Below are 144,179 nucleotides of genomic sequence, written 5' to 3' on the forward strand. Positions count from 1 at the left end.
GCACTCAGGATCAATTGGAGCGTGAAGATGAGACATGTGTGGATATCGGTGTCACTTATTGTAACAGGGCTCTGGACACAGGGTGGATTTCACAATGCTGGAAACAAGTGTGGAGAATGCACAGACCTGGTTCAAAGTCCTGGCCTCTGTGCTCGTCACATGACTGGGGACAACAGAGTCCACCCTGACTACATAGATGAGGTTGGGTCCTGACCCTTCAAGGGGAACACTGCCACACACTGGCCCCTGTAACTCAGATAACACATGCAGGGGGAATAAGTGCGTACAAGTTCAAGGCCCTCTTAAGGGGAACCTCTGCCCCTCCTGCCTGCAGAGATGTTGGGACCACTGAATGGAAAAACATCTGTAGAAATAGAGAGAAGTACCTTACAAAAGCCTCCAAGGAGGGTGAGAACACAGTGCAGCCACAGTATGGGTGTGAGAGTCAGAGGGGGAAGCCCTGGTAAGCAGCAAGTGTGGGGGATGTACTCTGTGTCTGTCAATTAACACCCAGTGTTTTCAGAACTGAGCTCTTCTGGGTGTAAGTGGTGACCACAGGGCTGACAGAGCCTCCCAGAAGACTGGAATAAGGAAACTGACCGTACAAGGATGGACTAAAGTTCCAGTTTCTTCGTTTACTGAGAAGTCTGGTCAAGTCTGGTAAAGGAGGGAGATAGTCAGAAGGAAGGTGGCCCAGAAAATGCTCCAGGTGGGACAAGAAGAAAGGCCAGTGATGACTTTCCAAGTTGACTTAATATTTGATTTCTGGTGACTTCTGTGTCAGCCAGTGTCTCAATGTTCCCTTCTCACGGTTTACAAAGCAAATTTATACATTAATGCTCTGGTTTGTTGACGTGATTTCCTACTTCAGGGTCTGTCCTTTGTGTGGCGGCTTCAGTGTGGGCCCTGCTGATGAGCAAAGGCTCCAGTAGCAGCTCCCAGGAGGAGGAAACAGACCACTTACCGAGTGACCGGTCCTGGAATCGTTCGCTTCTGGACTCATCAGAAAGAAAACCTGTAACACATTAACAACGATCAGGCCAGTCTTCCCCACCCACTTCCAGAGAGTGCTGTAATCCTGGAGCTGAACCTGCAAATAGGCTCCTAAGACAGAGGAGCCGTGTATGACAGCAGAGGAGTTTATTGACATTAACGCCAATAGGAAATCTCATCAGAAACATAAAAAAGGGCTTCTAAATGGCAGAGCATGAACCTGATGCCATTTACAACTAAACATTGCATAGGGAGGGGAAGTAGAGAGCCTTCTATGACCCAACCAAAACACCTTGAGAGACAGTGACATGAATGCCGGTCACATGACTGGAGATGGCTGAGTCTACCCTGATTGGGCACAGAACCACACTCTAGACCCTACGGCATGGATGGTGCATGAGGGAGGAATGAGCATGTTCAAGTGTGAGGCCCTCTTAATGCATATGCTGGTTAGTTGTTTGTCAATTTGACATAAACTAAGTCATCTGAGAAAACCTCTACTGAGAAAATGCCCCTACCAGATTGGCCTGTATGCAAGTCTATGGGGGTGCATTTTTCAATTGATGACTGATGTGGGAGGGCCCCGCACACTATGGGCAGTGCTACCCCTGGACAGGCAGTCCTGGGTTGTATTAGGAACCAGGCTGAGCAACTATAGAGAGCAAGCCAGTAAGCAGCACTCCTCCATGGCCTCTGTTTCAGTTCCTGTCTCCAGGTTCCTGCCTTGAGTTCCATTCATGATAGACCATGATTGAGATGTGTAAGCCAAATAAGCCCTTTCCTCCCTCAAGCTGCTTTTGGTTGTGGTATTTTATCCCAGCAACAGAAACAGGACTAGAACAAGGGGAAATTGTCATTTACCCTACCGGCCCGTAGCTGGGACCACTGAATGCAATCCTGTATGGGAAACTCTGTAGAAATACTTAAGCAAATGGTTGCATCATTACCCAGTGAGATAAGAAAGAACAGAAGTAAAACCAAGTGTTTGCTTTTTGTAATGACTTTAATTGTTCAAAGGTTATCTGTAGAAGATCTAGACATATCTAGCTTGAAATGTTTCCCAGAGAACTGTGATTTGAAGTTGTATGAAGGAAAAAAACAAATAGTATTTAAAGGTCATAGTTCTCAACTTACCAAGCAGATAATCATTTCTCCGTCTGTAGGATCTTGCCATGTCCCCAAAAGTCATCTAGAGAAGTTTAGATATCAGGATGAAAGAGAAAACTGTAAATGCTACATAGAGAACTTGGATATATAATGCATTCAGTGAAATAAGGGTAGGTCTCTGTGGTATCTAATGTGTATATTAAAGAGAGCACAGTAAGAGGCTGGAAAGATGGCTCAGTGGTTAGTTAATTAAAACAATTTCAGAGGAAGACAACTCAGGAAAAACAGGTGGGATGATGCATGCCTGAATCCTAGCAGTCAAATGGCAGAGACAGGGAGATCGTGAGTTCAAGACAAGCCTGGGCTGTAAAGTGAGACCTTGCCCTTCCCACAAAGAAAAGAAATGACAGAAGCCAGGAAGGAAGGCAAGAGGGAGGGAGGGAGAAGGCAGGAAATCCCATGGAGAAGAGCAAGTTACATGAAATTTCAGTCGAAGCCAAAGCTTTCACTGTGCTTCTAAATGCTGCAGAGCAGAAGTGGAACTTGATAATTAGACCAAGTTCAGGTCAAAACATAGAGCTTTAGAGGAAATGTCTCTGTGAGAATTCCAATTTACACTTATGAGATTAATAGCAGTTTGTAGAAAACTCCACAGTCCACACACTTCATTATGAAACAGCCAAGGGGTGGGTATGTGGACTCTACAGAGGGCATTAATGCTCATATACAATTTTTTTTTTTTTGGTTTTTCAAGACAGGGTTTCTCTGTGTAGCTTTGGTGCCTGTCCCGGATCTCACTCTGTAGACCAGGCTGGCCTTGAACTCATAGAGATCCGCCTGGCTCTGCCTCCCGAGTGCTGAGATTAAGGCGTGCACCACCACTGCCCAGCTATAATTCTTGAGTTAGAGTTTTATGCACTTTTTAATATAATGTTCATAATAAAGCTCTATCTCGGCAAACTGAATAAAAATAGAACATGTAGAGAAAATTATTATACAGCTGCACAGTAGTAGAAAAGATTTAAACACCAGTCAAGAATATTACCCCACTACAAATGAGCAAATGATATAACTGTGATGTTAATCACACCACTGGAGTCTAGAAGGTTCTTCTTTGTGCCGTATTCCTGACCATTTCTTCCTCAGCATTCTTGTATTCTTTCAACAAGTATTTACTGAGCACCTATCTGGCATCAAGTACAAACGAGGCAGACGAAAACTAGCATCCTCCAGCCTCAGAAGGTGCAGTCTAGTAGGAAACGTTGTCAAGGACGTAATAGGAGATCAAGTCATAAATGTATATCATTGATTTCATAGTAATAATGTAAACCACTTTGTCATGGCTAATGTTGGCTGTTAACTTGATGGGATTTGGAATCACCTAGGAGACACACCTCTTGTAGAGTCTATGAATAGGTTTAAGTGAGAAGTCTCACACTAAATGCAAGTGGTGCCATGCCATGGCATGGGGTCCTAGGATGAATAAAATGGGGAAAAGAAGAAAGCCAGCTGAGGACTAGCACCCCCACACCTCTCTACTTCCTGACTTCAGACACAGTGTGACCAGCACCTCACAGCCCTGTCACTACAGCTAAGGCTGTCCTTGCTGCCATGCTTTGCCTACCATGATGGGCTGTCCCTTCAAACTGTGAGCCCAAAGGAACCCTCCCTTAAGTTGATTTTGTCACTAATACATTGTCCACAGCAATTAGGGACAAAAAGGCTGCTTCTGCCACTGACTCAACATCTATGATCCATCAGACTCTGGAGTTGGTGTTTCACATCCTTTGACGCCTCATTTGGGCTCACAGGGAGGATGAAGACAGGCTCTAAGGTGTCTCTACACTACAGATTAGCATGTCAATCACTCTGGAAGTGTTTATCTAACCTATCTCATTCCCTTTCAAGGCTGAAGGCTCAGAGGCAAGTCAATATCCTAAACCTGAGGTCATTTTCCATTCCAGGAGGATCAAAACTTTCAAGGATGCCCCTCACCCTACCCTGCAGAGCAATTATCCTGAAGGCGAGGCTGCACCCTGGAATAGAAGTCATCACATGTAGGAACTAGGCTGGTTCCCTTCGGCAAAGAAAGTGATTAATAGTTTATCAATTTACTCGATTGGATTGCAGGGCAGATTGGGGCTGAAATAATGATGAGTCAGTGATGGGGGCACCATATCTTGCTAAGAATTGCTTAGTCATACGTATGCCTCTCACCTTCTGCTCCCTTTTTTTTTTTTTTCTTTAAACCTAGACTCTAGACTCACGTCTAGACTTCAGAGATGGACATGGAGGTCACTGGACCCTTTGGCCTATTGCTCTTCCCACGGTGGCCCTATTAAACAAATCTCTCTCTGCTCTTCACTGTTTCTTTCACTGGTTTATTGGAATGGTTGCCCCACCACACCTGCTGGGACTGCAGCCCAGGCCTTTGTCCTAAAAACTCTGGTGACAGCTGGTCTCTTTATTGTTCAGCATTTAATACGTGAAGAAGTTGAAGATCATGGAGGTTAAAAGAAGGCTAAGAATCCTGACCTAGAGCTGCAGATCTAACAGTTTTGAACACTGGTCCAAAAAAAACGCCTCTGTGCTCTCCACTGAGCTACAGACTTGGGTGTCAGACTTTGAAATCTAGTAAGTGATGCTCTGAAACCAAGTCCTGAATCTCGGGGAGAAAAAGTGAGAAAGAAGGAGAATGAGAGAATGAGAGGGTTAAAAGGAAAAGGAGGAAGAGGAAGGGACAGAGGAGGAAGAGGAAGAGAACAGAAGAGAGAGAGAGAGAGAGAGAGAGAGAGAGAGAGAGAGAGAGAGAGAGAGAGAGAGAGAGATTCTACCAGCCCTGTTCCTCTGGAGAACCCTGACTAATATGCTGACTGGTTATGTTTTGGTGATTGTGGACAGCTAGAAAGTTTCTGGTTTAGATCAAATTCCCTTGGTCTATCTTAGCCCCCAGTAGCCTTTTATTGCCCACCTCTATGTATGGCCTAACATCCTTGTGATCATCAAGTCAAATCCTTTGGGGAATGTACAGATCCCTAGCTCCCAGAAACCCCGAAGCTAAAAGTGACATCACATGCATCCGAGGCCCCCAACGGTTTTCCCTCTTTGCTGTATTGCATCTACACAAACGTTGTTGAGAATCCCTTGATTTTGTACTTTAATTGTTCTGTGCCTATAAAAACATGAAATAAAAAAGCAAACTACCACGCAGGGACAGAGCGTTTGGGGTCCACTGAATCTGTGCTCCCAGGCCATGATCACTTACATTTAGCTCCCAAACGAACTATTTCTTATTCCCTTTGAGGTAAGAGCTGTGCTGCTGTATTTTGTGTTGGGGAAGTGAGGTGGAGAGAAGTAAGGATTATGGAAAATGAGACAGTAGTTGTTCAAGGGAGAATCCAGCTGTGTGCGCAGAACTCTGTCTCCTGGCGTCCCAATGATGATCCAGCTATCCTATACAACTGCTCAGCTTTCACAGACCATCCCCAGACCCAGCTGGAAGGAGACAGGCCCCCATCATACCTCCTCGCTGCTGTTGGAATCAGATGCGGAGGCCCAGCGGCAGTGAGCCCACACATCCTGCACCTGTCCCTTGGACATCTGCACGGTGCTCCTGCAAGCAGCTCTTGGCTGCAAAGACAGAGTCATGAGTTGCTTCTTCAGCACCCTGTGGGAGGGGTTATAGCCCCTGGACAACAAACTGGGAAATAATGCAGGGTTTGCAAAATGAGGCAGAAAGGGGAAATTCACAGAGGTGGTTCAGTTTTCCAAAGCGAACACTCTGCAGAACTAAGCAGCAATAAAAAGAATGTTTAAATATCTCCATGAGTTTAATACCAGTCTCTGAGAAAAGCCCGCCTTCCCTCATGAGTAAAAAAGGGCTGTCTGAAATCTAGTTTTGCTTTAACAGAAACAAGTGGGAGAGATGGCCACATATTTGACTATATGACATATACATACATACATACATACATACATAGGTATGTACGTACACACATATATACATATATACACACATGTATATATCTCTGTGTGTGTGTGTGTATATGCCATATATATGGATATGGATAAGTCACTTGGCACTAAGATTTAATTAGAAGTGCATGCCTGTGACAGACCTTTGTAAGACAGAATCCCATTGAAGTTTATGAGATACATAACCAAATTATTCCCTTTCTAATGGACCTCGGGAAGTCACTCATTTGGCTGGAAATATTTTGGATCTGGACCAGTGGTTTCCTTCTGATCAGTGAGGGTCCCACCCCACAACGACTGACCATTCTGGTCACAGGGAATGCAGAAACAAATAGGCCATGTGACCTGAAGGAGAAGGGGAGACACTCTGCAGGCAATGCTCAATTATGGACAGTGTACCAAAGTGAGGCTCACAGTTTCACACTCATGTTGGGTAGAGTTTCAGATGTGCTGGGGCTTCTCTTTGCTGTGGGCCTCTTTGCATCCACTGTGCCTGATACAAACCATCCCCACCTTGTGAGACTGATAGAATATTTATGGGAGAGCTCATCTGTACTTTAGAAAACAGGACACTGGGGCAGTAAGGGTTAAAGAATTGACCAATATCACCAAAGACTGCAGATTCCTAGCTCAAGAGCTCACTCCCTTAAGCACAGAACACCCAGTTCATGGCAGGAAATGCTGTAGTGACCCAGTGTGTGATTGAGTGCCAGACAGGCAGTGGCCAGGCTCCTTTGGTGACCCCTGACCCTCTCCTGGCCATGGAAGTAGTGAGGGTCTCCCTTGCATTACTTTCTGGGTCACTTACCACATAGTAGCCCCTTCGGAATGTACAGGAGGAGGGATCACCAGAGTCTCTCAGGCATGTAGTTTCCTGAACACTGAACTCCAAGTTCATGACCAAGGTGTCTTCATCCAGGACATTGACCTTCACAAAAGCAAAGCATGGATTTGCAATAGACATGTTTTTGAAATTCATGGTGCTGATATGATTCTTTCTGCCCAATGAGAAAATGTTGACAGAATCACCTACTCACTGGAAAAGCTATGTGTTATCTTAGTATCCATGTGGTGACATGCACTCACATTGAAGCCCATAGAGAAAAGCCACACAACATTGACAACTGTGGAACCACAGATGAGTGTGGCGGGCACCCCTCAAATCTCAGCGCTCAGAAGGCTGAGGCAGGAAGTTCCAAGCTGAGGCCAACCTAGCCTGTATAGAGAGATCTTGTCCCCAAACAATAGTTAATGGAAGGGAAGGAGGGAAGGAGAGAAGGAGGGAGGGAGGGAGGGAGGAAGGGAGGGAGGGAGGGAGGGAGGGATGATACAGAATGTATGCCTTCACACCAAGGCCAACATTGCTTCTGAAGATTTACACTGACAATTCCTTCTCTGTGGAGTCTGTACTTATGAACTGACCTAGTCACCAAATATTATTTGTAACTCCTAAATTAGTCACCAAATACTATTTGTAATTCCTAAATTAGTCACTTAGATTTTGCCATTGTTCCTGGAAACACTCGAACTGGCAAAGCTTTGAGTTACCCAATGTACATGTCCTCAACTAACGGGAAGGAGGAGGTGAAGTGGTCTGCCTTCTTGTTCCAGCCTGTGCGCTGTGAATACAGTGCTTGTGTTCTGTTGGGAAACTTGTGATTGGCGTTTGGGTGCTTTCTTTGGGTTGTCTTGGTCCCCAGGCTAGTGCTAGAGTCTGTCTGGCATCAAGAGTAAGAGACTGTGATGTGCCTTGTGTAGAGAACACATGCATTCAGTAAGAGTTCTTTGGGCAGAAATCCTAGATTCCTGGGCAGTGAGTTCCATTCTAATGAATCTACAATGTATATTGTACTAGGCACCAATAAGCTAAAAAAAAAAAAAAAAAAAAAAAAAAGACCTCACAAAAATAAGGCTACATATTGAATGTGTCAGTGAAAGTCTTGTGCCCCAAAGCTCTTGGGAACCCCTCTCTTGATCTTTCCGAGGAGCCTAGTGTTTGCCAGTTCAGTCTAGAAAACAGCAAGAATAGATTGCATGGACTCGAAGTGACATTTTCTTAATGGAGGCACCATACATGTCCACCAATTCCTATAATAAGTAAACGAGCCACAGGCCATCCCCTGGTTGAGCACTTTTGACCTATGACTAAATCTACATCGTTCTCTAATTTTTTTCAAACTTCCTGAAGAAACTGGGTGGTCTGAGAACAGGGGATCTTATGATGCACCAAGCCCCTCCCTGTGCCCTGGGCACCTGAGGCAGGGCAGTAAAGAAGTCAGGCAGCTGTGATTCCAGAGTGGGTACCACCCCACAAATGTCTGCAAAAAATAAATAAATAAATAATAATAAGCAAGACCATTCTGGAAGTTCGTACCGATGAATGACAGCAAGTAAGCGCGTGATGATGGGGGAAAGGGAGGAAGTAGTTGTGTTATTAAAAAAAAGACACAGAAGAACCTTCCAGAAGAGGGAAAATGTAAGCAGAGACTCCAAGGACAGGCCTTGTTGTCTGAGGGAAGAGCAGAGCCCAGTGTCCTGGGACAAAGTCTGACCCATGCTACCAGCGCAGTGTAGAGAGGGGAGCCTCATTTCCTGCAGTGCTGGAGAGATGGGGAATGTCGGACAAGCTGTAGTCTTGTCAGCCATGGGACGTCTACAGAGTACGGAGGCAACCCAGGCTTCTCTGTCCACCCACGGTAATTTCTGCTGCCAGCATCCACTCGGTCATACCCTTATGGTTCTCTCTCAAACATACTTTTTCATTCTTTCTGCAACCAGGCTAGAGGGCTGGGTTTCCAGGACCTTGTATTCGGCTTCTCTTGGAATTCCAAATTCTGTCTTTATACTAATTAGCTCTCCTCCCATTGGATGCAAGCGGCGGAAGCAGCCTTCGGCACTTTGCTGCTCACTGTCAGATGCCGTAGTTTCCTGATGGGGTTGTAAGGGGGTGCAGAGAAGAAAGGCCATCTGGCTAGTGAGGAAGCCTGGGTAAGTCTCCCTCACGGAGGAAGAACACAATACTGAGGAGTAAAGGCCATCTCTGCTCTGTAATTTTGCAGAAACTTCGGTGGCCCTGTGTGCACTTCCTGCGACATTGTGGAATGCAGAGCTTGAGGAACGATCATGGAGAATGCTGCTTGACCAATACACTCAAATGATGGGGGAGAGTGAAGGAGGAGCAGGAACAGGCAGAAAAGCACGAGGTGGGGGAGCAATACTCTGAGACAGCAAGTATCTCACTAAGTATCTGTTAGGATCACATAAGTTATCTTTAAGTACATGAGCCTAGAGTCAGGCCAAGATGGCCACATGTCCGAATATTCTGGGTTAGCCATGTTTCCCTGTGTTCCTATTTAATGAATTGCCTTGTTCTATAGTGAGCAATAGCTAAACTATAAGTGAATTTAAACTGTTGATCTGCAAATTTGGCAAGAGGATGTGGGTTTTACAACACTCTAAAAGAATTGCATCCGGTGCCAACAGAGCATGGCCTAGATGCCAGCAAAAGCAGGGTTGGAGAAAGAGGCAACTTCATTTGGTGTAGCTTTCTTTCAGAAGCAGTGTGGCCTTTGGCTGGCAGCTGCCTATACCCGCCTCCAAGTGCCTCCCCACAATAGTGTTCAGTGCCAGCCTTGACAGTCAGGTCCGGGGGCTGGTGCCTCATTATAGCTCAGCCCACATCGTCATAACCACACCCAGCTATAAAAGGCAACTGAAGCTGGTCAATGAATTTGCTTTGCATTCAGAAAAGAAAACACGGAACCAGTGTCTGAAAAGGGAGGCCAAAGGGACTTGTCCTACATGAAGGCAAGCTGGGAAAGCACAGTGTGCACTCTGTTGAGCAGCAGAGGAACAGCTAAGTGTAAGAAGCCATGGGTCTAGAGTAGGGTGGAGAAGAAAGGAAGCCGTAGAGACTATGGTGGCAGTATGGCCTCTCCGTGGTGGTAGTGGCGGCCTGGTCATGTGGCCACGTGGTTCCACTCTTGTCTCCATGAGCCTATCTGCTCTATTTCTTCCTAATCTTTGGCGTAAACATCAATTGCTTGGAGAGCATTTCTGTCCCTACCTTCCTCTGAGCCCCATTAAGCCAATAAGAAGACAGTGAAATCCTCAGGACAGGGGGCAGGAAGGAGAGATGCTCCTCTATGATACTGCTCCCTTTCCCCTTCATTTTTGCTACAACAAGTCACAGCAAGCCCAAGATAAAGTCACTTTGCTCAGTTCTCTGGGTGATCAGGAAACAGCACTATAAGGTTGACAAAGTGGGGCATTTCTTTGGCTCCGAAGCCAGGGTTTCTTTCCTATAAACACTGGGAACCCAAAGCTGAGTGAGAAGAGAGTCTCCTCACTAGAACAGCTCCTACTAATCCAACAGCATCCTAGGAGCCAGGAGGGCTTCAGAACTCTTCACCCCAAACCAGGACACGCACAGAGAGAAGCCAAGGTCAGAGGCAAAACACAGAAGGAAGAATCAGCTGTCCCAAGAAGCTTGGAGAACCTCGGGGCAAAAACTATAATTAAAATCTCTTCTCTGAAACAGTCAACATGAAAAAGGACCGGCTGTGATCTTTGTAAACAAAAAGATAAAAATGATCTATTCAAGAAAGCAAGCAAGGACATGGCAGAGATGTCAAAGAAGGTGGGGGAAGGGGTCCCTCCCCAGTCACTCACTCTTTTCAGGGAGCTCCGGGTCTCCTGAAACAGGTAAGGACTCAGAGATTGAGAGTTCACCTTTGCCACTGAGGCCTTGAGGGCTTCCTGCAGGGAGGAAGGGTCGAAGTCGTACACCGGGAAACCTGGACAGCAAGAACAGAGGCCGCAGTGAGAGGCGATGGAACCTGGAGAGGGCTCTGATCCCCTAGAGCAGGTGGCTAAGTGGGTCCTTTACCTAAGGCACACCGGTAGCACATTCCCAGCACCAACATAACGAGCGTCTGCAGCGTTGCCCACTTCATCCTGAGAACTGTGACCCAGGGCCCAGGAGACGCCTCTCCACAGCTTCAGGATGACAGTTCTTTCTGAGGGCGGCTGTCTTATCCTTGTCACCTGCGACCTGGCTGCCCTGGCTGGCTGGAGCAGTCCGGAACTTCAACAGCGATGATTGATTCTGGTGTCAATATTTACTGCTGACTTTTCCTGTGGAAAAGGTCCAGGCTGAGGCCACTTTTGAAGTTTGGACCTTTCCATGGGACTTTAGCCCACAGCAGGAGACATCCAGAGAAGCTCGGGTCTCCATGCACGGTGACTCTTTTCTCTCTTTGCATTTCATTCTTTGGGGGAGGGGACAGAACTGTAGACCCAACAAAATGGTGAATTTAAAGCAGTTGTGTATTTATTCCTTACCTGGCCCTCAAATTCCTGCACCCTCGACTCTGGATGCCAGTTTCCTCCCGCCCTAGAGACCGCGCACACGCAGAGTGATTTTGCCTGCCTGCTTAGCTCTGCCTGCCACCCCCGGTGCATGACAGGGACCATGATTCTGAAACCACAATGGCCGTGGCTGTGACACAGAGCATAATGAAGTATGTGTTGAATGAGGGAGTGTATGAATACACCAGGTCTCACTGAATTGTCTTTCAGGTCCTTCATTTGAAGCTGGCACTAACTTCTGCTGTATAACAAGTACCCAGAGCGTGCTGCTAAGAGAAAATGACCACTAAAATGTGTAATTCCATTAATTTTAACCTGGTTTGAACTCAATTCCATTAGACTCTTCCAGATTGAAGGAACATCACCATCTGGCTCCAAACACTCCGGTCTCGTTAAATGAACTGCAGTAATAAAAGCAATTGCAGATGCGCGGAGGGGATGAAGGAGGCGACAACAGCTTCGTGCTGCCAGCACGGGGCTATTGATTTTGCTTGACGCTTGCTGGGGTGAGGAGGGAGCGCTGGATTGCTCAGATTCTCTTGGCTGTAATTAAGTGTTAGCACCAGGCATGCAGGGTGGGCTCTGAGGAGAGCTAAAAAGCGATGGTTTTTAAAATGCCCCTGCAGAATTCCATCATGTCTTGTAAACCCAGAAGATTAAACGTAAGCCATCCAGACATGCTCATGCTATGGTGATTTCTTGTTCTTCCTCCAATGTGCAGAAATGTGTGCCACACTCATCCCCGCAATTTTCTGCTATTCCAACCTCAGATGCCTGGTCCAAGATATTCGGAATTAGGTGGCAGTAAGTGAAGCATCGTATCGCTTTTTGCACAGTCCCTGGAAAATCATATAAAGAGCATCACAGACCATTTAACAGGAGGACCTGGAAACACACTGAGCAAGAACCAGTGGGCAGTGGCTGCATCATAAACAAAGATGCGTTTTTCCCCAAGGTCACTTCCTTTTTCTCATCTCTGCTGTCATATTATTTGCACGGGGAGGGGTGGCGAATAGATCACTAAATTTAGAACAAATGTAAAAATGGAATCTTCAACTGATCCCCAAACCACGAACTTCACAGCTGCCTTCTAATTTCTTATGGCATCATGGTTTCTAAACTGAGCTCCATGGCGAAGAGTCTGCTTGCTGGCCTCATCTCAGTATTACTGTGCTCTGGAAATGTCAATGGCGTCGTATGGATGATCATCACACTGCAGCAGCAAAGCCCACAGCTTCAGAACCACCTAGGATTTTGCTAAAAATGTATATCTTTCATATACAGAAGACCCATCCAGAAGAAGCCAGCAGAGACTCCAGATACAGGACCAGCCGCTTTTATTTGACAGAAACCCCACCACCACTGTAGGCCCTGGAATGGCCATTCCTACATCTTGTGATTTAGAAACATTCTGAAATCTCTTGGCTTAGCTTCCACGAACCCTGAAGCTAAAAATGTCGTCAGATGGCATCTTAGACCTGTGGAAAAGCTCCCCCATCTTGCTGTAACCACCTCTCGGATGGACCCACCAACGCATTTCAAACTTGCCTTGATTTATGACTTTCTTTGTTCTGTAAAAACTATAAAAGCTTCATTAAACTGCTTCTATATTGGAACATGAAATTTAGGGTCACCTAAGTCTGTGTTCCTGGGCCATGGCTACTCAAAATGGCTCCAGAATAAACTATCTATTGTTCCTTTAAAGATGAAAGCCACAGGTTTTGTGTTGATACTGCCCTTCAATGTTAAATTAGTGCCTACTTTGTGGGAAGAAGAATCTGAGACTTACTGTCCTGTTGTGTGGTACCACTCACGATCATCTTGTGCTCAAAGGTGAGCAAGGCCAGACAGAGAAAGCTCTGGAGGACTTATACACACAAAGAAACTCTCCCGCCTTTAACTCATTGATTAGAGCTGGCCACATGGCTCTGACTAACTCCAGTTTTGGAGTCATCAGGAAAGCACAGCCCATCTTGTACTCCGACGGTAGATGTGGTGGTTTGAATGAGACTGTCCCTCATAAGCTCCTACATTTGAATGCTTGGTCATTAGAGAGTGGCATGACTTGAGAGGGATTAGGAGGCGTGACCTTGTTGGAGTAGGTGTGGCCTTGTTGGAGGAAGTGTGTCACTGGGGGTGGGGTGGGCTTTGTGGTTTTAAAACCCTAGCTAGTCCCAATGTCTCTCTCTTCCTGCTGCCTGTAGATTCAGATGTAGAACTCTCGAGTACTTTTCTAACACCATATCGGCCTAGAACTGGGTGCAGCCATGCTCCCCACCATGTTGAAAATGGACTAAACCTCTGAAACTGTAAGCAAGACCCAGCTAAGTGCTTTCTTTATAAGAGTTGTTGTGGCCATGGTGTCTCTTCACAGCTGTAGAACACTGACTAAGACAGAAGCAAATGTGAGTCACAGAACGCTAGTGCCAACCATGGACGGTCACGTGCCAGTCCGTGGACAGTGTAGTCGGGGTCACAAACAGACCACACCTCTGTGGCCATGGAGCACTTGAGAAAAACTGTAATGTAGTTTTCCTGGGAGAACAAAGAGTTGGAGAAATTTAGCTGTACAAGGTAAGGTTGGGGTTGCGACAGAAAAGAGCCAAGATTCCACTCTCTACATCCAGACACCGAAGATCTGAAGATTCAAGAAATAGCAAGAGAAGCCTACCATTTTGAAATATGAAGATAAAGAGCAGGGGGAAAAATAAGCAAAAAAGTTGTTTTTTCCTCCCAAAGTCATGAATAATGTCTTCAGCTTTCTGTTAACATGTGGTAGGCAAGGATTACTACTTTTTAATAAGTCCCATATTTACCAGATGGTGGGAATACATGTCTCTAATGCCAGCACTTGGGAGGTAGAGGCAGGTGAATCTCTGAGTTAGAGGCTAGCCTGGTCTACAGAGCAAGTTTCAGGACAGCCAGGGCTACACAGAGTAACCCTGTGTTAAAAAACAACAAAAAAAAGAAAGAAAGAAAGAAAGAAAGAAAGAAAGAAAGAAAGAAAGAAAGAAAGAAAGAAAGAAAGAAAAGAAAAGAAAAAGAAAAAAAGAAATAGCCCCATGTTCTTGGTTTTCTAAAATAGGTCAAATATTATTTCTTTTATGAAACAGAAGTTTGTCTTAAATGTAGAATTTAAGCTTGAGCATTAAGAGAGGGTGAGAGACATGTACAAGAAAGGTGGTCATGAACACGTGATAATAATCTCTGGCTCCTCATGAGATCGCCTCAAATATAGCTGTGAAAAAGAAAAAAAATAAACTGGATGTCTCAAGACTAGGAGAAATACCCCAAGTACTTAATATAGATGGTCTCATCTCTTTAAAATGCCCATCAGTGCCATGTGTCAGCCTGCAATCGGCATGCTGAATAGGTACTACCACCACAAATGCCAATGAGCAGAGACGGAAACCCAATCTTTCAACTGTGTTTTATTTAGAGACCTGGTAATCTGAGAAATCAGTGGATTAACACCCTAAAAAAATCCTGCCTTCCAGCTCATCAGCAAGCAGATTATGTAGGGAGACTCAGGAGGCCAGAGAAACAGAGGCAGTCAGGCATCCTGGAGCTCGATCTTGGCCCTCTGATCAAGTTATGTCTCTGAGACATGTGATGTCTGGCTCTCATTATCATCCCTTTCACTCCTCCCTCATTCTCTGGGTGCGTGGGCTTAGGCACTTCCCAAATTACTGAGTCTAGTTAATGTTCGCTGATATCAATTTGTACTCCTCCAGGGGCATCTGGGATGGAGGAGGGTTGAATCAAAACCAGCACACCATGAGCAGTGTTGGTGCTGACCTATTAACGTGTATGTGCTGACTCCAGCCTCCAATATGGAATCTAGCCTTCCCTCCATCTGCTACCAGTACCTGGAGGAGAAAAAGAAAGTGCATGGTAAGATGGCCTACCGACCCTTCCATTCTATGACCTTTCACAAAGCTGCGGATGGAAGGCCTAGAGTTAAGTCCTGTGTCTGGTTCCGCCTTCACTGTCAGCAAGCATGCCAGCACACGATGTCAGGGCAAAGGAAGTGAGGAAAGGAATGACCTCCATCTGAAGATACTCTGCAGCCTTGACGCCTTCAGTAACTGTATCTGGTAACAGATCAACCCCTCGTGCACCATAAGGTCACATGTCTTGATGCAGAACACAGCTCTCATCTCAAAGGGAGTAAGAGACAGTTTATTCTGTAGACAAATACAAATGGCTATTTCCCAGGAACACTGATTCCAGTTGCCCAAGTTTCTGACGTGGAAACGCCTCATGAAGGTTTTATAGTTACAGAACAGAAGAAAGACATAAGTCAAAGGATTTTTAAAAATACCTTAATGGAGACGTCAGGTTGACAAGGTTACAGTGAAACAAAGAAATCTACCCCGGGCCCTAGATGCTGTTTGAAGAGATACTTAGCTCTTGGATTGGTGGGAGCTGGCCATCTGCTAACATCCTAAAATGGCTTACCTGACGGTCGCAAGGATGTTCGGTGGGACACAGAGGTGGGACACCAATGACAATTAAGAAGCTAAAGACAGTCCAAGATAAAATGCCTTGATCTGAAACAGTCCAGCTCTCCACAGCCATGGTATTCAGTCTTCAATAGCAGGGGGGCATCGAAGTCAGGCCTTATTTTATTTTGGGGTTTTTGTCAAATTCATGTTGTTGAACCACTCCATCAGAGACCAGTGCGTAGTGAGGTTCCAGGAAGCTACATTATTTTTAGCTTAAGTTGTTTCATATACATTTTTAATTAAGATATAATTACCTCACTTCCCCCTTCCTGTTCTACTTCCAGATCCTCCCATAACCCCTCCACTCTCATACTGATGGCCTTTTTCTTTGATTATTATGGTTACATAATGTATTTGTGTGCACAAAGACATATGTGCAACCTGCTGAGTCCATTTTTGCTGTCTGTGTACATATGGTTCCAGACCTGACCATTTTGTATTGAATACCAATCAGGGGACTCATTCTGGAACTTACTGCATATCCAATGCTGGCCTCAGACTCGTAATCCTCCTTTCTCTGCTTCCCAAATACCGGACTTACAGCTGTTATCACTGAATCCAGCTTTATCCCCTTAGTCTAAATGCAGCCATATGTCTCCCATGGCCAAGGACTGTACTGAACACTCCCAGCATCCCAGTTGCCCTATAGAACAGTCATGACATGGTCTTCTCGGGGCCAACAAGGAGGCTTCTCAGAGAGGCAGGTGCCTGGCTCCTCTTGTCAACTGTTACATCGTCTACTCCTAGCGTGAGAATTATCGGTAGAGACTCACCCCAAGACCACCATTCCAGATGTGGGAGACCCGAGCACGGAAGCAGAGCCTGCTATATGGGCAAAGGTGAGGAAAACCTCAACAGAAGCCACAAAGAGCTTGTGTTCACTAAAACTTCTTACCTTGCCTTTTTCAGGCCAGGCCACTGCCTCTGGCTCTGCTCATCTCTGACTCCACATCCTCGGCACAATGGTCTGACCCTCCCTGCTCCTCTGCTGCCCCACAGGCCTGACACAGGCTCAGTGACAACCTCTGCTGTCATGATTTGCTCACTCTGTCAGAATCTTGAATTGTCATCCTCCTCAGACTGTGAGTCCTTGGGAGGCAGCAGAGACATGACTTATTACCAGTAATTAAGTTAATGAATTTTGAATGAATGAATAAATGAATTCAGATAATGGAACTGGAGTCTCCTGACCTGCTTCATATCGTATGAGATGCACTGGTACTCATCTAAACATTATCTCTCTTTTTTTACAATACTTTTCTAAGCTTTAGGGGTATTTCCATTTTAAAATGTGTCCCCTGTAAAAGTCAGCTAACATCATGGGAGAAATTAGTGTAGACATCTTAAAAGGAATAGAATATAAAGACAGAGGAAGACACACGGTAAAACTAGAAATAGAGAAAAGAGAGCACACACATCATATACAGAGAGAGACACAGAGACAGAGAGAGCAGAGAGACAATAAAGAGAGATGGCCACAGTGCGGATGCAGCTCATTTGGTAGAGGGTTTGCCTAGCACTCAGAAAACCCTGGGTCCAGCTCCCAGCACCACATCAGCCAGTCTTGATGGCACACTCCTGTGAGCCCAGGACTCAGGAGGTGGAGGCAAAGGATGAGGATTCAAAGTCATATTTAGCTACCCAGTGTATGTGAGGCCAGCCTAACCCACATGAGATAAGGGAGGAGGGAGAAAGGGAGGAAGAGGGTGGGGACTGTTTCTTGCTTCAGGTTATCACAGAGAAATGGTCCAGGAATAGGGCTCTTGTCTGGCGTGAAGAGCATCAGAGGCCTGCACTCAAAGTAACCACATGGTTCACTTCTGTGCACATTGTTACTGAACTCCAAACAACACAGAATAGTCAAAACCAATTAATTCATGTCAAGACCCGAGACAAGTTTGAGGCCTCTCATGCCTGTGGCATGGATGCTGGAAGATACACAATCCAAGGTGAAGAACAGGCCATCCCTCACAGCTGGAGTTTCTGCAGGTTTTGCCATGGACGTGAATAATATGTGAAGTTCCACATCCTATCCATATCTGCAGCCAATTGTGTTACAGAACACTGACCTCAGAGCCCAAAGCATTTATCCAGCACACTGGCCTTTCTTCCTCCAGAATGTGTTATCATTAAATGGGAAAGCTAGTGTGCTATTCTCTTGTTCTGAGGGGGTATCATTTCTGTCTTCCAAAGCTGTATTCATTACACAAAAATCCTTGATTAGTTAGACAGGAACATTGCAGTCAGCAAGTCTCTCACATTGGGAACCAATGAATAACCATCTCCCAGCGATGGAGGTCATTCTCATTGATTCAATCACCAATGTGCTGGAGACACATGTGAGCAAGGCCCACCATAGTTCCTGACTGCTGAGCACCTGTAACAGAGGGGAGTGATTATCAACCCGTGGCTTTCATAAGTGCAGGGAAAATGACAGCAGCAATGAAGACCCTCCAAGAACTAGTCAGTCACACTAGAGGGATGTTTCATAGAAGGTTCTAGAAAGGTATAACATGGGTGGACTTGAGATAGTTAGGAAAGGCTCTTTGTAAAAGCAAGTATTGATATATGAGCTGATATATGATTGATACATAAAGGATGATTCCGAATGGATGAGAGAGAAAAGCAGGGCAAGAGAGTCCCAGACAGACAGACTAGAGGCAGTAGAGTTCTGGGGCAGGAACAAGCATGCCACCCCAGAGACAGAGTCACACCGCTTGCCCAAGGTGATTCCTCTGTATCACTCTAGAGTAATCATTAATAGCATCCTGAGCCCTAGACAGAGTCACACAGTTTACCTAAGGCAATTCTGCTGTATATCTGTTGCTCTAGAGCAGCAGTTCTCAACCTGTGGGTCACAACTTCTTTGGAGGACAAACAACCCTTTCACAGGGGTCATCCAAGACCATTGGAAAGCACAGCTATCTGCATTATGATTCATAACACTAGCAAAATTACAGTTATGAAGTAGCAACGAAAATAATGTTATGGTTGGGGGTCACCACACCATGAGGAACTGTAATAAGGCATCACAACATTAGGAAGACTGAGAACCACTGCAGTCTAGTGTAATCATTAATAGCATCCTGAGCCCTAGATAAAGTCACATGGTTTGCCTAAGATAATTCCGAAGTATGTCTGTTTTTTAGAGTAATCATTAATAGCATCCCAAGCCCTCTTATTAGTGTCTCATGAGAAACTGAGAGACTCAGTTCAGGGTGAGGCACAGAGTCCTGCATCAGATAAAGCTGGGAAAGTGAACAGGAATATGCCAAGCCACACTGATTCTTGACAACATTCCTGACCATGCATCTCATGGCAACAGGAAGCTATTAAAGGGTCTTAAACATGAACACTATTTGGTCAGATTTCGATTGGCCTTAACTATAGAGACATTAGAGGGGAAGGAAATAAGAACCAGAGGCTTCTACCTGAGACTCTGTGTTACTTTTGTGAACAAGGCAGGCGTTGTACATCATATAAGAGGGACTGGGACCCCTTCTCCTCCCACCTTTCCCCCTGCTTGGGTGGGGATGAAGTTGCTGCTGCTCAGTTCAAGCCAAGGCAACAATCCAAGGTGAATAAGCAGCAGAGAAAAAGAGGGGTACTTAGATTTTAAAAGTATTGTCAGGTACAGCCTGGGGGCACACACACACACACACAGAGAGAGAGAGAGAGAGAGAGAGAGAGAGAGAGAGAGAGAGAGAGAGAGAGAGAACAGTGCAGATGTCTCCATAGAGCTAGCCAGTTGATCAAAGCATTACAATCTAAACATAGTTCAGACAACCATCTGGGTAAGCTCACCCAGAGTTCACGTGGAAATCTAGGCTGGAGTTCAGGATTTGAGAACACGTGCACACACAGAGTGGGGTCAAGTCCTTCCATGCTGCCTCCCATCTCAAACCCATATAGTCTACTCCAGATCTAGCTAGCCAGACCTCCTTCCCCGCTGCCCACCTGACCTCCAACATCTACACATCCCCTCATTTTCCCACTAGCAGCTACTTCGTCCCCACCCCCAAATACGGCTGAATAGCAGAGCAGAGCATCCCTGCTCTCAGGCTGAAGGGGGACCGGTGGGAGGAGGATTCCTGGTCTCTCTCATCTAACGTCTGCTTCCTTTACAAAAATAACTCAGAGAAACTCACAACCAAGAAGGAAGAAAGGATGGATGTTCTCACCAAAGGCTTTCTCCTTTTCCTCTATCCAGAGATGAAACACTAGTGTCCCAGAGAAGGGGACAGCCTGAGTGATTATTTCACTCAAGGCCCCCTTTTTCTAATGAGGCGGCTCAAACCCCAGGAGGTGTCACAATCCAACCCACCAGAAGGGACCTTGCATCCCGGAGACCATGAAATATCAGGGAATTAGTCTGGACCCATCTAAGCCCCAGGCACACAGGGGGTGCTGGATCAAACTGATGGAAATGAACTCACCTCCCTCTCCAAGTTCAAGCCATGTGCACTTCAGTTCTGGTAATGAAAGCCTCCTGGCTTCTAATAGGCTGAGGAACTGTGCCACTTAATTACAGAAGGATCAGAAGAGCAAACCTAAAAAAGAACGAATCCAGGATTTCAGAGCTGCAAGGCAGAGGCTCTCAGGAGCGGAAAAGAAATTGTTTCCTGACCTGGAAATGGTCCTCACTTGGAGCGAGAGCTTTGCAACCTCCAGAGAGATGCCAAAGAACAGCAAGGGTCAGAGCCAGGAGCTCAGCTGGGCTTTGACCTGGATGGTGTGTGTGTGTGTGTGTGTGTGTGTGTGTGTGTGTGTGTGTGTGTGTGTGTGATGGGCAGGGCTCAGCAGAGAACATGGGCTGTTGTGTACTGTTGCCCTGGGGTTCTCCATTAGGTTAGGCTTTCTGGGGACATTGAAGTCCCCTTCCCCTCCTGTCCCCATGCCACAAACTCCAGAATCTCATCATTTCCAGGTCAATAAGGGTGCTCATCTCAGAATAAAGCATGTAGACATTGCCTAATGCATCTGAAAACTGACAGCTGGCTGCCCATGATGTGCATTTCCTATTTCCGAAAGGATACTGGAGAGCTGCAGTTTCAGAGTCAGGGTTCTCTAGAATAACAACTTATAGAATGAATATATATATATATATATATATATATAATTTATTAGAATGACTTACAATGATTTACAAGCTGTGGTCCAGCTAATCCAACAATGGCTGCCTATGGGTAGAAGCCAAGAATTCAGTAGCTGTTCAGGCCACAAGTTTGGATGTCTCAGCTAGTTTTTAGTATACACCAGAATTCTGAAGAAGTGGACTTTAATGCCAGTGAAAGAATGGACTTTCTAGTGAGGCAAGGGCAAGCAGGCAAAGAGAGAAATTATATAGGCTTTTAGCAGGTGTGGCCCACATTCGGGGTGGGTTTTCCCAGCTCAAATGATCTGAATTAAATGTGTGTCTTCCCATCTCAAAGATCTGCATTAGAAGTGGGTCTTCTCACTTCAAAGGATTAAGCAAAAATCCCTCACAGGCATGCTCAGCCAGTGTTGGGTTTTAGTTCACTCCAGATGTAGTCAAGTTGACAACCAAGAACAGCCATCATACAGAGCAAAATCAAGAAAGCCCCAGGGATATTGCACTTGGCAGTGGTTCTGCCTCTATAAGGAGACATCTCAGGAGCTGGAAGCAGTAAGGCTGAAGACAGAAGCCTTCTATATCCATCTAAAAAGGATGATTACTCTTTTATTCTTCACTCATGTAAGAAAAATTAATGAGGCATTACAGGCATTTGCCAGCACCAAAGTAAAAAGAAAGGAGGAGAAAAGGGGAGTCTGGGAGAGGACCACAGTCATCAGGGACAGGAACATCTCACCCCTGAGGAACAAGAGATTGGGAAACACTGATTAGTATTATTGTTGTGGTTGTTATTAGTAGTGGTAGATTTTACTTGAAAGCAATTGGCCAAATGAGCATGTGGAACTTCTTTTTCTCTTTATTATTCTCTTATACAGTACATTATGACTGCAGCCTCTCCTCCCTCCACTCCCCCTGTTTCCCCCCACACCTTCTCTCTACCCCAGATCCACTGCTCCTCCATTTCCCTTGAGAAAGGAACAGGCCTACCAGGAACACCAACTGAACAGAATATAACAAGGTGCAATAAGACTAGATACAAACCATCCTGTCAAGACTGGAATAGGCAACCCAGTGGGAGGAAAAGGGTCCCAAGAGAAGGCAGAGACACCCCCACTCCCACCTTTAGTGGTCCCACAAAAATTTCAAGCTAACAATCACAGCATGTACACAGAGGACCTAGTGCAGACCCAGAGCATGTGGAATTTTACTTTTATTTACATAAAATCATTACACACGCTATTCCTGGTCTCCTAAGTTAAAAGTGCTATTGGACTCTTTCTTAATGTAGAGGCCTGAAGTTTTGTTATTTTTAATATGCTAATGAAGCCTTCTGCTGCATGACGAATGCATTCCAGGCTGAGGCTTCACCCATGAACTGTGGACTGGTGGCTGTAGAGCCCCCATGGGACTGGACTAGGCCCTTTGGATACAGAAGACAGTTGTTTGGCTCAAACTGTTTGGGGGGCACCAAGGCAGGGGAGATCAGGATCTGTCCCTGCTCTATGGGCAGGCTTCTGGGAATCCAGTGCCTGTGGTGTGACACCTTGCACAGCCTTGGTGCAGTAGGAAGGGGCTTGGACCTGCCTAGGCTCAGTGTGCTGGGCTTTGCTGACTCCCCATGGGAGACGTCGATTTGGGGGATGTGGGGATGTGGGGTGGCTTGGGAAAGAGGGCTGGGGGTGGGAGGAGGGAGGAGGGAGGGTCTGTGAATAGCATGCGTAGTGAGTAGAAAATTTCTTAATAAAGAAAAATGAAAATAATAATAATTAAAAAGAAGATGGGCTTCAATAACCTCACAATTGGACAGTCTTCTGTGTCCTGTTGGACCCTCATGTCCTATACAGTTCCGTGAGCAGTTGCTTTTATTGCCCCTAGAAAAACCACCCACGACATACAAGCTCACATCATGAAACATTTGCCCAGAACAAGAAAGTGCAAAGACTGCCAGTGACCTGTAAGCTCCAATAGCCAGTATAGCACACGGTGGACTACATAGCATTCCAGAGGTGGCATTGAGCCCAGGGGAGACAATAAGAGTTTGACTTCTCAACCACTGGCCGCACTGTGTTCTTCAACCCTTCCTTTTCAGTAAATTCCATTCTGCCCATCATGGGTCCTGGATGTCTCCCTGCCTTCTTCCTCAGAGCTAGTTGGGCGCCTCCTCTCTGCTTCCACATCCCTTTTACTAAAGCCCCACCATAGCTCATCACTGGATGACTGCTATGGTAGACAGCTGTTCACTATGGATTCAGGGCTGTATCCAAATGATACACACAACTTATGTGTCATATGCATGGGTTAATATATGAATGAAAAAGTCCAGGTCTTTATCTTGTAAAAGCTCCTGATCCAGTGGAGAAAGAGACCTGGGATGGTGATTTTTCTGTTTCCAGTTGATTGGTGTTATTTGGGGGTGTCTTAGAGTGTACTGCAGGATAGGATTAGTGTGTGCATTTCTGTAATCAAAGGAGAGATTTCCTCCCCTGGGGTGGAAGGTATCCTCTATCCCCATCTATCCTGGACATAGCAGGAATGGGAGAGGTTGCACTTCCTGACTAGTGAGCCGTGTCACCCACATTTCCTGGCACCTGGACTGGGACTTGAACCCTCTCAGCCCTGGTTCATAAGACAGGACTTGAGGTGGAACTGAAATCACCACAGACAGTGGATTGTAGGACTTCTTAGCCTCCTGATAAACCCCATTCTGAAGACACCTTCCATTGGTTCTAGAGAACCTTGCCACAGTAACCACAAAACCACAAGACAGGCTTCCAGGGTTGTCATTAAATCTATAGACTGGCTTCCATCCTTCTATGAGGAAGAACTGGTGGGCTGGGAGCATGAGGAAATAGGGGGTGCTTAGCTAGGGCTGGAAATATTTCAACCAGACAAGAAAAGAGAAGGAACAAGAGCCTGGAGGGCATCTCAGGGCATGCTGAAGAGTGGTGCCATTCAACCACACTGCCCTCTGGGCACCTGCAGTGTCCATACAGAATGGATCAGACAAACCGGCTGGGACAAGGTCTCTCCCTCCAACACTCGACAGCCCAACCTGGGGGTCTTCCAAACAGACTGTGTTGGAGACCAGTAACCACAGAATCTCAACAAGGATGGCAGATGAGGAACGGGTTATAGGTCTGCCAAGGCCCTGAAGTTTTCATCTAACATGGGTGACCTTGGGTACCTGAGTGGAGGAGTCAGGGAGGCTCCACAGGACAGAAACACCAGGGGCTGCTCTGTGAGCAGAGGCTCTCAAGGCAGGCTGTCTGGAGACTGTGACCTTCAAGTTGGGCTCTGACAGAAGCCTAAGAGTTTTCCAGAGGGAAAGATGGTGAAGAGACTTTTGGTAAGAGAAATAGTAGAGAATGGCAGAGGTAAGGAATGCTAACATGAGCTATAATAAAGTGCCATGCCAAGACCCCAGAACCTCCCAGCTACCACATCAAATCTTCTCACCCCTCTGAGGAAAGGAGGCCATTCTACACACAAGCAAATCAAGACATAGCGCTTGCATGATCTCCTCAGGTAAAGAAGCTTCCAGTGAAGGCAACTTGTCCCATCATTGAGTGAGTCTCTACAGTTTCTTCTAGAAGATCTACTGAGGTGTGAAGCGTAGGAGGGGAAAAAATCCATGAGTAGTAAGCTCAACACTAGTAGTTTGGTCTTCTTCCTGGGGGATGGAGTGCTTGGGTGGTCTGTGGTCAGCTCCTGCTGGGAAGACATGACGCTAAGCACGAGGAAAGAGGGCTCTTGGGCAACTACCATGGCATTTATGCCCAGACAGCTGTCTTGACATGAGATAGTCATGGGATGTCACACAATGAGCCTACAGAGATAAGGCAGGGCTACCGAGTCCCCCAACACCCTGTATTAGGACTCAGGGCAGGACAGTCAGGGGGGAGTCACTGATTGCTTGAGAGAGGAGAAGGGAGGCTCCACCCTGAATCCTAGGAAGATGTCTCTCACCATGATGGAGATACAGGACCTCACAGCCTGACAAAATGTGCCCCATGTTCTAGAAGATTCTCTGTGACTTCCTGATCTGATTGACTACATTGTGTATGTCGGGCACGTATGAGTGTATAAACACAATGCTAGGAGTCAAACCCAGGACCTTATGCATATCGGACAAATGCTCTAGACTGAGTTTTAGGTCAGCCCAGATCTGTATACATCTTCTAGAAAAGATTTGAACTGTTGCACAAATTTGAGGGGTCCTAAATATACTCCCCTCAACTCATTCCTCTAACTCATTCCTTTTCAGCTGCTCTCTCTTCCCCTTGCATCCACAAGATTCTCCAACGAATTCAAATGCCCCACCACTGCCTGATACCTAGCAGGGACTACCCATCATCCATCATGCATGTCCTGACCCCACCTCATCCTGTTTCTTGAGGCAAACTCCAAGATGGTCTCCCTGAGGGGAGTTCAGAGGAAGCCGATCTCATTGCTACAGCAAGACTGCATCCTGGGAGAGCCTGCTCACCCTCCGGTCCTCATCCTCAGTCTCTCTGGGTTCGAACCCACCCTGCATTTAGTTAATATTCCACCTTTTGGTGTTGACTCTCTGTCTTAAATTCACTTCTTCTACCCACAAAGGTTTATAAAATGGTAGAAAGCGAGCCTACCAATTCCTCCCCATTATTTGAAGCCAATTCCCTTCCCAGGGAAGTGTTCACAGGAGAGATACCAAAACACAGCCATGTACATGGAAGTGTTCACAGGAGAGATGCCAAAACACGGCTATGTACGCGGAAGTGTTCACAGGAGAGATACAAAAACACGGCCATGTACGCGGAAGTGTTCACAGGAGAGATGCCAAAACACGGCCATGTGCGCGGAGCGAGGGGAACTTGACAAGCTAGACTTCTCTAGGGGAAAATGCAAACTGATCAAACGCACCGGTGCTGTCCGTTGGTGTGGATGTTTTCACATAGCCCAGCTGGACCCCAACTACCTGAACTTCAGAGGTGTCTGATCAGAAAAATGGGGTAGGCTACTAAACACTGAAATTTTTGTCTTCAGGAGAATAAAGTCACATGGAGCAGAGGGTAAAGAAAGATGCCCAGTTCCAGCACAGACTGAGGGCCTGACTTCTGAGCAGCTTGTTTTTAAGACAGAGGCTGTAGGCAGCAACCGTCTCCATGACAACCACATGCTCAGGCTCCTGCAGACCACAAAGAAGCAGGTGGGGGAAGATGCATTTCCCCGATTCCTCGTGGAAAATAAAAAAACTTGCACCTTTGGAGGAGGACTCGGGAACACCAGCAGGGACATAACTATACCAAGCAACCCTCATCCCACACTGGGCACAGGTGGCTCTATTGTAGAGTGAGGCTGTGGATGAAAGACTCCATGTTAGCCCAGGGTAATCTGCCAGCCTGCTGACAAGCCTACGTCTAAACCCCTGTAACCTCACAAAGCATGGGGAACACAATGGGGTACCTCTGGGTCAGTAGCTGGAGATCCTTAGGTTACAGATGGGTGCCTAAGCAAAACCTACTGTGGTGGTTTTGAGCAGTTGATTCACAGCTGGTGATGTTGTTTAGGGAGGTTCAGGAGGTATCGTCCTGCTGGAGAAATTACAGGCCGGCTTTGAGATTAAAATGCCCTCGCCACTTCTAGCTTGCTCTCTCTGGTGTGTGTGTGTGTGTGTGTGTGTGTGTGCATGCGTGTGTGTGTGTGTGGTCTAAGATGTGGGCCCTCAGCTCTCTCTGCTCCTGTCACCATGCCCGCAGCAAGTTACTGTTGATCATGGTGCTTCATCACACAATGGAAAAGTAGTTAATACCTTTACCAGGATTACCGCAGGATTGAAATCCCTTGATGCCGAGGGCAGCCATGGGGCTTGCTTCTCCTGCACCCAGAGTGGTCCAGTTATCTGCCCCGAGACTCTGAACCAAATCCCTTTAGGAGCAACTGTAACTCGGTGAGTGACTTTTACTTTCCACTCTCACTAGAACGACACCCATAGCCAGGACAGTTCCTTCGTAGTTTAATGCTCTCACACACTGGTTAAGACATGCTGCAGGATTCCCTGGAGTTGTGCACAAGTCTGCAGATGGTTAGTACCAGACTGAAGGATGTAGCTAGCACCTTTGATTTGACAAACAGCCAAACACACGTGATATTTTCATGAGATACAGTAGAAATAATGTCATATGAGCATACATCCTGCAGAGTAAGCATGTGGAAATCCCACTTGGAAAGCTTGATAGTTCCACACTGAACTAGAGAAAACTCTGAGCATTGTCTAACTCTTCTTTAGGGTCAACAGGAGCATAATGTGTGCAAAGACTGTTTTCTTAAGCCAGTTGAGACATAAAATGGAACTATGAACATGTGGACACATTCATTAGTGTGGACTGTCAGACAGACTAGGCTAACTTGGTCTTACAGGGAATTTTAAATTTCATTTACTTCTTTTATTCAGGTTCCTTACTTCAGTTGAAGGTAAGGGCCTGGGACTTAACGTCCACAGTCTGTGTGCTCTCATAGATTTTATTTTTTGCAAATCCCTAAAGAGAGGATGGACCCTTCCTCCTGGTGGTTTCAGCCATGGCAAGCACCTTGGTCATCAGGGTGAAATGGAAGTGGAATGCTCTTGCTAACAGAGAAATGCTCAACTTTCCACCCATTGGCCATTTTCATTATGTAAATTCGTCTCATCCACGCTCTGCTTTCGAAACCCTGATGAGAGCCCTGTGAGGTCAGGGTGGGTTTAAGTAACAGGCAGCCTTTATTCCTCTGCTCTCTGCTATCATTGTGCAGGGTGTGAATAGCCAGCCAGACCAAATAAAAATAAACACGTCTGGCTTAATGCTTTGGTCATTCCTCTAAATATTCATTCACCGGCCCCCACCGAGGGTCCCTCCTCCAGTGCGAAGCGTACGGTCGATGAAAAAGCTGAAAAGCTAATTACAAGTGCTAGCGCGCCTTCCACTCTCCCAGCACATCTCCTCTGAGCACAGACGCTGCCGGTTCAAGGAGGGGTGGAGTGCTCGCAGAGATGACCGCTGGAAGTCGGACCAATGCCTGCACACTCCGCAATGCCCAAACTAGAACACTGGCTTCTTCCTAATGGAAAGGCTAAATCTAATACTATGTCTTAATAGAGAGAGCTCCACATATCCTATGCCTTATGCGTTGTCAGTAATTCCTATTTTTCTATACACTGATGAAAAAAGTCTTGTCAGTGGTTTGATAATCGACAGATACCCCAAAGAATCTAGTATCCTAGAGAGATTTCTCGATGCTTTTAATGCAGAAAGAAGACACATGCTCATAGATGTTCATTTTGATGGCCAGGTGGAGTCAGCTATCAATGACCTACAATATGGAAATTGCTAGAGGCTTGAATATTACTGATAATGCTTGTAAAGACTGTGAAGAAAATAACTTTGATAAAATAGTTGGTGCCAAGGCCTATACAAGCTGTATATGCAGATGATGACGTTATGTAAGATTTTTAAAAGCGAAGTATATCATGCATAGAAAAAGCTAGACTTGAGCAAACACACAGAAGTGTGAGCAATGATTACATGAGGGGTGGGGGATTGTTTATGTACATTTACACTGTCTAATTCCCCACCATATCCATTTGCTATTTTTAATGGGGAATAATGGGAGCAGAGGAGGGGCACACCCAGCAAAAACAAAATGAGCGAGGACGCCTCTCGAGGGTTCCTCTTGGGTGACTTTTCACACTAGTAAGAACAGTGATCCCTTCAGCAGGAGTTCAGGAGCCCAAGAGAACGGCACTGCCTCAGTGGTCCTCCTTTGACACGTGAGAAAGGAGAAGTTGCCCTAGGGTGTTTTAGAATCTGGCCTGACTGGGGGCGGGGGGAGAACTTTTTAACAGTATGTCAATGAGTTCATCATACAATGCATAAAAGGGGAAAATAGGAAGTAACAGCACAGGTATAAAGTCAGGGTCAGGATCGTTGTCACGGGAGATGCACGGGACAAAGGCGGCCAAGTTCAAGGGACAAAGAAGATGTGCAAACACTTGAACACTCGACGTCAGCACAGGGCTCCGAGATGCAGAACACGCAGGGACCCTCGTGGAGGAACATGTGATCCTTTACAGCCTCTTCGTGGACAAAGTCCTCCATACACTTTGCTCCCTGATTTCTGCCCTCAAGGGTGACTACGAGTCATTGGCTCTGTGCTCAGGAACCTGAAAACTCTCCTTCAGAAGTCAATAGCGTACTGTCCATCAGTGTCCCATGAGCCTCCCAATCCAGATGGCTGATTTTACCTGTGAAAACAAGAAAATGGTGAACTCCGAGTAAGTTCCACACCTCCACTTGCTGATAGCCAGGCTTGTTTCAAAATTATGCTGGGAAGAGGTCTGAGTATGCCACCATAACCAAGAGTCTGGGAGTCTGCCTGGGTGAGCCCTGTGAGGTCCACTGAGCAAGCCCCAACTCACCCAAGTGAAGTCTCAGAGAACCAGTAAGGACTTTCTTTGCTCAGCGGTTGCTCCATGAAATCAAAAATATAGAATAATCAAGTTGAAAACCAAAACATTGATCAAACTGCAGTTTTCAAATGACTCTCAAAGGGTCATCAAAAGCTTCCTTTTTCAGAAAGAAAATGAAACGATGCAACCAGGAGCCTGTTCTCTAGAAAACAGGCCGTCTCCAAGGATGCCCAACCCCCTCCCCACCCCGTGGTTCTGGGAGAGGCTGCCTGCTCCCGAGGTACAAAGTACAGAAGGCAAATGTCGAGTCTTGCTCTGGAGTCTTACTTCCAGCCATGGTGTAGGAGAAAGAAAAAACAGGCACAAGGAATTGGACCAAAAACTGACACCAGGATGGAGATGGGAGGAGTGTTAAACACCCGTCTGCCTGCCCAACCCTGTACCAGCTCTCAGTCCTCCGAGGCTGACATTCTCTGCCTGTCATACCATCCGAGGGAAAGGCGATGACCCCAGCCCTCTAGAGAAAGCAGAACCAACCAAGAGAGACCAGAGTCTGAGACACTTAGGGCTGGCGGCCAGCAAAGCTTTTTCTTAAGGGTATGAACATCAAGAACTTATCTGGAAGTAAAAAGAATGCAAAGATCACATTTGACAAACTCATTGTCTCTAAAGATGTCACTGGGTGAAATTCACGGGACATATATTTTCTTCTGTGTGTGTGTCAGTGTATGTGTTAGTGTTTTTATTCTGTGTAAGTGTGCATGTTAATGCATGTTAACATGTGTTTGTGTGTTAGTCTGCTTCACAGTGTATGTCAGTGTGTTATTGTGTGTTAGTATATGTTAGTGTATCAGTGTACATGTTAGTGTGTGTGTTCATGTATGTTGGTGTGTCTCGGTAGGTGTATCAGCGTATATGGCTGTGTATGTGTCAGTGAATACTACTGTATTAGTATGTGTTAATATATGTTAGTGTACCAGTCTATGTGTTAGGTGTGTTAATGTATATGTTAGTGTGTGTTAGTGTGTGTGCCTCTGCATGTGGAACTTAGAGGACAGTCTCCAGTGTAGTTCCTCAGACGCTGCCCACCTTTTGAGACCACGTCTCTCACAGACCATAGACTACAGCTCTCTGATTTGGTCGGCCAGCAAACACAGAGATTCACCTGTCTCGGCCTCCCCAGTGATGGAGATACCTCCACCAGTGCCACGGCCACACCTGGCTTTGATACTTGTTTTCCTAGATTCTCTCTCCATCCTGCCTTTCTTTTTCACATGCATATACATGGTGCATACACTGTGTACACACAGTACATGGTGCATACATGCAAGAGTAAATATCACACCCTGAAAGTCATTTTTATTCAGCCTTTCATCAACTCTGCACATATTAACCAAGGCCAAAGCTAAGTGCAGGGTAGGTGGGTCAGAGGCCAGTCTGTCTGTCCATCTCACAGTCAAAAACCTGAAAGGAAGAGATCAGAGCTTTCTGGGCAGGTGAACTAGTATGGATTTGAATCCTTTGTGATTATTTCAACTCTTTAGTCACATTTAGATTTATTTTTATCATTTGAATTGTTTTGTCTGTTCCTTCCTGTTTTTCCAATTCATACATTAAGAAAAACTGTTTCAAAATCCAAAGTGCAGTTTATTTTAAACTTTAATTTTTTAAATTAAGCATCATCGTGAAGGTGTTGAAATGGGCTCCTCCTGAGTGCTCAAGGCTGAATTCTTCAGCACATTCAGGAGGTGCCACTCAGTTTCAGATTCTGTAAGGTGTGAGTCTTCCATGGAGGTCTGCAGATACGAGCTGGGACAGCCAGGGCTCAAAGAACACGGACGAACGGCCAAAGACCCCAGCGTTTCCCTGCAGCATGACCACCCTGCAGAGGAAAACTCTACAGTTCAGGTGCTTCCTGCAGGTAAGGATCAGCACAAAGGGCAGCACAGGAGGCCAGTGCCAAAGAACAGCACAAGGGATGAGCTCAAGGGGCCAGTGGGAGACAGTGCAGGTGGCCAGCGTGAAGAGTCAGTGCAAGTGGCCAGCGTGAGGGGTCAGTGCAAGGGTCAGTGTAAGGGGTCAGCATGAGGGGTCAGTGCAAAGGGTTAGTGTGAGGGGATCAGTGCAAGGGGTCAGTGCAAATGGTCAGTATGAGGGGGTCGGTGCTCGACATTGATGTGAGGGGTCAGCAATAGGGACCAGGGGAAGAGGTCAGTGCAAGAGGCCAGCACACATGGTCCTAACCCTTCTGCCACACTGCCAATACCAACGGAGAAGGGAATTCTTCACTGTGTTTCTATTCCTTACAGTTTACTTGTAGACCAATAGAATGCCCATAATTGTGCCCCTCTCTCCCCACCTCCCCATGCTCCCAAAATTTTCAACATTTGGTCTCAGGATTTGGACAGGTTCTGGGAAAATACGATTAAAACAAATGGCGAGATGCTGGAGCAAAGCCTTGAGTCCAATGTTGCCAATTAATTGAATTACACATTATTGTGCAAATGAGTTGTTGTTAAAACCCTCCCATGCCTCTTGGAACCTTTTCCGTTAACAGAAAGGGATCAGCATACATCTACCTACCCTACAGCAGTAGACATAAGAAACCGTAAGAATAAGGGACATTTTAAGCATGTTTCCACAAAAACATCTATGATGAAGTATTAAGGAAGAAAAAATAGCAAATATTAGGTCAGTATGACCTCATTTCAATATGTGAAGCTGGCTGTAAGGCTGGCAAATGTTACACAGACCCTGTAGGGAACTGTGCCCTGGAGCCGCCATCAGGGAGGGACGTGAGAAGGAAATAGACGGTGACTTACTTGGTTTGTTTGTACGATGTTTTATCATCAAAGCTGATAACATACGAAAAAAATGAGAAGACTACTACAGTTTTAAAATATCCTTAAAATGTTGATATTTTCAGAGCAAAGAAAAAAGACATCAGCCAACTCACCTTGTTGTAATCTGGTTTCTCTCCATGAGCACTCACCCGCCTTATTTGATTTTATTAGCAATCTCTTTCAGAAGACCTTTGAGATCGTTAAGCTTGGGAAGAGGGGAGAAACAAAACTCGGTCTTAAGACAGATTTCCACCATTCCATTTTAAATGCCAAGCACACTAACCAGTAAATGAGACACAGGAAGACAGGGCAGACCCTGCTTATTGCTTACTTACGGTCAGCAGTTAGCAAAAATACCAACATCGGCCCCATGAAATGCAAGTCAAAAAGGGTTTCTTTCCTCCTAGACCCACAAAACTATGACAGCACAGAAGTAATGTATGCAAATGTATGCAAGATGTTACTAATAAGATACTAATGAAGTTTTGCTATACAAAAATATAACACTACTAAAAATTATAAAGATGCTAGTAATATATGACTGTATGCTTCCTAACACACACACACACACACACACACACACACACACACACACACACACAGAGTAAACTCCAAAATATAACTTACCTAAATGATTCATAAGATTATTCTGCATATCATATGAGGTCTGTGGCCTCATTTTAAGTCACGGGCCACCTTGATGTACTTTATATATGTGAATGGACAGGTTCTGATTTCTGTATAGTTGGCTCCTAGCTTGCTGGGTGACTTACTTGCTGGGGGAGCGGGGGAGAGAAACACGACAGATAATGCGTGTTGAAGGTGGGCCTGCTTCCAGTGAGAACCTCTTCCTTTAATTTAAAAAAAAGAACAAGAGAGCCCAAGATGGCTAACACGTGACGGCCTCAGCGAAACCAGCACAGCGAGAAGCCACTTCCAGGCTTCAGGTCAGCTGTGACTAACTTTGCTTTCAGTTATAATGAGATGGAAAGGCTTTTGCTCCCCCCAGGGGATTTTGTCACTAGTAAGACGGTATTAATAAGCCACTTTGAGGAGAGCACAAGACTCTAAGAGTAAAATAAGTGACACAGAGAAACAAAAAGAAAATAAGCAAAACTAAGAGTTAGTTCTGTGAAAAGATAAACAAAACCAACAAACCTCTAGCTAGACTGCAATCAAAGCTGTTTCTGTTGTAGCCACGTGCCGACTTAGAGAGCCAGGGGCTGCTCAGGCCTGGATTTTCCTTGGATGTGGGGAGAACACAGTCATAGAACTCCAGTGACTAGAGTGATGGGCAGACAGGTATAAAATGCACCTGGCTAGCCAAGGGCCACAAAGGCACCTGCAAGTCCATTCAAAACTCCTGCTCCAGGGACAGGCTGGTCACAGGTCATTAGACCACATGCCAGATAAAACAGGTGTCCCATGAAATAAGCACTTCCATCCAGTTCTCATCTGCCAGGAGGGCAGGTTGCAAGCCACTGTGGTACTGGAAACTCACTTAGCCAGGGTCTTCTCTAAATACATACAGCCCAACGAGACTGAATCAAGAATACAGAACCCAGGACTTACAAGATGGCTCAGCAGGTAAAGGCACCTACCACTAAGCGAGTTCGATCTCCCAGGCCTACACAGTTGAAGGAGAGAACCAAATCATAAGAGTTGTTCTATGACCTCTGCACCCACAGTGTGGCATACACACACACACGCACACGCACACACACTCATACACACACACACTCACACACACTCGCACAATGAAAATATAATAACTATTTTTAAAGACTACGAAGCTCAAACAAACTAGTAGCAAACAAGAAGAATCAACATCAAATGTTCCTAATGGAGAAAAGCTCAGGAACAGAGGTGGCTTCATGAATGAATACCATCCAACATTTAAAGGTGAGCAAACACCAATCCTATTTAGACCCTTCCACAAAGTAGAAGAGGGACTGCTTCCAGGCTCTATGCACGAGGCCAAGATTACCCTGGTCCCAAAGACTGATAAAGACAGAAAAGAGGACGACAGGCCAACATCCCAGTGAATAAAGATGCAAAAACATCAGTAAAAGGGAACTCAATTCAAGAACATGAAAATGACCATACACCACAACTAAATGCAATTTAACCCTGGGATATAAGGATGGTTCTGCATGCCAGGTAGTAGTGTCGCACGCCTTTAATCCTAGCACTCAGGAGACAAAGGCAGGTGGCTCTCTCTGAGTTCAAAGCCAGCCTGGTCTACAGAGTAAGTCCTGGGACAGCCTGGGCTACACAAGACAGAAACCCTGTCTTGAAAAACATACAAACAAGCAGAAGGAACGGTTGAGCATATGAAAACCAATGGGTGCAGTAAACTAAATGAATAAAACGGAAAACAGAGGCAACATGATCCATACACCAGATGCAGAAAAATGAGCACAAAACTCCAGATTTCTTTCACAATAAAAACTCAAGAAAATAAGGACTTATGTAGACACAACAAAGACTATGAAGGAAGAATACTATCACCATACTCAATATTCCATCATCTCTAATATCTTAAGACAAAACTGCTCACTCTCACCACTGTTATTCTAAATGGTGTTGAGAGCCATAGTCCATGTAATCAGGTAAGAAAAGGAAATAAAAACTATCTAGATCTGTATGCATAGGGTATTAAATAGTATCTTGTAACAAAGACTCCACCAAAAACTTTTCCTGGGAAAAAAATGGAATGAATTTGGTAAAATTGGTATTTCTGTTACAGAAAACAATACAGAAGTTCCTCAAAACATTAAAAAGAACCTAGCAAAAAACAAAAACAAAAACAAAAAACAAACAAAAAAAAAACCAACCTAGCTGCCCCACTCCTGGTACACAGCTAAAGAGCTGATGTCAGGAGGATGAGGCATCCTATGTTGTCCTGTTCACTGCGGCACTAGTCACAGACCCAGAAATAACCCAAGTAAAGTGTGGTTCATGGACACAGTGGAGAACAATTTCACCTTGAAGAAAGGAAGGAGATTCTACCATCTGCAGGAACACAGATGGTCAAGATGACACTGGGCTGAGTAAAATAAGCGAGGCACAGCCAGGTAACCCCCTCCCATGTGATCTCACTCGCATGTACAGCCTAAAAGAGGCAAAGGGTTTAGGGAAAGGAGGAATGCCAATGGATCTACACTGAAGTGAGAATGATTACTATTACACTGTATTCATGTGTTAATATCCACCTAGACATTAATATTGTCTATATACATGAGATGTGCTGAGATCACAGGTCTTAAATTGAATCCCAGGACACATACAGATAGTAACTATATAAGTATGTAAATTAGCTGGACTAGATTGTGGTGATAATTTTGCAATGTATGCATGAATCAAAATATCCAACTGTATACCTCAAATATATTGAATTTATGTCAATGATATCTCAATGGAGCTGTTTAGAAATAAAGTCAATTTAAAAGGAAAACAAAAATATGCTAAATGCTTGCTCTAGAAACAAAAGCTCAGAACACGGTCCCCAAAATTCTGTGAATGGAAAGGAGGGAATTTTGGTTGTTTGGAGTGGGAAGAAAGAGGACAGAGAAGGAGACAGAAAGGGAGGTAGAGGCAGCAAGGCAGCTCATGGGATGCGGGAGGCCCTGCAGTGTGTGGCTAGGGCTTCCAACACTGGATTGTGGTGATCATTTTGTGATGTATACATGTGTCAAAACGTCTGACTGTATACCTTAAATATATTCACAGTGGCAGAAGCTTGAGGGAGCTCATCACATCACATCCACAGTAAGAGCAGGGAGAAATGAGTACCTGAATATATAAACTCAGCTCATTTTTTCTATTCTTATACAGTCTAGAACCCAAACCAGGGTAATGGTGCCACCCACAGTGGGCTGGGTTTTCCTTCATTCACTAATGTAATTAAGACAACCCCTTACAGACATGCCCATAGGACTAACTGATCTAGATAGTCACTGAGACCCCAATTCCAAGGTGATTTTAGATTGTGTCAAGTTGACAGTTAAATCTACTGGAAGTGGCATTTCTGGGCTATTCTACATGAGGGCTGAGAGCTTAAGAAGTAATTCTGCTCCAGGCTCCAGCTCTTAGGTGCAGACAGCTAAACAGAACCATGTCTAACTTTTTAACAATGCATGTCTTCTTTTGTTGTCTGACTTTATACACCAGCCTGTGGCTGAACACTCCAAGATATCACACATAAATCATTCTGCAACTCTGAGCCATACCTTCGTATCCAGTTGTCTAAACCGATGCCTCATCCTGCAAGGAAATTAGAAAATAAACTAAGAGAAAGAGTCTGAGGGAGGCTCTTCAGCCCTCTTTTCATCTTTCAAAGGACAGAAGACAGATTATGTACAGTCTTTAGTTTGGGCTCGGGCCAGGGTCAGCTGCATTGATCTCTCTGATTTTCTTCCTCATCCCCAAGCAAAGCAGAATTCCTTTCTCACCCCAATTAGAAAGACAGAAAAGCCATGCTATGTCTGATGACAGGGTGGTAAAAGTTGACTCAGAAGATCTGCCTTCCTCCACATCCAAACTACAGAAGTCTAGAATACAGGCATCCATGCTGTCTCTAGAGAAAGAGCATCCTGTTCCCCTCATTGCTGGGTTGATTCTAACAAAGAGATTAGCTGTACTCATATTTACTCCTACTGGTTAGAGTACATTTTGAGGTGTGTTTAAGCACTTAGAAAAAGTGACAGCTGTCACTGAGGAAGGCCAACCTTAGGAGGAGGAGGCTTTCAAAGATCCCCTAACACACTACTTATATACCATCTGCAAGAAATTGAATGACTTGGGGGGTCATATGGGGATTTATAAAAAGCCCCCCACAATTTAAACGTGATAGTCCGCACTTTCTGGAGATGGCTTGCCACAAGCTTCCTCTGCCTCTGTGTCGTTCAGCATGGCAGACCAACGCGCCAGTGGTTCCTCAAGATAATGCAGGTACCCATGACCTCCGAGGCTTCCTGGGCTCATTTCTGCAGCTGTGGCTCCTGTTTCTGGGTTCTGTGGATGCCACTATCTATCCTTCTTCTCCCTCCTCATCTTCTTTTTGTTTGTTTGGAAGACAGAGTTTCTCTGCGTAGCCTTGGCTGTCTTGGAACTTGCTCTGTAGACCAGGCTAGCTTTGAACACAGAGATCTGCCTGCCTCTGCCTCCCGAGTGCTATGATTAAAGGTGTGCACCAGCATCCTGCTCAGCCATTAAAGGCTGGACTCACAACCAAAAATGTCTATCCTTCTACATTCAAGATTTCAGCACCTTGAACACAGGACACCTCACTGTCCCAAGAGAAAGATGTAACCTCCAAGCACCCCTTTCTGTCCCTTGCTCTTTAGGGACACAATCAGATTAACTGAGGTTTGACCTCTCCCTGTGGTGAGGGAGTTTCATATGTCTAAGTATTTGTCATCTACAATTGCCTCAGTAGTACTTTTGAGGCAGCCTGGCTCTCCAATGAAAACATGCGTTGCTGAGCATGCTCAGATAAGCTGCTTCTGTCCTTCCAGTTTACATAGACAAAGGGCGCCTTGCCACAGAAGTGAGTGACTGACATACTCCTCTGAGCTGTCATTGGCTTTCGTGTTGATCTTGACAAGGTAATTCTCCTTCATGACGCCCTCCCATGCCAAAGTCTCGTTGTCCTCATTTCGGAAACCTGAAGTAATGAGAAAAGGAAACCGTTCACTACCTTGTCTGCCTCCGTTTCCCAAACCAATGCCGTCCAGGCATCCGAGAGACTCTGGAATTAAGACAATTAGGTTTGTCTGCAGCAGCAGATCTGACTACCGTTTCTTACTAGTGACAGAAGCAGAGAGATGGGATACGAATGGATTTCTCAGTAAGAATGAGGGTGGGAGCTGCCTATGTGAACTATGAATGTGATCTTTGTTCTTTTTTTATTTTATAATTTAATTTAATTTTACATATCAGCCACGGATTCCCTTGTTCTCCCCCCTCCCGCCCCCCACCAGCCTTCCCCCCAGTCCACCTCCCCAACCCCCATTCCCATCTCCTCCAGGGCAAAGACTCCCCTGAGGATTGAGTTCAACTGGTAGATTCAGTCCAGGCAGGTCCAGTCCCCTCCTCCCAGGCTGAGCCAAGTGTCCCTGTATAAGCCCCAGGTTCCAAACAGCCAGCACATTCAGTGATCTTTATTCTAAATAGAGATCCATTTGAACCTCGTCTGTCTTTTGAGACCTCGATCACTCCACTAATGATTTGGGTGCCCACATTTGGTGAGGCCTACCCCTCTGTTCTGACGACATGGAAACACTAAACCACTCAGCTGGATACTTACTACAGGTTTTCCAACTCTCAATCTAAAATCAGGAGGTCTTTAGAGGAGAGTAACCTGACGACATTGGTTCTACTCTGAAGCAGGCGGTCTGGGAGTGGGTCATGAAGAAAGCTTTACCGCTATTCTTCCCCTTTCCTCTAAGTCAGGGCGAACTGCACAAACTGGCCTGGGACCTGTTCCAGGAGATTCTTACTTCAATTTCTTACGGTTTCTGGCCTTTCAGATGGAGGCCAAACAAAAAACCACATCATTAAGATGATTAATGTTTGCAGTGGACACCAAACCCCAGAAATTGACAGGGACAAGAAAGAGATGTTTGTGTAGGTGGCTACTTGGAATGGATTTCTGGTTTGTTTGTTTGTTTGATTGTTGTTTTATTTTTTCAAGACAGGGTTTCCCAGTATAACAGTCCTGACTGTCCTGGAACTCACTTTGTAGGCCAGGCTGGTCTCAAACTCACAGAGATCCACCTGCCTTTGCCTCCTGAGTGCTGAGATTAAAGGCATGTGCCACCATACCTGGTGATTTGTGTGGGTTTTACCCTTAACTTATCATTTAAATGTGTGCATTCTTTTTTTTTTTTTTGGTTTTTCGAGACAGGGTTTCTCTGTGTAGCTTTGCGCCTCTCCTGGAACTCACTTGGTAGCCCAGGCTGGCCTCGAACTCATAAAGATCCGCCTGGCTCTGCCTCCCGAGTGCTGGGATTAAAGGCGTGTGCCACCACCGCCCGGCTAAATGTGTGCATTCTTATGTTAGAGTCTATAAACTCTAATGCCTTACTGGACTGAAAAAAGTTACCAGATTCAAAAAAATTCCATACAGCAAACATGCCTTTATCTTTAAATGGCTGTTGTTACTTTTCAAAAGAGTTCCTAACCAATTTCCTTTCAAGTGCATTTTGGAGTAGTTTCCAATGTCTTTCCTTCAGACTAAATCTTAGAACCCAACAATACAAGATTGAAACTCCTGGACACAGGCAGCCAGAACAAGAACAACAAACAGCCAAGAAAAATGGCCTGCTTCCTTAACAGCCAGGGAGAGGCTAGCTGAAATGGCGGCCTAGCCTTTTCACCAACTGTACTGAGAAATTAGCAGGCTCTAAAGTACATACATGTGCCAGCGAAAATATGTAGAAGCATCCACCCATCTTATAGGAAAAATCCATCCACTGCTACAACTTAATAGAGCATGAGAAGGCTGTGGGAGACATTACCCAAAGAATTGGAGATAATGCATATTCTTTGTCTAGACATTTCTAGAATTAACATTAAGATGATTTGTGTGCTCAAATGCACGTATATCACTTTTTATCATGTCATCATATATTACTAAGAATCAAACCAGGTGCTGGAGAGATGACTCGGTGGTTGTGAATGTTAGCGGCTCTTCCAGAGGACCTGAATTCAGTTCCAAGTACCCATGTTGGGCAGCTCACAGCCACCTATCACTCCAGCTCCAGGGGGACTCCAGTGCCTTGCCTTCTGCAGGCACCTGCACTTATCTACACAAGCTCACATGGAGACACACATACACACACACACACACACACACACACACACACACACACACACACACACAATCAAAAGTTAGAAATAAGAGCCTAGCCAAACTACACGTTTAACAATAAGGGCCTGGTTAAATTAGTTATGGTACACCCATACACTAGACTATTTCCTAGTTAAAATTCTTAGCACACATATTATTTGTTTATAGATATTAAACATGTTTACAGTATATCATCAGCATATAAATGAACCAATTATTCTGTGAATGTATATGCATACGACAGTGCAGGCAATATATATTCCCACAGAAATCAATGACAGTTGTTGATATTTACCTCTGGGTGGTGGGCATATCCTTACTTGTGTTTTTCTGCATTTTTCAAATGTTCTATAAAGACTATATATTGTCTTCCAAATCAGAAAAGAAACAACACGGTTTCTAAAAGTGCAATTACCAAGTAGCATACTTTTTTCTGACTTGAAGATATTGCCAAACAAGGGGGAAAAAGAAAGAAAGGAAGTTTGGAGTCTGACTTTCTGAGCATTATTTGAAATAAAAATAAAAACCTTGTAGTTTTTCCTCCAAAGAAGGGCAGTTTCAAAATTAGTAACCTCCCCTCCATTTGGAGGCAAACACAAAATGCACTTAGGGAATGCGCTGCCTGCTGGAGTCCCTAGGCCAGGCAGAGTGCCGTGGTTTCTGGAATGAGCCCTCTCCAAGAGGCGGCAAGTGAGCAGGAAGTGACTGGGCTGCCTGGAGAGTCTCCCGTGAGGGAACTGGGCTCTGGCTCCCTCTCCATCAACCACCACCATTGGGGAGAGAGGGCCTGGCCATCAACCACCACCATTGGGGAGAGAGGGCCTGGCCTTCTGTTTCTTTGTGTCCTCCTTAGAGTAAGATCTGTTAGAAGAGGACAGGTGCCATGGCTTCTTCCAACTGTCCAGAGAGCGTCTCTCTCCCAGTGTCTCCCTGGGGAGACGGATAAAATAACAGACATTTCTGACACACCTGTTTGCTTCCTTAAGCTGAAACTCCTTCCTCCTGGCTAGGCCAGGGAGTTCTGTTTCCAGTTAATGTTCTTATCTTGCCTCGATGAGATGCATTTTGTCATCTTCCAAGCCTGAAGCCAGGAGCTGATCTGCCTTTCTGACGCTGAGTTCCCTGGTTCTGCTGATGCCAGGCTGAGTGGATTAGATCCTGAGAGGATGGACCTTTACCTCATCCAGTCCCCATCAGTCCATGCCCAGCCTGAGTCAGTGTGATGGGCAATTCTCTAGAACATTCATTCCAGTTCCAGAAAATACTGAATGTTGGTTAGATTCTGCTTTTGTCTTTATACTGAGTCAAAACCATCCTCACTAAAAGAGATACATGTGTGTATCTATGTATATATGTGCATGTATGTGTATCTACATGTGTATGTGTACATGTTCATGTGTACATAGTCTGTGTACCTGTGTGCATGCACAAGCATATACATGTGTGTAGAGACAAAAGAGTAAGCATTAGGTGCTTTCCTCAACCACTGCCCATCTTTTTCTTTGGGGCAGTGCCCCTCAGTAAACCTGGGGCCCACTGATTGGTTAGAGTGGCTGGAAAGCAAGCTGTAGGGATCCTCCTGTCTCTGCCTCCTCAGCAATGGAATTACAGGCATGTACCACCATGTCTGGCCTTTTCCGTGTATGCCAGAGATTTGAACCCAAGTGTTTGCACTTGGGAGGTGAGGCTTTTGTCAATGGAGCCATCTCTCCAGGTTCTCTTCCTCGTTATGACTTTTATTCATTGTTCAAAAAACAAGGAAATGTGTAAGCCCTCTGAAGGCATTGATTTGTCCCTCAGTCTTCTCCCAGATCCTGGAGACACTCATCTACATGATATCAAGAAGGAATCAAATATAGACCTGGGCATGCCACTAAATGCCTCTGCTATTTGGATGTGGGTTTTGAGGATGTTTAGATTTCTAGGTCTGCTCTAACAGTTCCCATCCTGAACATGAAGACTTCCACTCTTTCATCAGTAATGGCTCAATTCATTTTCCAAGGCAAAATAATGGGGAGAAAGACAGCCACTTATCCAAGCTGTCAAAATATTTTCATCAAGAAAGACAATTACACTTGTGTACTGGTTAATGACACCCCCAAAGTGGCATTTAATGTCTTGGGATGACACCATTAAAGTTAAGTATGAAGATCCTTTCTGTTGCAGACTGATTGAAAACTGGGGGTGCATTTATATTCTGAAGGCCAGGCTGTAGGTCAAGTCTTGGGATGGGACTGAAGGTCCACCATGAATATCTTACCCCCAGTTTGATGTGAAGGATCCCACAAAAATGATGGCTATTTCTGCTTAAAATTTGTCATATAGCCACCAATTTTCATATCTAGGAAAGTGATATTTTAACTTCCTAAATCATAATGTTTGGAATTCCACCAAAGAGAAGTGGTCAGCCCAACATGATATGTAAATCTGGTAATGGAAGTTCATGTCCATTTCATCACATACCTTGGGGCAAATGACCAGAATACCACACACAGTCTACCATTGTCAGAGGATGTTGTGGAGCCATGAAGAGAGGTGCTATAATGGAGACCCAGGATACAGAGGTGCCAAAAGTGTACTGTAGGCAGAGGGCAGCAAACAAAACCTTCTCTGGAGAGTCGCACTGTGAACTGTAACCAGTGAATTCACAGGGGCAGGGAGGCCCTTTGGGGGGGTCACTCTGCTTTGGTGTTCCCCAGATGCTAGGCAGGGAGCTTTAGGATTTGAAACTAGCCTTTCTGGGTTTTCCTCTGTCCTGGGCTGCTGTCTCCTTTCTATCACTTATCCTTCCTTTCTGGGGTAGAAATGTTTATCTGGGTCTGCCCCCATCACTGGACCTTAGAAGTACGTAACTTCGATACTGGCAAAGGCTCACATCTGAGGTTTCCTGAAGTCTTAGATGAGCCTTTGAGTTTAGATGCTTGAACAATACTGGAATAATAGTTAAGATCCCAGGGACCGTGAGAATGAAATAAATGTGTTTTGCATTGTGAGACAGACATGATGATTTGGGGACCAGAAGTAGGATGACACCAGTTGGATGAGTTTCCCGCCAAATTCCCATGTGTTAAAGGTTGCCCTCCAAGATGGCACTGTGGGGGTGGTGGCACCTTCAAGAGGAAGGGCCCAGGGTGCTCTTAAAGATGATATTGAAACCCATTTCTGAGTCACCCTCTGCTTCCTGGCTAGTGATATAAGTGATCTGCTCTGGCACACATTCTCTGCCAGGCCCAAGGCAGTGGAGCCACCCAGTCTTGAACTGGAATCTCCAGCACTGAGCCAAGTGAACCACTGTTCTTTATAAGTTAATTACCTGAGGTGTTTCATTATAGTGATAGAAAGCAACCCCTGTTGAAAGTCTGGCTAAACCTCCCCAAAAATAACTTCACAGAAGTAGTAGGGGACAAAAATAAAATAAAACCCTAAAACCCAAGTCCTGGTTTCACACTATCCATGAATCCTACTAGGGAAATACCTGATTTATGTTGTTACTATTATGTTTGTCCCCAAGTTGTGCCCAGCAGCCCTGGAGTACTTCCTAACCTACTCTGTCTCTTGAGGCATGCACTGGCTGGCCTGACCCCGATCTTCAGAGACACACAATGAACCGATTGTAGTGACTCAGACCACACATCCCTTGAAATGAACCACAGCTCCAGAACCCGAGCCCCAGCCAGGGACCCCACTCACAGCAGGCGGAAGACTCCATGTTCTTCTCCTTACAGCAGCATTTGAAGCACTTCTTCACCACCATGTAGAAGTAAGCGAAGACGACGAAGGGGAAGGGAATGTTGAGGCGGTTGCAGTACTCCTGGACCAGGAAGTACCGCTGGAACTTCCAGACCTGATCGTTGTTCTCCTGCACGGTGCCCACTGTGTAGCTGGCGGGGGAGAGGGGAGACACGGCTGAGAGATGTGCACTACCCATCACTCCATTTGCCTATGGTGGTAATGCTCCTGGGCAGCAGCCATCCATGTGGCGGCCTAGGCCAGGCAGATCAGAGGGATCCATGCCGGTACCGCAGCCAGGACAGCTTGGCACAAGCCACCTGCTGGCCTCAGTGTCGATCTGGCTTTGGTTCTCTTTTCTTTTTTTGTTTCTGATCGCACAAGAAAAATGTCCAGTGAACTTCAAAATGGTCTTGATTTCCAAACCTTTCAATGATACCCTTTGCTCATCCATCTGATATTGTGCTAGTCGCAAAGCGGCCAGGGATGCTGACTCCCTCGGGAATATTTTATCCCCCTTATGTGTCTAATTGAAACAGTCTGGAGAAAGTATTTCAGCATTTCTCAGGAGCCTCTGACAAAATGGCTGCCCCTAGGATGCCTTCCCCTAGGGTTAGGGAAGGCTGGGGAGCAAGCTTTGGCAGGAGAAGGGGAGAGGGACTCTAGGAAAGGCTGTCACCAAGGACTGTCATCGGTGAGCTACACAGATTACAGTTAGAGACGTACACAATGATATTTGGAAAGAAATGTTGAGGATTGTCCTATGGTGTGTCAGGAAGGGCAGAGCTGACTTTTTGTGAACTTCAAATGAAGGGACCCCAGGCCACTCAAGCATATGACTCTGTCAGGCCTCGCCCTTCTCCCCAATTCCCTCTGCCTTTACATTCCTAAATACAGTCCCCTAATTTTTCCTAGTAATTTCTAAACTATAGTCCGCAAGGTCCATTCCCTTTTTAGACCAATCCCTCTTCCTGAGGCTGACTACCAAAGTCAAGCAATCAAAATCCCCCTTTGACTCACCTAATTCACATGCCCAATTAAAATTAAAGACCTCATCCTAACACGGGGTTTCCCCTTCACCTTTATAAGCCACCATTTGCCTATGTGCCATGTCTGTCTCTCCTCTAGACAGAGGCTGTCCTTTGTCCTATAGACAAATATCCCTTCCCCTTCTCCCTTGTCCTCTGTCTCCTGTCTTTGTCTCTTATTCCCTGCCCTCTGTCCCTCTGGGGCAAATAAATCTCCAAGTGCTGAGAACTTGGTCTGGAGGGCCCTGGGCCGATACATTTCCTTTCAGTAAACATGTGGGGATTAACAGATGCGCAATTTCTGGAAACCAAGACGAGAAAGAGCTGTCTCTCTCCACCCAAGGAACAGCGCTGTCTCATTGACTGTGAAGATTACAAGCCAGTCTATTGGCAGTGCTCAGCTCTCTCCACCGCAGTGGGAGTTAATGGAGCTGAGAACCAGGAGGCGATTTTTTAGGTCATCCACAGTTTAGAAATTCCATACAAGGGTTTCATCTGAGCAAGCCAACTAGAGACCATGTTTCATTTGGGTAAGTATATGTTACTTTGGGTGGGGCAGTGTTCAACAGCTGCATTGTGGGAACTAACCAGGCAAGAACTCACACCCCTCTTCAAACTCTTGATAAGCCTAATGGAAGTCTCTGCCAGACACCACAGAGTTATAGGAACCGTGAGCACCATGAAATATACAACACCACAGCCCAGAAGAATCTGAAAGGCACAGTTTCTAAAAGGAAAAAAAAACATTTCCAAAGAAAAATTGTCTCTTAATGGAGACACGGGCTCTCAATTTTCTAGCCAGAAGTTTGTTTTTCCATTTCTTTGAATCTTGCTGAGCCCCAAGAAACTCGCTCTGATCTCTGCTTCTTTTCCCGTATTGAATTCAGCAATAGCAGGATAGTGGTGGGGAGAGGATGTGGTAACTGATTACTAGCTTAGAACATGTTTAGCTCGACTTAAAAGTTTTTCGTTTTGTTTTTGTTTTTGTTTTTTTAAGGAGCCTTAAAAAGATTCATCAGTTTGACCCACTGACTTCACTCCTGGGAGTTCAAGCTAGGGATAAGGAGAGAATTATAAAACTATACAGACATGGACGCATGCACGTGGCTCCTCACATGCTGCAGATGAGAGACACCTGTGCCCCTTACCTAAGTGAAAAGAACCATCTCTACATTCAACACCCAGAACGGGCCTCCTGGTAATGGATGATAAGTGTGATTTCATTATGCAACCACTGAATCAGGTTTATAAATAATTTTTGTACTTTGGAAAAATTTGATATGTTAAGTGGAAATAACGAGGCTCGAACTCGTACTTTGGGCACAGTGTCACCACATAACTCATGACTCCAGGGAGAAGTGGATCTGTCACTGGCAGTGGCATCTCCAGTATCACAGCTGGGCTTGCTTCTCCTGCCCTTCCACTTTCCAAGCACCATGTAAGAAGTCTGAGTGCTGCACATAATTACTAAAATGTCAATTTTACGTTCTACCCATAACTCTTTATGGTAAGTTACCAAAACACCAAAGCTATAAAATAGAAAACACTTTCAATATGCAAGGCACTGATTTTTTTCATCTGAATCTCCTCTATTCCAAGCACCTCCAGCTCACTACAAGCTGAGGATGATCTTGAACTATTCCCTCTCCTGCCTCCATCTCTCAGGAATGGATTGCCGGCATAAGCCACAAACACCTGGCTTACGTGGTGCTTCAGATCCAGCACGGGGCTTCATACACGCTAGGCAAGCCCTCTACCATCTGGGCTACATCCCCAGTCCCTACAGGACGCTATTCCAGGCAGCCCATTTATGCTGATTAATTTAATATGAAAATAACTCTGTAAGTCCTGTTATCATCAATGATAAACAGATTGGGAAACTGAGGCACAGAAAGGGTAGGCAAATTGAAGTGTTAAAGCTGGGATTTGGTCTAGCAATCTATCCCCACATTAGTAGAGCAAAATGTGTGGTGTTATGATAGTTCCACTCCGTTTCCAAGGAGTTTAACTGGATGACTTGTCATTTTGGGTTAACTACAAAGTATTTGGCAATTTGGGCAGTGTGCATTTTGAACACACTGAAGTCTTTAAAGGTTAGAAACCCATGCTTATTGAATGCCCACACGTATAAGCTCCTGTGAGGTAGCCCAGTGGCTGCCCAATTGACCCTTTCATCTACTTTTCATAGAACTTTTAGGTACAAAGCAAACAGGACTGTGGATCCAGAAAATGGATCTCATAGCTCGTCTGGCACTTCTTCCCAGTATAGGTCATGCTGCTGGGAGGCTAATGCTCTACCTGCCGTCGTTACTGTCTTCCCTGTCCTCAGCTGGTTTTGCCATTTACAAAGAACACGGACCTCATCTGCCACAGCAGTGGCTCAGAACTACAGAAGCACCCCAGATTAGTGACACTCGGGCTAAGAACCTTCCAGAAGTCACAGCTCTCTGCCTTCTGCCAGAACAACTATCTTTACTCCAGTCATTAATTCTAAGAGCGTCTTACAATTTCACACACCTATTCCAAAATGGACACTGACTGCTCAAAACTCCAAACCCCAGACAAGAGCAACTGCATCCACTTTGATGCATCAAATATGGTTTCCCGATGTTTTATACAAGAGACATTGCTGTCGGATGGAGGGGGAGCGTTATATCCAATGCTGGCAGCAAGTAAGGAAGCTCGAGTGCCTCCCTCCTGTCCTCACTCTGCGAGTTCAGAGGGAACTCCGATGAAAGCCCCACGGGGGACGAGGTCTGTGCCACGGCTGAACTGGCCATTCAGACTCAACGAGACACATTTCGTGTTTTCCAGATCACATAGGGCAGGACCTGACAGACGAGGCCATTTGCAGTCCTTCATTTGTTTCTGCACAGCCCAGAGAAAGACTAGGAACAGCAGAGAGGTCCAGACCGGGACAAGGCCGTGGAGCATCACTTTTTTATGTCCATTTGGCCCAAGGCCCTTGTGAAGACAGCCTGCAGTCCCTACCTCTGAGGCACATGGGCAGGGCCTGTGAATCACAGCTTTGCCTTTGCGCTATCATTCTCCACCTCAAAGAGCCCGTGTGTCACTGTCTTATTTCTTCCTCTGGAGCACCAAACTTCCAGGCCCTTCCTGTCAGACCAGCAATTTCCTCTGCACCTCATGGGCAAGATGACCCCCGGGAGCAGCACTCCTGAGAAATGGTGAAAACCTGGATTCACCTCCCATGAGGCTTGAAGGAGCTAGATGAGCACCTAAAAGCCAAGGTCCATGACACCAGCTTCCAGATTGTTCTTTTTCTTTTAAATCAGCTCCAGATTCAGTCAAATAGACATGGGAGTCTTTCTTTGGAGGCTGATAATAAAGCATCAAATTGCTTTACCGAGATAATTTTTGTATTATTTACATGTATTCATGAGCGTGTGTGTGTGTGTGTGTGTGTGTGTGTGTGTGTGTGTGTGTGTGTTTATATAAAACATAGATCAAGCTCAGGTGTTGTTCCTTGGGTACTGTCAACCTTTTCTTTTGTTAAGACAGTTACTTTGACTGACCTGCAACTCACAAGGTTGACTGAGTAGCCAAGCCCGGGGATCTGCATGGGACTGACAAGTGTGCTGTCATGGCTGACTTTTAATGTAGGCTCCGGAGCTCGAACTCAGGTCTTCAGGCTTGCAGAGCAGGCACTTTACCATGTGAGCGACCACCACAGCTCTCTGATTTTTTTGTAGTCTTTAGAAGTTGGTTTTAACTTCTGTAGAGAAGAGGCTAGGTTCTGCAAAGAAAGGCCCTCTATGACTTATGTGTGGAAATGCCTCTCAGTGACACAGGCATCAGAGTGTCTTGGGGTTAGCCTCACCCACACCAACGCAAGACAATGTTCAGTGTCTTCCAGGGGATCACTGGCCATCTGCATCTTCCTCAAGAAACCCTAAAACCTGCCCCTCCACACCACCTCTCCAAGTCCCTGTTAGGAAGGTATTGTCCCTGTCAATATCTCCATGGGCTCCTGGAGGGTAGTGGCAGTGAAGGTCATCTCAGGACCAACTGAGTACCGTCTGTGGAGCATGACAGGGGAGAGGAGAAGCAGAAGCCCCTTGGAGGGAGAAACTCGCTGAGATCAGAGATGTTGCTAGCCTTCAGCAGATGTTTGGGATTCAGATAGCCTTGTGCACAGATGAAATCCAGATGTACATTAAAGGGATAACATGCCATGACCACAGAGCAGAAGGATGGTGGAATGTTTATGACATCGCTATAATCCATCGTTTGTGTGATGCATCATAACTCCAGATCAAAAGGGAAATACTTCAATAGTTACAGGAGAGTCTTGTGGAACACAGAACGTCTTCTTGTGATTAGAAAGGGAGACAGAGAAGGAATTGTGGGGAGGATACCATCCACAAGGTAATAAAAAGAAGGGAGACAATTCACAAAGGAGTCCTGTCACACAGTGAATGAGCGAATCTTTACAAGCCTTCCCATATAGCAAAAAGTAGTCATTGAAAAAAAAATCACAGAAAAAAAAAAACCATTTGCTCACAGCCCTAAACAGCTAGAAATAACAAAAACCCCTGCGAGCCCCACGCAAAAAGAACCACAGAAGTTTACTGACAACTACAGATACTTGAACACTGTGAATATGCCACTCTTTCTGGAGAGTAGGAATCCAGTTTCTCCTAAATAATTCCACAAAGAGTCACAAGATTTTTTTTTCAAAAGGAGAAAGAAGAAAGAACTCACAAGATGAGTGTTGGGCTCCTTTGTACAACTAAATAGACACGAAAAGCGAGGCGAGTTTTGAGTAAAAGTAATGAGGGCAGAACTTGTACAACAGATGCTTTAATGACTTAAAACACCAGACTTCAGTAATGAAAACCATTTGGTAGTGAAAAACCAAAATAGAAAGAGTGATCAAATCAGAATGCACAGTCTGAAAAAAATTATAAAGAAAAAATAGATGTGAAAACAGCAGCAGGTTTTAGAATAAATTAAAATCCAAATAGATTTCTCAGCTGGATTCCTTTCTCAAAGATTTATTTACTTTTGTTTCAAGTGGATGTGTGTGAGCCTGCATGAGTTTATGTGCACCCCATGTGTGCAGGAGCCCACAGTGGCCAGAAGAGGGTGTCAGAGTTCCCAGAAATGGAGCTAGAGACAGGTGTGAGCCACCACCTGGGGGATGGCAACTGAACCCCAGTTCTTTGCAAGAGCAGTAAGTACTCTTTGGTACTGAGCCATCTCTCTGTCCCTCAGCTAGATTTTTACCCAACAAGTAACCCCTTCAATGTGTTACAGAGGACTAAGGCCCCTCCTTCCCAAGCGCACCAGTAATGTCCAATCAGAACTGCTTCTGTTCCTAGGGATGGCCTTGGCTCTTGAGCTGTGTCTGCCCAGCATGTACATTTGACATATGTGCTGTCTCCTAGTCCCCTTTCATCATTAGCATCAATGTGCTTCAAATCAACATGAAAATGTGGATGAGGAGAGGACTCAGTCTTAAGAGTATATACTGCTTTTAGAGAAGGTCCAAGCTCGCTTCTCATCATCCACATTGGGTAGCCCATAACACTGCTTGTAACTCCAGCTCTAAGGGATTAGCTACCCTCTTCTGGCCTCTGTGGGTACCTGCACTCACATGCACATACTGTTACACACACACACACACACACACACACACACACACACACACACACACACACATTATTTTAAAAAAGTAGCTAGAGGAGCCCAAAGCATCCAACACAAAGAGATGATGGTGGTCTGAGGAGATGGAGATTCAAATTGCAGTTCAATCATTGTGTGTTGTATATGTGCATTCCAACATTATGCCATAAGCATGAACATGTGTCAGTTCAGACCTGAATAACATCCATTAAGCAACTGAATGGCAAGCTGAAAAAAAAAGTAATGATAGCTATTTGCACTGTTTCAACGTGAAGAGGTTTTGTAAGAGGGACAGGAAAGAGTGAATGGGGCTCTGAAATAGATCAGAGAAGATCTCAAAGGATGCCACTGATGACATAAAGCAATTGTAACTATCATGATGTGGGAGATGAGGGCAGGAGCAAGCACAGAACCTCCAACAACCAATGGAAGAGGCACCAGCGATTTCCTTCACCTGCCTTTGAATCAGTAATTCGGTTTAGTACGTGGCGCTGCTATAGAGTAATGCAGCCTAGACTGAACCAAACACAAGACTTGAACTTGAAATCACCCTGCCTCAGTCTCCCAAGTATAAGGGTTCACAGGGCTGTACCACCAGGCCTGATGGTCACTTACTATTTTATTATAATATGTGCTGCGATATTAAATATTGGCATGTCATTTCTTCCAATCACAGCAGGAACTTGACCTGTCTTTGCCTCTTCATTGTGACATCACCAGGAGCCTGGGCCCCCACAATGGCACACACAGGCACTTGGATAGGAAAGCTCCATAAATATCTGTTATCATTACAGTTAACTGTTACCTTTTTAAAATCTAAACTCCATTTCGATAGCTTCCCTCAGACCACTGATATCACAACCAAACTTTGAGCTTGTGCCTGGGGAGTACTCTTTTCTATTTTCCTACATATGGTAATTAATGTGCATTTTTCCTAGGGTGCAAGAAGATGGCTCTTAGAAGCTACACCAATTGGCATGGTCAGTGACTGCTTGTCAGAGCTGCCCGCCATCCTTGGAGCCTGACACCTGCACATGTCTGAGTCATTCCCTGACTCTAGGTTCCCTTCCTGCCTCCCGGGGGGGCTGAGTTCAGTGCAGACTCATCACAGACTGGTTAGTGCCTCTGGCTTTTCTGTGGAATCCCATCTAGTCAGTCCCCAGTACTCTAAGACCCCAGACCATCCCCACGGACACATTTGTAATGCAGCTAATGAAGTCACCATTGTGGGTGCATAAGCTTTTCACTAAATACTGTGATGTGGTCTCACACAGGGGTGACATCCTGGGGCCATTTGCTCAGGGAGCAATCTCCAGACAGCTTAGCACTCATTAGAAATGGGGTGTGAGGGACTGGATCACAGAACATAGTAGGGTCTCTGCTGCTCTTAGGCTCCTAGCCAGGGATCACTGAAAAGAGGTTAAACCAGGGATGTTGGAAAAGGTGCCCCAGGGGAAGGTGACAAGAGCCATCACACTGAAGCCCTGAGTGAGGTGACAGCTGGGTGGGGTGTAATGACTCCTCCAAAGACACTGACGTAAGCTGAACATGCACCTCCATGAACACGCACCTCCATGAACACAGGTGCAGCTCTTCATTACCTGTATCTCTTTAACAGGAAAGTTCCAGCACAGCCCTGATTCCCTGTTTCCCAACCACAGGACTGGTGGTTAGGACGAGGTCCTTCCGTGCAGGCAGCTGCCATGACAGCTCACAGCACAAAGATCCTAAGACCTCTGACAACTCCATGCGTGGCACTGGCTGCTGGTAGCCCTTCTTCTAATCACTGTGATCGGACAGGAAGCAAGTTCAGGGAGGAAAGATTCACTCTGACTCGTGGTTTGAAGGAACACAGTTCAGTTCATCATGGTATGACAGTGTGAGCAGCTAGTAGCCGGAACTGCTGGGTGGCTTGCTCACATCTCAGAGGACCGAAAAAGAGGGAAGGTGAGAATGAGGGTCAAAGGGAGGGAGAGTAAGAAACTGGTACCAGAAGCAGAGCTCAGACCTGCCCCCAAGGACTCACTTCTTTTAGCCAGGCCTTACTAAATGTTCTGCAGGTTCCCAAAACAGTGCCCCCATCTGGGGACCGGGCGTTCAAACATGTGCGCTTGTGGAGGACAGTTCACATTTAAACCACAATTTCTGCAGATTTACTTGGTCAGTTTCCCCTGAGCTGTCCGGTGTTCTGCTGGCATCTGCCCATGCTCACAGCAGTGGACAGGCTGTGTGTAATCTTGAAAACATTGCAGGTGACAGGCTAGTTTCTGAGACTCGATTATCAAGTGTGGTGCCATTAACTCAGTGCTGGCTCTCTGGCTCCGGATGTCATTTTTAGCATGTGGTTGCTTAGGCAACATTACCCCGACATCTTCTAACCTCTGATTTTCTTTTCACAAGAAATTTGCGACTGTATTAGATGCTGTAGAGCTAAGTGCTCCTAATTTATCTGTCTCCTATATCACAATGATTTGGAAGCATTGGCAGATAGCTACTTGGATATTTCTCACCTTTCAGATGATCCAAAGGCGTGCGTTTAAATGGTTATGAAAACAGCTATGCCTCTTAGAAGCTTCTGAAGATTCTACCCCAGGTGTCTTTACACTAAGAGCCATCGGGAACATTATTCTTAAAACAGATGGATCAACTCAGGTTGTGACCAAGGAACACTTGGTATCCCTCGAAAACTAGCTAGCCTCAGAACTAACATTCAGAAGGAAGCCCCACCATAACTGGCCATCAGAACCAGATCAACAATCTGCATGTTATAGATTTGTCCCATCATTCATCGACATTCTAAGGCAAACTTTAAACTACAACAGCTATATGGGTTGTGAACAAATCCGTAAATTGTGAACCAGTTAGGCAGATTATGTAACAATCATTGAGGCACAATGGAACCATCAGGGAGGCTCCTCACAGCTAAAGACACTAAGATCATTCTGTTTGATCTAGATGCCACTTCAAGGATCTTTCATGCTTCTAAGAAACTTACCACACCTAAACAATGTGGGGCTTAGACCCAATGAAGCTCTGTAAACCCATGGAAGCAAGCCTGTGTGAGCGGCCTCATGAGCAACTTGGCAAGTGTTTCCCAGGAGAAGCTAAGACCAAACTGTGCCAGAAGCAATCTCTGATATCTACGTCTTCCAAGTTCAGGATGAATGGCACCCCTGGGACCTTTAACTTTTGGATTATACATCTGAGGTGTTACAGGTTGTTGTGTATGTTGCGTATGATCTTGTGTAAGTTTGTCTTATTTATTTATTTTTTTTTTGGCTTTTTGAGACAGGGTTTCCCTGTGTAGCTTTGCAGCTTTCCTGGAACTTACTCTGTACCCCAGGCTGGCCTCAAACTCACAGAGATCCACCTGCCTCTGCCTTCCGAGTGCTGGGATTAAAGATGTGCGCCACCACCGCCTGGCTTGTAGTGTTGTTGTTGTTTTGGTAGTTTGTCTTATTTAAACACACACACACACACACACACACACACACACATGGAACCTTGGAGGTGGCTTGCACTACAGCCATTGTGCTAACACAGGCAACGTGCCTGGATTTGGAATCACCTAGGAGACACACCTCTAGGGGTGTCTGTGAGAGCTTTAACAGGGAAATAAGACCCACTCTGGACATGAGCAGCACTAGTTCATGGGTTGGGGTATTTGGTTGAATAAAAAAGGGGAAAGAAAAAAAAAAGGAAGATGAGCAGCAACATTCACCTCTCTGCTTCCTGAACCCAGACACAATGTGACCACCTGCCTTCCACCACCACCACCCCGACTTCCCAACATGATAGACTGTACCCTCAAACCAGGAGCCAAAACAAACCCATCCTTCCTCTCACTGCCTATGTTGGGTATTTTGAAACAACAATAAGAAAAGCAGTCAGCTCAGTTGCTCTCTGGGGAACTATGACTCAATGCTAAGCATAGCCTGGATTTAATGGAGCTGATCACACTGCTTGTCTGTGGTGTCAAATCACTCAAAGAATGGCCTATAGAGCACCCTGGACTTTTTTATATGGTCCCTTTAAGGCCCCCAACCACCAAAGACTACAGGCTCCCAATGGCCTCTCCTCTCAGCTCCTCAAGGTAGAGGTTACCTCTGCTCACACTCTTCCTACCTGCCTGGCATAGGCACAGCCCAGAGGGGAAGTCCATGAATGTGTGACACAGACATACCCAAACATGGCGACCAGGAGGTTGACCAGCAGGATGTTGGTGGAGAGCATGTAAATGCACACCAGAGGGATGGTGATCCACTCAGGGAAGCGGGGCAGGTTGTTCTCATCCAGCTCCACACACAGAGGCTTAGACTCATTTCCCGAGAAGGTGCAGTGGGAAAAGTCATATGTAGTACCTGTGGACACAGAACCAGGAGGTCAATGAGGCCCCTCTGGAGAAACAAGGACCATGGCAGGCCAGGGGATGTGGGATCAGAATCACTTGATGCCTTGGATACAATCGTCAGAAACCCATGCCCACCAGACAGCTTCCTGAGCAGCCACTGGGAAATCAGGATTTCATAAAGATTAAGATCAAAGGAAGAAGGTGTCCTAGTTAACTTCAGTTGTCAACTTGACACAGCCTAGAGTCATCTGAGGGAGTCTCATTAGAGGGGTTGCCAAGATCAGTATGGCCATGTCTATGAGAGATGATCTTAATTGATGATGGACGTGGGAGGGCCCAGCCCACTGTGGGAAGTGCCGTCTCTAGGCAGCTGGAAGGAGGGTAGAGGTACAACCTAGGACGTATTAGAAGGCTAGCTAAGAATTATCCAGAGAGACAGCTAGCAAGCAGCACTCCTCTGTGGGTCCTGCCTCCAGGTTCCCGCCTCAAGTCCCTGCCCTGACTTCCCTCGGTGATGAATCATGAGCTGGAAGTGTTGCCTTTGGTCAGCATGTCTTACCACAGCAACAGAAACTAGAACAAGGAGTGTGGCCTTGTTCTGTGCTGCAAGAAGCATCCAACCTCTTCAGTCAGTCTGAAGATTCAACCTGCACAAAGCCCCAAAAGGAAGTAGGCAAGATGCAAGGGGGGCAGAATCGGAATTGGATCACCCAGAAACCATCTCGGAAAGAACAGAAGGGTGAGTGACAGCTGTGTGAGCAAATGGGTGGGGACAGGTGCCCAGAGCAGTGGCAGCAGCACACTCCAAGGCCCTGTGGTCATAAGACAGAGGGTTGGGAGAGGAAACTGAGCAGCACAGCATTGCCGGATCTCTGTGCTTATAGCGGAAGTCACGGGCACTGTTAGAGGATTGTGACAGAGAGCAATTCTTTACCAAAGGACTGCTGTGGCTGCAGCACACAGCTAAAAGATCCAGGGGACCCAAGGAGAGCGTGAGTAGATGCCAGAGCACTGGCGATAAGAACGCTCTACATGGGGTTGCTGTGGGATTGTGAAAATCAACTAAGCCGGCCGAGCGCCAGCATCTAGGAGCAGTGTCAGGGAAGGTGCTGGGGTTAATCTTGATTGCCAGTTTGATGGGATTTGGAGTCACCTAGGAGATGTGACTCTGGGCATGTCCATGAAGGTGTTTCCAGAGATTTCAACCCTCAGTATGGGCAGTTCCTTCCCATGGGCTGAGGAAGAGAGCTGAACATCAGCAGTCCTCTCTCTCTCTCTCTCTCTCTCTCTCTCTCTCTCTCTCTCTCTCTCTCTCTCCTTCCTATGAATGTGATGAGACAAGCCCCCTCTCTCTCCTACCACCATGCCTTCCCAGCCATAATGGATTGACTGTGCACCCTTGAACTGTAAATCAAGACAACTCTTTTCTTCCTTACCTGGTTTCTGTTGAGTATTTTGTCACAGCAAGTGACAGCAACATAGGTCTGTCAAGGACATCAGAGGTCTGACATACTAGGGACAGGGGATATGGCTCAGTGGTGGAATATTTCCCTAGCTAGCATAAGGCCCCGTTTGGTCCCCAGCACAGGGGTGGAGTATCACAAAAAGGCTCTGATGTACACCACTGTGACCTTGGTGGGAAAAGCCCAGCAGGGCTCTTAGAGGAAGCCCAGGTCTGCAAGGGAGGTGGGGACCTTTTATTTGAGCTAGCCAATATGGGTCTGTGTGAGTTCAGAAAAGGCCACAGAGACAGAGTCTCTGGCTCTGAGGAGGGCACCCAGCCAGAGCCCCTGTTCTCAGCCCTGACAGCTGGGCTGTGTGGGAAGATGGTGCTGTGCCAGGTGGCCCCTGAAAGAACCCAGAGGATGAAATATGCACACAGCACACATGCCTGCCCTGGCCTAAGTGTTGCTCCTCTGTAGGACCCAACCCACCAGCACAAGGAGCTCTCCTTGAGACCAAGTGCATCACGGTGCCAACTGGAGGGTCCCAAGGGCCTTTCCACCCCTGCATGCATGGAAAACTCCTGTTTCTCAGAGTTGGAAGAGGCTTCAGCTGAGAGGCAGAGAGTACAGGAGGGAAAATCAGAGGAGCTGAGAAATGCCACCAGCCAGGCCCAGCCCTGGCTCGTGGAGACAGTCAGTCAGCGTAGTTCATGCTGGCAGGATGGGAGACAAGTCAGAGCTACTGTCAACATCATGAAACCCCTCCTCACAGTCCGCCCAGAACACAAAGTTGTGTATGCCCCGTACCTGACTTTTACAGCCTGAGTATGGGCACAACAGAGCTACCATGTCACCATCAGCCTTACTCCACGGCCTGCTGGAGAGTGGGCTAATGATGGAAGAACCTTCAACCAAAGGCACTAAGGTCCATCTTCTACAGGCTTGTTAGGAATAAATGGGAATCTGGACATTGTGACATATAGGGAGGTACAGTCGACAACATTCCTGTCTGAACCATCAAGGACTGTCCCACTCTACCCTGCTAACTGAGATATGTCATGATTTTTAAAAACTTGAGCATGTGGCTCAGTTGGTAGAGTGCTTGCCTAGCATGCATGAAGCCCTGGGTTCAACCCCCAGCATCACAATAACCAGGCATGGTGGCACATGCCTATAATTTCAGCAGGGGTGGGAGGATCAGGAATTCAAGGTCATCCTTGACTACATAGGAAATTCAAGGCCAGCCTGGGCTAGAGACCTCGTCTCAGAAATACTGATAAAGAAATAAAAAGACATAAAGATTGAACTGAGAACAAGGTAAGATCTTATTTAGGAGCAAAGAAAGGAGGTGAAAGGATCAGGGACGGGTCCAGGATGCCAGCACCATCACCGCCAGCTCCTCTGCTGCCCACACAGAGCCAGGCTTACCGTCCACGTCACTGGGCACCTGGCCAAACATGGCCAGGTAGGGCTCATAGATGACAGAGCGGAAGATCCACCTCCAGCGCTGCTCGTTCTGCCTAAGGATCCCCTGCCTGGCCACGCCGAAGGCCACCATCCACACAGCAAAGAGAAACAGGAAGAAGAACACGTCGATCAGCTGCCGAGGGAGGAGATCAGAACAGTTAGAACTATGCCCGCGGAGGCTGGCTACAAAGCCTGGCCGTTCCCAGGCAGCCACAGAGACCGGCAGAGAGAAGTTCAAGGACCCAGAGAGTTTAAGTCACCGAGCTGCCTGGCCATGTCTTTATTTATCTCATACTGACTGATTGACTTAGCTAAGACCCTGGTCCATGCCAGGCAAGTACCCTACCACTGAGCTACATTCCCAGCCCTTAGCCACTAATTTAAAAATAGAATATCACCTTTAGGTTTGCAGATGTCTCCAGAATGAAACCCAAACCCTGCAGTATTGCTTGCTGAGCTCCAAAAGCTCAGACACAGCAGCTTTGTGAGGGAGGGTCCAGCTCAAAAACCTCCGCCTGGGACGAGCTGGCTCCAGCCACATCCAGCAATGCTTGCATTCTTTCAACCCCCAAATTATTTTTACGGAATTACTTTTTCAGAAAACAAAAGCAGCCCTTGTGAGACAAGAACAATTTACTTTTTTTTTCCTGCTGTGTTTTGCACACACAGCTTGACATCATGGTGACTGGATGCCTGAGAGGTGCTTGGAGTTAGAACCACACACTCAGCCTCAGCATTGGAAAGGGAAGTCCACATGAGCTCATCCAGTGACCCATCTGATTTCCAGACAGAACCAGCCCCGGGGAGCAACAGCCCAGCCTGCCTTGTTCTCATGGTGTGTGTGTAGCACAAACCTGGTGGGGGGGGCCTTTCTCCCACAGTGGTATAACAGGGTGTGGGATTTAGGACCCCATCATCTGTAGGCATCTGGCTTACCATTTGTCTCTAGAGAAACGCGTTCACCTCCTTGAACTAGAACAAGCCCATCTATTAAAAATGGCATAAAAGGCCCTCCCTGCATATACTCTGAGAGAGCTGTTCAGACCCAAATGCAAGATGCTACAAAGTATGAACTCTCAGGAAACCCCAGTGACTTGCCGACACTGTTGGGTCTTTATAGTCCTCTTTCCTAAAATCTCCCCTGGAGGTGGCCTCTGGTAAAAACAGTAAAACCAAACCAAACAAACAAACAAGAAAACCCACAAGCTATGCCGTGAACAAAATCCTCCCATCAGCCGTGGACTCTGAGCAGAGCAAGAGGAGGACACCTGCTGAGGTTGCTGGCTCCTACCATTCGCTGTAGCATTATAATCTTGGGTCCTAAGTTCCGGCTAACGGTAAAAATGTGGATGAGCCTTAGGATGAATATAATGTAATCCAGACAGAAAATGACTCGCCCGGAGTACAAGGAGCTGGTGTTAGAAGAGTGGAGCCTGCGGAGAGAAAAAGAGAACGTGTGGGACACGACCCAACATTTCACAGTTCACCACGGTGTGTGTGTGCGCGTGCGTGCATCCTGGTGTGCACAGCAGGTATCCCACTCTGTGGTGTCTGTCTTGAGGTTTGAGACAGGGTATCACACTGAACCTGGAGCTCACCGATTCAGCCAGTGAGTTCCCACACCTGCCTATCTTGCCCCAGCCTGGGTTCGGGTTACAGATGGGAACTGTCATCCTCAGTTTTGACACGGGTTCTGTGGGTCTGAACACAGTCCTCACACTTGAATGGTGGGCACTTTTCTGACTGAGCCGTCTCCCCAGCTCAGTTTAGCCTTTGGTCATCATTTGAGATTTAGTTGTCTTCTCACACGCCCTGGCTGTGAGGTTGGACGGGTGACTGCGGGGCCAGCATGCTGGCCAAAGTCACATGCACCTTAAATTAAGTGGGCCAAAATGGATCAACATTGGAAGACACTCAACAGCCCCAGAACCTTCTCCTTGGATTCTAATTATGCCCCCCAAAGTCTATTTGAAAAACAAAAAGGGAAATTGTGAAGAACCCAGGGTGGGGAGGAAGGAGTAATTTATGTTGGTCAAGTTGTGTCTCCACAGGGCTGGGGCAATGGCCTCTTGTGGCCCATCCATGGACTTGAGATGTCCAAGATTTTTTTCTCCATCTTTTGTGCCCAAACGCCTGAAGGTAGGAAGGTGGAAGAAGCTGCTTACCGGAAAACGATACCCGCTATGAAGTAGAAGATCCCCAGAGTGTCCATAACGTTCCACAGGTCGGTAAAATAATTCACTCCACTCATGTACCACTGTGACAAGAAAGGGGCAGACAAAGAATGGGTGGCTTGGACACCAGTCCTGCAGACTTGGAAACTCAGCTCCTCCCAGGGCACTTTCTAGATATCTGTGTCAAGTGAGCCCTACCTACCAGAACCCCATTGTCCCCAGGGCACCGGAAAGATAGCCGCTCCCTTACACATGTGCAGCTCTCAGAGTCGAGAGAAGGGGCTGTGTTCTCCCGTTCTCTCGAAATGAAGCCACAGAGAACGACAGTGATCTGTGTGGGGAAACATGAAATAGCCGGGTAACCGTGGACAGCAGTGTAGACTGCGCACTGCACAATTACCAACTGTGGTCCTGACTGCCGTGACCACAGATGAGTGTGTCTACTGTAAAAAATATCATAGAACACACATAGTAGGACAACTTGATTAGTGAAACCTTTTTAAAATATGTACAGGGAGGAAAGATTACTAATTGGACTCCACAGACTAGGTTTGAAGACCTCTAGCCTAGCTGTGCAGCCCTTCCATTTGCCTACCTGTTCAGAATCTGGCTACTAGGAGCCCAAGGGCCAGATCCTGGGACAGCTCAAAACAGGGGGCAGTGGATTCAACAAGGTGTGGTACTGATTCCCATAAAAGACGGATGTTCGTGACTTCCCATGAACTCACCCACCCAAGTCTCTCTGGATCTCGGATATCCTATATCCTACTGTATCCCAGACCCCAAGACCGAGACAAGGTGGCTAAGGTGCCCATCTTGGGAGTAGTGGGCTTCTCAGATCCTTCACTATCCTGCACTCGGGAATGCAGAGGGAGGCAGGGCACACAGCGTGAGTGGGCAAAGGAGGAGAGCATCCTTTGCCAGATCACGATGGAATGGTGAACTCCCCCAGGTCTGGGTAGCCTGGGTCAGACCGTGTTCCACCATGGCTCCCCACTGGTTCAAAGGTTAGGACCCTGGGAAGGACACAGGAGCATCCATTTATCTGTGCAGTGCTGATCCCCAGGGCACCAGCAGCCATTTGCTACTCCATGCCTGCTAAGATGAGAGGGGTTGGCACAGGCCCTGCCCACCTGCTCTCCTTTTCCTCCCTGCTGGGAGTCTGATGCATTCTGATCCTTAGTAACCCAGCCCATCCTCACCTGAAGGACTCGCCTGACCTGTATTACAGGAAGAATAGACGAACCCTGGGCCACTAGACTACCACTACAGGGAGAAAAGATTTCGGATTTTAAATGAAAAGAAGCTCTTGTCTAAGGGGGAAAGTGCAAGGCTAAGCTGTGTTCATGAAACGCCAGGATGTGTTCATCCATCGTCTTCTTTCACCGTGATGGCCCAGGAACTAAAGGAACTTTTGGAGAAGGCGGGGTGGAACTTACCACATTTTAAACCAACATTCACTGCATCTGCTTAGCTCTGCTAGGAGTGAGTTAGCTGGGTTTGCACTGTTGACTGTCTAGGTTAGAAATCCCCAGTTAGCTGTGAGCATCCTTCCCTGGGCAAGGGACATCACCTGTCACCAGAGAGCACTGGGTTTCTGAGCCCCAGGTACAATTTAAAACAGACAATGTCCTGTTTAGGGGTTTCCCCTAACAACCGTGAATCTTGTCTGGTAAAACTGCACAGGCCTACTGAGTTTTTCCTTGGAAGAAACTAAACCCAGTTTAGGAATCTAAAGAGAAGGTTCTGCAGAAATGAAGGGAAACAGCGCCCTCTAGTGACATATTCCTGAAGGACAAAACTTCAGTGCAGCAGCTCTGTTTTATCAGTCTTTCCAAGAAAAGGCCACCAGGGTTTCTCTGCTCAAAAGGGAGTGAGGACAGGGTCCTTCTGTCTATCTTCTCATCCCTGGCTTCAGTAGCCATGACCATGGTGACCCTCAGGAGTGGCTTATGAGCACCCTGCTTGTACCTTCCTGTATTAACACAACATTCTCAGCTTCAGGTATGCACAGCAAATGGAAGTCTAAAGTAGATCACCCCTGCTTGATGCTGTTCTGAGGACCACCAAAGCATGTGTCAGGACCTGGGGAGCTCAGAGGACTCCCTGATAGGGTCAGTACAAGAGAAGGCAATGTGATCTATGTTTCTGCTTCTCTCAGGAGTTTCTTCAGTAGGAAATGCACCCAAAGAAAGGAAAAAAACCAAATTACTACACATCACTTACTGCCTATTTGCAACTCCAGCTGGGTTTTTCCTCTCTCTCCCCTCCCCTTTCCTTCGCTACCCCTCCTCTTCCCTCCCCACCCAGTCCTCATGACTTAATCCCCTATTGGCTGAGTCCACTGACCCTCTAACCCAGGCAGTTCTTCTCTGAATGCTGAGTGTCCCCTCACTCTGATTATCACACAGAATACTTCAGCCCCATCTGCTAGTGACTCATCATAAGCCAGAAAGAGGATTGGGGAGTAAAGACTGGCCGCAGAGACAGAGGCTATACGGAAGTGCTGTGGGCTGAGTTATACCTCCAGACTGAAGTCCTCAACCCTCTACCTGGGAACATGACCTTGTTTGGAAATCAGGTCACTGCAGATGGAACTGGACAGGTCAAGATGGAGTCCTGATCCAACATGACTGTTGTCCCCAGGAAGTGGAGAAATTAGGACACACCTGCACATAGGGAGGGCACCATATGGACCTGAAGCCAGGGGTCAAAGTGTCACATCCAAGGGGCACAGAATGGCAGAGATGGCCAGAAAACTTCCAGGAGCCAGGGATAGAACAGAATGGTTTCCTTCCTAGAACTAAATGGGGCCAGCCCAGCCTACACCCTCCTCCTGGTCTTCAGCCCTCCAGAACTGTAGGCAGTCCACTATTAATTACTCAAGCCATCTTCTGTGTCTTGGGGCTTTCTCCCTCCACCTCCACTGACACCCCACCACCTTCCACACCGCTTACCTACTAATCAAGAAGACAGGTACACATGGGCACCGGTGTCAGGACCCCTCCCAGCCCCCACATCCATAATCACTAATCATATCCATGCTGAGAGCAGACAAACAAGTCCTCAGCATCCCTCACGACCCAGGAGCCCTGAAGACTGCACATAAAGATCCATCGGAGAGAGCTGTCATGACAACTTAAGCCAACTTCGTGTTCTTAGACTAGTCGGGGCCCTACAAGGGCATGAGCAGCATTGCTGCCCTTTCAAATCTCTTCCACCACCAGGCCTTTGTAAACTGTAAATAGCCCGTAAGTTGTGTACCTAGCACATACTTGCTAAATGGTGTGTATTTTAAGGTTCGGGTCCAGAAGAGACAACAAAATGACAGCAGAATCTGAAAGGACTTCCTGAGACCGGTTTTCATCATGGGTCAGAACGGTGCCATCTTCACCATCCACATGAATTTCTTCAACGTCTACTACCTCAGTAAGTACCTGCTCCATAAGGCCTGGGGTAGAGTGTGCATTCAATGACAGAGCAAGGATCCCCGAACCTGCACATTTCAAGAAACTACACACAAGGACCAGAAAGAACCCACAGGGATTATTACAAGACTTGATGTGCTAGGAATTAGGGTGCTCTAGATGGACAGGCCCCCAGATCCCATTGCTTGGCAAGCTGTCCCTGGTGATGGTGATGGTGGGTGTACAGAAGGCTTCCGATGCTGGAGGAGTTTAGTCCAAGGTCTCTCAACTTCTTCCTCTGTCCTAGGTTATTTCTGTTGCTCTGATACAAATACTCTAACCAAAAGCAACTTGGAGAAGAAAGGATTGGTTTGACCTCTCCTTCCAGGTCACACTCCATTGCTGAGTGAAACTAGAGCAGGAACATAGGGGAACATCGCTTGTTCACAAGCTCATGCCCAATTGGCTTTCTTATACAGCCCAGGACCACCTGCCTAGGGATGGTGCTGCCCACAGTGGGCTGGGACCTCTCCATCAATTAGCTATCAAGACAACCCCCCCCCCAGACATATTCTCCTGCCAATCTTATCTAGATGACTCCTCAGTGGAGCTTCTCTTCTCATGACTGCAGGCTGTGTCAAGCTGGCAATTAAAGCTAAGGCAGGCATCCTCCTTGGCTAAGCCAGGCCTGTCAGTTAACATTAGTTAGGGAACATGGCATGAATTTAATGCTAAGAGATCTCACTGGGGTACCTACAATTTGAAAATCACCTTCAGGTCCATAGACCGGGTAGGAATCTACTTGCAGCATAATGACTGCATTTGTACTTCACAAACAGCTCCAATTGCTCTTGGTGTCGGGAAGCTGCTACCCACTGCCCGCACCTTGGGGAAGTGCCCAGTGTTATGGAAACATCCTCTCCTCCAAATTGAAACATTCTCTCTTGGTGTGGCAAGGAGGCTCAGAGGACTCGGAAAGTTACAGGACTCACAGGCGCCTCCCCAAGGTTATATGTAACAAGTTACAGTTGCTGGGCAGGAGACTCTGGTGGAGCAATTTGTCCCCAGATTAGGCTTTGAGTTCCTGAGATGCAGCTGTCACGTGTCTGGGTGGACTTTTGATGACGTGGCTGCCTTCGAGTCACCCACTCTCTTGTCAGTTACCCCGATAAGGTCACGGGTTCCGTAAACTAGACTCATGTGGAATCATCTCTCTGGTGTGTGGTCAGTGCCTCGTCTGGCCTGAACAGATGTTTATTCACTCTCCCTGGGAAGAGCGACGCAACTCTTGCCTACCTGTCTCACTTCATCACAAAAGAGGACGAAGACCAGGGCGTAGAGGATGAGCTCGGGGGTGTGTGGCACCGAGTGGAAGTCCATGAGCAGCACGTAGGCAAACAGCAGGAGGAAGGCGATGTAGAAGACCACGTTCCAGGAGAAGACCACGAAGGGCGACGTGAAGAAGGCCACATAGTACCAGAGCAGCTTCTTGTGCTTGTCAATGGGCTTCTTCCTGGAGCAAGCAGGCAAGACAGAGTCACCAGCCACACACACTCACACACACTGATACACACCCACACAGTCACACATACACACTCATACATTCATACACACTGATACAGTCACACACAATCACTCACACATGCACAAACATACATACTTACATACACAGATACACGTGCACACTCACACGTACTCAAACAGACATACACACATGTACAGGCACGTGCGTGCACGCACACACACACACACACACACACACACACACACACACAGAGGAAGGGCTATGGCTTACTTCCTACCACAGACAATGAATAGACAGGGCAAAATTAGATCCTAAAGCTGACCCAGCCAAAACACAACCCTTGTTTTTTTTGTTTTTGTTTTTTGGGTTGTTTGTTTGGTTGGTTGGTTGGGGGTTTGTTGTTGTTGTTGTTGTTGTTGTTTGTAATCAGAGAATCCAAATTCAGCCTCAGGTACTGAAGACAACCTCAGGCCCACCTGCTTGAAATCCAACCCAGAGAAAGCCAGGAAGATGTCAGACTAAGCATACAGATGCCACAATGGATGTTCTAAGTTCTAAGCTTACAACCACTTACACAGATGCTCAAACACACACACCACATGGATGCTCACACACATGATTAGATGCCCCAGTCCACACCTAAATGATACAAGGCCACAGCCCACCAGGGGGATGACAAATAGACACAGGATGATCTTCCAGTTCTTTGTGTCTCGGGAAATCTCTCCATACCATTGCTTAGAAAGAAAATTCTAGAAGGAAACAGAGATAGAAAACACAGTCCTTGTTGATATAAGTATACAGGGAACAGGACACAGCCATTCTTCCCAGCCCTGCACACCCCCGAAATATTTAACCTCTACATTAATGTCTTTAATTTTTCAGATGTTGTCTGGATTCTAAGGCATAAAGAAGCAACTTAAAATTCTGTTTGATTTTCAAGTCTTTTTTTCTAAGTTCAATTCAATGAGCTTTAAAAAAGAGAGTGGCGTGACTGAAAATTCACTAAACCTATGAATTTTTAACTACTATACTTCTTATTTGTGTAAGCTTAAACAAGTATGGGTCTTCGGTGATGCTAAGTTCAAAGGCAGGGCCAATGCAGTCTGTGGAGTCCCCAGGGGTTCCTGGGTGGAAGCAGACAGATGTTTTCATTCTGAAGCTAAAAGGAAACCAGGGAAGGAGTGGCTGATAAAGTCAACATGGAATGCACGTGGACCCTCCCCTTATTCACTGTGCCAGCCCCTGAAGATGGGGGCAGGAAGGGCTTCCCTGACGTGGAAACTGGAAACATCATATTGCCACCAAAAGATAGACAGGGACAGGGGACCTGACCACATCAAAGAAACCCACAGCTGTAAAGCAAAGCAATCGAGCCAGGCAGGACTTGGCATGTAAGAGGGCAGGGCGAGGGAAAGCTGGGGCCCACTCATTGCCACTAAGAGGGTTGGGACTGGTGAGCTCTGGACTTAGCCCTGTACCTGCTCTTCTACTGGGTGGAGGACAAGTGCTTCTCTTGTGTGCCCTGCATGTCCTCTTGGGGCTACTCCACAGATATGTGCTTGACTGAGGAGGGGCAAGATAGACCCCGGAAAGATCACCCAGCAAGCAGCATATTGAGACACCCTGGGACCTGCAGCAGGCTCTACAGGGGACCCAAAGGCTCCCAAGAGCTCCAAGGGCCACCTTCCTTCCTAACACAGCATGTCTGCTTCTTCCTTCCCCAACTCACTGCCTGCTAATCACTTCCAGCTCACCTCTAGAGCTGGACTAAAAGCCTTGTCTGGGGTCTGTTTGCCTGCCACCTGGTATAATGCAAATAGGAAGCAATCCACAGAGGATTAAATCCCAGCTCTACTACCTCCTAGCAAGCAAGCATGGGAAATATTCCAGAACCTCTCCAAGCCCTGAATCCTCAAAATAAAATGAATTACATACACCTCCACAAGCAAGGTGCCGATGAAACACATAACAAGCAACGGCCCTTCCCTCTCTCCCTACCTGGCGAGATCTACAATCAGGCGCAGTTCAGCTGCTGCCTGATTAACCTGCCTCAGGACCAGTTTCATCCATCTCGTGATTTCTCCATCACTCACCGTGACGGCAGTGGTAGCGGCCGACCCAGCTAACCTTCCCTTTCACACAGAATTTTGTGGCATCACCATAGCAACCCTCTGACAACCACAGTGCTGCTGTTTGAATAAGAAAATCCCTCACAGGCTCATGGGCTTAAACACCTCGCCCCCAGCTGGTGATGCTGTGGTGGGGGAGATTCTTGGGTCTGACTGGTGAAAGTGGACCACTGAGGGTGGGCCTTGTAGAGTTATAGCCTAAGCCGGGTCCCACACCCACTCTTTGCTTCCCAGTCCACCAGGACTGAAGTGTCACCACCGTGAACTCTGCTGCATGGGTTGAAACTATGAGCCCAGACAGGTCTCTCCTTGTTTAAGTCGTCTCTGCAATTACTTTGTCACAGAAAAATACCTAACATGCACAACTCTGCCCATTTCACAGATAAAAACTGAGGTCCATCATCTCACATCTGCTTTAATGGACCAAGGCCTAGATGGGGGACCCAGAGACAGTTCATCATTGTAATTTTGCTTTGTGGAATCCCAAAGAATTCTTTCTCCTTGCCATTTGTCTCATTTCTGTGGCTGTGATAGAAATCACCTGACAAAAAGCACAGTTTTTATCTTAGAGACAGGCTTTATCTTAGCTCACAGTCCAACGTCACAGTTCATCATTTCAGGGACATTAAGGTAGGAGCTTGAGGCACAATCATATCCACAATCAAAAGCAGAGAGAAATTAATGTGTACTTCATATTCAGCTAGTCTTCTCTACTCTTCTACAGTCCAGGATCCAAACCTAGGAAACAATACCGCCCATAGTGGGCCAGGTCTTCCCACATCAGCCAAGCAATCAAGGCAACCCGCCACAGATACATCCACTGGCCAACCTGATCTAGACAATCCCTTCCTGAGACGCTTTCTGGGTGATTCTCCAGTATGTCAAGTTGACAACTGAAGCTAGGCATCACACTGTGACTTGGGTCTTAGATATTTTCTGAAGGTCCATCCCTAAAGGCATAGTTTCCAGTGTGACCCTTGGGAAGGTGGTACAATCTTTAAGAGGATGGGACCGAAGGGAAGATCTTAGTCCATTGGGGGATCTTCAAAGGGACTTTGGTTCCTCCTCTCCCCCACTCCCCTTTGCTTCTTAGCTGCCATGAGGTGCTCTGGCCATAACGCCCTGCCTCATCATGTACCGAGAAGCAATGAGCACAACCAACGATGAGCTAAAACCTCTAGACACTGTGAGCCAAAACAAACCTCTCCTCTTTTTAAGACAATTACCTCAGGCATTTTGCTACAGTGGTGGAAAGTTGACTGACACACTCCTGTACCATCTTTGAGGTGAGGCTTTTCACAAAAGCAAATGTGTCACCATCCTTCATTGTCACCCAGACACTCCCTCAATGGTCTTTACACAGGATGAGAAAAGTATACTATCAATGTCATTTTCTTATTGCTACTGGTAGTGTGTGATGTCGGGCCCACTCCTGGGTACACTTTTCAGGGTCTGGCTCTTGCTTACCTGGACCCCAGGCTGAGCGATGAAATGCTGGTCTGTAGCCTCCACCGCCAGCTCCAGACAGTTGCTCCCACCCCAGGCTTCACAGGAGTAGACCAGTAGCTGCTCTGCCAAGTCTTCGTCACTGCTGTAACACTCAGTGAACAACTCTGCATCATCATGGAGGGGAGGGCTGGGCTCAGCTGGTAGACATGGAGCCTAGCCTGCCTACCCCTGTCAAAACCTGAGCAGATGGGGCATGAGGATCCAGGCATAGAGAAAGCTGTCCAAATGTGACCTTTACTGCAGAGATGCTTTCTTTAGACACAACTAGTCGTCAGGGCTCTTTAATGCAGAGGGTATTGATACATGCTTATGGAATCTCAAGTCTGCCTTCAACACCTAGGGAGTGCCCTCTCTGGCGGGATTCTGTCCGGACACAGGCAGAAGGGCCTTGCTCTCTGGGAAGGACTCAGGATCCTCTACCCCTCCTTACCTAAAGCAGTCCCTCCCCCTCCCAAGCCTTCTGAGGGAGATATCTTGGCAAACGCTAGGGGACACTCACCCACTGCTCGGGTCTCATACTCATTGGCCAGTTCCTCTGATTCTCCAGCAGCATTGATGTCATTCTTGACTTTAGCCAGGGTCTTCAGAAGCTTGCTGGCCCCCAAGGCTGCCAGAGTACAGCCTTTGGTCTTTTGGAGGGGGGCGGGGATGGGGAAATGTTGGTTAATTCATAATCTCTTGAAGCAGTAACATGGACATTAACTTTTGAAAAGTATAGACAAGCAGGAAATGGCAAAGTCAACTACTCATTGTGATTCAAAGTCAGGTCTGTAATGTGCTTGGGACAGACTTGGACCTCAGCAAACTATTCCTGGTCTTGTAGGTGGAATCAGCACATAAAAAGAAAATCCCTGGATAAATATTGGGAGACATTATGTCTCTGACGGCAGGAAGCCTGGCTAACCCATCATCTCAATGTTATCATGCTGGAACAGCCAGGATACAGGGAGAGTGAATGAGAACACTGAAGACCTGAGCCATGTAAGCAAAGGCTGTGTCTGAATTCAGCAGTCAAGGGCTGAAGTACAGACAGAAGGACAGGTGTCCATATTTATAGAAATAGTGACGTACCAAACCATAAGAAAATTCTCAATAACTACTTCAAAGCAGAATTTTTTATAGGTCCTACCTCCTGGTTCATAATGGAATATAGCTAGAGATCATTGTTTTTATTTTAATCTTATTATTACTTAGTACTGGGGATCAAACCTAAGGCCTTGTGCATGTGAGGTAAGGGCTTACAAATTAATTTCTTAAGTTAAATTTCAAACCTTCTTATACTTGGAAAAAATGCACAGTCACCTGGGGAGTAGGAATGTACTGGAGGACCCCTACCTGACTCCTTTCTGGAGACCACCCATCCTAGGCACACCTCCAAGGACATGCAACCAGAGGCATAGCCATGGACCTGTGCACCAGAATCCCCAAATTCTAAAGTAGGCATATGAGTGTAGGTTAGACCAGACTCCTATAACACAGCATGAATTTGGCACCAGTTTAGTGTGGGCCTGGGCATTTACCTGCTCCCAGATGACCTTGGAGAGTTCCTTTTTGTTCTGAAGGATGGCCCAGATGAAGAGAGCTTGCAGGGGATGCCGGGTGGTGAGAGATGCATCCTGAGGGGGGTCAGAACATCGGGTCACCATATGCAAATGTAACCCACTTTAGGTCCACTATTCTAACACTGAAATGGGATGGTCAGAAAGATGAGAAACAGGCCCTCTGTTTGGAGACCTCTAGGGCTTAGGGCTGAGTCTGTTTTAGCAACATGGTGGTGTGATTCTCATTGTTCACTGCAGATCAGCAGGTGGTGTGATTTGACACAAAATCTTTCATCAAGCATAAAAGACAAAGTACTACTGTATGAGACAGTATGAAGGGGAAAATGCGCTGAGAGCAATTTAAAGACTAAATGACTTTGGATACGCCATGGAGAAAGCAATTCTCCATTCTATAGATCAGTTTCTCACCTAGAGGAAAAACGTGGTCAGATTAAATCTAACTTTCCTGTGGCTTACATCCAATTGTCACCGCATAAAATGTGCTTACTTCTTCGGACTGTTATTCGAAGATTGGAAGTCTGGCTCATATTTAAGATTCTGTATCTTCGAAGGAATGTTTTCAGATGGAAAGTGGCTGTGTGTGTCCCCCTTCAGCTCCCCTGTTGACTTGACTAAACTCTAAACTGTACATACGAGGCCCAGTTATATGCTGTGTTTCAAAAATTTTAATATAAATAATGTCAATCAGAAGATCTACACTTTCAATCCAACCACACACTGAACTCATTCACACACACACACACACACACACACACACACACACACACACACTTAAAAATCTCAGAGTTACAAATGATAATGATCTAATTGAGGTTTCCCCAGCAGCAATCCTGAGGTAAGAATTTGAGGAAAGTGTTCTAGAGAGTGAAGAAATGAAGTCAGAAAAGAAAGAGACCAATAGAAGGCTCATCACCAAGCAGGCTGCCATGAAGTTCACTTCACTGTGCCCCTGAATCATCTCCTCTAGATGGGGGGGCCGTTGGGGCATTTAGTAGCCCTGGACTCTGGTCAGAGCAAATGCTGGTAATAATTGCTGATGCTGTTGAGTGGAACTGGACCTGCCCATACTCAAAAAGGAATCGCGGGGCATTCACATCTGCTCTGATGGAAATATCCGCTACTCCATTTATTCATAGAACTACTGGCAGTCCTTCATTCTTTCACCTGGGCAGCAGCGAGCTATTTTTGTAAACAGGCTGAAACACGAGCAGGAAGCCATCTGTTTGTCCCTGTTACCATCAAATAGCCTTAGAAAGTGTGTCACATGAGTCTTGTGATCTAGAAATGATGTAACTAAACAGAGCCAGGGGCTAGAGCAAGACATCAGAAAACTTACCAGTGACTTTATTCTTTAAAAAAGATGGTAGAGAAAATGCATGTCACCCTTCTAGCTGCTCTATGGCAATCAGGAAGAGAACAGGAAAGGTGGAGGCAGAGAACTGAATTCTGGAAACAGAAATATGGGAGCAGAAAACTGAATCCAAACAGACAGCTCCAGCGTTACGTACATGGAGTTCTACATCCAGGTCCTCCCTGCTGTTCCTATCTTCCTTCCAGAAGCTTCTACGGAAGTTTGCCACCAGCTTCCAGACAAAGGTGAGGAGTGCGTCGTTGTAGGAGTTCTTGGCGATCTGCAGATTGCGGTACACCAGGGTACTGAAGTGGCTGGAGAAGAGCTCTGTGAGGACATCATTGGTGAGAAACTTCTTCAGGTTCAGGCCATTTTCCAGGAAGAGGCGGACAAACTTGGGCCTGTCCTTTATGAGGGCCGTGAACATGACTTCCTGAAGGTCAGCCGACTGAAGGGAAAGAGTGGGAGAGAGTGCAAACCATAAGACCAATAAAGTCCTAACGGCTCCAGCTTCCCTCTCTATCCCACTTTGACAATAAATTCATCTTTTCAGCATCCTGGTGGGAAAACAGCAAAGTGGAACCTTTGAATGTGACCTGGGTTCGTTCTTACGTGGAGAGAGCATGCCCACTTAAGCATGAGGCAGATCTCTGTGAGTTCGAGGCTAGCCTGGTCTACAAAGTGAGTTCCAGGACAGCCAGGGCTACACAGAGAAACCCTGTCTCAAAAAAAAAAAAAAGGAAGAAAGAAAGGGAAAAAGGAAGGAAGGAGGGAAAGAAGAAAGGAAGAAGGAAGGAAGGAAGGAGAAAAAGAGAAACATTCCGGCAATTTACACCGCTAGCAAGTTTCTGGGTTATATTGTCACAAGTCCTAGGACCACACTGAGAACCACTTGCATATGGGAAAGGAAAGGTTTGCAGACAGACATACATCTGTTTCCAAACCTTGATCCTACCATTCTCTAGTTCAAAGCATTGGAACAAGATTTTAAGTGGATACTAGTATAGAGCTTAGAAGGAGCCAGTGTTCTGGGTCCTTTAGAAACATCATCTAATTTAATCAGTGTAACACACGAGGAAGGGACTCCAGTAATTCCCTTCATTTTGGGGAGAGCCTGACAGATATTTAACAATAGCTGTCCGAGAGAACAGAGACTGTGATGTAGTGTCTGCTGATCTTCATGGTGTGCATACTTCTGCCATGGTGACTTTTCAGCTCCTACTGTGACACGGGTGAATGCAGAACTGGGAATAGACACAGAGGGTCACACCACCACATAACAGTACATGGCAGGAACAGAAGTAACCTGGAACACAATTCCTAAGTGCAGCAAAATAACTAGAAAGTCATGGGGAGGGAGCGTTGTATGCGTGTGGGGTGTATGTGTGTGTATGTGTGTGTGTGTGTGTGTGTGTGTGTGTGTGTGTGTGTGTGTGTGTGTGTGTGTGTGTATGTGCAAGACACCACATCTCTTCATCTATTCCTTGCTTCCTTATTGTCCTGAGTCTTGACCTCTTTCTAAACATGAAGCTGTCTCTTCAGCTAGCTTGTCTAGCCAGAGAGCTCTTGCGATCCATCAGTCTCCATCCCTTCATGCTGGCATTACAGACACACACAGCCATGCCCAGATTTTTATGTGACTGCTGATGATTCGAACTCAGGGCTTCATGCTTGCAGAGTGAATGTTCTAACCCAGTGAGCTATCTCCACAGCCCACAAAGTCATTCACTTTGATTATTTCTTACCTTTGATTTTCATAAGATTTTTTCAAATTATAAATTTACATAATTTGATTTTTAATAATGACTATATTCAACAACCAACGCCCCCCCCAAAAAAAATCTCTGGAAAATTTAGCAGCTAGTTTTTGCAAGCCAGGATGAGTTGGCTCCAGCAAGGCACTCTAAAAGGGAACTGACCCAGTGCACAGTTGAGAACCTTGCCCAAGGACGCACTGACCGCTACTCCAGCACTCAGACTTCACCACTATGCCCTTCATCCTAACCACCTCCAGCTGAGTTAACAAAATTAAATGGACAACATGAATACACATCCAAGTTTGTTTATTTACCACCTGACCTTATTTAAACAATGTACACAGAGGGATTCACTTATGAATCAATTCATTAACGCACATACAGCTCTACTCGCTTTCCATTCACGAAAGCCTTGTGATGTGTAATAGGTTCATTATGGTGCAAAGCCCAAACACAGACAATGTTTGCTAAAGGGATGAATAACTCAAGAATTCATGAGCCATTACTGTTTTTACTACTCTCATTAAAATTGATCATATGTTAATGTAAATCAAATCCTGGTCTTTGATGACACAGTGGTATGTATGAGGGCGTTTTCTAAAGCTAACTGCTGAAGATGGAAGTTGAGTTATGTAAGCCTTCAAATCCATCCATACACACATAAAATCAAATGTAACCTCACTGCCCATAATGACTTCAATTAATGGAGAATAGCTGGACACAAAGATGCACGCTTGTAAATCTCTGTTTGATGGTTTAATTCTTCCTTCTGAACAGAGCCTCCAAGGCTGATTGAACTTTAGATGCATGCAAGTGGTCTCCCATAAATGGGACCTTAAACACTTATCAAACTGAAAAAATATAGAAAAATGATCTGCTGGGACATTACAGATTTTAACTACACATGCAACTTCCATATTGGAGGTATTCATTTGGCTCACTCTAAGACACTGGTGGGAGTGTCTTCAGCAAAGTATTCCACCTTCCCCTCATACCTCCCCATCCCTGACAAATCTCTTAGCAGAATTTGGCTGGGTGGGGAGGTAGCCAAACAATGCTGCTGTCTTGATATTTTTAGTCAAGCCAGATCAATAATCCCACATCTCTAGTCCCCATACCTCCACCCATCCATTCCTGAGAGCAGACTCATAGCTCCATACCAGATGATCTCTCATCTCCTGGAAACAGGATTACATGTTTAGGATAGCTTACGTGGGAGTCTTTGGCTATATTATCTGTTTGCAAGAAATCTACCAAGTCAACATCATTATCCCACCCTACAATCAAGGGAAGGGAGGCTGGACACCACTGATATGCTAGAACTAAACAATCAATCAGTCACGGTATTCTAGACTGATGACCTTGTTGGATCCGACCACCTGCTGTTGAGACCATTGTCCAGGCTAACCCAGGAATAACCTGAGGCTTCTGTTACCTCCCATCGTCGGTCGTTGGTGAAGATCTCATCACTGGCAAGGTCCAATTGGTTCCACTCCAGCAGAAGTTTCAGTTGCCCGTTCCAGTTGTCCTTGTCTTGCTCATTAGTGCTGAAGGCTGGAAGTGGGCAGGAAGAAAACCATAGATCAACAGGCCATGCATAAGGAAGCCAGGCTATTAATATCCTCCAAATATCAGGGCCACTCATCAAAGCAGGTCTCTTGGGATCAGAGGACACTGTCATCTCCTTCTGTTGTCACTCATGCATTGCGTATGTCCTGAAGTCTATAATGATCAACCCAGATCTTAATATCTTCCTGTTACATATGAATATAGTGTAACTAGGATATATTGACATTTCTCTGTAGATTGAGGCTCCATACGTATTATATTCCAAATGTTGTATCGGACTTATCCTATATCTAAATCTACAACATAATTAGCCACGTTAAAACAATGTATTTGTTATGGTTTGAGTGTAAAATGTTCCCCCATAGGCTCCTGTGCTTAAATGCCTAGTCTCTAGCTACTGGCACTGTGCTGAGAGGCTGTGGAGCCTCTAGGAGTCAGGGCTTAGCTTGAGGAAGTGGGCCAAAGGGAGACATATCTTAGAGGTCCAACTTCCAACCTAATCTCTTTCTTCCCCTTCTCTCCCTACTCTTTTTCTTTCTATCTATCTATCTATCTATCTATCTATCTATCTATCTATCTATCTATCTATCTTTCTTTCTATCATCTTCTATCTATCTATGTATCTATCTATCTATCTATCTTCTGTCTCTCTATCTTCTATCTATCTTCTATCTATCTCTCCTATCTATCTATCTATCTATCTATCTATCTATCTATCTACCTATCTTCTCTGTATACTTTGCATTTGTTGGTTAAGTATTTCAATCCAGAAGGCAAGGTTTTGCTATTTATTATAGGTAATCCCACTTTGGTGGGATTTTTTTTTTGAAATAGGGTCTCACTATGTAGCTCTGGCTTTCCTGGAAGCTGGACCTATGGTTCTATGTAGACCATGCTGGCCTCAAACTCATAGAAATCTACCCGCTTCTGCCTTCCAGATGCTGGGATTAAAGGCGTCCACCATCATGCCTCTCTCACTTTGATGGAATTCTAAGAGACAGCAAAGACTAAAGAGAATTGTTTTTCCTAGAGGTCAGTCATAAGCTTCAGGAGATGTGTGAACTCCTGAAGTTGAATGCTAAGTTATTTGTGGTGTGTGTGTGTGTGTGTGTGTGTGTGTGTGTGTGTGTTACATGAGCATGTGTGCATGTGAAACATGTGGGAACACACTCCTGGAGGTACAGGCTTTACAACATTTTTAAAGGGGTCTGAGACTCCAAAAGTACTTTAAATCACTGCGAGAAACAGCTTTGCAGAGTACCTTGGTTACACTTGACCAGCCTTTTAGTGACATAAAACTTTTATTCAGTGAAATACATCCATCTAAGGAAGTTCACCTTCTATAGCACTCATTTTGTCCTCCAAGGATGTACTCTCAAGGAACTGACTCCACTCACCTTTGTACAGCGCATAGGAAATGGCATTGCTCACAATCTCGTCTCCAGCCTCTTCCATCTTAATAACTGTGAGTAGGTGGGAACACTCAAGAATTTCTTTGAGCTGGTAATATGTCAGGAAGAATATTGTCAACCAAATGATCTTGATCATGATGAATATGAACTTTTTAATGTATGTATTATTTCATATATACATGTCCAAACAATATACTTTGATCCTAACCCCCTATTACCCTCTCTCCCTCTCTTATTCTCTACCCCTCCCTCTAAACCCTTCCTTCCTCCCAACAGGCCTCCCTTCTTCTACTTTGAAATCTCTCTCTCTCTCGTCCTATAAATAAATGAATGAAGAAGAGGCAGCAGAAGCCTGTGGAAATCTAAGTGCGGTCGGTCATAAAGTCTGAAACAGAGGAAGGAATAGTTTAGTGACAAACAAGAATCAAGAGGACTTGGTGCTAGAGAGATTAATAACTTACATTATCCTTTTTGAGAGACAAGTACATTATCCATTATGATTTTTCTGTGTTTAAATTTGAAACAGATTCTTTAAAAAAGCATCTAATTCCAAGGCTCCAGGTACTGGCAAGAATGAACTTTTACCCAAAGGAACTTCTCCTTCTACGGGATGATCAGGCCTGCTTTGGTTAGCTTCAGTTTTAGATGATAGTGATTTCCCTAGCAAAATTTAGACCTGGACCTTCTGTGTCTCTGCTGGGAAAGAGCCAGGGGTCTCGGAGCCTTGCTGCAGGAAGGATGAAAAAGATGTGGACTGAGAAAATTCTTGGGCCTGGCTATTAGGAGGTGAACTTTCAAGGCCTCTGTTCCTTGGGAAGGATGATGATGAAGATTTGGGTTCAGAAGATGTGTACCCAGTGGTGATGGGACAGATAAACTGGAGTTCAACAAAATACAAATCATGAGGATTTTTAGGGAGAGGAACAGATGAGCACAGCAGGAAAGACCCTTCACCATGTTTTGTTCAAGCCACAGGAAAGGAGTCCAGAGAGAAATGATCAGTGAGGAGGCAGATCTAGGGCCCAGGGTTGTGGAGCACATGTGAAGTGGGCAGTTCCATGGGGGTAAGACATCTTCGGTTTTGTAATGAAAAGGGAAGAAAAGAGAACAAGCATGGATACAGAGCACAGCACCAGACCTAGAGAGGGTTCCAAAGACTTCCTAACTGTATTCCCTCCCACACACCTTATCTCCTCCCATCCTGAGCCTGGCTGTAACCAGTGTGAGTTCCTGAATGTAAACCAGATCTCCTTTTCTCCCTGCTTCTGGCTCCCAATGCTATCTCACGACAGCTGATCAAGACCCAAACTTGAGAACAGTGCTCAGAGAGCCGCCTGTTCTGGACTCTCATAAGCACTTCAGCTTCCGCTCACAAACGCATCCCCTCTGCCATCACTCAGTTCTTCAAATGTATTAGCTTCTCACCTCAGGACCCTTGCACATGCCGTTCCCACCATTGTGATGCCCATCCTCACCTCACTCACTCTCCATCATTCAGATACTGCTTCCCACATCACTTCATCTGTGAGCCTTCCACAAAGCCCCACACCATAACACACCTGTCTCTATACATGCTGCCTTTCTTCAGAATACCCTGTGATGGTTAACAATGGTTGTCCGCTTGACCGAATGTAGAACCACCTAGAAAACAAAACTCCAGGCATGTCTATAAGGAACTGTTTAGACTGGGTTGAGGTGAGAAGATCCAGCCTAAATGTGGGTGGTACCATTCCATGAGCTGGGGTCCAGGGCTGGATAAAAGGAAAATGAGAGCTGAGCATTGGCATTCATCTCTCTCTCTCTCTCTCTCTCTCTCTCTCTCTCTCTCTCTCTCTTTCTCTCTCTCTCTCTCTTTCTCTCTCTCTCTCTCTGTTTTTGATTATAGAGGCTGCTGCAAGCCACAGGAAAACATAATGGAATTCAGCTACTATCACAAAAGCTACTACTTGGAAAAGTCAAGGACTTCTCCAAAGGTCAAGCCATGGCTTAAGAAGTCTTGGTGATATTTTAGCTTTTGTATAGATATTAGCTGGTTCCTACAATGATTTTCTTGTAATGCTATGCATGCTTCCTAGATCTCCTAACAGTGGATTTATCTAAAATACCTATCAAGAATCCAAGGCCAAATGAAACAACATCTGTTTCCTAGGCCACGGGGATAGCTTTATTTCTTGTGCTATTTAGGGTGAGACCCTCCTTTCTTATACAGTCTTACTAATAGACACCTAACCACTTCTAGGAATGTAGACTGAGCACATAGATCCCCTTTTTGATATACTAACCAGTCATTAGCACTCAGTTGACTTCCTCTTTTACCACCCCCATTTTGGGTTGTAAAAGAAAGCCTGATGGTCACTGCCTGAGGAAAATTCTTACCTACCTTTATGACCCTGTAAGAATTCAAATCTGGTGACCTTGCTCTGCCAGAGGATCATTATGGCTTGGGTTTATAACTGAACACCTCAGAGACTGGGGGAACTGAGGTGTAAGGAGAACAAAGAGAGGATATTGAGGATTTTGGCTGGAGAGGATTTTTAACTAGAGAACTGGAGGTCAGGATGGAAGATGAGGAAGATCCAGAGGGGAAAGTTCTACATGGGTAAGAACGAGGTGAGAAGGACCTAGGTGAGGCAGAACTAAGATCAGAGAATTAAGATAGAACTTACAAGGGACAACAGATAAAGGTAGAGACAAACCAGGCAAGTAAGGAACTAGGCTTGAGTACAAAACTGTAGCTGTGTAGATAGGATTTTACCCCAGAGGAATAAAGTAGACAGACAAGGAGCTTGGTGTATCTAGATTTATTCCTGCCCTGAATGCCTGGTGGAGCTGTAGCTGTAAAGATAGAATTTTGTCTTAGCGGAATAAAGTTAACAGACATAAGAACATAGTGTACATAGATTTTTTCCCCCTCAGATATCCTATGCCAGACGTAGCATATTTTCCAGACTCTGGGCAATCCATAAGAGGCACAGCGACCAGCTGTCCCATGCTCTAGCCACCATGTTTTCCCCGCCATGATAGACTGTAGCCCCTAGAACCGTGAGCTAAACCAGACCCTTCCTTCTTCTAAGTTACTCCCTGCCAGGCATTTGTGCACAGCACTGAGAACAGTAACTAATGCACACCTACTTCAGTTTGAAATAATAGAGCAATTTCTTTAATAACTTCACATGAAGTCTTTTTTAACTTATGCTCCCCGTGTGAGGCCATAGACTGTTTCTGATGTACACACAATTCTTGGTGTGACCAAACTAAATCTAGCATATGACATACACACAATAAGAACCAACCTGATGAACAGAAGACGGAATAGCTTTAGATGTTTGAATGAATGGTATATGGCAAGGCTAATATTCAGATACTATGGAAAGTCAGGATCTTGACGGGCTGGGAGTAGCTGTGTGGCATCACTGTGCGGGAGCTGTTGGGCAAGCTCCCAAGGGCAGAAGGAGAGGGAATTTTTTGGAGAGATGGAGAAAGGATGAGTTTAGCTTTGGTGGTCAGCCATCCGCATGACCAGTGAGGTCACTCAAGACTACACTGGAAGGCTACTTATATATTTCACTGATTTACATATTTATTAATTAATAATCCTACTCTCAAGTTTGGTCCTTTGGGAAATCTGTACCAATTTCACAGTTCCATATGAATACATAGCTAAAATGCCAGAGTAATTTCCATTTTTATGTATGTCTTCTGGTTGACATGATTAGAAATAAATATATTTAATCAGATGTGAATATGAATTAGATATGAATCACAGAAATGATAATATAATCAAAGGCAGCAAAATTAGCCTGACATTTAGCTTAAGATGAATTGTTTCTGATAGTTTTCTTGAAGTAGAAATCCAAATCAATCATAAAGAATAGAGGACCATTAGGACCATTCTGGGTTTTGATTGTGACATGAACCAGACTCCAGGTGTCAACTTGTAGAAGGGTTGAAAAAGAAATCCACTGGAATGGACCCAGGTCTGTGTTAGGTAGACAAACTAATAGTTCTCTACTCCTTCCTCTCTGCGTATCCTTGTATTGGCCACTGATTATTTCCACCCACCGCAGGAAATGGAGAGTCGATAAGTGTGCAATACCTATGACTAAGGTTGGTCTGGTCCCTGTTAGAATTAACTAAAGCTATCTAAGTATGCAATATTTCCACTTTGGAGAGTGAGCACCCTCCACTGTGGATTTTCATGTGGAAATAATACCAAGGGCTGAGTCACCTGGCCACTCTCTACCACTTCCCTGTCTCCCCGTAGACAGTGAGTTTGACCTTCCCTAGCCGGATCTTTGATGATTATTCTCACTGGTATCTGGTACTCGCAGAACATGATACTCCAGTGTAAGGAGGCCAGCGTTTGTCTCATACTGACTGTGATGTGTGAGCTCATCCAGTGCACTCTGGGACTCAGCATAGGAAGGATGCCAACGGCGGGATGCCTCTCAGCCTCTTCGTTCAACTTTGCCTTCACCTCCCATACTTTCCTTTTTTTTTTTTTTTTTTTTGGTTTTTCGAGACAGGGTTTCTCTGTGTAGCTTTGCGCCTTTCCTGGGACTCACTTGGTAGCCCAGGCTGGCCTCGAACTCACAGAGATCCGCCTGGCTCTGCCTCCCGAGTGCTGGGATTAAAGGTGTGCGCCACCACCGCCCGGCACCTTCCATACTTTTCAATCTTCATCTCTATTCTCCTGATTCTTGTGGTAGACTTGGACATGATGAAAAAAAAATCGCTGCAAGGACTTTCCTACAAAGCCACCAGTTTTACCTTTTGGTGTAAAAATCTAAAAATTGCAGTATCTCAGTAGGGAGATCACACAAGCCATCGCTAGTCAAGGCCTGGCCCACACAGGTGCTTTCCCTCAGCTGTGGAGGTGAAAGTCAACCATATTTCTAGGCTCCAAATTTTAGACAATGGGACTTAATCTAGAAAGGACTTGTTTTCTGACCATTTTGGATCCCACCATTCCATTAGGCGTATGAGCTAGCCACCCTCTCAGGTAAGATTAAAGGAGGCCACTAAGGCCCCACTCTGTGGGAATTAGTAACGAGTGCCCAGCAACTCAGGCAGCAGGGCTGACTTGTGTCAGCTCACAGTCAGTATTTGGCCTATCCAGGACTGCAGTAAGTAATATTGTAAGCAAAAAAGAAAAATGATCTTCTATGTTGAAGACTAAAGTTTGCTGCATGTGATATCTTGAGGGCTTCTACAAATACTAAATACTACCAGAACTGCTATCTAATTTTTAAAAATCTTATTATTATCCTTTATACTAAACCCAGCTTTCCACTGACTCCATGATGAAAATAACCCTTGTGCTCTAAGTCTGTTATTTCCTCCGGGAAAAAAAAAATTAAGTGGCAGAATATGCTCCTAAAAATACCCAAACACATGTGGCCATTTCTGAATGAGCTGGTAGGGATAAACCTGCTGACAGGAATGGAAGCTTTCTTGTGTGTTGAGCAGCCTGGATAAAGAGTTGTTACAAATGAACAGCAATCATGAAATAAAGAAAAGGAAGAATGTACAAAATTAATATGACCAAATGTTTTCATAAGACTATCAACCAGAAGCTGAAGTGTCCCTGTATGTCAGCCTTTCTCACAAGACTGCTAGGAAAGATGAGAGATTCCAAAGCAACCATAGTCAGAGCATAGCAGGGCACTTCTTCCACACTGATGACGTCAGCAGGTGTAGACTCTGGATAGAATCTGCATTTCTCAGATATCACTGCCAGAGACACCCTCCCTCCCTATCAGTGATGCATACCAAACCCAGAAGCACAAGTGTTGGCACTGTGGCACAAGAGAAAGACAAGCTTTGTGAAGGACTTGAACTTAAACCCCATGCCAAATCTCTTAAGAACAGATGGAGAGTCACGGAACTTATCTGAATTTCAATTTCCAGCAAGACACCTGGTAGAGATGTCCTCAAAGTTGTGGAGAAAAACCAAATACTTGCCATTGCTGGTAGAATCGATAACATGAGACATTCTCCCATCCCAGGAACCTGCCTTCCCCATACCCAGCCTCCAGCATCTTCCCCAAACTCACCCATTTGATCCAGCTCTCAATCTCCTCTTCGGGCAGCCGGGACACAGTGCGTGGTAAAAATCGCACCAGCTTCTCTTTGACCATGGAAGAGGTCAGAACATCTTCCTCCTCCACCAGGCTGGCAATCACATCGGCAATCTGCCCTGAGCCTTCCACCACCACACAGGGGATCTTACTTTTGATGGAGGTGTTGATGGCCTAGGGAGGGATAAAGAGTTGGACACATGGAAGGGGCTGCAGTGAGCAACACAATCCAGCTCAGGACCAAGGTTCTAAATCAAGGGGGTCCATAAGATGCTTTGACGCCTCTTACTGTCCTTCCCTCTGTGGCTTTTATTTCAAATCAAAATCAAACCAACCGCAGTGGCTTCATGAATGGGGTAAGTGAACCAGTTGTTTGACATCCTGAGAAAATGACAAATTCCATAAAAAGGGCATGCTGGTTCACCTTGGTCACAGTGGCTACACCTTCAACTACTAACACTGGCTGCTCTGGCCAGAGCCTGGGGGGAATTCTCCAGGCCCTAGCCTGGGGGGAATTCTGTTCCCCAGACAATGGCTCTGTTGTTGCCACTAAAGGTAGTTTTAACTAAATCTTTATCATTCTAATAAAACTTGAGATTCAAAGGCTAGGATGAAATCCTGTGAGCACAGAGAGTTACAATAACACCTGGCTAACTTTCTTTCTCAGCTGGTGACCCCCAGAAGCCTCTTTCCTTCCACAACGCCCCAACTAAAAAAAAAAAAAAAACCCCACTCTTTGTGCTCTCTCCTCCCTGCTACTTCCTGTTAGCCAGTTGCTAACCCCACCTCTCTGGGCCCAGGTTAATTTTATGTAATGAATGCAAATGCAACACATCTTTACATAGTTAAACAAGTGCAGCATAAACAAATGCAACATATCTTTGTCTAGTTAAACAGTCCACACCAAGGACACCTGTAATATTTACATCTTCCATACAGAAGTACTTTGAAAATAGCCTATATACAAAATTGTTCACTCCCAAAACTGGTGTGATACTTAAGTGACAACTCTGAAGATTTGATCCAACACAATTGTATTGACAACTTATCAAAAAGAAGCTATCAATGCCCTGAAAATACATTAAAAGCAGTTGGCCGTGTGTTCTATGTATTCTCCTCTTCACTTGTTGCAAGAAAGTGAAATAGACTTACTTGCTGGACAAACACCTCTCACACCAATGTTTTCTTTGCAAGAACTTCAGAAGGTGGGAGAGGGGACTCAGACTTTTATCACCTGACTTCAAGATCAAGGGGTTAGTCTACATATGGGCACAGAAAAATCCTGTAAGTCCCCTTCTTTAAGGCTTTCCCTAGAGAAGACACAGTCTATCGGGCCGAGAGCATGGAGCTATTGTAAGGTTTTGGTCCTTATTTACGTCCTTTAATTACGTCATCAGCCTTCGCCGGCTTCCCAGCCTAAAAAGCGGTTGAGCCCTCTGTGGGCTCTCTCTCTGTCCCCTCTCCTTTGCGCTCCTTCCCCCCCCCCCCCCCGTCGGTCCCCCTCTCTCTCTCTCCCCCCTTCTCTCTCTCTCTCTCTCTCTCTCTCTCTCTCTCTCTCTCTGTCTTTCTTTGTCTCTCCCCCCCCCCCCCACAATAAAGCTCTAAAAAGGTAACCATGGCTAAGATTCTTTCAATCAGCACGCTCCTCCGCGGGCACGCTCCTCCGCGGGCATGGCCGCCGCGGGCGGTGACCAGCCACGAGGGGCAGCTCGGCGACATAACCAACAATGGTGCCGTTCAGACTCGGATACACCACCGCACACCGAGGACCTGCTGACTGCTGCTGCTTGCCGCCTCTTCCCCCATCCAGCGAGACCGCGAGACCGCGAGCGCGCGCGCGTCCCTCGCCGCCTCCGCTGGACCCCCACACCGCCACCGCCATGATTCTTCACCACAGTAAGTCCGCTGTTCTCGTGCGGTTGTAGTCTGAGCTATATTATTTGCGACGGACACCCTGGGGGTGTCCTCGAGCTGCACCAGCACCGGCACATTTCCGTTTCTGACGAGAAAGTAAATGCTGTCTTGGTCTACCGGGTGGATCAACTGCGGCGCAGCTCCAGCCCTTCACATCCCTTGACGAAGAGGATGGTGAACTTGAGCTGATTCATGGATCTCTCTCCACTCTTTGGGGACGCCCAAGATTGTAGCCTGATCCCGGTTTGTTATTTTAATTTTTTATTTTTTTTCTCTCGGCTACACCCATGCGACAAAAGGGCGGATATATTGGTGGATAGGGGCGGGCACTGGCAAACCTGGTCTCATAACAGTGTAAATCTGGCCGCATAACAGAGTCGCGGGAACTTCTGCCAGAGAACGGGCAAATAAGAGTCACTTTATCTCCAAGCTTTCTGCTAAAGTTCTGAAACCCTACTCCTTCCCCACTTCTGCGTCTCCACGTGCAACCTTTTCTGTCTGACTTCCGCTGGAGGTGGGAGGGCTCAAGTGGGCGGGCTTGGGCGGCTTCTAGGACTCGCCCTAACTCACCTGAACTCCACCCACTCATTCTCAAACTGCCTTGAGAAGCACAGACGGGTCTAAAAGCGGCTAAGATCCATACAAATAAGTTTACAGTAGTCAGGATGGCTCTTAAGCCAAAAAAACAGCTTATAGCCTCAGACAAGTCTTCCAAAAAGGATCGGTTTATAGTCTGCCTACTGGCAGATCTTCCAAAAGCTGTCCTTAAGCCATCAATCAGCAGGAAAAAAAAAAAAAAATTCAGGACATAGAGTAAAATCCGTCTCTTGTTCCCCAGACCTCCCCGACTAAAACTTAAGCATATGCAGAGCAAGGCTCCTGACCCCACAGGCAAAAGAGTCATCTGTGGCATTTAAGGTGTGCCAGGGAAGAGATAAAAGCCCGAAAACAAAATTGCCAAGTGCTGGCACTCGCTGACTCCCAAAAGCTGTTGGGTCCCTGTTTTAAGTGAGAAAAAGGCCACGGGCTAGAGAATGCCCTGCCAGGCCATCGACAGCCTTGTTAAAAGTGCTACCTAGAAAGACAGAGTCAGCTGACTGCCCCCAGGCACCAAGATGCATGGGTACATCAAGCTAAGACCTTCAGCAGACCTAGGCTTGGCTACAGACATGGCAGGGAACCCAGAACGCAGCAGGGAAGCGATCTGTTTCTTTCCTTCTGGACACCAAAGCCACTGACTCAGTCCTGGGAGTTTTGGGATGCCACCTCTCCTTTATTGTCGGGTACAGAGGACAGCCTTACCACCTCGCCTGATTTAATTGCACTTTCAGAGTTACTTAATAAAAAAAGATTTCCACCTAAAATAAGAGCTCATTGCTTCATTCCAGATCCACTGCCTGTGTTTCTCATGTGCATACAGACAGGGCCCTGGTCTTTGCCTTGTCCCTAATTCCAAAAAAAAAAAAAAAAAATTTCTCATGTACCATAAGCTTTTCTCTTCCCAGTTTCCTGTTCTAACTCACTGTTCAGCTAATGGTACAGGACCACCACAGAACCGGAGACCAGAGATCATCAAATAAAAAACTGTAGCAGCTAAAAGGTATTTACACCCCCAGACCCAAAAGCGTCTGGGCGCTACAAAAAGACTTTAATGTAAACATCTATTACTATGAGATGCTTTTAACAATTGATCACCTGTCTCCTAGATGCTGAACCAGTAAAGGAAACAGGTACTTTAAAATAATCTGTCTCTGATAAAGCTTAACATGTTTCAAAATCCATAGGGACAGGCCAGATCTACCTCAGATAAATGTCAACATAAAATAATAATGATTCTTTTCTCCCTCTAAGTTTTTTCTGTGTCACCAGCATCTTGTCAAACAGAAAGTTCCCAGCCACAGCCAAGAGGGATACATGTCTCCAGAGCAAACGGATGACAGACAGCATCCCACAACGCCTGTCTACCTCGGAAGACTCCCCTTCTCCATTCCCCCAAGAGCCAACCAACGTCCAAAAGTCAGCTGGAAGCAGTTTTTGAGAGGAACGACGCCCCTAATCCCATCTACCTGCTTTTTTTTATAATAAGGGAAAGTCTGGGATGTAAGGTTTTGGTCCTTATTTACGTCCTTTAATTACGTCATCAGCCTTCGCCGGCTTCCCAGCCTAAAAAGCGGTTGAGCCCTCTGTGGGCTCTCTCTCTGTCCCCTCTCCTTTGCGCTCCTTCCCCCCCCCCCCCCCCCGTCGGTCCCCCTCTCTCTCTCTCCCCCCTTCTCTCTCTCTCTCTCTCTCTCTCTCTCTCTCTCTCTGTCTTTCTTTGTCTCTCCCCCCCCCCCACAATAAAGCTCTAAAAAGGTAACCATGGCTAAGATTCTTTCAATCAGCACGCTCCTCCGCGGGCACGCTCCTCCGCGGGCATGGCCGCCGCGGGCGGTGACCAGCCACGAGGGGCAGCTCGGCGGCATAACCAACAGCTATGATGAGTCTGAGACAGCAGGCTGGGTGTCCATCCACATGCCTAAGTGTTAGAGACCAACTCCGGACATCTGTGTCCTGGACTTTGTCAAGCCTTGACAAGAGGTTCCTGGCCTAATTGCAGGGTATATGACTAGATAAAAGCTTCCTGGCCTAACTGCAGGAGATGCGATTAGGTAAACTTTTGGAGCCTGTCAACTGCAGGGGGCCCGGGATCAAAGCCACCTCGCCCTGACCCCTCCCTTAGGAATTTTCTCTATCCCTGCTTCCCCTGCTCCCCCTCCCTGCCTGAAGCCCTGCTTATAAGCCTCAACACCCAGTCAATAAACGAGACCTTGACGCGACTCAGACTGACTTTGTCTTCCTTAATGCGCCTGGTCTCCTTTCTCTCTCACCCCCATTGATCTTTCAGGAGGTGCCTCCTCGGGTCTCCCGAATAACCTGGCCCGCGGGACGGGTCACCTCAGAGTCTACCCTCAAGATGTAAGTGTAAGGGCTGGATGGCAGCTAAAAGATGTGGGACTGAGGAGCCCAAGAAACATTAGTTCGATGTTAGTTAGCCTCCTGATCTCTCCTGGCCCTGCCTCCCAGGACTCAGTGAAAGATAAACAGCGCTGGTGGTGGCGCTGGTTACCACGTAGAAAGGTCACGGTCACGACAGAACCCAATCAGTATCCAGAGCTTATTAGGAGGGAAAAGGCGGGGGTGGGGGGAGAGAGGGGAGCCAGGCCTGGTGGGAGGGAGCAGAGCAAAGCAGGGAGCAGAGGGCAGAGGGCAGGGAGAGAGGGTGGGGGTTCGAGTCCGGCTTTTTAAGGCACAGATTGTGACCATACTGATGATGTAAGACGCAGCAGAATCCTAACATTGGGTACGAGCTGCACAGATCTTCGAAGACAGAGACCCCTTCCATTATGTTGCAGCAGGAAAGAAACATCTTGCCCTCCACTCTAGGACAAGAGATCTTCTTTCCAAATCTTAAGTTCCAGAGAAAGAATAGGCATGCAGCCATCTCCCAATTCGTCACTCTCCATCTCGCTTATCCACCATCTCTCTCCGCCTCTTTAATCTGACACCACTCCCTGTCTCCTGTTTATTTTTTCTCATTTCTTAGTTCTTGGAGAATTTCAGACAATACATTTTGATTATGGTCACTCCCTTCCTCCAGCTCCTCCCAGATCATTCCCTCCCTGTTTCTCTAGCCAACCAACATGTGGGCAGCAAAGGCCCTACAAGACACCACGGGCTAATAAATAAAAAGTCCAGGCACAGGAATGGGTTCCTTTTGGGGGAGCTGTGGGCCAGTGAGGTTCCATAGACCCCCAAACACTACAGGGTATTGTACTTGACCGTAAGAGCCTATTGCTAAAGACACCATCCGCATGACTTACAGAACATGGAGAAATCAAGCTAATACTGACCTGGAAGCCTCATCTTTGCTGACAAGCAGTCATGGTGCAGGAAAGTGCTCATCAGTCCTACCCAGCTGTGGGTCCCATGAGTGGTAATAGCAACTGGCCTGGCAAGTCATGCCACTGGGACAATAGCAGCATGAGTGTCACGGGGAAGACCAATCACTTTCTGATTGGAGTCAAGACCTACTCCACGAGATGAAACTCACATCCAGAATTGGCACTGGAGTCAGGAACCTGTGATGAGACACCCAAACCCTAGTGGAGAACCTATGACTGTCACCCTGCTAAACAGGCATGATATTAAACTGATTGCTAATGACTTATTGCTATAGCCATAGATTAGTGCATCCGTCAACCCTTATCGAAGAAGCTTCTTTTTGCAGTAGATGATGAGTCACACGGAGACCCACCCACAGCTGGGCAAAATGCAGAGAATGAGAGACTGCACAATGCTCGGCCCTAAGCGGGACATCTCTTTCACACCCCCTCTCTCCACCTCCTCTTTCTTTGGCTGCTTTTCAACATTTATCTGGTGATCATTTCACACTAAAAAAAAAAAAATGGCCAATTTTACTTGTTCCCTGAAATTTCTTTTAAAACTTTTTTCTTTGAAAGACTCTTGAATGGCTTTTTTTTTCCAACAGCAGCTCTCATAATATCTCATAAATATCTGTTGAAGGAATAAACTAAAAGCCACACCATTTAAAAAAAAAAAAGACAGTGAGTGTTCCTCTACAATTCCAGGACATTTTTGCCATCAAGGACTGGGAATTCCAGTGTGCTCTGGTCACTGGGCTAGAGCCAGTAACTGTGTGTAGATCTGCTTATTCTAACCCCAGTTTTAAACTAAAACCAGGAGGGGGGGGCATGGAAATAATTAAGAGAGAAGTTGGACATTATTTTCTTATAAGATCTTATTTCTATAACAACAACAACAAAAAAAAACAACCCTCAGAAGGCAACGTATCTAAACACTAACTACAATGCAGTCACACCAACGTTCATTTCTAGAGAGCCAGAGGCCTGGACTGGGCAGGTGCAACAGTAACATCAGAACCCATGATATGGTGGGAATGTGGAGTCTTGGCCAAGATAGTGAGTTTCACAGGTGCAGAGTCATCCAGGAGCTCACATCGGCAGCATCACTTAGATGTGAGATTCCTGCATGTGGAGTCCAGGATCCCGGAAGTTATTTCTGCCTTTCTGGATGCATCTCCCTAACTTTCTCAGCTGAGGAGCATCCTGTATCTAGTAAAGGACCAACACATGGTGAGAAAACATTTCCTACTTGCTTCAGGAAAGAACTTAGAATGTATAGAGGACAAAGTCAAGAAAGCTCATGAACATGGCTTTCAAGAATTTGGGACATCAAAAAGAACCAAGTCTGTGACTCTGTGGGAGAGAAGAAGGAGCTATGATTAAAACTCAAAACACAGAAAAGCCATCCATGGAAACTATAGCCAAAAAAAAAAAAAAAAAAAAAAAAAAATCCAACTAGGGAGAAGAAGGAACATCCAAACACAAGAAATGTTTTAAACCCTAAATACATATTGTCAGGCAAATTTGCCACAGCAAATTAGAGCTGAAATGCCAAGGCCACAAAGAAGCAATATCTAAAGTTATGGAGAAAGACACCAACTCACCAATACAATCCCCATTAGAGACACCAGATGACTTGGGAGAAACCCCAAGTCAGGAAAGTCAGGAATGGCAAACTTCAATCCCTGGAAGTTTAAAAAAAAAAAAAAAACCTGCCAAAAAGATTAGCATGTCTGAAAAAGTTACCTTTTAAAGCTGAAGAAGGGAGCTAGAGAGATGATTCTCTCTCCCCTGGTACCAAAATCAGAACAAAATGGACCAAAGACCTCAATACCCAACCTGGAACTTTGAACTGGCACAGCAGAACATGGGCAGAACATTTCGAGATATATACGTAGGCAAAGTCCCTGATGGAAAGGATTCCAGTGGGTGCAGAAACAGTAGCAAGGGTTGAGAAATAGAATTGCATGAAATTAACCAACTCCTCCATAACAAAAGGAAAGTTAACAGAGTCAAGAGACAGCTCACAGAACGGGAGAGAAATCTTTGCTATCAATGTAGCTGACATGATATCGATATCTAGAACCTATAAACTCAAATAGTTAAGCCCCAAAGCCCCAAATTGTACAGTCAGCAAATGAGCAACTGAATTCTGAAAGGGAAAAATCAGTAACCATCTTGAGAGACGCTTCCCCCTCCCCTCCTCCAAAGGTATTTGCTGACCAGCAGTTTTAGAAGTGACCAGAAGTTGCCGGGCGGTGGTGGCACACGCCTTTAATCCCAGCACTCGGGAGGCAGAGGCAGGCGGATCTCTGTGAGTTCGAGGCCAGCCTGGGCTACCAAGTGAGTTCCAGGAAAGGCGCAAAGCTACACAGAGAAACCCTGTCTTGAAAAAACAAAAAAAAACAAAAGAAGTGACCAGAAGTTGAACTTATAAGGCTGGGACAATAAATCTATGTATCCTGGACTTGGCAGAACAAGATATTGGGAGTACTGGGCTCAACTGACAAGAAACTGAACTTATAGGAGAACAGGACTGCAACAATAAATCTGAATGCATATATCCTGGGTTCAACAAAAGCAGGATACCTTTCAACAAAAGTAGATACCCTGAATCCTGCTAGCCATCAGTAACCTCATGCTTATAGTTCAGCCAGTAACTTCAAAGAACTGCCTCACCCCTAGCCCCCTCGTCCAATCCCAAGCTGCATGTAAACCTTCCTATATAAACCCCTTAAAGTGAGTGCTCAGGGGCGTCCTCCTCCACCTGCTGTGTCTGATGTTGGACGCACCAAGCCTGCTTGTTTTGTTATTAAAAACCTCTGTGTGCTTGTTGGATAATGGCTCTGTGGTAGTCTTGCGACCTGGGCACAACAAATTCAACAGATGGTCCTCAAAAGAAAAAATACAAATGGCAAAAAAAGAAAATATGTTTAACATCCTTAGCCATCAGGAAAACACAAATGAGAACCACCTTGAGAGCCCATCTCAGTGCTGTCAGACTGACCAGCATCAAGAAAGGAAGCGACCAAGCACCAGTGAAGGTGCCTAGGAAGAGCAATCCTTACACACTTCCGGTGGGGATTTAAATTAGTGAAGTCACTATAGGAATTTAAATTAGTGAAGTCACTACAGGAATAAGTACAAAGTACAATCAAACGCAGAACAACCATATGACTTAGCGCAGCTCTCATGAGTACACACCCAAAGGGACCAAGTCAGCAGGCACTAGAGACACCAGCACGGCCATGATCTCTAGGGTACTGTTCACAATAGCTAAGATATATAACCGGACGAGCCACCCAAGAGATGGAGGGATAAAGTATTAGATGTGTACACAGGGGAGTGTTGTTAGCCATAAAAAATGAAGCCTTGCCATTTGTAGAGAAATTGGTGGAACTGTGGATAATAATGTTGAAAGAGAAAAGACAAATTGTATTTCCTCTTGTATGCAGAATCTAGACTTACACACACACACACACACACACACACACACACACACACACACACACGGGAGAACGGACTGTGTGGGAGAAGGAAAGAAGAGACTGAAGAAGTGGGGAGGGGTCAGTTTACTGAACATGAGGAAAGTACAGGAATAGCCATGTGTGAACAGGCCACGTGAGACCCATTTTATACACTACCTGGAAATGTAGCTTTCAGTGATTAGACAAACCCAAAAGACTGGGCGGGGGAGGTTAGGGAGTGGGGGGAATGCAGCTGTTGGGTAAACCTTTTAGGAAACCAAGCCAGAACTCACTTTCAAAGTCTCTCTTCCACCTCCTTGAGCAAAACACACGATGGGGATCTTACCACCATAGTTGGAATCTGTAAAACAAGAGCAAAGTCTGTTTTGGATTCGGCCTTAAGGAGTGGGTGTGGCAGGAAGTGGGATGGGGCAGGAGATGGGAGGAGCATCTGAGAGCTCATGGAGTAGGTAATAACTGCTTGGGTGTGACCTTGACCCTGAGCTGATAGATCACAATGAAGGAGTCCCTGTACGCCAGACCGTCCTCAGGGTGGCATGAGTAGTACTGTCATCGGTCACTGCTTTTTAAAAAGCTAGGGTCGGTGCTTCAGTAACATTTGTGGGTTTGATTAGACTGGGTTGAAGTTGGCTCTTATTCTCTCCCTCATTTGTATAATCCCAGGTTTTCTTAAGTGGGTGATAAATTTGCATAATGAGGCATTTTCTCAATGGAGCTTAGTGCATCTATAAATAGCTTCTCTTAGTTGAAGGGAAAACAATTGAGACTATGTCCTGGGAGGCAGTCTATCACTAAACCACAGGACAACCTTGCTCCAAAGCAGGGCACCTCTCAGCATCCTGCCCACAGGAAAGGAAGACTGTGCAGCTTAGCAGATAAGGTCTTACACTCAGTTTCTGCAAAGCCAATGTTTTAGGTGATTCTATTCTGGTAGAGCACAGAAGGAGTCAAACTTCAAACATCAGCTAGCCTTCCAGTTGAGACATTAGTCGGGTGGCTTCTTAACAACCCTACTGCTGAGTCTCAAACCCAGGGCAAATGGCTGAGCTGCCTATTTAACATATCAACACTGACACTGGCTGCCAGGTTCTCCCAGCATCCCTCAGTCCCTACCCTACAGAGAATGGCTGGCATACCTGAACTCTCCAGCCCAGGGGCTGGGCTGGGCTACCATTCCCCCAGAGGCTCCTCCCTAGATAACCCAGACATTTTGGTTACCTTCCACATTTTGTACTTCTGCCCTCTTGACTGCTACACTCTGTTCCTCTCTCTCCCCTTCTGTCTCCCCTTCCTCTTCTACCTAAGGGCCCAGCTCAGTCTGGCCATGTCCACTCTGGACTCTCCCAGATGTCTCTGCCTCTGGCTACGCCCTCCCACATATCTATAATAAACCTCCTCCTCCATCATACCTAGGAGTGGTCACGTCCTTTTCCTTCCCTTTTATTCCTATTTTTTCATTCATCTACAACTGCATTGCTTCTTAAACACATATTTTTCCATTAGGAGCTTCACTTGTTCCAGACGCCTATAGAAAAAAAGCCAGCAGGCTTCCTAAATGAATGAATGCAAGAAGGTATCTGTCACTGCCTTCAGCACGCTGAAGGACATGTCACCCTGGCAGAGGCACTCCCAGGATGCTGAAGAAAGAGGAGAAATATAAGCTCCTCTTTAGCAGAGAAGACACTGAATCAGGAGGGCTCCCCCAGCTGTCACCACAACAGCCATGCATGGCTGGCCTCCCGGTTCCTAACTGCTGACCTTGACTGGTCCGCTCAGAGATGTACTTCTCCAGCTGATTCCGCAGCTTGGCTTCCACCGTGGGGTGTCCGTGACATCCATTGTCCACCAACAGCAAGTGGGTGTGATTGTTGTCTAGGATGTACAGAGGGTCTCTCTTGAAGTCATCCATGATATATTGAGCTGAGAAATAGCCCTGCAAAGCACAGGGACACTTGTCTTTGGGATGCAGGGTGACACTATCATGACCCTACTGAAGTTAGAGAACTTGTGTTTGTTATGTGTGTCCTCCTGCGACCGTTCTGACAAGGAAGACCAGTGTAAGTGGAAAAAAACACGGTGACGAACAGCCTAGGGTAGACGGAAAACCAAGGAGAGCTGTGCTGTCTTTTTCATACGCATATAATGCTCTCGTGACTCAAAAATAGAATACTGATCAAAGAATTTAAGCTAAGAAAATTCTCTGAAACAGATCTAAAGTGTAGTACAGTGTAAGTGTTTCAAACAGTTGTCTTTTCAGGTTGGCTGAGCCTCCATCCTGTTCCACCCATAGCGGTGAGAGAGAGAGCTATAGTGAGCCCTGTGAGCCTGCATCAGAAGATGTGGCCAACAAGATTATTATGATCACTTTCTTTCCTACAGAAGACCAAACACTGTCACCCAGGAAAATAATAGAGAAACCAGGAAGCTAGCCACAATATCACAAGAGTTTATGGCAAAACCATGATGTCACTGAAGATTGTCATCAGAAATAAAAAGCAAATAAAAACTAGCAGTATAATTTAAGCCTCTAAAAACTATGTCTTCTACAGAAATGAAGACTGTAGCATATAAATGAAAATGTAAATTATGCTTAATTCTAAGAGCCGTGGGTTGTCGTCATCAAGATGTTATGTGCAGTTAGTTATTTTCTATGCATATATCTGTGTGGTTCATAATTTCACACTTATAAGCATTTTAAACCGTGCTGTCAAAACATCCTCAGAAGTAGTATTTTCCTACTTCTATGATTATTCTTGATTTGTGTGGTAATATGTCTGGACTTCCCTCTTTAGCAATAAACATTACTAGATTATAATATCTAATAATAAATATCTAGTCACAAGTATTGCTGGATATCTAGATTTATATCAATTCTTGATTATTACAGAAATATTTTAATGAACATCTTTGCCCGAATATTAAATACTCTAGGGACAAGTTTATTAATGTAATTGTTGGACTTTCCTATAAACAGTTTTTACACTCCTGATACATGTCTAAACAGTGTTCTGGGAAGAACACAGACTTAACTCTTAGGTTCCTGTGCCCCTTCTTAGCCTTAAAAATGGTGACAGAGTCAAGAAAGTTAAACATATGTAGCTAGAGTTTTCCTGCCTGGCCCACAGTCAGGACAAATCTCTCTCACCTGCCAGTCCCACAGCCACTCAGACCCGACCAAGTAAACACAGAGACTTATATTGGTTACAAACTGTATGACCGTGGCAGGCTTCTTGTTAACTGTTCTTACAGCTTAAATTAATCCATTTCCATTAATCTATACCTTGCCACATGGCTTGTGGCTTACCGGCATCTTCACATGTTGTTTGTCATCGTGGCGGCTGGCAGTGTCTCTGACTCAGCCTTCCACTTCCCAGCTTTATTCTCCTCTTTGCCCTGCCTATACTTCCTGCCTAGCCAATGGCCAATCAGTGTTTTATTTATTGACCAATCAGCAACACATTTGCCATACAGAACATCCCACAACAAACATGTCTTCTTAAAACCACAGCCCTTAACATTTACTATCTAAATGTCTAGTGAGCCACAGATGGAATGAGGTGTGCACTGAATTTAGATTTCTGAACATCTAGCCCAAATCTGAGTAGGACTTGGGGAGTTTCTCACTGTTTCCAAATCGTCACACATATGACAGTGGATATCATATGTCTACAGTGCATTCTGGACATGATTGGAGGGAGGTCTGCTACCTTCTAAATCAGTTCTCAAGAAACATTTGGTGGTATGGGTCTCAAGGCCTTCTCCTTACTGGCTTAATGACAGAGAACAATAATGGATCTGAACTCTCAAGAATCTAGCACAGCAGTGCAGGATTGCACCCACAAGTGAACCCTTTTGAGATGGATTTGGATCACAAATTATAAAAACAATAGGCCCAAATCTAACATGAGCTTGCTGGGGACAGATGTTAATGACAAAATGCCTCCACTGTTAGCTTCTGCTTTGGAGTCCCTTAAGTATATCCCCTCCCCCTTGTTTTTTTGACTGCTGAGGTCCACAGGCTGTTCTCCTAAGCCTGGCTTTCCCACAATCTGGCTCCATCACAGAGCCCCAGCACTCAGGCCATAGCTATTAACCTGGTCTCTCTCCCACAGAACCTTGCAGACCTCCCTGCCCCACCGGTACCTCATCATTGCAGTTCCTGATGAGGGTGTCCCTGTTGGAGACCATGCCCCAGGCTGCTATACCAATGGCCACGATGTTCTCTTCTGAATTCCTGCTGATGGTGTTGTCTCTCACCACTTCGCCTATGTACTTCATCAGACCGTAATGAGTACCTCCTGTGAGAATCCAGGCACCTGTGGACGAGGGAGGGGGAGCTGAACATCGCCTGATGCTGAGTGAGGTTTTCGTCCTGTTTCCAGACTCCTAAGGAACCCTTCCGGCCACGAGCTCTAAGATTCTGTCTGCACTGAGAGCTGGGCTGTGGGGTGGGACCACACGGCAGACAAGAAGAGGGTCCCAGGTCATCAAGGGCTCCTGAGAGGCACGTACTAGAAAGCACAAGTTCTGGGCCCCGTTCTGCATATGCATCCTCAACCTCTGCAGAAGGTGGACTCGTGGGTCTCCAGGGGAATGCTTTCATGAACAGTGAATGCCTAGCCTGAGCCCATAAGAGAGCTGGCCAGTGCATCCAAAGATGGCAGTGTGCTCCCTCTCCAGACTTCATGCTGCTCAGAACAGAGTAGCCCTTCCTAGCCCCAGCAATTCTGCTTTGCTTCCCACAACTTTGCATATTTTTATTAAAGGTTTATAGCTGATGATCTTCTCAATGCCAAGCACGTTGCAGAGTTGTTTTGTTTTTTGTTTTGTTTTTTGTTTTTTGTGGGTTTTTGTGGGTTTTTTTGTTTTTGTCGAGACAGGGTTTCTCTGTGTAGCTTTGTGCCTTTCCTGGAACTCACTCTGTAGCCCAGGCTGGCCTCGAACTCACGGAGATCCGCTTGCCTCTGCCTCCTGAGTGCTGGGATTAAAGGCGTGCGCCACCACTGACGGGCCAGAGTTTTAATGCAAAATAAAAGAAATAAAAGATCTACAGGCTTGGGCTGTAGCTCAGAGATAGAGTGTTTTATTAGCACATGTCAGACCATGGGTTCAATCCCCAACACCAAACAACAACAGGAATATTATTTAGTACAATGGAAATGACTATACTGTGACTTGTTGCCTGGGCAGTCCCTGCTCTAAAAGCAGTCTCCATCTTGAAAACACTCTCCATCCTTAGGGCAATCCGCACCGTGAACACAGTCTCCATCCTTAGGGCAGTCCCCACTTGGAGGACACTCTCCATCCTTAGGGCGGTCCCCACTTGGAGGACACTCTCCATCCTTAGGGCGGTCCCCACTTGGAGGATACTCTCCATCCTTAGGGCAGTCCCCACTTGGAGGACACTCTCCATCCTTAGGGCGGTCCCCACTTGGAGGACACTCTCCATCCTTAGGGCGGTCCCCACTTGGAGGATACTCCCCATCTTTAGGGCGGTCCCCACTTGGAGGATACTCTCCATCCTTAGGGCAGTCCCCACTTGGAGGATACTCCCCATACTTAGGGCGGTCCCCACTTGGAGGATACTCCCCATCTTTAGGGCAGTCCCCACTTGGAGGATACTCCCCATCTTTTGGGCGGTCCCCACTTGGAGGATACTCTCCATCTTTAGAGCGGTCCCCTCATCTTCGGAGATGCATGCAGTGAATTTGGAGCTAACAGCCATGATGTCTGCAGTCTACTCTGAAATCATTTTGCCCCAAACCCTAGTACATGAATATTCATAAAACATTAGAAGACAAATGTAGGAAATACCAGCCATCAGTAAATCTAGAAGCATTCACATATGTTCATCATATTACTCTTGAAACATTTCTGTAATGCTTGAAAGTTTTAAATTAAAAAACATAAAAAGAGAGAACATACTAAGTTGAATACATGAAGTCAAAGCTACCATTATCTGGGTCATACAACTACACAGTCTTACAACCTATCCTGCAGCCTCTGCTTCCAAAAGTACATCAGTGATCTCCAAGATTAAAGAGAAATCTTATTAAAATGCTCTTTTTGATTTACTAGAATATTCTGACTAAAATTTTATATGTGTAAATAATGAAATAAAACTACTGGGAGATATTCTTTTTGTAATCAAGGTAACCTCCTTAATGCCAACTGAGAGTTACTCTGTAAATCTGCCAACCAGAACATCTTATCTTTCCACCTACCTGAGAATTTTATTTATAATAATAAAACAACTATATTTCCCCAGGCTGGAGAGATGGCTCAGCCATTATGAGTACATATTGCTCTTGTAGAGGACCAGGGTTCAATACCCAGTACCCAAAGTGAAGCTCACAACTGCCTGTATCTCCACCTCCAGCGCCCTCTTCTGGACTCTGCAGGTACTTGCACTCATGTGCACATACCCACAGAGATGCACATAGTTCTAGGAGCACCTGGATTCTGCAGGAAAGTGACATGTGGAAACTTTGTCCTTTGCACCCAAGATGCAGTGCGGACCAGGAATAATGATCCCTGGACATTCTCTCAGTGCCTGCGTACCTTTAGACTGTGCGATGTAAATCAGCCGGCTGAAGATCTTGCGCATGCGTGGCTTCAAAGCGAAGTTTTTGGCACCACCAGTCACTGAAATGACCAGGTTGGGTGTTTTGAGGTGCCAGTGCTGGGTCAGCAGTTCGTACAGGGTTTCGGAGTCTGTGTCGCAGGATAAGCGGATATACTGTGGGGGCAAGATAAAAGCGCCAGGTTTGTGTGCTCTGCCCTGGGGTGTTGGGTGGCTGCCTGCTCCTGGGGCATGGGACAGGGTGTCCTAGGCAAGGCTGCTACCAGGGCCTCTTCCACAAGCCAGACGGAGACCCTGAAACTCCACCTGGCCTTTGAGGTATTGAAAGCAGGGTAGGCAAGAGATGATGAAGGAGTCCTCAAACTGCCATCATGGCACACCTGGATGAGCCAAGGAGATGGGCAGCCTGGGGGGAAAGTCACTGACCCAGCATGAAGCAGAGCCCCAGACAGTGGGCGGAGCTGGATGTGCTCAGGGACCACTACGACAGAGCTTGTGGACGCATGGGATCAAGGTCCAGTCATCCAGCCTGTGGACTGAGCTATCACTGAAACAAAGCATGGGAATACGTGGGGAAGACGAGTTTCTAATGGAAAGATCCTTGTAAAACTCACAGATATAAAGAACTGTCACCTTAGTTGGAGCTACAGAATACCCTCAGGAATGCTATCCCAAACTAAAGGGACTACTCACCAAAGTATTCTCCTGCAACGACTGTTGGTAATTACCCATCCCCCCACCTCCATGCTCCTGGACAACTCAAGGCAACTAAGGCAGCCCAAGCTCTTAGCACATATATTAAAGCAGAAGGCGGGTGCTTACCTTGCCTTTCTTCCCCAGAGTCTCAAACTGAATGTCACCAAAGGCGTCTGTCGGAAACTCCTTGGTATGTTTCTTGTAGTTCCATTTCTCATTTTGGTTGATCTGGGTGCCTTCAATGTGCTGGCTCTGGGCATAGCCACACTTGCATATGCTCTCCCTGAGTCGGCCATGTTTGGGGGAAGCAACAGATTTCCATCTACTTAAATGGCTTGTCATATCTTAGGATAAATTATGCACTATAAACTTAAACCAACACAAGAAGAAATTCTATCACCGTCTCTTATTCCCAGACTAGTTCCCTCATCTCGGTTGATTGTCTAGAAACTAGACTGGTGTTTTGTTCCCATTGCTAATTATCTGTTTGCCAATGAGCTTGCCCTGTGCTGGGGGCAGAGAGGCAGAGAGCAGAGCCCTGCCCTCATGGAGCACATTAGGTATGTGAGAAGCCACAAAGCTGGTAAGAGGTGGAACTCAGGAATCTGGGAACCTTTTGCTCTGCATCTCACATGGTCTCAGCTAACTCACAGGAGCCCAGGAACATGCAGGCATTAGTGCTTTAGTGCCAACCTCACCAGATGCCCAGTAAGTCATGCTCTTCTGAGGAGAGGTAACTTCTTTCCATGAGCTGCACTCATGGGGGAGACATTGTCCCCTGGCACAGGCCCAAAGTTCTCCGAGCTTAGAAATCACCTTTCTCTACTAGATAGTAAGTGCTTAGATGACTTTGGGCTGATAATAGTTTGGCCTAGACAAGGAAAACTGCCATTGTGAGCATTAGCTCTTCCCATTGGGAGTGCAACAGAATTCAATATTAACTGTCCACTCAGGGACACATATGCATGACAGGAAACTGAAAGAGGAGAAAAAGACACACAGTAAGTAGTAAAGCCTATCCTCTCCTTCTACAATACTCTGTAATCATTCACCGAGAGCACTGCTTACGATAAAATAACATCTGCAGCAGCCCGAGCTGAGACCGATGTGATTTCCTGCCCTCAAGTTGCTCTGTGTCCCCTGGAGTGGCTAAGCACAAGTCTGGCAAAGAACATGGAGGATCCAACCAAATGCCTCCCTTTGGAGGAACTCCTGGCACAGTCCCTCTCCTGCCTGGCATGCTGTGAGAGCCAGAAGCGGTGCAAAGCATCGAGTGGGCCTGGTGCACAGCACATGCTCCGCCAAGGAGCCCTGCAGCTCAGGGTGGGGCATGCACGCGAGTCAAGGAACAACGAAGGACTGACAACCAAAAAGAAGGAAAGGCGCAGTAAAAACAGCTGCAAACACAGTCCGTGTTTGACCAGCACATCAGTCCAGGACAGAGCAAAGAAACAATGGAGCCGGACAACGTCATCCAACCTCATCATGGGTGACCAAAAGTCCAATGTCCTATTTTATATCCTTTGCCCAAGGCTAAGAGGATCAACGTCTCTCACTGTTACCAGTGTCTCCACTCTCACAATAAAGTATATGACCCAAGATGTGGTCCTATTCCAGGGTATGGGGGCAGTGTAAAAGATCCACCCACTTCTAACATCCTAGTACCTTACACACTCAGTCAACTGTACAAAGTGATCCTGGAGCAAAGATTCCCATAACAGGCTGAGCCAGATAAAGATAAATCAATTGAGAAAATCTTCTTTCTGGCTGGATTCTATACTTTATATTCTCTATCCAAAAATATAATGCATCTAGCAAACACTGTGTGAATGGATGAGCAAATAGAAATGACATTGATAGGTCTTACTGTAAATAAGTTATATCTGCAACCATTCTCAATGATTTGTGTAAAGTAGATATTTTGGTTTTTCTTCCAAGATACAAGGATGCATACACACAACTGTCATAGACCAGAGGAAGTTCTATGTTTCAAGGTCTTCATCACTGTTGAGTTTGTCTGGCATATAGCAAAATGTAGGGCGAGCCCTAAGATTGCTGTCTGGCAGTAGGTCGGTCATATTTTCATTTATGAGGTGATGAAGGTGAGATATGTTTCTGTGGCTCCTTCTAAACAGTCAACAGAAGTTCACTCAATAGGCAAGTGTCATGACCACTCCAGAAGTAGACAACCTGTGGCCAAACCAAACCGCCTGTTTCTACTGCCAGGAAGCAGTGACCTCAGCTGCATCCCAGGGGCCAGTGCTTCTCTGTTATTAGTGCTTCATGTTAAGTACTGAGGCCAGACTAGCCACCAAAGCCACCAGGGGAGAGACTATCCTGAGGAGCAAAGGCATCTCATCGGGAATCCTCACCAGCACCTACTGTCATCCACGAAGGTATTGCTGTTGCCTCCTCTTGCAGGCCCCTGCTGGGGAGCATACACTTGACCTGGTCCTGAAGAGACGGCCACTGCTCCCCAACACCATCTGGACAGTTGCATCAGAGTGACCTTGTTTATGCACCAAAATCCTGAGCATCTGCTCACAGTCAACAGGCCCAGGGACACTTTTGACACTGGTGTCCCTTTCTTGGAAATTTGGGAACAAAATCAGAATTAGGACCAGAAGCTCTGTCCCCATCTCCCTCCAGGCCATACAGGAGTCCTGTGGGTGCGAAGGAAGAAGGAGGGAGCAGCTGCAGGAAGGAGTGGAGACAAAAAGGGGGCAGACAGGACGCTCCGAGTCCCCGCAAACCTAGTCACAGCTCTAACTGCTCAAGGGACCCAGCCACTGCCTGCTCTTAGGTGACATTCCTGTCTCCTCGAAGCAAGTCCCCTCTTTTCAGTTCAACTCATTGAATTCTCTAACAGAAATCCCTAATGACTGCAGAGTGTGAAAACTGTCCTGATTTAAAGCATCTGTGAAAACATTAAATATTTTTTTAGTTATAAAAATGGAGCTACAGACTAGATCCTGTCGCATCCCTCTGGCAGGATCTTGCCTCTGCTTGCACAGCCCCTGGGAGCTTCACCCAGCTTAGCCAAGGAAAAAGGAGTCTGCAGGGACTGAGCCACATCTGCAAGCCTTTCTCTTACCAAGTCCCGGGGACTTCCTGGGACAAGGCTACTTCCCATGTCCCTCTCTGCTCTGCCACTGCTGCCTACCATCCCACTCTCCTTTGGCACAAGTCCCCAGCCTCCCAGGCTCACAGTAAGGTAGCATATGCCACACTTGTCCTTGTTACAGCTGAAGATAGACTCCTGAGCCCTTTTCCCCGCCAAAGATAGGGTTACATCTTAAATGACCTATTGACCAAAAAAGTTGTCTGGCTCTTTTATGGGCTGGAGCCCTCCAAGAACCAATACGCAGGAAATTGTTTAGAAACAGGGAAAAGGGCTTGCCAGAAAAGAACTGGGAGTATAGACATGTGGAGGAGGGGTAGGGATAGCAGAGAGGAGAGCTGAAAAGGATTGGGGGGACACTGGCATCCTAATTCGCAACCTCAGAACCAAAGTTCTGAATCCCACAGAGTTGGACTCATCTTTATTGTGGCCATGAACCATGTGTGGCTACTTGATTTTGTAGTTGAACGAAGAATAATTAAATCTGGTAAAGGAGTTCCTTGGTGACACTAGCCACATTTCAGGAGATCAGCAGTCACTTGGCGCTGCCATACTGACAGCACTGATACCAGGAAAGTCTTGTTGCAAAGAGCTGTGATTGCAGACAGAGTACTTCCTGTTTCTACACAGGACTCAACCTGAATAAGGAAGCAAGAGCTGAAGAGAACAAACCAGATCCGCGGGAATCCCACGTTAAGAGTGTTAGTAGGTAGCTGCTAGGCTACATAATGTCTCAAAGATGCCCAGCAGAGAAGTTCCAGCATCCTCCTCCAGCGACCACTTAGATAGACATCCACTAGGGATGAAAGTGAAGGTCCGCTTGGCCTTAGCACATGCGTGCCCAACCCAGGGTCACAGCAGTTGTCTATGGCCTGTGTCCTCTAGTTTATCAAGTAACAACAAAATGGGGTATCAGGATTTCTTGCCACTTCATTTGAGTCCCCCATTTTGTATCGTACAGGATGGAACCCATTCATCTTCTCACCTGCTCATTAACATTATGAAAGACCCTCTGTGTGCTGGGCTTGTGGGGCCTCTTTTGGAGCCAGCTGATCCCCCAAGCACAGGGGACTTAGAGCAGAGGAGCACCCACTTAGAAGAGACGCCCCAAGGACCACAGCTGTGAAGAAGGGACATTCAGATAGTATAGGAGCATGTGGGTAGAACTGCCTGCAAAGTGTTGAGCAACAGACGGGGTGGGCTCCCAGGCTCGTGGGAGTACTGGAGGGAGTGACAGTCCCTCTCAGTGCCTTCACCAACTGCAGTATTGCCCAAACTAAAAGACAGCAGGGAAGGACAAAACCAGGAAATTCCACAAGCGTGTCAAGTCCATCCCAATCACAGACCATCGGGGACTTTTGGGATGCAACCACCTCCAGTAATGAACTCCTAGGTGTCTGCTCACTGTACTAACAGTCAGTGACAGTGGACTCTGAAACACAGAAGTGAATGTGGAAGAAAGCTGTAGCTTACATGGCCTTGGAGTCTCTGGTAAAGAAGACACATTCTCGTTTTTTAAAGTTTGCCTGAATAAAATCCACCATATCCTGTGAAGAAAAAAAATATGGAGTAATACATTACTCATCTGTTCTCAGGCCTGCTGGTATTAATGAACGCTATCTATGTCCTAGCCTGCCTTCAAAGGTTGTCATGGCATCCTTTTTGTTTCTTTAGTGTACTCTGGGTTTATTTTTAATGACACATACATTTAAGCTGTTTAACTAAATGAAAATGTTTCCAAAAGTTGCTTAGAGTTGTCTTGTGTATAAATGGCATCACACACACACACACACACACACACACACAAAATGTTTTTCTCTCTTCACAGTTACCAGGGAACAGAAGTGTTGGATGGTAGTTTGGAATTAGAAAAAACTATCAATGCATATTTTCATCCCTCTTCTGCCTAGTTTTTAAAAGGAGATGTTTTCCAAAATGTCCTACATTTGTATTTATGCTACTGTGGGCAAGGTGGTTAGGCGTAGCTGGGATCTCGTCCTAAGAACCAGCCCAAGCCTTTATAAGCCAAAGATGTCTCTTATGTTGGCAGAGCAAGACATTTGAAAATACATTTCTCACAGTGAGAGAATTGGCAATAGCAATGTATCATAAATAGTGACCAAGATACAAAAGGACTGTCAATCAACAAAAACACAGCAGATGGTCCAATGGGAAAACAGCAAGACAGAGTAGATATGGAAAAAAAAAAAAAGAAGCCCACAGGAAAGCCATAAACACATGAAAAGCTCACCATGTGGAGAGGCCACTTTACATCCACCAGGTCAAGAAAACGTAAAACAAAATGACAGTTGACAGGCATTGCAGATGAGGAGGAAGGTGAAGGATCTCACACTCCCAATGGGTGAGAGTAAAGCGGCACTACTCAGGACAATCGCACATGAAGCCATTTCTCCGAGGACCCGTGGGGAGAACGGCTTCCCATGAGCCACCTGCACTCTCTTAATTCATGGGGCTCCATCCTCAGACACGTCTAGCCCTGATGAAGCGGGGCTGTTAGGGGCTTCCCTTCCCCAGAAATCCCAGTCAATTGCAAGTCATCAGGTCTGGCAGCTGAAGTTCTCAGACCGCTTCCCCCATTGGCGGCCTCACAAGACAGGCTAGCTCTGAAGCCAGCCCTAACTTCTTGTCCCCTACAGCACAGCCAGCACCAGATATGTACTACAGAAGTGGGATTCCTCTCCTGGATGGAGTTCACCATGCACCCCCAACTCCTGCACTGACAAGTTCTCTGGTGTCAGCCGCTGGGAACCCCTGCCTCCTTTCTCACGCTTTGAACATGAGTGGCCCCATAAATTTCTTTGTTTAAACCCAGACCTATTAAAGGAGACATTCCACCTTCAACTACCAGTCCTCAACACAAAGGACATTTTTTTTCCCCAGATAGATCCAGTGTACACATCCAAGAACACTGGGTAGTGTGGCTTCCAACATCCAAAGCCAGAAACCCAAGTATGGGTTTCTTTGAGACTGGGTAAACAGAAGCTCATAGCGGAGTTCCACATAGCAGAGCAAAAAAATTACAGCTGCTATATGCATCAACGTGGACCTATTCCCCAAACAGTAGTGTTAAGTGAAAACCAAAGAGCTCACAGAAGAACACCTGTAGAGCACACCTGCACTTGTGTCAAACAGGGACAAAGCCAGTGACACATGACACAAGGTCTAGGTAACACGCAGTTCAGGAGAGAGCCTGTGACCTGTGCCAGGAGAGAAGACACCCCTGGGGAGGGGATGTTACACGGGCACTTTGAAGCATTCTGCTTCTCGGGCTGGAGGTAGCTCCCAGGTAGTCATGGTGATGACCTCTGGAAGCTCAAAAGCAGCATTTCTTCTATGTGTACTCCTCAACAAAACTTAGGATAAACACAGTTCCTATGCTTCTCTGCATAAAAAGCATTGGAAACCCTGTGCTGCCCAATTTTCCTCATGAGAATGTTTATCCACTTAGATGATTTTGAGTGCTCCTAATGTGGAGGACAGAAACTCAATAGCTTTAGGAAATATGGAATGATCCTGGAGGAGGGGGTGATGATTTTTTAAAATAATTTATTGCTAGAATAAACTCCCTCTGAAGGCGCACTTTCTGAGAGGTATGTGTGTGCTCAGGGGTCCAACAGGAACTCTTGGAAGCTAGAAGCCTCAGCCTTCATCCCACTTCCAGGGGCACCAGTGCCTGAGGCCATTGGCTCTCTGGAGAGAGCCTTCCAGCAGTGCTTCATCACTTGGGGTCAAAGGAGACGAAGGAGGAGGAGAGAAAGACCTGGAAATTCTGGAGAGGTCTCCATTGCCTTTGTCCACTGTTACGAGGCAGCACTATAGTGAGACATGGGGATGAACTCTAAGGGGGTGTGCTTAGTCCTGGGGTGTGCAGGATTAGGAGCGGCACCCGAGGGCCCTGAGCACCTCTCCCCTTCATTCCAGCCATGGAAGGCAGGTCTCAGTTGGAGGAAGGCACCGGCTTCTGCTGCTTCCCCTCTGTGAGTTTGCTGACAGTGCGATGATCCACACGGTCAACGGTGAAAACAACGGCATGACAGGCACCCTGACTCTCCCCCACCCCTGTTCCTTCTCCTTCACAAAGCCGACTTCCATCCCAACCCTTCATGCTGTAGTCAGCGGGAGCCAGACATCAGACTACAGTGTTCCGACAAGCGAAAGTGTGTGTCAAGCCTTGCAGTGTGGAGAGCTGGCCGGAGGGGAAACTCAGCAGAGATAGGCTCCTGGTGTCCCGCCAGCTGGTTCCAATAAGAAGCCACGACCTGTTGGCAGTGTCGGGACTGGCTCAGGACGAGGAGAGATGGGCCAGAGGAAGCAACCAGGAGACAAAAGTAACCACACTGAGTCAAGGACAAGGATGTCATAACTCAGTCCTGAACCCACAGGGTGAGAAGAAAGCGTCAATCATGGGCAGTGAAATCAACACTAAAACCACGATAAAAATGAAGAGAACAAATGACTCCAGGCTGCCCAGCCCCAGATGGGGCATCTACACTACAACCCCGACACCTAACACTTGGGGGACATCAGAAAATGGGGAGGGGCAAGGTTGTAGGAACCAGAAGTCCAGGCTGTTGTCTGCATGATGATGTCTTCTGAACAGGACAGAGATGTTGCTCCCATGAGCTCAACAATGCGGCTGCCTGCACAGACCTGAAAAGTCCACACTAATCCACATGTCACCACAGATGGAGGAAAGTTTCATAAAGCCTCACTCCTAGATGAAGAGCTACAGGCCGTCAGCAGCTGCTGGGGGAGGACAATCCATGCAAATAAAGTGTCAACATTAATTAGACTCAATAAGTCACACACACACACACACACACACAGACACACACACACACACACACACACACACACACACATATCAATATAGAAGAAGACATCAGGAATTCAATAAGGGGTTGTGGGGGGACACAGGAGGAGTTGGAGGGGGAAAGCGAACGGAGATGATATAAATATAGTATACTTGTATAAAATCCTCATTTTACCAGAAAAAAAATGATTTAAGAAACACAGTGTTTAAAGTTTTTCCTAATAGCTTATTAAAATAATTGCCATCTTAAAAGAGAAATGCTTGAAATATAATACAGCAATGAATATGCTTCTACATTCTACAAAAAAATAACTCATAAAACAAATACTAATTAGGACACAAGAGAAAAGACGGCCAGTCGGTCACTAAATAACCCTAACTGCGTCAAGCGGCCTCAGTGTGGACTTACACTGTCACTGTAGGACACATCGGTGCTCCGAGACACACTGGAGTACAGGGTCCGAGTGCTGCCCAGGGTCCCGTTCCTGCGGCTCCTCATGCTGAGCCTGGCTCCCTCGAAGGACATCTTGCCTGTGGAGGTTGGAGGACAAGCGGGTTACACACAGTAAAAGGACTTCCCCGGAAGCGTGTGCCCTGCTGCGCCTTCCTCCCACTCTCCTTTCCTTACCACGGGCAGTGGACTATGTTCCATCCGGCTCACCTGCATCGTCTACCACTGCGTTTGCACTAATTGTCTACTTGGTTGATGAATGTGATATGGCTAACACTAAAAAAATTACTATGTGCCTCTCTCCTTCTCTCTCTCTCTCTCTCTCTCTCTCTCTCTCTCTCTCTCTCTCTCGGCATTCCCATTCCAGGGCACATGTGGAGGTCAGAGGCCAACTTAAGAGGGTAGGCTCTTCCCTTCCACAATGCATTCCAAGAACTGAACTCGGGACCTCAGGCTTGCATGGCAAGTACTTTCTTCACTTGCTGAGCCAGCTCGCTGGCTTCTGGCTGGCATCATGGATCAGTCAGATCATGGCCACAGTGGAGACAGGATCTTGGATCTGATCCAAATCAAGCAAGGCCTACAAGTCACATGCCCCAGGTCTCCCTGAAACTCTGAGGTTGGTATGTGAGTCTCAGGGACACCCCATACCTCCCACCTGTGTGGGCATCAGGGAAGTTCTGTCTTGAGGGAGTCTTGCTACCCTCACTCTTCATCTCACTTGAAGACACTCATCTCTGCTGCTGAAGACCCATTCCCTCGTGTCTCCTAAACTCTGACCTACATCCCAAGCTCCAGACAAAACCCAGACCATATGACCTGTAAATGCAGCAAACGGGACATTTCTAGAACAAAATCACTAACCACACTCCTCACTGTCTTCTCCTCTAGGGACCACATGCATCCTGGACTGTCCCCTACTTCCTGAGCCACAGATCTTGGGAGCTTTCCTAGAACCCACTCAGCGTGCACAGCCCAAACTGGTTAAAGTACTAAACATCTCTTTTACTTCTCCCCTACCAGGCATTTCAAAGAGCCACACAGAGTATTAATAGGTACTTCACATACATTACTGTAAAACCGCAAATCAATCCTGCAATGCATTCGAGATGCCTCCCATATAGCAAATTGCTTCTGAGTGGGGCCCAGACGAGAAGCAATTTCATTTGCTTTGCAATGAGAAACTTTACTGTCCTGCAAAGGAAAAGGTGTGTTTTTGCATTGGAGACCACATCTCCACAAAACCATGGAAGCTGTGCAGCCGGCAGGCCTCTCCCATCTCTTTCGGGCATTGGTCCCTAATCCTTGTCTGAGGTCAACTGACCACATGAATCCATGTGAATCCAGGCACTTTTTATGATGTCTCATGTAACACATGGTACAGGTGCATGTTTACTGATCCTCTAGACACATTTCGGTGTGAAAAATAGAACAAACTTTTGAAGAAGTCCCAAGAGAAAAGACTGGAAGAGAGCTCCCAGGGGCCCGGAGGGAGGCTGAGAAGAGAGGGCCATAGGGGAGCCACAGGAAAGAAAAAGAGGATTAAACTCACCCAAAGGAGAGGGAACTGGAAAGACTGACAAAAACCAGAAAGGCCAGAAGGAAAGAAACCTGGGCCTTAGAGCAGGCAGAAACATGTCCAATCAATGTCCACCCCCAAATGCCCATCCACATCTAATAATCCTGAACCTGCTAGAAAAAATGGGCCAAAGACTGAAATCTAAATCCATGACAGGGCATACAATCTCTAATCAACATTGTTCAGCCTCCTTGTAACCAAACAGGAAGAGTTCATCAACACCAACAGGGAGACTTGTGGAAGGCAGTATTGTGTGTTAGGAAGAGGGTTGGGGCATACACTCTTAGACAGTGGGGGTGAGGATCAGGGGTGGAAGGTAGGGTAAAAACTTCTTTAGTTCCTGCAGTCATTAGTGATGACATAGCAAGCTTACGTCTTGCAAACAGCATAGCAAACTTTAAGAATGATCATTATTGGCTTTAGGGAATCTAGATAAAAGACTTAGTTTTCATCTGCAATGCATCCCCTGGTAGCTTGTCTACAGCCCAGTGGATGGCCCGACACCCATGAACATACTGGCAGCATGATACAGACTCGGTGAGAGTTTCTAAAAGTACATAAAGCTGGGAGGGAACAAGAGGGAAAGGTGTTGGAATAGTTGAAGGAGAGCATGGGGGTGGATTAGATTAAAACATATCATATGCATGGCATTCTCAAATGCTGTGGGATGTCTTTCTATATGCTGTGAATAAGTGTTGCTCCCATTGGCTGATAAATAAAGCTGTTTTGGCCTATGGTGAGGCAGCTTAGAGGCAGGTGGGAAAGCAGACATACAGAGAGAAGAAAAGAGAGTAGGAAGAGACACCAGCCACTGCCAGGAGAAGTAAGACGTGAAAGTACCAGTAAGCCTCAGCCATGTAGCAACTTCTAGATTAATAGAAATGGGTTAAGTTATAAGAGCTAGCTAGCAAGAAGCTTGCCATAGGTCACATAGTTTGTAAATAATATAAGCCTCTCTGTGTTTACTTGGGTCTGAGTGGCTGCAGGACCACAGGTAAGAGAGATTTGTCTGGACCATGGAGGGCCAGGTGGGACCTGAGACACATACAGCTACATTTGGCGCCCAACATGGGGCATGAACCCACAACCCCGAGATTAAGAGTCTCATGCTCTACCTACTGAGCTACCAAACAATAAAAAGATGGTATTCCAGGGTCTGAGGACAGTTGGTAAAGTGCTTGCCTCCCAAGTTTGAAGACCTGAGTTCAGGTCCTGAGAAAACCCATTAAAATGCTGGCTGTGATAGTATGCTCCGACCACACCAAGAGCAGGATACTCACGGCAGAGACAAGCAGATCTTTGGTGAAGTTCTAGGCCAATGAGACCTTGTCTCAAATAGAAGGTGAAACATGCCTGAGGATTGCCTGAGGGTTGACGTCACAGACTGTCCTCTGACATCCACATGTGTGTACATGTGCACCCACATACACATGAGTGTGAGATCCTGTACACACACACACACACACACACACACACACACACACACACAACACACACACACACACAACACACACACACACACACACACACACACACACACACACACACACACACACACACACTGAGTTACATTTGGAAGATGTCCAATAGTGAGTTACTTGCCACAGGAAAAACTAGAAACAACCTATGTTTCCATCACCAGGAGAATATTTCTCCCAGAATAGATGAGAAGATGATGTGGTGACAGGGGAGTCCTGATGATATGGGAAATTGCTAGGGCTTCTTGAATGCAGGGAAAGATCAAGATGAAGGAAGTAACAAAAAAGTTCTGATTTCTGCACTTGTGCTCAAGTGCTACCCCTGTGACCTTAAATAAATGCTTCTGGACACAGTTTCCCTACACAGGCAAGTCAGGCAGCATGCCTGCTGTTAAGGCAATTATCAAATGCAGCACACATAACACTCAAAAACATGTGGATCCAGATCCATCAAAGTGCTAGCCACTGTTGTGTGGGCAGAAGGGGGGCTATACATGATTTTAATTTTATTCTTTAACTTTTCATGTTTTCCCAAATTAAATATATCATGTATGCCACCTGGAAAAAAAACTTTAAAGAAAAGGAAAGCATCTTGGAGCTGGATAAGGTGAAGATAGCCCCTCTCCTCCAGGAGACAGGAGGTGGAGAAAGTGAAGTTGGCCACACAAAGGTCTGTGTCTCCAGAGCACATGGAGAGGAAAGCAGAGCTGGAAGAGAAAAGGTCATCATGGGTCGTTTGCTCTACAGAGGAAGTATCACGTTTGAGTCTCGGGAAAGAAAACTAACAGATCGGAGAAAACCAAAGTCCAGAGTAAATATCAGAATATAATAGTGTTAACAATAACAGTACAGGGACCAGAAGGCATCTCAAGGTCAACGGGAGAGATGAGCAATTGAAAATAAAATAGGTTAAGAGAACCACAAGTCTAGCACAGGTTTTTGGGGGCTCACTCAGCAACCAGAGATATAACTTCAAAAGAGTCCCCTCAGGGTCTCCTTCCATATGAATAGGAGCAAAGCAGTCTTCATCAGGCTTTTTATTTGTGGTTCTAAAAAGTTTCCTTTTGCATAAGGATATAGATGCAAACATCTGCCCTGGTGCCCTTAGTCCACTCTGTCCATTTGCTCTGGTCATATAACTGCACAGGTGGCCAGAGGAATTTCTGTAGCTCTTGTCTCTTGGAATGGAGAGGGAGCCACTGCTTCACTCAAGGAAAAAAAAAATCACTTAGAGATAGTTTAATAAGAACAGGGCTCAAAAATTTAAAGCTGAGGCATTTGTTCATGCCAGCCTGTCCTACAACTGGGAATTAAACTTTCACACAGACCTTGAAAGACAGGATTCATAATCCCAAGGTTCTAACACAGTACAACACAGAATGGCATAACATACCCATGCTATTTGATTCGCAAGCTCTTGAAGGCTCACCAGAGATGCTTCTTGGATGCTGCTTCTTTCTAGAGCAGGTACTGGTGTTCTGCCATCCAGAACACTTCTTTAAATGTAAGTTTCAAGTCCAGGGCCTCTTGGCTTATCTCTTGCCCCACATGAGTGTATTTCTCTCAATCATGGAACTCTGGAGAGCAATAGGACAATGAGGTCAAGAAAATAATGACAGACACTGCCTAACGTGGGCCAACTCATGAAGATGACCACCATGAATAAGACTCCACTAGGAAAACAGCATGGTAGGTGCCCTGCAAGACTGAATGGTGGTTTTTGATGAGGATGGATCCATGCAATTCGTGAGCTTTGCTCAGTACCCTATTCTGCTTCTAAAACATTATAGAGGAGGGAGCTGGGGAGATGGCTCAAAGCTTAAGAGTACTTGTTGCTCTTGCAGAGGACCTGGGTTCAGTCTCCAGGAACAGGGTCACAACCATTTGTAACTTCAGTTCCAGAGGAATCTGATGGCTCCTTCTGGCTTCCATGGGCACTGTTCACATGAAGTACACATACATTCATTTGGACACACACACACACACACACACACATAAATAAAAATACTTTTTTAAGTCATGGGGATAGGAATGAAGCATGAAAGACCTGGTGTCCCTCACTTCCAGGATTCATAGAGGAATGGAAGACACACTTTCCCATAGCAATGAAAACCATATGTCAAGAGGAAGTCAAACAAACACACCTAAGAAACATCTACTAATCTAGCATAACACTGGAGGAAGAAAAAGCTACCACGGTACAGAAAAAAGCCAAAGCAATGGCTTGTGGGTCTGAATAAAAACCAGACTGAGGCTGGGCTCGCTGACAATCATAGCCTCTCAAGTCTCAGTCCCTCGTTCCTGGGGCTGTGCCTAGCCCTGTGGGTTTATGGTAAAGATCAAAGACATGTCTTTACATCAGACTTGGCACGGTGTTCAAATGGCATCAGTGTCAGATCTGTACTATTCCCACTAAACTCATGTTGAGACCTTCTAAGAGCAGAGAAAGAGGTGTATGCTGGAAAGGAAGGTGTTGGGAAGGGTTGGTACTACATAAGTTCTTGGAAGAACCTAATTAAATTTGCATCCTAAAGGACCAGAAGCAGAGGGAGCAAATGTGGAAGAGCAAGTAAGAGAAGTGGGGGACTTCGTGAGTGGGGTAGAGGGGTGTCATCCTTTGGACTCAATGAAGAACGTTGTTATTAGCAGGAGTTGGCTCCTTGAGAGCTGTTAGGCTGAGGGTCTCTGTCTTTTCTCAGCTGTGAGCCTAAGAACACCATCAAGTTTCAGCTATGTGGGCCTCTCCAACATAGGAACTCATCTATGTGTGCTTCTCCAACATAGGAACTCATCTATGTGGACCTCTCCAACATAGGAACTCATCTATGTGTGCTTCTCCAACATGGAGACTGCTCTGTGTGGGTCTCTCCAACATAGAAACTGGTCTCTGTGGGCCTCTCTAACACGGAGACTGCTCTGAGTGGGCCTTTCCAACATGGAGACTGGTCTCTGTGGGCCTCTCTAACATGGAGACTGCTCTGTGTGGGCCTCTCCAACATGGAGACTGGTCTATGTGAGCCTCTCCATCATGATGACTTGACCGTAGGGGCCTCTCTAACTGGGCAACTTGCTTTATTAAACAAATGGCTAAGAAGGTAACAGAAAGCATGATAGCAAGACAAATTCACAATCTTGTATTATCCAACCATGAAAGTGACAACCTATTACACTTTCTATATTCTTTTGATGGGCAGCAAAACTTTAGGTCCAGCCCACACTCAAGGAGAAGGGCTGCAAGAACTGAATACTGGAAGCTGGGCATTCTAGGAGAATCTCAGAAGCCTGTCTACCACTGCACCCTTTAATTTAACAGTCACTGCCAGTACTCTTGATTTATCAAATATAATTATTCTTTTAATATAATATCATGCCAAGAATGGCCACAAGACTACCAAATACTACTCAAGCTCCACAGTGTAACCCCAGGGCAAGTCCCCCTAAGGCGCCTGACTCAGAGTTAACTAGAAAAGGGGGACAGAACTCACAAGCAACCTACATTCTCACCATGTGCCCCGAACTAGCCTTTAAAATGGTGGTTGGCGCTCCTGTCTGCCAGTTACCATAACACTTATCACCCCACTTTACTACAGCGCCCAACTTTACCTGATTTTGACCCAACATATGATTCAGCTCTTCTTTTTGTTACATGTACTTATTCTTCTTTGAGAAGAAATATTATCTCCCTACTAATGGTCATTTCTGCATCTTCCACTCTCCCAGGTGGCTCTCTTGGCCTTCCTGGCAGGCATGGCCCTTCCTTCCTGGCTGGTCTACCCTGGACTCATCCATCAGCATCAGAAAACACCATGGGGAAGATTTCAATGGAGCACGACAAGAAGTGTGCATTCTAGGAGGCTGGTATCGGTGTGAGGGTCTTTGCAGAGAGTTCACACACGGACAACTTGACCTGTGCTTACCTCCAGTGCTACAAGCTTGATTCTGTTTTCATTATATTTTTGGACCCTGTAAAGTAAACTTTATGGACCGCATCAGTGCTGTTCTCTCTGTATCACATTTACGCCTTTGTCCCTTATTTATCAGGGTTAATAGTTTATATTGATTCTGGCTAGAAATGGGTCTAAAGTTTTCATATTGATCATAAAGTCTCCTACGTGCAAACTCAAGCTTGTTTTTGTTTTCTGGAAATCATATTGTTGTTTTCTGATTACAGCTTCTTTGTTTTTGTTTCCTGGAAATCATATTGTTGTTTTCTGATTACAGCCTCCCCTGGGCATGGATGATCTCACACAAGATTATGTTTCTTCAGATTCATAATAGGTCACAAAGACAACTGTGAGGGAAAGAAGGGATATGGTAGCTCAGAACTGAATGTAAGATCTGTGAGTAGAGTGCTGTAGCTGAAGTTTTCCTGGTCCTGCCTGGCCCATGGTCAGGACAAATCTCTCTCACCCACCAGTCCCACAGTTGCTCGGACCCAAGCAAACACAGACACTTATATTACTTATAAACTGTATGGCCATGACAGGCTTCTTGCTATCTAGTTCTTATATCTTAATTAACCCATTTCTATAAATTTATACCTTGCCACGTGGCTTGTGGCTTACTGGTATCTTACATGTTGCTTGTCATGGTGGAGGCTGGCAGCGTCTCCCTCTGCCTCAGCCTTCCACTTCCCAGAATTCTCCTCTCTCCTTGTCCTGCCTATACTTCCTGCCTGGCTACTGGCCAATTAGCACTTTATCAATCAATCATCCACAGAAGAATGCCTTTCAGAACTGCTATTGGCCCTCATTTCTACAGGAAGCTGGTACCCTCAGAGACATGGCAAAAACCAGCAGCATCATATGACCAGCATCAAATGATGGCCAACGTCAAATCATGATGAGGTCAGACCAGAGAAATCACATGAGCTGGCAGTAGACGGCTGTCCACAGTGTCCTGAATGATCAACACTGATTCCAGCAGGGAACCAGGAAGGCAGAACACAGTGAGGCTCTGCATGTAGACTCCAATCCACCCAACAGGGATGGGAGCTCCTGTGTCTGTGCTCTTGGTGGTCCAGCTGTGGCAATCACTGGTGACACACAGTGATCATAGAGATTTCTGTAAGGAACCATCACCTAAGAAGCAAAGGTCGTACATGCAGGAGACGTGGACAGGATAAATCCCCTCGGAGCTAAGCTAAGTAAATGATTCTGTAACACAAAGAAAGGAAGCAAACAGAAAGAAGTGAATGGGAAAAAAATAAGAGAAAGAGACGGCTGTGAAGGCTTCCTCCAACCACAGAAGAGCATGGCCAGCTGGAAGCTCTGAAAAGCTGGGAAGGTGCACTGGGGCCACACACACACACACACACACACACACACACACACACACACACACACACCCGCCCCATGCAGAGGCCAGTGTAAGAACCACAGTTGGGACAGGTGGATGGGGAGGGTGGGCGTGGCTATGAAGAGCAGCACCAGGGACTTTTCTACAGATGGGACAATTCCAAAACTTGATAGTCATGTGATAAAACTACACACACTAATGAGTACATGAAAAACTGTGGGGAGTTTCAGTGATGTCTACGGTCAGTACCCTCATCAGTTCCTGGGCCTAGGTCTAGTAAAATCCAGGTATGTGTGATGCCATCAGTTTGAGGGGGTGAGTGAAAGACACATGGCACTGCTCTGCAGTGTTTTTTTTTCAACATGATGATAAATTAAAAGAAAAATGTCTCAACATCCTGAGTGTCATGGTCAGAAGCATCCATGGCATAACTTTATAATTCCTACAACTCCAATTAGGGAACACCTACAGCTCCGATTATGGAACACCTATGGTTCCTATTGTGTGATACCTGCAACTCCAGTCAGGTAGTTCCTGGGACACCAGACAAACGTGCCTACTTCCTACAGCACGCTGAATGAAGATCTCTCTTTCACCACAGTTTCAGTGAGTGCACCTTAAAGCCAGGCCCACGGGGGAGGGGGGGCAGGGGTGTGGGTTCAGCCAGTTCTAGGATTTATTTAACTGTGAAAGTTTGGGCTCTATATTTCCTTCCATATCTCAATTATTTTGATATACAGTCCTTTCAGAGATTTCTGAGGGATCTAGTGCATTTAGTGGGTTCCTTGTGTCCACTGGCAGGTTATTTCAGTTAAAAAAGAAAAGAATAGAATAGAATAGAATCAAGGTGGCCTCTTAGAATGTATCTACATTTCCTACAACTTCACAGTATGCCATAAAGGTGCTCCGTTCCTTCCCCAGGAGGAAGGGGGTGGCTCTAAGCCAAAGATAGCAGCTCCTCCAACTTCCCACCCAGGCAACAGAGGTTTACATCACTCAACAACAGACTAATCTGGGACTCTAAATCAGTGGTTCTACCTTCCTAATGCTGGGACCCTTGAGTACAATTCCTCATGTTGTTGTGACCCACCCCCCAACCACAAAAACGATTTCATCGCAATTTCATATCTGTGATCTTTCTACTGTTATGAATCGTAATGTAAATATCTGGTATGCAGGATAGCTGATATGTGACCCACAGGTTGAGAACCACTGCTCTAGACTCACCTTCCTGTGCTCTGGGAATAAACTTGCAGTACTGCTGCATTCTGAACCACACTTGGGGAACTTCCGGTCCACACTGGAATGCTACAGGTTAGACAATGAACATTCTTCTTAGACTACACTAAAAAGTTCACAGAACATCTAATCAAATCTTTCAAAAGCACAGCCTGTAATTGCTGAGACCTGAAGAGGCAGCCTCGGATTAATTTCAGATCAGTGTTCTTCCCCAGACAACTTCAACTCTTGAACAATGAATTCAATCTACTCATTTGAGAACACGAAACACGCACTCCGCCAGCACAGGGACACTTGCAGATGCCAGAAGTAAAGAACAGCTTTGCTGCACGCCCACTGTGTGCCAGGCTCCGAGCTGAGATCTTGACAACCTTCCCCTGAGATTCCCTGATACAGGGGAGGAAAACAAAACAGAGAAGCAGACTTTTCTAGAGTCCCACAATTGATAACGAGAAAACGCAGGGTTCCAACCCAGGCAGGCCGTCCCACAAGCTCAGCCTTGAAACGGTAAGTAGCTTTGTGCCACTTCAATGTCTCATTGAGGAGGTAGGGATTGTCATTATTACTATGCTGATACACTACCAAATGTAAATATTAGAAAGCTTGTGTTGTCGTTGTTAAATAAGAGTCTGGCTACTGCAGATTTTTAAAAGACGGGGAGAGAAACAGAGTGTGTTGAATGGTGTGTGTGTGGTGTGGGGTGTGGGATGAGTGTGGTGTGTGTGTGGTGTGTGTGAGGTATGTTGTGTGTGTGACGGGTGTGGTGTGTGTGGTGTGTGTGTATGTGTGGTGTGTGTTGTATGGTGTGGTGTATGTGTATGTGTGTGGGTGTATGTGGTGTGTGTGTGTGTGTGTGTGTGTGTGTGTGTGTGTGTATGTGTGTGTGTGTGTATGTGTGTATACAGCACACATACGGAGGTCAGAGGACAACTTGCAGGAGTTGATTTTCTTTTTCCAGCATAGCATGTTCCAGGGATTAAATCCACTCCCTGAGGCTTGGCTCAAGCCACCCTTCCCCACTGAGCCATCTCACCAGTACCCCGTGACTTTTATTACTGCTTAGGAATAATTTTTTCAATCTATGTCATCATTAGAAATGGAATATTCTTGCGTTCTCTGGACCAGACACACATGAAAAGCAGTGTTGCTGTTGTCTTCACACAGTAATGGTATTTGGCATGTTTTTAGAACTGCCTCTTAGCCTGACTCTCACAGGAACCAAACTGGTCTTTGGGTACCATTTTCAGGAAAGATGGACACAAATAAGAAAGATGCTCTCTTGTATAGCTCCAAGTGGGAAGAGGCAGTTGTTCGTGTTCTGGGAATGCTCCAGAGGGCCTGGCACCAAACTCCAGCCTGCTCCTCTCTTCCTTCCCATCAATTATTCATTGTAATGGGGAGGGTGACACTTGCAGAGACTTCAGATACACAGGACACATATACCCAGAAACATCTACGAATCCTCATTCTGGCAATAACACTGTAGAGGTGTGTGCAGAGGTGCATGGGCTGTAGGGGGATCATCCACCTCGGCCCTCACCTGTCATTCACTATTGAAAAAGACTAACTTTTTTAAAATTTATTGTTGTTGAACACATTTTCCTATTTTTCTAATTGCAACATGTTTGAACAAATGGGTAAAAACTGGCAAAATGGAAAATTTTGTGGATGTTTAAGATTGTTGGTTGCAGTGGACATAGTGCCCACACCTGGGATCCCAGCACTTGGGAGGCAGAGGCAGGAGGATCTCTGCAAGTTTGAGGTCAACATTTTCTACATATCAAGCTCCAGGACAGCCAGGACTACATAGAGAGACCCTGTCTCAAAAACCTAAATCAATCAATCAATCAATAAATCAAAGTAAGAAAAGATGATTTGGTTTCCCCCACACCCTGTACCCTGCTCTAAGGAGCAGAGGTGAGACATGGGCGAGCACAGGCAGCAGATAGTACTTAAAGTGCCATTTGCCAAGAGCCTTCCAGAACGAGACAGGTGGCAGGGACATCTCAGAGGGGGCTGGAACCTGCTGCCTTCACAGGTGCCAAGAAGAACACCAATTCACACGAGAAATACAGTCCTAGATGAGGAAAACTTCACCCCAAACTTTATAGAAGGATAAACACAAAGTCACAGTGTCGAAAGGGCCTCCCTTCCACTCCCAAGACTCTGAGAAGGGAGAACTCTGAGAAGGGAGAGCTCTGAGAAGGGAGAGCTCCTGGCGCGGTGAGGACAACTGCCTTAGTGTAGCTAGGACTCATGCAAAGGGCACCCGACACTCCACAGTCTTAACATCAAGAACGTCCGCATAAGTCTTACCGTGAACTAGAAATGACATCTTTAATTATTCATCCAGCCCCTCTGCTTGCCCACTGACTCCTAACTAACACAAGTGATGCCCATTCCAAGCAGCTGAGAGGTCCAGAAGCCACAATGAGGAAAGACAAGCGGAGCCCACTTTCCTTCTTTTACTAGCAAAAGAAATTAGCTACTTGAATACATCCCTTCTTGAGTTTATTCCATTTCAAAACAGTGTTGAAATAAACTTAGTTTATTCCGATTCCCAATAGAGAGGTGGAGTTGTTAGTATAGCTAATTTGAGGACTTTTTTTAATGATCACTCAGGAAAAGGAACATGCAATCATATTTTAAAATCATGCCCCAGAAATTCTGAAGAAATCCCTACATTTATAAACCAACTCAAAGGGAGAGGAGATCATCCGTGAAGCAGCAGCTTGCCCCTGTCTCTTGAAGGGACCTAGATTTCAATCTCTCCAGAAAATGATGCCCTGACCAGAGGTTCCAAACTCATCACACAGACTGCACAAGCCACAGCCAGGGCAGCACTCACAGAGGGGAGAAAGCAAAAGCTGAGAACATACCGTGGATCTGCTCAATCAGCCAAGAGCTTCTCTCTCCCCAAAGAGCCTGCTGGTCTCTTCTCCCACCGGAGGAGGGAGGGCTTTATAGGCAAAGCTGTCCCAGCCCCGCCTCCTTCTCTAAGCTTCTTTGAAGAGAAGGAATACAAAAAGAAAAAAAAAAAAAGAAAAGAAAACTTCACACCATGGAGGAGCAGTTTTAGCAAGTGAATAGGGATGAGCCATGCCTGAGTATGCAGAGATACTAAGAAAGTAATTATTAAATGCTAATGAGATAAGCATTCTGGATTTCCACTCTTGGCTTGCCACTAGCATTAATTCATAGGAAAATCTAATTTCTACAGTTAGTGGCCCATTTTAAAAACCACAAATGAGACAGGAAATGCTCATTATGAAATATGAAGATGAGATTAATTAATGAATTGAAAGCCTTAATTAAGATTAGGTAAACGCTCTTAAATGGAAGTGATTTAACTGGCATTGCTCTTTTGCAGATTTGTAGACCTTCCCAACTCTGTCTTTCATTCAGCCTTGAGTTGCCCATGCAGGGCTTAAGAGTGTGAGCTGGACCAGCTTTGCTAATTTACAGTTACTTCCATGTAAGTCCCCTTTACATTTTTTTTTTTTTGTCTTTATAAAACTAGACTAGAAGAGAAGATGTAGGAATGGCCAGTGGGTAGCTTTCAGTCTTAAATGACTCACCACCAATGGGATGCTTTTGTTCTAACTGGGGGGCCTTTGAGTATTGGCTACTATTTTCAGTCTATGCTCATATGTGGAGTACAGGCTACAGACATGTAGAAACAGGAGAGTGTAGTTTCAAATCAATAACTGAAGAGACAGCTCGGTCAACCCAGTTTTTGCCTGGAAAGCATGAGGGCCTGGCTTGAATCGCCAACATCCCCATAAAGGCTGGGTGTAGGGTGTATGCACTTAGTAGTCCCAGAACTAGAGGGATAGAAACAAGAAGATCCTTGGAGTTCACTGGCCAGCCAGTCAAATTGAATCAGCAAGGTGCAGGTTCGTTGAGAGAACCTATCTCAAGAAATAAGGTGGGTGGGCTAGAGATCTGGCTCAATGGTTAACAGTGCTGGTTGCTCTTCCATAGGACAGTAGTTCAGTTCCCATCACCCATATCAGGCAGCTCTCAACCACTTGTAACTCTAGCTCCAGGGGATCCAACGCCCTCTTCTGGCCTTGGCTGACACCTGCATGGACATGACACACACATACATATATAATAATAAATAAGGTAGAGAACTTGAGAAGCATCGACCTCTGGCCTCTACATACATATCTACACACACATAAAATTGATGGCATGGGACATACAAATATAAAGGAGTTGGAGATTAGGAAGGATGGGTGTCAAGGAATATTTCTGTAGAGACAGACATTTAAACAAGCCCTGGAAGCAGGACTGGATTTTCATGGCAATTCCCACAGAGGGTATCTTCAGTGCAGAGAGAAAAGCCCTCAGCAAAGAGGGCAAAAGCTGTCAGACAGAGGTCCCTAGATCAAATACCCCAAATACAGAAGAGGTAACAAAGGTTAAAAGAATTGGGAACAATGGTTTCTTTGTGTGAGTGAGGAATCTGTGAAAGGAGAGCCTACCAAAACCTCAGGCAGGGAGTCAGGAACCTCAAGATCACCCCTAAGAACAGATCTAGGACCACAGCATCCTGGCCCCCCATGACCCCCTTCCCTACCCCACACCCTTGTACCTGCACCTGCAGACAGAGCCAGCAAATCCAGGCTTTTCATTGCTGACCTGCACTGGAGGCAGCAAGAATCTTCAGATGAATCAAGGAATCAGAACACAAAGCCTAAAACCTAAAAAGGAAAAAAAAACCAAGCAAACTAAAAAGGATTGGAAATAAGGAAATGTGAAGATGCTGGAATACCAGCTGCACCTCCCATGTGAGGGACGCCTGTGTCTGTCCAAAGGCCATGAGGGAGCCTGGAACGTCCTGACTTAGAGCTAAATTTCCAAGGGTAGAATCAAAGCACGTGCTGCCAAGTGACTGGTACAGGTTCCAACACAGATGTACAGTTTCATCATGGGCTCAACATGTACCTACAGAGAAAACCCCTGGCGGGAGAAGACTTGCTGCAGTCTGCTGCCTGGGGGCTGTGCTGGGAACTCTGAGCTGAGACTGCATGGTATCACAGCACTGAAGACTCGGAGCCTGTCCAGACATTGGATCTTGGGTAGAAGACTTAGATGTGCTGTAGCGGTAACCACATATTGGTCCTGAGAGGCAGAGAGGCAAGGCAAAGTATCTGTGATGCTGATTATCACAGACTGGATAAGGGTTGACCCTGTGGGACAAAAGGACCTTGGGCAGATGCCTTCCTTGAAGGATCTCAGATCCTGGAGGGCAAGACCTGTGCTCCAGGCCTACAAAATGCTTCCTGCTAGCAAGGCTTAACCTTGATATCTCCTCCAAAATGCTGTATTTAGTCCCTGTTATAACCTGAATTATGTCCTTCTAATGCTTTACATGAAAACCTGACTCTTTGTGTCATCCCCGCCCCCCGCCGCCCCAGAGCGTGAGCCTACTTGGAAATATGGTCTTTAAAGAGATGATCAAAGGGCTGAGGATCAGGTGGTAAAGTACTTGCCATGCAAGCATGAGGACCTGAGTTTGGATCCCCAGCATCCACCTAAAAAGCTGGACTTGGTGGTGCACACTTGTAATCCCAGTGCTGTGAAGTGAGAGACAAATAGATCCCTGGAACTCACTGGCCACGCAGCCTGGTCAATCAATAGACTCCAGGTTCTGTGAGAGACTGTGTCTCAAAAAATAGAGTGGAGGGGTGAGTGACTGAAGAAGACACCCAGTGTCAAACTCTGACCTTCACATGCATGGACACACATGTGCATGCCTACATGCAGACAGCCATATGAACACATATACCTATCATACACACCACCACCACCAACAACAACACATAAGCAAAGAGGTGATAAAGACAAAATGAAGCTACTAGATTGAGTTTTGATCTCTATTAAACAAATAACTATCATAGAAACACACAGAGGGAGTAATCCCATGAAGATGGCCATCCACAAGCCAAAGGGAGAAATCTCAGTGGGGTCACATTGCTACCTTGGCCTCAGACTGCCAGTCTCCAAAAGCAAGAGGAAAGGAATGACTGCTACCATCATAGATGCCCAAGAAAGGCAAAGAAATCTAGTGGTAGCTGTGGTACCAGCCTCCCCTGCCTCCTCAGTCCAGCCCAGGAGAGTAGCCAAGCATCAGGGGCCAAGGGAACTGTCGTAGTGTCCAAATGAGAACACCGAAGCCAGGAAGGGCTTTCTCATTGATTTTTCTGGTTACTAAAGTTTCGTTCTTTGCTTTATCTCATAAGTTTTCATAATTCATCCAAACATATCTTATCAAAAACGAATAAACTATCATCTGGTCAAACCAACCAAGTTCCATTTAAATATCTTTATTAGTGAAAGGTGTCAGTGAATGGGTCCTCCCATAAGTAAATGTCATCTAGAAGTGGGCACAAGACTTGAAGAGATGGCCCAGCCAGCCAATGTGCTTGCAAGCACTAGGACCTCAATTAGATCCCCAGAACGCACATAAGAGCCAGGCACAGTAGCACTGACTTATAATCTCACTGCTGGGAAGGTGGAAACAAGCGCTTATCGGGGCCTGCTGGCTGGTCAGCTTAGCATGGTCTTTGAGCTCCAGGCAAGTGTCAGATCCTGTCCCAAAAAACAAGGTGGCGCATGGCCCTGAGAAACTTGTTCCAGGTACCCGGCACCCATGGCCTCTGGCAACAGTGAACTGTGACCAAAGCACTCTTCTGGCTGTACCAGATGCTGAGAATAAGTGATGGGTGAGTGCTCTGCCCTAAACAAGATACTTCTACCATTCTCCATAAAGCTTCTGGGGCTCTGCAGAAGAGAGGGCATGCTGAGAATAAGTGATGGGTGAGTGCTCTACCCTAAACAAGATACTTCTACCATTCTCCATAAAGCTTCCGGGGCTCTGCAGAAGAGAGGGCATGAGACTGTAAGAGCAGGAAAGGAGGGAGAAGGGCTGCAGAGCGCCCTCTCCTGGCTAAGACACAGCCATCTGCAATGATGAACTCTTAACCAACACGTGACTGCATAAGAGTGAGCCCATTAGTAGCCAGACGAAGATGGAAGAGGGAGGGGGGGTGGCTTGCCCATCACTGCCGCATTGAATGAATAGATCAAGGAAAGGGGGGTCATTACCTCCAGTTGTGTTCACACTGGTGACCCGACCAGGCTCCAGTAGATAATCTCAATCCAATGATTACACAGATGGTCCACATTAAACCAATGTGTCTCACAACAAGACCAAAAATCACGATTATGAAAAAGGGACAGAAAAAAGGGGGAGCAGGGAGATAAGAGAGGGTTGGGGAAGAGGTAACCTGAATGTATTACATACCTGTATGAACTCGTCAAAGAACTAACTTAATTTAAAAAGAAAACAAGGTAGACAACTCTTTAGGAACAAGACCTGAGGTTGACCTCTGACCTCATGTGGATGCACACCACATACACACACACACATGCATGCACACACACATGCACACAAAAGAAAAATAAGTAAATAAATAAAATTAATAATGAGTGAGGGAAATGGAAGCAGAGATCCAGGCAGAATGGTATGAGTATGGGTATGCAGCCTAAAGGTTTATCATTTTAACCAAGATTTGACAAAATGCCCCAATTCACCTAATCAGGTAGACTTGTTTTTAATGCTAGGTGGTTGCACTATCTTTCAATGCCAGGAGATGGCGGCCATAAGCAAAGTCATCCAGCTCCAGCCACCAAACAGACTTCACAGGTGAGAACAGTGTTGACCTTGCTGGCTCCTCCTCATGTCCTCCTCCCCACTAAGATAAACACGGGCACTCATGTGATCTCTGCAAAATCCATAGACACAGGCTGTCCTGGCCTTGCTTCACTGATGCATGTGCCGTGAGAACACTTGTCAGAACTGGGTGAACCGGAAGTGACTGGCAGCGATAGCTACAAAGCCCTTGACACATCTGGGCATTGAAAATGTTCTGGATGGAAAACTCTGTGTGTTATGGTTTGGATCTGAAATGCACCCACACACACATAGGCTCATGTTCTAAGCACCTGCCTCCAGCCATTGGTGCCAGGTTGAAGGCTCTGGGGCTATCCAAAGATGGAAGAGGTGAGACTGAAGGTAAGAGCCCAGCCCAATTCCAGCACTCTGCTTCCTAACATACATGGCGTGAATAGTCGCTGCCACATGTCCACCACCATGACTGAGCCACCCCTCCATGCTTTCCCACTCTGGTGGACTGAACACTTTGAAACTATGGGCCAAAATAAACCCTCCGTCCTATAAGCTGTTCCTGTCAGGCATCCTGTCGCAGTGATGGAGAAGTCGCTGTCACATGGTATATATTCTACATCAGTGAAAAACATTTTTTTTTCTTTTCGAGACAGGGTTTCTCTGTGTAGCTTTGCACCTTTCCTGGAACTTGCTTTGGAGACCAGGCTGGCCTCGAACTCACAGAGATCCGCCTGGCTCTGCCTCCCAAGTACTGGGATTAAAGGCGTGAGCCACCACCGCCCGGCCATGAAAAACATTTTTAAAATATTAAGTAAAATTGGTTCTAGTTTGGCACCAGGCTCTGGTACTTTGCTAGCTCTAGTAGTGTGAACAAAGCTCAGGAAGACAGGATCCCATCACCTCGTCTCAGGTGTGCCCTCGAAGAGCCAGCTGTGGTGATGGACCACCCCAATTAGAATCCTTCCTACCTAGGGCTGCAGAGAGAGCCCATCAGTTAAGAATGTTTGCTGTTCTTGCAGAGGACCCAAGTTTGGTTCCCAGCATCCATGCTGGATGGCTCACAACTGCTTACAACTCCAGCTTGAAGTGATCTGAAGTCTCTGCCTTCTGTAGGCATCTGTACTCACGTGCACAAACTCACTCTGCCACATACACATAATTCAAAATAAGATAAATCTTTATAAAAATAATTCCTTCCCCCCTCTGATATCTTTTGTCCTCTGCAGTTCAGTTTGCTTTGTGGAGGGCTGCAGGGAGAAAGGAATTGTGTCTTGCTGCCCAGCCCCACATGAAGCCGTGTCATGCTCGCTAGCCCATCGACACTGAGCTCCATTGCATCCTGAAAGCGCTATACCTAAGCGCTCTACCTACACTGTAGATGATACACACAGAAGGAAGCCCTATGCTGAACTTCAAGACCAGGATCCTTAGGGAGGCATGACCTGAGGAACTTGATGATTCTCAAGTTCAGCAGGGCTTGAGTCCTGCAGATCCAAAGAAGCAAATGCCACCAAGAGGCAGTACGGGGTGGGTAGGGCCTGTATGCTGCCCTCAAGTACAGAATACTGAAGGCAGAAATGGAGTAATGGCACAGAGAAGCAGCTGAGTCCACCCCAACATCCATCATCTCTTGTGACAAGACAGGAGAAGAAGGGATTAAAATCAGCACAGGAAATTCCAGTCAGAGCTTGGGTTGCTTCTGGACTACTGGAAACCACAGTCACAGGAGAGACTTCCAGTACATCCCAAACAATTCCTCTAGAGAGGAGCAAATGGACAGTTACTTCCGGTGAACAGGCATTTCTCATGGTAAGTTGCTCCCATGTCTATAACCCTATGAAGTGCTTACTCTGGCCATAAAGGAGCTGGACACCAGCAAGGGGGCCTGGTACTAGATGGATTTTCCCATCTTCCCAGACTTCTCCAATCTTACTATTCCTGGGGCTGCTGGAAGCCATCTGCTCTCCCAGACACTGAACCCAGCTCTTCCCCCAAGGAGACGATACACAGCATTACGCAGCAGAGTCCCGCCCTCTATGGATAACTTTGCACCGTGAAAGATACTTCAAGGGACTTAGCTCTCTGGTCTGCTGCAAAGAAGACCCCTTTGATGGCAGCATTAGGAGTCTGCTGTTCTGTGGAGGCCACACAGGGTCTATGCTCTTGTCCCACCCTTTGACCATGTGTGAGGATGCAAGTCCACATAGACCTGGGCCTTGACCTTTCCAGGAACCCAGGCCTTCCCCCAGAGGCTTTGACAAGGAGATCAGGTACTAGTTGAGTGGACCCATCACCCAGAGACTACTTCCCATTCTAAAGAGAAGTGAGAAAGGGGCTATCACAACCTAGTCTTAGTCCTGGCCAAGCCTAGGTGACAGTTTTGCACACTGACGACCACTGATGAAAGTGAGCACCTACCCACAAGTTGGAACTCGGGTAGCTCAAGGAAAGCAGTTGTCCATTACACTAAGGCAACCTTGGCGAACAGGCATGATAGTCACATGGCACAAACTGACTCCTGGGAAGAAGAAATGTGGCCATGAGCACACCCACGGCAAAGCTCCAGTTTTAGTGAGAGAGCCTGTCTCAAAAGTAAGGTGAAGAGTGATAGGACCTCCACATGTGCAAGGATAAGCCAGCACATTATCTATGCACATACACACACACACACACACACACACACACACACACACACATACACACACACACACACACACACACACATACACACACACACACAATTAAATAAATAGCTGATTGTGATGGAAGCCATTGTAAAAGAATAAAAGGACTTGATCTTTTACACACCCACAAATAAGCCTGCTTGATCTCTCTCTCCTTCCCTCCCTCCTTCCCCCTTCCTATTTAATCTTAGTGCTATGGATCAAACCTAGGACCATAGGCATGCTAAGCAAATGCTCTACCACTGAGCTATGTCTGTAGCTCTTGGTTATTTTGAAACATGCTCCTGCTATGAAGCTCAGGATAGCCTTGCATTCTCTATGTAACCACACCAGCCCAGAACTCCCAAATCCATTGCTTCTGCCTCCCCACTGCAGCAACTACAGACATGCACCATCATGCTCAGCTTGTCATGGACGTCATCTGCAAAGCTCTGGTTCAGCTGTCACACTGAGTATAGAATCATAGTGTCTACACCACATTCCACAGAGATGAAGTCTTAATACCTGAGGACTAAACTCTCCAGCAATAGTACCTGAAGACCTCTGACCATCAGGTGGGTTTATGGACCCAAGCCATTGATTTCAATGAGGCTACAGAGCCAAATGTGGAGGCACAGGCCTGTAACCCCAGCATTTGAGTGGCTGAGGCAGGACAGTGGTGAGTTCAAAGCCAGTCTGAGCTACACAGTGAGATTCAGTCTTAAAAACCAACTAACCAACCAACCAACAAAATGGGTCAACCGTGGTAGGACAGCCCTAAAATCTCAGCAATTGGCATCTCCATATTGAGGTCAACCTGGGCTACATAACAAGACCCTATCTCAAAGATGAATGAATGAATGAATGAATGAATGAATGAATGAATGAATGAATTTTAAAAAACAGAGTCAATGAAATGTAAAGTAGATCATTTCAAAAGGCCTCCAAGACTTGATTTAAACTGTACTGTTAAATGTCTCAAGTGGATGAAGCAGGGCTGGGAAGAGGTGGGAGGGTAGGCTTTTGAGGAATGCATTCCCCTGCCTCTGTGTGTGCTTCAGTGCCTGAGTGAGACAGAAAGTATTAAAAATTCACACAGCCTTCAATTTGGCCTATCTGACCTTGCCCTGTCCCATTTTAGAGCTCCAGGCAATAAGAACCCATTTCTTCCCTTTTATCCAAATTACCGAAATTTTGAGATCACAGAAAGAGTCCTGAGTGATTGCTGACCACTCTTATGTGGTAACGAGACAGTGAGGAAAACATACTCCAGGCCCATGTGGCTTCTCAGAGCTGTTGCTGGGCTTCTGACCAGGGATGAGACACCCCTCCCTTAAAAGCGTGGTGGCCCAGGGTGATGGAGGTAATGGAGATGGTAGGGTGGCCGTGAACAATTAGGGGCATTAGCAGCACTGCTGTCCCACAGAGGGCCTTGAGGGCAGCAGGGTTCAAATGCCAGAGATGAAAATAGCCAGGCCATCATGGATGGGAATTAAACATTTGCCCCAAAAGTAACCTGATGGGAAAGACATTTTCCAATGAGGGGAGGCTGTTATAGTACTCTGGCCCCTGTAGCCTCATTCCTACCCAGGCACTAGCTGCTGTAAGCTCTGAGCTAGGGGCTACAAGCCCATACACAAGGAAGTCTGTCCAGCAGAATCAAGCTAGGTAAGCAAGGAATGGATGCCAGTTATGAGATTCTGGTCTCTTTGGATAAGACATCCCATCCAAAAGTTCACATAGGCTTTGTTAACATGTAAAGATTATGTAATATACATATATATATATATATCACATAGCACTTATATGTTATATATTATGTGTGTATATGTGTGTGTGTGTACATATCCTTATTACATCAGTAGTGTCCCAAGCAGAAATTCATATTTGTGTGTGTGTGTGTGTGTGTGTGTGTGTGTGTGTGTGTGTGTACATGCACCTGCATGTGTGTGTAAAGCATTTGTGTAGGCCAGAGGTCAGCTCTCCACATGGATTTTTGCTTGCTTGTTTTTTGAGACAGTCTCTCATTGACACCCAGAGCTCCCTGGTTAGGCTAGGCTGGTTGGACAACAAGTTCCCAGATCCTCCTTGTCTCTGCCTCCCCAGTTCTGGGATTACAAGCACATGCCACCACTCCTGGATTTTTCTGTGGGTGCTGGGGATTGAACTCAGGTCTTAATGCTTGCTCAGCAGGCACTTTACCAACTGAGTTATCTTGCCAGATCCATGAATTCCTATTTTTAATAAGCCGTCAAACATAAACTCTCTGTGTGATGTACACTCATCTGGGACAGCAGATGTTTTCATCATCGAGGAATGAAGTCAGGCAAGTGAAGCAGAACTTGGAGTTACTTGTGTCTGGCTGCTGCCTGAAGGTGGGACCACTCTGGATGAGGCTCACCCCCCTCAGTTAATCTTTCTTGGAAATAGCCTTCCAGGACACCTAAACGCTGTCCCTCAGTTGATTCCAAATCTAAGCAACTCAACAGTCAAGCCCCTATGGGACTTCTGACACAGACTTAGACAAGATGTTTTATTGAACGGATCTCACAACTATGGGATACGGTATAATTTAAAAAGTGTTTGCTACCTGCACTAGTCTGTTTCTCGTTGCTATAGCAACACGCCTGAAGCAGTCTCTGTTGATGAGTATCCACCAGAGAAGACTATCGGGACACAGATTAAAGCCAGTAGAAAGTCTTTATTAGCTGGCCGGTGACTGCACTGGGTGTTTTGGATCCCAGTGTAGCCCTGAGCCTTTCTCAGGATCAGCTTTCTCAGGATAAGCACAAAAATCATATCTTGGGTTGACTCACCTCAGTTAACAAGAACAGTTAGCCAGAAGCAGAACTGCAGAAGCAAAAAAGCAAGGTTAGTACTTTTAGAGACTTTCTCAGAATTTCTTTGATGGATTAGGTCTTTGTTTTAGTTTTGGCTGATGGTGCTGTCCATGTGCTGAGTTTTACAGTCTGAATGGTATTTCCATCATGGAGTCAGTGGTGCTAAGGTCTAGGGGCCTACTACAGTCTCCTAAAGAACAAAATTAGCCTACAAATTAGGAGGGCCAAGGCTGAAGTCAATGGCCTCATTGCTTTGGAATCTGATGAGGAGAGTTAGTGGTCGTGGCAAGGGCACAGATCAGAGGAGGCCAACACATCTGGAGCTAGAAAACTGGAGGGAAAGAGACCTTCTGAGGGCATGTCCGCAGTGGGCCGGGGACCTCTCTTACAGCCCCATCTTCTAAAGGTCCACAGCATCCACCAGGAGACAAGCCTTTGCATCTGGACATGTAAGGAACACTGCTCACATTCAAAACAACCCTGTCTTGTTTGCTCTTCAAGGTCTTGAAGATAGACCTTTGGGGTGAGGGGTGATGAAAATAAGGAAAAATCATGGGCCAGAGCAGGTGCTGGACCTGGTCAGCACAGTGACTTCCTCGGTCCTGAATCGCATTCTGCACTTTCAGGGGTATTATCACTGGAGATCACTTCTAGGACTCACAAAGCTGATAAATGCAACATGAACATTCTTTTTGCTCTAGATTTGGAGAAAGAAGAGGTTGACAGAGCACCATGAATGACAAGAGGTCTTTCCCCTATTACTTTGTCTTTTTCTTTCCTTCCTTCCTTCATTTCTCTCTTCCATCCGTCCTTCCCTTCCTTCCTTTCTTCCATCCCCTCTTTCCTCTCCCTCCCTTCATCCCTCCCTCCCCTCCTTCATCTTCCCTCCCTCCTTCTTCTTCCTTCATCTCACAGATGCACATCAAAAGGCTATTGGCCCCATCAGATGATATTGGATGTATGGAAATGACAAAATTAAATGAGACGCTTCACTTAGAGATTTGGAGAGGGGGTATTTGATAACAAATGGACACCTTAAGGTAGACTGTAATGCAGGCCAAAGAATAAGATAGCCCCCCTGCTATGTTTGCTAGACCCTCTGGGGTCCTGTGTTTTTGTTTCATTTGGTTCTGTTGTTGCTGCTGCTGTTTTTAATTTGCTAATTAATTTTCCATCACACACCAAAAGCAGTTGGCCAGGAGTAGGAATTGGTTCTTTTCTTCTCCATTGTATTTTAAGTGACTTAAACAGAACCTGGACTAAGTTGGAGCTCAGAAAACAATAACTAAATAATAAGAGAAGTCAAGAAAGGAGGTCAGGAATGTGACTCGGTGGGGGAAAGTGCTGGTCACACCAGCCTGACAACCCGAGTTTGTTCCTCAGAGCCCACGGAAGAGCTGGATTTGGTAAGTGGCCAACATCTGTAATCTGGGCACTCCTTCAGCAAGATGGGAGGAAGAGACCAAGGAACTGCCTGGAAGCTCGTCATCCAACGAGCCTGCGGTCTGCAGCACAGCAAAACAAGAGACCCCACCCCAACAAGGTGGGGGGAGAGAACCAGTTCCAGAACTGTCTTTTCACAATTGTGCTCTGATGTGCACCTCCCCACACACACAGTAAGAGGGAAGAGGAGGAGGAGCCATGCAGTGTTGAACCCTGTTTGTACTGTTCGTCACAGTAACTCAACACTGATACCGTCTCACATAAGCAGCAAATTTGAACTCCCCCTTCATTTTCCTCTTCTCTGTGGAGGATTTAATTGGTTTACAACTTCATAATATCCAACAAAAGTGACAGAAAGAGACACTGGAAGCAGACATGGCCCTTTCCTGTTTTATTAGCCCCTCTAAGTGGCTAGAGTTGGAACGCTTGCTGAAGGGTGACTTCGTAGCAGCCCAAGTTTTGGGGTGTTATGGGGCAGGCCCAGCACACACTATCACATCTGATGACTCAGCTTAGAGGAGGCCAATTGTGAACATCCTCACCACTGTGAAATTAATGTATTGGCTCTGATGTCTCCCATAATTACCCATCATCCCATTAACGGTTATAACTGAGAAGAGATGAGAAATATGGTGGGAGTCCAGACAGCATGGTCACTCACATTATGTTGTCCACTGAAGGGTTAAGTCAGTAAAGCAAAGAGAGCCTCAGCCCCAGCCTGTGAACCAGAGTTCTCTCCTGTACACAGAAACAGGACAGGACGCCCCCTCCTGCCTGAAGCGAGGGCACCAACTCAACCAGCAGCACCAGGACCATATGATGCTCCACTGGCATCTGTCTCCTTTGGAGTCAACCAGTAGCACCAGGACCGTGTGATGCTCAGCTGGCATCTGTCTCCTTTGATCCCCGAGGTTTGTAACTGCACCCCTAGTTTATGGAATAACCCACCTAGGAAGTCCCAGCATGGCACCCAGCTCACCATGTTCCGTCAGCTTAGCTGAAACTCTAAAAGGGCCTTTCCCAGAACACCCTGGAGGATGCAAGAATGAGAGTCAATGCTACCAACTCTCTGTGTAACAAAATTACAGTTTGGTGGAAAACCATGCCTGAATTCCCACCAACATGGAGTCGCAGGGATGGAAGCCGAATTCATGCATATTTTAAAATTATTTTTAGCCCCTTTCCCTAACCCAGAGATGGAATAAATCATTTGGGCTCATATATGTTCCATGCCTTCCTGTGGATTTTTCCATACGAAGTTGGTGCCTGTCCAAGACTAGACCTTGGGTATAACCACCTTTCCCTCTAGTACCCAATGGCTTTCAGAGATAGGTTGGGACCAGTATGATGTCTCTGCATCTACCATGGTTCCTAAGACAGTCAGTACCTAGTACCCACTGATGTTTAGGTAAGTCGATTGAGTAATTCAGATGCCTACCACCAGTGTTATTTCAGTGGTCACTCTGTAGAATATGATGGGAAACTAAGACCAAACAAACGCCCCGCCCCACGCTTCTTATCTCTCTAGGTCTGGTATTCCTTTCCCCATTTGAAGGTTAAAAGCCCACTTTTTCAGGAGACTCTTGGCTGCAAATGAATTTATTTCTAGGGCCAAGTAATAGGAAATCCTCAAAGGCAGACTTGTAATAAGCCCCAATCCAGAAATGGATAGAGACACACAGGAGGGTTCTTTACCCCAGTTCCCTTCCCTTCGTTCCTTCTCTTCTCCTCCATACCTCTTCCACCTCCCTCTTCTTCCCTCTCTCCCAGTTCTCTCCTACTTCTCATTTTCTACCTTCTTTGCATCAGGACTCTTGTCAATCCCAGCACAACCTAGGAGCCCCACCACTGACAGTCAGACATAGAAGCTGCCAGGTCTTGCTGGCCTATGTCCAATCTATTGAATTTAAGGAGCTGGAGGCATTACATTTTCCAGATTTTTCTGAGAGGATGGCTTCTCAATTTCCAAGGTTAAACAAATAAATAAAACATGTGAGACTAAGAAATCACAAGACATACTGGCTCAGAAAGCCACAGCCTGGGCGTACTCTCTTAGGATCAACTCAACTGGGGCTTGGATAGCATCACCAGGACCCAGTTATTCCAACCTTCTCTATCTGGGCCTTACTCTCAGACATGTTTTCCACTCATGGCTTCGAAAAGGCCCAAGCAGCTAAATCTAGCATCACCTCACAGATGTCTACTCCAACCAGCTACTGTTGATGGTAATCCAGTGACCACAGGGCCACCCCGGGAAGGTCATCAAATGGCTGGGACCCAGGATCTGAGCTGATCCAGAGGTGTGTTTCATGAGGCCAGCATTGTGTTTGACTTTACTTGTGAGCCTCTGACTGGTTGGTTCCTTGGCTCCCTGGCTTCCTGGGCACCGTCTTCTTGCTTAGTCTGGTTCTCACACTTATCCTTGCAGGTGCCTAATGTTGGGCACTATTGTAAATATAAATAAAGAATTCAGTGGGATTGAACTAAGGGATCAAGTCCTCATGGCCCCAGTACCTAGCACGGTGTCTCACAAAGAGAACATATGGAAAGTGCTTGTGAACTGTGACCATCAACATACAAACCAAGACATGAAAATAACATTCTTAGTCAGAAGGTCCGTGGGACATAGGGTTAATTTCCACTTAACCAAGCATCGGTCAGAAGCCTTGGCAGGTTTCTGTGCCTCAAAAAATACAGTAAAGGGAAAATGGGGTTATATTATATACAAAGGCCTGGAGGCCATTTTTGCAACAGTCAGAAAAGACAAGGTGCTGTGGTATGAAATCATTATTTCCAAGGAGTGATACAAGATAGATAGATAGATAGATAGATAGATAGATAGATAGATAGATAGATAGATAGATAGATGGATGGATGGATGGATGGATGGATGGATGGATGGATGGATGGATGGATGGATGGATGGATGGGTGGGTGGGTGGGTGGGTAGATAGACAAATAGACAGACAGACAGACAGACAGACAGACAGACAGATAGATAGATAGATAGATAGACAGATGATAGATAAAATTGTCTTCTCACTCATAACCAAGCTGAATGTCCTCACTGTTTTTCACATGTGACATTTATGAACTAAAGGGCACACACACCTTAGAGACAGTTCTTTCTCTTATCAGTGTAGGCTGTTAATTCATCTTAAAATCTGATTAGTAATGGTACAAAAAGCTTCAGACTTTGGTTCATTTAACTCTGAATCACAGTAAGAAGTGGGTATCCTTCCCTGTCACAGGTGAGGAGACAGAGCGTCACAATTACAAAGTGATAACTATTTGACTTGCTAGCAATAACTTGTCTGTGTTCTAGCTCACTAGTGAGGATCAGAAACAAAACTTGGGCCACAGTTTGCCTGCTCCCCCAGACGCCTGACTCTTGATGGCGAGTCAGTCCTCTGAAGGAGCCACATGGCGCTTCGGCGGCTCCTCAGTGGTCCCTGCTTGTTGGCCCTCCTTGCTTTCTCTGAATGACTGCTCTGTTGATGACGTGAATTCAGAGGATGAGGAACGTCCGTCCTTGCTCAGAGGACCCCTTTCATTCTGGCATCACATGACCACACGGCAACCAGATGGATCCATCTCTGCCAGGCTGTGAACTGGCAGCTTTTAGGCCAGCCTGCGTGTGGGACACGGCTGTCAGTTCCTGCACGCTGCCGAAGTGCTGGCGCTGTGTGACTGTGTTTGCGATGACAAGCTCCTGAAGTGTCACTGTGGAGCATCCTGGCCTTCACTATCTCTCTCATTGATGACATCATGTAGGCCAGAAAGGCAGAATCAGAAGCGCTTCTCAGCCGGCCGCACTGACAGGAGGCTCCGCCACTGAGAGCAGTTGAAAGCAATTATTGAAAGCCATTTAAGTTCTAAATACACTGAATTTTAGAGAAAAAAATTGCAATGAAATGACACTTCCATGAAAAATGTATGAGCTTGTTTCCAGTAATTATAGATCAGTGCGGATGCTTCTTTCATTGGCCATTAATTTATATCAATTATTTATTGAGTCCTGTGAAGCTGTATGCTAAGAACCACTTAGCACTAGGTGCCCAAATGTGCTCTTTAAAGGGACAGACTATAGCTTCTGTCTGGATTATTTTTCTCCTATGACTAACATGAAAAGAAAGAATCAGCAGTTGAGATGATTTCTGTCTTAGTTAACGTTTCTATTGCTGTGAAGAGATACTATGACCATGGTAACTCTTATCAAGGAAAACATTTAATTGGAATGGCTTCCTTATAGTTTCAGAGGTTCAGTCCATTATCACCATAGTGGGACATGGAGGCACGTAGGCAGACATCGTGCTGGAGAGGTAGCCGAGAGTTCTGCAGCTTGCAGGCAATAGGAAGTGTTCTGTCTCACTGGCCGTGGCTTGAGCATATATGAGCCCTCAAAGCCTGCCTCCACAGTGACACACTTCCTCCAACAAGACCACACCCACTTCAACAAGGCCACACCTACTAATAGAGTCACTCCCTTTGGGGGCCATTTTCTTTCAAACCACCACAAAGACCAATTTAAAAAAAATTAAGATAGTGTCTCATGACCAGGCATAGTGGCACACACCTTTAATCCTAACACTTGGGAGGCAAAGGCAGGTGGATCTCTATGAGTTTGAGGCCAGTCTGGTCTACAAAGTGAGCTCCAGGACAGCCAGAGCTATACAGAGACACTTTGTCTAGAAAAACCATGAAAATAAAAGGTTAAAAAAAAGGCATGGATCCCAGTATGATCTTGAACTCACTATATAGCCAAGGATGACGTTGAACTTCTGATTCTCTTGCCTTCACCTCCCAGGTGTCATTTTTTTTTAAAAAGAAACTAACATTTATTTATTTTCATTTTATGTGTATGTGTGAGTACCTGCATGCATATATGTGCATCACGTGCACGCAATGCCCAAAGAGGCCAGAAGAAAGCATTGGATTCCATGGAACTGGAGCTAGAGGGCAGTTGTAAGCCACCATGTAGTTTCTGAGAACTGAACGAGTCCTCTTGCAAGACCAGAAAGTGCTCTTAACCACTGAGCCATCTCTCCAGCTCCACCAAGTGCCATTCTTACCTTGTTATCCCCATCCTCTGCCTGCTAAAGTTATGCTGAGAATTTTTACAACTTTTTTTTTTAATCATTTTCTTCTCCAATCTCATAGTAGATTCCATTTTTAAGAGACTCTCTGGTGGTCTGAGGTGGTAGACACATTATGAATTGTCCGGACTCACTGGATGAGCTGCCCACCCCTATAAGATTGGACTCTTTTCAGGTTCTTTCATGACATCTGATCACAAAAACAAATGAAGAATGCTTGGCTCCCTCGGCACTGAGCAAATGCAAAGCTCAGTTCCAGCACTGAGTTAACATGCTGTACTGTATTCTTCCTACCTTTGAGTTGTTTTCTGGTTTTCAGTGTTTCATGATAACAAAGAACACAAATTCTTTTTTTTTTTTAATTTATTTTGCAATACAATTCAGTTCTACATATCAGCCACGGATTCCCTTGTTCTCCCCCCTCCCATCCCCCTCACCTTCCCCCCAAGCCCCCCCACCAATCCCATCTCCTCCAGGGCAAAGCCTTCCCCACAGACTGAGGTCAACCAGGTAGACTCAGTCCAGGTAGGTCTAGTCCCCTCCTCCCAGGCCGAGCCAAACAATCCTGCATAGGCCCCAGGTTTCAAACAGCCAACTCATGCAATGAGCACAGGACCCGGTCCCACTGCCTGGATGCCTCCCAAACAGATCAAGCCAATCAACTGTCTCACCCATTCGGAGGGCCTGATCCAGTGGGGACCCCTCAGCCATTGGTTCATAGTTCATGTGTTTCCATTCATTTGGCTATTTGTCCCTGTGCTTTATCCAACCTTGGTCTCAACAATTCTCGCTCATATAAACCCTCCTCATTCTCGCTAATTGGACTCCCAGAGATCCACCCAGGGCCTAGTCATGGATCTCTGCATCCAGATCCCTCAGTAGTTGGATGAGGTTTCTAGCACAAAAATTAGGGTGTTTGGCCATCCCATCACCAGAGTAGGTCAGTTCGGGCTGTCTCTCAACCATTGCCAGCAGTCTGTTGTGTGGGTATCTTTGTGGATTTCTGTGGGCCTCTCTAGCACTTTGCTTCTTCCTATTCTCATGTGGTCTTCATTTACCATGGTCTCCTATTCCTTGTTCTCCCTCTCTGTTGTTGATCCAGCTGGGATCTCCCACTCCCCCAAGCTCTCTTTCCCTCGACCCTCGCCTTTCACTACCCCCACTCATGTCCAGGCTGTTCATGTAGATCTCATTCCATTTCTCTGTCATTGGGCAATCCCTGTGTCTTTCTTGGGGTCCTGTTTTCCAGGTAGCCTCCCTGGTGATGTGAGTAGCAGACAAGTCATCCTTGTTTCATGTCTAGTATCCTGCTATGAGTGAGTACATACCATGTTTGTCTTTCTGAGTCTGGGTTACCTCACTCAGGATGATTTTTTCTAGATCCATCCATTTGTCTACAAACCTCATGATGTCATTGTTTTTCTCTGCTGAGTAGTATTCCATTGTGTATATGTACCACATTTTGTTTATCCATTCTTCAGTTGAAGGGCATCTAGGTTGTTTCCATGTTCTGGCTATTACAAACAATGCTGATATGAACATAGCTGAACAAGTGCTCTTATGGTGTGGTTGAGCATTCCTTGGGTATATGCCCAAGAGTGGTATAGTTGGATCTTGGGGGAGATGGATTCCCAATTTTCTAAGAAAGCGCCATATTGATTTCCAAAGTGGTTGTACAAGCTTGCATTCCCACCAGCAGTGGAGGAGAGTTCCCCTAGCTCCACATCCTCTCCAGCATAAGCTGTCTTCAGTGTTTTTGATCTTAGCCATTCTGACAGGCGTAAGGTGGTATCTCAGAGTTGTTTTGATTTGCATTTCCCTGATGATTAGGGATGTTGAGCAATTCCTTAAATGTCTTTCGGCCATTTGAGTTTCCTCTGTTGAGAATTCTCTGTTTAGTTCTATAGCCCATTTCTTAATTGGACTGTTGGGCATTTTGATGTCTAATTTCTTGAGTTCCTTATATATTCTGGATATCAGTCCTCTGTCAGATGTGGGGTTGGTGAAGATCTTTTCCCATTCTGTAGGCTGTCGCTTTGCCTTGTTGACCGTATCCTTTGCTCTACAAAAGCTTCTCAGTTTCAAGAGGTCCCATTGATTGATTGTTTCTCTCAGAGTCTGTGCTACTGGTGTTCTATTTAGGAAGTGGTCTCCTATGAAAATGCATTCAAGACTACTTCCTACTTTCTCTTCTAGCAGGTTCAGAGTAGCTGGATTAATGTTGAGGTCCTTGATCCACTTGGACTTAAGTTTTGTGCACGGTGATAGATATGGATCTATTTGCAGCCTTCTACATGTTGATATCCAGTTTTGCCAGCACCATTTGTTGAAGATGCTTTCTTTTTTCCATTGTGCATTTTTGGCTTCTTTGTCAAAAATTATATGTTCATAGGTGTGCGGATTAATGTCAGGGTCTTCAATTCGATTCCATTGGTCCACATGTCGGTTTTTATGCCAGTACCAAGCTGTTTTTATTACTGTAGCTCTATAGTAGAGCTTGAAGTCAGGGATCGTGATGCCTCCAGAAGTTGTGTTATTGTACAGGATTCCTTTGGCTATCCTGGGTTTTTTGTTTTTCCATATGAAGTTGAGTATTATTCTTTCCAGGTCTGTGAAGAATTGTGTTGGTATTTTTGATGGGGATTGCATTGAATCTGTAGATTGCTTTTGGTAAGATTGCCATTTTTACTACGTTAGTCCTGCCTATCCATGAGCATTGGAGATCTTTCCATTTTCTGACATCTTCTTCAATTTCTTTTTTCAGGGACTTAAAGTTCTTGTCATATAGGTCCTTCACTTGCTTGGTTAGTGTTACCCCAAGGTATTTTATGTCATTTGTGGCTATAGTAAAGGGTGATGTATCTCTGATTTCCTTCTCCGCTTCTTTGTCCATTGTATATAGGAAGGCTACTGATTTTTTTGAGTTGATCTTGTATCCTGCTATGTTGCTGAAGGTGTTTATAAGCTGTATCAGTTCCTTGGTGGAATCTTTGGGGTCGCTCAAGTATACTATCATGTCATCTGCAAATAGGGAAAGCTTGACTTCTTCCTTTCCAATTTGTATCCCCTTAATCTCCTTATGTTGTCTTATTGCTCTGGCTAGAACTTCAAGTACTATATTGAATAAGTATGGGGAGAGCGGACAGCCTTGCCTCATTCCTGATTTTAGTGGAATTACTTTGAGTTTCTCTCCATTTAATTTGATGTTGGCTGTTGGCTTGCTGTAAATTGCCTTTATTATGTTTATGTATGTTCCCTGTATTCCTGATCGCTCCAAGACATTTATCATGAAGGGGTGTTGGATTTTGTCAAATGCCTTTTCTGCATCCAGTGAGATGATCATATGGTTTTTTTCTTTGAGTTTGTTTATATGGTGTATTACATTGACGGACTTTCGTATGTTGAACCACCCTTGCATCCCTGGAATGAATCCTACTTGATCATGGTGGATAATTGTTTTGATGTGTTCTTGGAGTCTGTTTGCCAGTATTTTATTGAGTATTTTTGCATCAATGTTCATGAGGGAGATCGGTCTGTAGTTCTTTCTTTGTTGTATCCTTGTTTGGTTTAGGAATTAGGGTAATTGTAGCCTCATAGAAGGAGTTTGGTAATGTTCCTTCTGTTTCTATTGTGTGGAACAATTTAGAGAGTATTGGTATTAACTCTTCTTTGAAGATCTGGTAGAATTCTGCGCTGAAACCATCTGGTCCTGGGGTTTTTTTTGGTTGGGAGACTTTTAATGACTGTTTCTATTTCATTAGGGGTTATTGGACTATTTAAATAGTTTATCTGGTCTTGATTTAACTTAGGTATGTGGTACCTATCCAGAAAGTTATCCATTTCTTTTAGGTTTTCCAGTTTTGTCGAATAGAGGTTTTTGAAGTATGACCTGATGATTCTCTGGATTTCCTCAATGTCTGTTGTTATGTCCCCCTTTTCATTTCTGATTTTGTTGATTTGGATGCTCTCTCTCTGTCTTTTGGTTAGTTTGGATAAGGGCTTGTCTATCTTGTTGATTTTCTCAAAGAACCAACTCTTTGTTTCAATAATTTTTTGTATTGTTCTCTTTGTTTCTATTTTATTGATTTCAGCTCTCACTTTGATAATTTTCTGGCGTCTATTTTTCCTGGGAGACTGTGCTTCTTGTTCTAGAGCTTTCAGGTGTGCTGTTAAGTCACTAGTGTGAGATTTCTCCAACTTATTTATGTGGGCATTTAGTGCTATGAATTTCCCTCTTAGTACTGCTTTCATAGTGTCCCATAAATTTGGATATGTGGTGTCTTCATTTTCACTGATCTCTAGGAAGTCTTTAATTTCTTTCTTTATTTCTTCCTTAACCCATTGGTGATTCAGTTGGGTATTATTCAGTTTCCATGAGATTGTAGGTTTTCTGTAGTTTTTGTTGTTGTTGAAATCCAACTTTAGACCATGGTGGTCTGATAGAACACAGGAGGTTATTCCAATTGTTTTCTATCTGTTTAGATTTGTTTTGTGGCCAAGTATGTGGTCGATTTTAGAGAAGGTTCCATGGGGTGCTGAGAAGAAGGTATATTCTTTTTTGTTAGGATGGAATGTTCTGTAGATATCGATTAAGTCCATTTGAGTCATGACATCAGTTAAGTCCTTTATTTCTCTGTTAAGTTTCAATTTGGGAGATCTGTCCAGTGGTGAAAGTGGGGTTTTATATGTGATTTAAGCTTTAGTAATGTTTCTTTTACATATGTGGGTGCCCTTGTGTTTGGGGCATAAATATTCAGAACTGAGACTTCATCTTGGTGGATCTTTCCTGTGATGAATATGTAATGCCCTTCTTGATCTCTTTTGATTGATTTTAGTTTGAAGTCTATTTTGCTGGATATCAGGATGGCTACACCTGCTTGTTTCTTAAGACCGTTTGATTGGAAAGTCTTTTCCAAGCCTTTTATTTTTAGGTAGTGTCTATCTTTGAATTTGAGATGTGTTTCTTGTATGCAGCAGAAAGATGGGTCCTGCTTTTGTATCCATTCTGTAAGCCTATGTCTTTTTATAGGTGAATTAAGTCCATTGATATTGAGGGAAATTAATGACCAGTGATTGTTCATTCCTGTTATATTTTGGTGGTGATGTGTGTGTACTTCTATACGTTGGGGTTTACTACTGTGGCTTTATCTGTTGCCTGTGTTTTCGAGGGTGTATCTGACTTCCTTAGGTTGGAATTTTCCTTCTAGTGCTGGGTTTGTGGATAAGTATTGTTTAAATCTGGCTTTGTCATGGAATGTCTTGTTCACTCCATCTATGGTAATTGAAAGTTTTGCTGGGTATATTAGTCTAGGCTGACATCCATGGTCTCTTAGTGTCTGCATTACATCTGTCCAGGTCCTTCTGGCTTTCAAAGTCTCCATTGAGAAATCGGGTGTTATTCTGATGGGTTTGCCTTTATATGTCACTTGGCCTTTTTCCTTTGCTGCTCTTAATATTCTTTCTTTATTCTGTATGTTTAGTTGTTTAACTATTATGTGGCGAGGGGACTTTTTTGGGGGGTCTAGTCTGTTTGGTGTTCTATAAGCTTCTTGTATCTTCACAGGCATTTCCTTCTTTAAGTTGGGAAAGTTTTCTTCTATGATATTGTTGAATATATTTTCTGTGCCCCTGAGTTGGTATTCTTCTCCTTCTTCGACCCCTATTATTCGTAGGTTTGGTCTTTTCATGGTGTCCCAAATTTCTTGGACATTTTGGTTCATGACTTTGTTGGCTTTAGTGTTTTCTTTGACTGATGAATGTATTTCTTCTACTGTATCTTCAACCTAGAGATCCTCTCTTCCATCTCTTACATTCTGTTGATTATACTTGCATCTGAAGTTCCCAATCGTTTACTCAGATTTTCTATTTCTAGAATTCCCTCTGTTTGTGTCTTCTTCATTTTTTCTATTTCCCTTTTCAGGTCTTGGACTGTTTCCTTCATTTGTTTCATTGATTTTTCTTGATTTTCTCTCAGTACTTTATTGTTTTCTTCCAGGACTTTATTGATTTCTTCTAATTTGTTTGCCCTTTCCTCTAGTTGTTTACAGCGTTCTTCACATTTTTTTGTCTTTTCCTCTACACAAGCCTCTAGCTTCTTCATGATGTCATTCATAAGGCTGTTTTCTTCTGCTTCTTCCAATTTCTGATGTTCAGGTCTAGGTGTTGGAGGAGGGCTAGGGCCTGGTGATGCTGTATCGCTATTCATTTAGTTGTATATGTTTCTGCCTTGACGTCTGCCCATCTCCTTGTGGTTCGTTCTTGGCCTTATCCGCACACTTGGTTCAGACAGAGCTGACAGATTCAGGAAGTCTCTCTCTTTTGTCCAGATGGGAGCTCTCTTGTCCAAATTGGAAGTCCGGGGCAGGATGGGAGCTCCTCTCTCCCTCTCTCTCCCTCTCTCTCCCTCTCTCTCACCCTCTCTCTCTCTCTCTCCGTCTCTCTCTCTCTCTCTCTCTCTCTCTCTCTCTCTCTCTCTGTCTCTCTCTCTCTGTCTCTCTCTCTCTCTCTCCAGAAGGGAAGTCCGGGGCAGGATGGGAGCTGGGGGCCGGCCTCTAAGTCTCAGGAAGAGGCTTGGGGCTCAGGCGGATGGGTGTGGGGGCAGGGCGTGGATATTGCAGGGTCTGCCAGGGGTAGTGGAAAAGGGGATCCTTCGGGGGGGGGGGGCTAGAAGGGAACCTGCCCAGTGGCCAGAACCTGGGGCCAAGTTGGACAGATCTTCCCCGGAGTGGATGGTGCCCAGGGATGGGGTCCAGAGCATGCTAGGGCACTCACCTGTGCTCCAAAAGGGAAGTCCGGGGCAAGATGGGAGGTGGGGGCCAGCCTCTAAGTCTCAGGAAGAGGCTTGGGGCTTGGGCAGATGGGCGTGGGGGCAGGGCATGGAGACTGCAGGGTCTGCCAGGGGTCTTGGAGAAGGGGATCCTTCCTGGTGGGGCTAGCAGGGAACCTGCCCGGTGGCCAGAACCTGGGGCCAAGTTGGGCAGGTCTTCCCTGGAGTGGCTGGTGCCCAGGGATGGGGTCCGGGGCAAGGAGAACACAAATTTTTGCAAAAATGAAGGAGATATCTCAATGAGACTGTGGCATCCACATCTTTCAAAATGGTAGATGGTGGTTTGAATGTCAAGGTGAGCTAATTGCATGGTCCCAGAGATTGGGAAAACTTTTTTCAAGGCTGGGTCAACAAACTCAATTGCTGTGGATGATTGATTGACAAATAAAATGCTGATTGGCCAGTAGCCAGACAGGAAGTATGGGCGGGACTAGCGGAGAGGAGAATTGGGGGAAAAGGAAGGCAGAGTCGGAGAGACAGCAGCCTGCTGTCCAGGGAGCAACATGTAAAGGCAACAGGTAAAGCAATGGAACACGTGGTGACATATAGATTAACAGAAATGGGCTGAGTTTAAGTGTAAGAGGTAGATATTGGTAGGCCTGAGCTAATGGCCGAGCAGTTTAATTAATATAAGTTCCTGAGTGATTATTTTATAAGTGGTTGTGGGGTCCGTGGTGCTGGGCAGGACTG

General features: G+C 45.8%; 2 protein-coding genes and 1 long non-coding RNA gene across 6 annotated transcripts in view; 1 reads left to right on the forward strand and 2 right to left on the reverse strand.

Annotated features, from left to right (window-relative positions):
- The window catches only part of Spp2 (secreted phosphoprotein 2), a 19,760-nt gene extending 7,459 nt beyond the window's left edge, over positions 1–12,301 (reverse strand). Inside the window, exons 1-6 of one of the 2 annotated variants that reach the window (XM_052749301.1) lie at positions 10,964–12,301; positions 10,747–10,871; positions 6,884–7,003; positions 5,623–5,730; positions 2,128–2,182; positions 965–1,015 (exon numbers count right to left, since the gene is read on the reverse strand). In XM_052749301.1, coding sequence (XP_052605261.1) covers positions 965–1,015; positions 2,128–2,182; positions 5,623–5,730; positions 6,884–7,003; positions 10,747–10,871; positions 10,964–11,030 — 526 coding nt within the window. In that variant the 5' untranslated portion in view covers positions 11,031–12,301. The remainder of the gene's footprint in view (positions 1–964; positions 1,016–2,127; positions 2,183–5,622; positions 5,731–6,883; positions 7,004–10,746; positions 10,872–10,963) is intronic. The other variant, XM_052749302.1, reaches the window with a different exon arrangement.
- Positions 12,302–28,289: 15,988 nt separating this feature from the next.
- Positions 28,290–107,403, reverse strand: Trpm8 (transient receptor potential cation channel subfamily M member 8). Of its 3 annotated transcripts, XM_052750476.1 has the most exons (25): positions 107,287–107,403; positions 103,517–103,590; positions 99,049–99,205; positions 98,205–98,382; positions 95,787–95,959; positions 93,402–93,576; positions 91,916–91,983; positions 82,295–82,492; positions 76,224–76,326; positions 74,693–74,811; positions 71,658–71,948; positions 70,108–70,203; positions 69,087–69,216; positions 68,546–68,691; positions 65,586–65,698; positions 64,718–64,934; positions 60,006–60,097; positions 59,132–59,273; positions 57,802–57,973; positions 54,761–54,938; positions 43,862–44,052; positions 37,885–37,984; positions 36,549–36,582; positions 32,430–32,521; positions 29,317–32,328 (listed from the first exon to the last, which is right to left on the reverse strand). In XM_052750476.1, exons 1-24 carry the CDS (start codon positions 107,401–107,403, stop codon positions 32,471–32,473), a joined length of 3,315 nt encoding a protein of 1,104 aa, XP_052606436.1. In that variant the 3' UTR covers positions 29,317–32,328; positions 32,430–32,470. The 3 variants fall into 3 exon arrangements, with proteins under 3 accessions (XP_052606437.1, XP_052606438.1, XP_052606436.1); XM_052750477.1 differs by lacking the exons at positions 29,317–32,328; positions 91,916–91,983; positions 93,402–93,576; ... (3 more) ...; positions 103,517–103,590; positions 107,287–107,403 and adding exons at positions 28,290–29,308; positions 83,933–84,040; XM_052750478.1 differs by lacking the exons at positions 29,317–32,328; positions 65,586–65,698; positions 68,546–68,691; ... (11 more) ...; positions 103,517–103,590; positions 107,287–107,403 and adding exons at positions 28,290–29,308; positions 66,948–66,969.
- Positions 84,100–87,048, forward strand: LOC128117921 (uncharacterized). Its single transcript, XR_008220948.1, has 2 exons — positions 84,100–84,214; positions 86,102–87,048. It is a non-coding gene; the product is annotated as an uncharacterized LOC128117921 (long non-coding RNA).
- Positions 107,404–144,179: the final 36,776 nt, after the last annotated feature.

Source organism: Peromyscus californicus, unplaced genomic scaffold, assembly GCF_007827085.1.
Source record: "Peromyscus californicus insignis strain IS unplaced genomic scaffold, ASM782708v3 Scaffold_21__1_contigs__length_65335640, whole genome shotgun sequence".
NCBI lineage: Eukaryota > Metazoa > Chordata > Mammalia > Rodentia > Cricetidae > Peromyscus > Peromyscus californicus.

Bases quoted from the DNA above. Each gene is read 5' to 3' on its own strand.
- Trpm8 (XM_052750476.1), bottom strand. From the start codon at position 107,403: ATGTCCTTCGAGGGAGCCAGGCTCAGCATGAGGAGCCGCAGGAACGGG. The intron at 91,984-93,401 runs GTCAGCAGTTAG...CTTGTTTTACAG, and splicing joins CTCTGAGCGGACCAGTCAAG to ATTCCAACTATGGTGGTAAG. The intron at 71,949-74,692 runs GTAACAGAAGCC...CTTTCCCTTCAG, and splicing joins CCAACGACCGACGATGGGAG to TCGGCTGACCTTCAGGAAGT.